Source organism: Boleophthalmus pectinirostris, unplaced genomic scaffold (genome assembly GCF_026225935.1).
Source record: "Boleophthalmus pectinirostris isolate CB_2022bp ecotype Guang Dong unplaced genomic scaffold, ASM2622593v1 HiC_scaffold_14, whole genome shotgun sequence".
Taxonomy (NCBI): Eukaryota; Metazoa; Chordata; class Actinopteri; order Gobiiformes; family Gobiidae; genus Boleophthalmus; species Boleophthalmus pectinirostris.
The window spans coordinates 15,905,021-16,049,199 of record NW_026571047.1 but is presented as its reverse complement, the minus strand read 5'-3'; the positions used below and the strand labels follow the sequence as shown (position 1 = coordinate 16,049,199).

General features: G+C 37.1%; 9 protein-coding genes across 12 annotated transcripts in view; 4 read left to right on the top strand and 5 right to left on the bottom strand.

The window, feature by feature from the left end:
• The window catches only part of LOC110154152 (probable phosphatase phospho1), a 4,688-nt gene extending 3,051 nt beyond the window's left edge, over positions 1-1,637 (bottom strand). The window contains exons 1-2 of the mRNA XM_055150317.1: positions 1,510-1,637; positions 1-69 (exon numbers count right to left, since the gene is read on the bottom strand). The exon at positions 1-69 is cut by the window's left edge and continues 3,051 nt beyond it. Of these exons, the coding sequence (XP_055006292.1) occupies positions 1-42 (42 nt within the window). The 5' untranslated portion in view covers positions 43-69; positions 1,510-1,637. The remainder of the gene's footprint in view (positions 70-1,509) is intronic.
• Positions 1,638-3,611: 1,974 nt separating this feature from the next.
• Positions 3,612-17,503, bottom strand: LOC110154199 (synaptic vesicle membrane protein VAT-1 homolog). Its single transcript, XM_020918159.2, has 6 exons — positions 16,945-17,503; positions 9,894-10,101; positions 6,818-6,988; positions 6,641-6,730; positions 6,135-6,373; positions 3,612-4,910 (listed from the first exon to the last, which is right to left on the bottom strand). Exons 1-6 carry the CDS (start codon positions 17,308-17,310, stop codon positions 4,725-4,727), a joined length of 1,260 nt encoding a protein of 419 aa, XP_020773818.1. The 5' UTR covers positions 17,311-17,503; the 3' UTR covers positions 3,612-4,724.
• A 1,789-nt stretch (positions 17,504-19,292) lies between these two features.
• Positions 19,293-52,454, top strand: LOC110154208 (rho-related GTP-binding protein RhoN-like). Its single transcript, XM_020918168.2, has 6 exons — positions 19,293-19,357; positions 19,427-19,592; positions 20,368-20,455; positions 45,100-45,209; positions 48,562-48,696; positions 51,147-52,454. Exons 2-6 carry the CDS (start codon positions 19,488-19,490, stop codon positions 51,405-51,407), a joined length of 699 nt encoding a protein of 232 aa, XP_020773827.1. The 5' UTR covers positions 19,293-19,357; positions 19,427-19,487; the 3' UTR covers positions 51,408-52,454.
• An 11,693-nt stretch (positions 52,455-64,147) lies between these two features.
• LOC110154390 (BRCA1 DNA repair associated) lies at positions 64,148-81,850 on the bottom strand. Of its 3 annotated transcripts, none has more exons than XM_055150605.1 (21): positions 81,753-81,850; positions 81,165-81,254; positions 81,023-81,076; positions 80,868-80,948; positions 80,699-80,787; positions 80,588-80,624; positions 80,396-80,514; positions 77,678-80,305; positions 77,521-77,597; positions 76,090-76,213; positions 75,658-75,718; positions 74,498-74,601; positions 74,223-74,416; positions 74,050-74,137; positions 71,829-71,906; positions 71,665-71,705; positions 71,004-71,087; positions 69,604-69,661; positions 67,487-67,560; positions 66,738-66,798; positions 64,148-64,380 (listed from the first exon to the last, which is right to left on the bottom strand). In XM_055150605.1, the coding sequence occupies exons 2-21, from the start codon at positions 81,245-81,247 to the stop codon at positions 64,286-64,288; spliced, it is 4,230 nt and encodes a 1,409-aa protein (XP_055006580.1). In that variant the 5' UTR covers positions 81,248-81,254; positions 81,753-81,850; the 3' UTR covers positions 64,148-64,285. The 3 variants fall into 3 exon arrangements, with proteins under 3 accessions (XP_055006580.1, XP_055006582.1, XP_055006581.1); XM_055150607.1 differs by having other exon boundaries at positions 74,223-74,404; XM_055150606.1 differs by having other exon boundaries at positions 75,658-75,715.
• A 204-nt stretch (positions 81,851-82,054) lies between these two features.
• On the top strand, positions 82,055-85,133 carry becn1 (beclin 1, autophagy related). Its single transcript, XM_020918267.2, has 12 exons — positions 82,055-82,212; positions 82,368-82,501; positions 82,582-82,646; positions 82,767-82,825; positions 82,903-82,993; positions 83,068-83,204; positions 83,282-83,476; positions 83,553-83,699; positions 83,862-84,011; positions 84,114-84,174; positions 84,247-84,389; positions 84,950-85,133. The coding sequence occupies exons 2-12, from the start codon at positions 82,375-82,377 to the stop codon at positions 85,116-85,118; spliced, it is 1,344 nt and encodes a 447-aa protein (XP_020773926.1). The 5' UTR covers positions 82,055-82,212; positions 82,368-82,374; the 3' UTR covers positions 85,119-85,133.
• Positions 85,134-85,511: 378 nt separating this feature from the next.
• LOC110154281 (serine/threonine-protein kinase tousled-like 2) lies at positions 85,512-92,206 on the bottom strand. 2 transcript variants are annotated; one of them, XM_020918265.2, is made up of 21 exons: positions 91,719-92,206; positions 90,970-91,064; positions 90,308-90,379; positions 90,161-90,233; positions 90,021-90,058; positions 89,772-89,864; positions 89,548-89,655; positions 89,147-89,239; positions 88,956-89,066; positions 88,750-88,886; positions 88,523-88,675; positions 88,077-88,143; positions 87,902-87,999; positions 87,746-87,827; positions 87,574-87,665; positions 87,397-87,486; positions 87,153-87,322; positions 86,936-87,074; positions 86,747-86,858; positions 86,562-86,669; positions 85,512-86,363 (listed from the first exon to the last, which is right to left on the bottom strand). In XM_020918265.2, exons 2-21 carry the CDS (start codon positions 91,060-91,062, stop codon positions 86,166-86,168), a joined length of 2,127 nt encoding a protein of 708 aa, XP_020773924.1. In that variant the 5' UTR covers positions 91,063-91,064; positions 91,719-92,206; the 3' UTR covers positions 85,512-86,165. The 2 variants fall into 2 exon arrangements, with proteins under 2 accessions (XP_020773924.1, XP_020773925.1); XM_020918266.2 differs by lacking the exon at positions 89,772-89,864.
• A 570-nt stretch (positions 92,207-92,776) lies between these two features.
• Positions 92,777-109,228, bottom strand: LOC110154280 (integrin beta-3). Its single transcript, XM_020918264.2, has 15 exons — positions 109,084-109,228; positions 108,787-108,872; positions 108,069-108,273; positions 107,388-107,640; positions 105,539-105,701; positions 104,590-104,751; positions 104,410-104,505; positions 103,625-103,714; positions 102,416-102,550; positions 100,817-101,261; positions 97,669-97,891; positions 96,962-97,062; positions 96,762-96,881; positions 93,487-93,653; positions 92,777-93,014 (listed from the first exon to the last, which is right to left on the bottom strand). Exons 1-15 carry the CDS (start codon positions 109,154-109,156, stop codon positions 92,946-92,948), a joined length of 2,388 nt encoding a protein of 795 aa, XP_020773923.1. The 5' UTR covers positions 109,157-109,228; the 3' UTR covers positions 92,777-92,945.
• Positions 109,229-112,263: 3,035 nt separating this feature from the next.
• On the top strand, positions 112,264-124,519 carry cpn1 (carboxypeptidase N, polypeptide 1). Its single transcript, XM_020918256.2, has 9 exons — positions 112,264-112,605; positions 113,793-113,989; positions 114,901-115,056; positions 118,819-118,995; positions 119,080-119,191; positions 123,062-123,201; positions 123,585-123,684; positions 123,765-123,883; positions 124,115-124,519. The coding sequence occupies exons 1-9, from the start codon at positions 112,371-112,373 to the stop codon at positions 124,217-124,219; spliced, it is 1,341 nt and encodes a 446-aa protein (XP_020773915.1). The 5' UTR covers positions 112,264-112,370; the 3' UTR covers positions 124,220-124,519.
• Positions 124,520-128,528: 4,009 nt separating this feature from the next.
• Positions 128,529-143,764, top strand: LOC110154391 (dynamin-binding protein-like). Its single transcript, XM_020918383.2, has 4 exons — positions 128,529-128,849; positions 139,441-139,595; positions 140,585-140,707; positions 142,639-143,764. The coding sequence occupies exons 2-4, from the start codon at positions 139,451-139,453 to the stop codon at positions 143,760-143,762; spliced, it is 1,392 nt and encodes a 463-aa protein (XP_020774042.2). The 5' UTR covers positions 128,529-128,849; positions 139,441-139,450; the 3' UTR covers positions 143,763-143,764.
• The last annotated feature ends 415 nt before the right edge of the window (positions 143,765-144,179 follow it).

Below are 144,179 nucleotides of genomic sequence, written 5' to 3'. Positions count from 1 at the left end.
GCGCTGATCTTGTGGCATTTCCTGGGTTAAATTTGTTGTCATCTTTGGTCTCAAGATAAAGAGATGGTGCTGTTGGAAAAACAGAGAAAAATTAAGATTATAAATATTTTCAATACTATTTACTATATACTACTACTACACTATACTATTTTCAACACTATACATTTAAAATATAATATAATATTATATTATATAATATAATATTATATTACATTATAATATATAATATAATACCATTTTAAAGGGGATTTATACAGTATTGCAGAATCTAAATTTGTTATCTGTTTCTTGCAGCTGTTGGTGCTTATGTCCAAATAGATAAGAAATGCAATAGATGGACTTAAATGTCAAAAACATACATTTATTGATTCATTCATTTCATTAGTTTATCTACAAATACGGTCACCAGTGTGATGTATCTCAACATTTTACTTTTTGTTTAGTTTGTAATTAAAGATCCCAATCTCCAACAAATTGTAACACTAAACTGTTAACTGTGATTATTATCTAGCCAGTATGTATAAAACCAAAATAATTAGGTCATAGGCAGCAAGGGAAACAAAAGTTTATAAGATGAGAGGAAGGGTGGGACCATTCAATTAAAACACAATGTACTCAAAACATAGTAATAATTTGCCTTGTGTTATGCTCAGACTGATTTCTGTATTATGTAACTTGTGTGGAATACTCCAAGAAAGTCAATAACATTTATGGACAAGCAGGTAGCAGACCCCACATCCACAAGAAAAGCTACATAGTGTACCTTTAAAAGAAAAGTAAAAGTTGTTAACATGAACTTCCCTAAAGGTATGTTGTAACTTGAGTGTAGGTATGTCACCGCATAACTTCACTATAACTGGAAAAGGTCAATGTCAAAAAACCCACAGGCTGTGGTCCAGACAGTTCCTGAAGTTTGAAAACGTCTGAACTCAATGAACTTTGTGACTGGGCAGAGTCTAATGATCTCTATTATTGTGATTGTCTCATTGTAAGAAATGGGCAGTCAGTTGATCTGGTTTATAAGAGTAGTGTATTTAATAAAAAGCTGACAAATACATGAGCCTGTCAACTGTACATTACGCCAAAATGTGTGCATCTTTAGCCTATTATAATAGTAAAGTCCATTCAGAATTAATGCAGTTCTGATATAGTCTAAATTCAATGTCAACCAAGCAAAAAATATAAACTGAAATTTGGAGTGTTTGATTAACATTGTAGAAAATAGCAGGTTAATTCCTTCCCTCACTGCTAACAATGTTCCCGGTATATATATTTACAGTACTAAGCCATCTAAATTTAACACTTGCCGCGCTATTTCTGCAGAAGACGAGGTTACAACTGAATGTCATTACATTAACGCGGCTCCGGCTCTGTACTACAGTCTGCGGTACTACCATGCATGCAAAGATTAAAGGCACAAACAGATCACACTCCAGTGCAGAGATAAGGGGCGGTCGACTCGGTGGGAGCAGTGGTGGGACAGGGGGAACAAAGCGGGCCTGTACTCACCGCTGCTGGTGGGTACAGGAGCGGGATGTGCAGCGCCTCGGAGCCGGCTTCAACCGCATCCCAGTGACGCGGCAGGATTTAAAGGAGACTCCCCCAGCAGCACAGAGGGTATTCCCATTTAAAGCCGCTCTGTCAATGTAAACACAGTTAACAGGGCACTTCCGCCAAGCCCTTTCAAATTAAAGACACTTATAGTTAAAAATGTAGCATTTATTATAAGCACAGATAAATGCAAAATATAGGTTACTTCAATCCAGATGCTATAATAAAAATGCTTCACAGAATTTTGGGACATCCATATACGTTATATAGGCCTATACAGTCTATGAGTAGGGCCTGTCACTGGGCACATAAGACCTGCTACTACTGCTACAAATAGGCCTAAATTTACTCCATAAATGTAGATTTCATCTTTATTATTGTCAGTTGAATAATCACGTTGAACAAACATGAACAATGTAGCCTATTTAATGTATAATGGTCAAGTTACTACTAATCTCTAAATGCATAGGCTACATCTAAAAATAAGTGTTGGCATGTGTGAGGGCCTGAGTAAGCAGCAGATACTACAGTACTCAGCGGAGTTCACACAGAGGTCGTCTATAGTGTCTACTCTGTGCGAAGGGCAAGATAATAATACCACAGTCACATTCTGTCTGATTGAACGGGATACGCTTAATCACATCAGCACATCATCTGCCTTATACCTAATATGGAAACTAAATCTTTTCTTTTCTGTCATATCTTCACTTAATCTTCAGTAATTGACTTCTGACTCACTCCTTGATTTGTACATCATGGAATTTGCACTTTGCTCCATTTTTTTCTGTACTGTAAAGTTGCCCACATTAGGCAAAATGTGAGGACAGCACAGCTTTACCTTTGGAGTGCCCCCAATTAAATGACATCATCACTTAACTAATCGCTGGGTTTCAGATAACATCACAACATTCTATAAGACAGTAATATTTAATACTGATAGGGCAGCTAAAATTAATGTTGTTAAATTAAGATTTTTCTTGCAATACAGCGAGTTCTTGGGTCTAGTCCGCAATAGGTCAAATTCAACATTTGCGAATTTACCTTTTAGATATTTCATGGCAAAGTACAATGCAATTAAGAGGGAAAAGTGTCTCTTGGTCCCACATTTACACCACCACCAATTGTTTTATTCTGGAAAAATACATGCCTTTACTTTGAAGGCAATGTAACTTTAACCCATCTTTGTATCTTCACTTTTACCAGAGCTTTAGTATATTGTAGTAATAGTTATGTTAGAATTTTTAATGATACCCACTATTACTCTGAAAACCCCAAACTCCACTTTTCCCAATTTCCCCATCAAACATCACGATTACTAAACCAACTGCTCAGTGTCAGGGATTATCCTCTTGTTATTGCATGGGGCCTACTAATCCAAGCCTTCATCGCAAGCACACCAGGCCCCCTAGTGGTAGGACCAAATACTACAAATCAGTACATATTGAGGTCAGCTTTTTCAAGCTCAGACAAAAGTGAAGATCAACACATTTGATCCAGGTTCACATATATAGATTTATAAACATAATATAATTAGGATACAAATATGCTATAGTCCGTGTATGCCATGTTGTAGTTCGATTACTATACATTCTCCACATTGAGCATGAGATTGCAACAGATGAAAAGTAAATAAACCAACAATAACATTTTGAGGGATAAACAATGTTAATCGTTTTAATTCTTTTTCTTTCTTTTTTTTTTTTATTATTAAATGTAATACTTAGTTCAACCGCCAGATTTCACTGTTTAGCTATTGGAGAGTAGCTCCAAATTAATTTACATGGTTCATTCATACTCAAGTAACCATTACACTTACACTTGGTACTCCAAAAAGAAATATTTTTTAAAGTAGCATTTTTTTTCAGTAACGTGATTTATAATATAACTATATGCTATTATTGTTATAACAGTAATCAATATGATTGAAATGCAATGGCAGTGTTCATAATTAAATTGATTTAACAATTTACAATTGCAAACATATTTTTATTATATTTACATTTAAATTGATCACACACTTAACTGATCACTTAATGTTAAAAAAAAAAAAAGTAACACAACACAATGACACAAACATTACATTACTATACTAATTTCACATAAGCACATAGAGACTCCAACTCCGAGTCTAGAATAATCCACTTCAGGTTTTTAGGGATACTGGAAAGTCCTGGCCAAACTTACACTTGTCCAAGAGTGAAGGAATGCCACAAATGTAAATAACACAACATATCATTCTGAGGGTTAAACAAATGTTATGAGGCAAATGGGAGGAGAGTTTTGATACAGTTTAGACGTATGCGAGTTGGATATAAAGCAGGAGTGAGAGGGAGGTGAGTGGAATGTGAACAGACGAGAGGCAAATTCTTCAATGCTTTGGTAGCGTTTTTTCCACATCATAGCATTGAATTACACCCACAGCTGGACAAACTATCTCCAGACCAAATCAACTCTACTGTTTGAGGTTGGAGAAAAACATTAAACGAAAAGAGGATTATTGTGGAAAATGTTACCAAAAGGAAAATCAACATAAAATGGCACAAGGCAGAATTGGGTTTAGTTTTTCAAGGCAAAGGCAGCTCCGTCACACACTACTTTAACTACAATTGTTGATAGTGATAAAATATTTCTTTTCCTTAATAAAAATAAAGTAGTGAATGAAAGTGCTTTTACAAATAATTACACAACTTGACCAACTGGTTGAACTTACACATATTGAATACCTAATACATTTTTCAAGCATGTGGAATAGATTTTATGAGATGCTGATTGTGAGTTTTACCAACTGTTACTTAAAAGAACTGGTTGAAATCTTTCAGTTTGTGTTTACAAACATATGCACACTGATTCTTTTGGCACAAAATTGCTATAATTACTATTCATGGGACAGCCACTTCACATCATAACAGTGCAATAAACAGTGCAATACAAAACAGAACAATTGTCACCAAAATGTCAAAGAAATTTCATTAGAATAGTGGTTTGGTTTTCATATCACCCAAATACTTTTTTTGTTTCATCATAAAGAATTGTATAGCACCATGCTCTTAGTTTGGCACAAAAAATATTGGACGTACATCAAATTATTCCCCTTTTAAGCGTTACATAAATACTTAAACAATACTGACAAATGTATCATCTTTAGTTTGTACTTAAACCCTTCATACTCAGTCCTATTCTTCCTTGGCTTCCTCCGTCGCCTCCTCTTTTGTCTCGTTAGCAGCAGCTTCAGGTGTCTCTTCTTTTTCCACAGTTTCCGTTGGAGTTTTGGGTTTCTCTTCCTCCTTTTTGGGTTCAGGGAGAAGAATGACTTTCCCAATATTCTGCCTCTCATGCATGCGTCTCATGGCATCAGCAACCTGCAAGAATACGAAAATAGACTTTATTCCACAAAACTTTGACACAAAATTTGGTTTCCAGTACAGGTAGCTGGTTGTTGATATGAAGCTCCACAGACCAGGTCATAATTCTGTAATGTATTTCCCTGGTGACAGTGACGCAGTAATTCAGAAAAATTGGGCCAAAGAGAGACCTTCAATCATAAGGGGTCAGCAAAGTTTCATTATTGCCACATGCATTCACATAAATTGCTACAGGACTAAAATGGCACACACAAACTTTGATGATAATGTAAGCCAAATGTTTGGAAAATATGAAATAAACCTGGAACAAATCAATTGCTTATTAAATTTGGTGGAATTTTATTTCCAATAAATCTTTTAGCCTGGTATAGCTGTTTTGACTTGTCAAGAAGTAGGTCAAGTTCTGAGTATGTGTTAGATATGTACTTTCAATGTTTAATTTATGATCAGCCAGTGATAAGTAGTGGACTTTGATTTAATGGAACATTGCTTTGTTCTCTCTTACTCCACACGGATAAAAAAAAAAATTATAGTAGGATTATACCTCTGTGTTGAAGCGTTACATTTGACTTTCCGTTTCTCTGGTCTCTGCACACTTGCATCTATCCTTGAAGCAAACCAGATGAACTTGAAACAGTGAACCTCGCCAATGGCAACAACTGAGATCGTCACCAAGCAACAGCCAATAAGTACTATCAGAGGATGGTGGTCTCATCTACTGCAATAATAATGGGGAAAACCACTGATGTTTACAACCTGGGGCCAAGGCAAACCCAAGGCTACAATAGACGGACGTAATGCTACTTTATGATACTGTAATTCAGAAAAATGAGGCCACAGACACAGATAGCCACAAGGGTTCAGTAAAGAAACTGAAAAAATAAAAGATATCGAAACTATAACAGTTGATAGAGACTAGAGAATTATAGGTAAATACAGGTCCAGGTTCAGCTACAGGTTTTATTTTAGTCATTAAGGTATATCTTTCTTGCTTAATTTGTTAACAAATCAATACTGACCCAAATGTCCACTGCACAAGTTTATAGTTCAATGTATAAACCGAAAGGACACTCAGTAATTTTTGGTTCATCTTAGAGTGCATCACTTCCCTTCATGGTATTTATTTAATAAAATAAAAAGGCTTAAAATGCAAGCATTTCAAAGGCAAAGGCAAGCTTTATGTGGGCAGCTTTCTCATGGTATTTCAGAGAATAAACTGACCTCTTCAAAGTGGAAGCGCGAGTCGATCTTTGGCTTGATTTTCCCCTGGCCGTAGAGCTCCAGCATTTTGGCCATGGTTTCACTGATGAGTTCCTCATCTTTGAGGTAGCCCAGGTGGAAGCCACACACCGCCTTGTTGGACTGCATCAGTTTGAGTGCGGAGAGCGAGAGCTGGTGGTACCAGAGTTTAGCCAGGGCTATCAGATTCCTCTTTTGACCTGTTACACCATTGGCTGCACCTGAAACGGCACACCGACCAGTTTAACTTTGAAATATTCAGATATAATTGGCCTATTATCTTTGTATGGGATTCTTTTTGACTTGGCACTTGGCAATATGTGGAGTATTGTATAGGCTGTGTCCATGTCATTGTAATCTTTTAACTACTCAATGTACTCGTGAAGTGTCCTGATCCTAAGTAAAACCAATTTGTGAGGGGAAATGTTTAGTATTAAATGAATGGTCCAGTGACAAATGTAAATGTAACATTGTCAGTGTTACCTTACCGAACACTACAATTGAACCCATGGGCTTCAATAAATTAAATCCTTTCTGAGTGTCTGAGCCACCAAGTGGATCAAGAACCACATCAACTCCTGCAAACACCAAGACATGAATTATTCACAAAAATGCACATTTATTATACCAATCAAAAATATAGGCTAATGTAATTTTTGTTTTACCCTTGGGGCTGATTTTGCGGACCTCCTCTACATAGTCTTTGGTACGATAGTCAATGGGGTGAGTGACTCCTCCCTGAACGATGGTCTCATGTTTTGAGGCTGATGCTGTTCCAAATATGGTCACGTCCTGCACGGACTGGCACAGCTGGGTGGCAGCGATCCCCACACCCCCTGCAGATGTGCACAAAGCAGAAAAACATGTTAACAACAACCTGTTTACAAGCTCCTACAGGCCTGCTATGGAGAGGCTTTTAAATCCCTCCATCAGTGTTATAGCACATGGTGTAATTGTTAGAGGTTCTTTATAAAAGGTACACTGCAAAACTATTATGGTGGAAGATGTTAATACTTTTCCTGGAATGGTCCACAGTATGGCATTAAACATATCTATTTTTCATTTTCTTACAAGTGTTTTTAATTGCTCAAAATTACATAGAAATACATACATTTTTATTGTGACCTCTCCACAGATCTGACCTGTCACATTGGTGTGTTTAATTGAAATAGAGTTGAGTTGTTTAATGCCATCCTGTAGAATATTACAGGCAAAGAAATAACATCTACTTGGAGACAAACTGGTAGTGGACCCTCCCCCGGAAAAGTTACATAGCACCTTTAAGCTAAATTCAACTGTCTGCACAAATAAATTAAATTGAATTGGTTGTTTAACCATTTAGCTGGAAGATAATGTATCTATCTATTATTTATTGAGCTACCTTGTCCTGGTAGATTAATACAGTGTATTCCAGTCACTTTCTAAACCAAATTCAGATATTTATTATAGGTATTATACAGTGAGATACAGTGAGATACAAAGATCCCATATTAGCCACTTTTGCTAAGGTCATAAAATACATCTCACTGTCAAATCTGGCTGAATAGTGAACTGCTATCTCCCTCAATCACGCTGAATGAAGTATAAAAGGTCATGGCATCCTAACCAACTGGTTCCTCAGGCTCTTTATTGCTTTGTAAAATCTGCACTCAGCTGTAACCAATATGGCCGCCCAAGTGATCAGCGGCAGCAGTCGTTTGTCATGCTTCGATCTTCAACCTGATTCAAACAGGTCACATGACTCACATAAAGGTCAGCTGACTACCTCCCACACACCACATGAACACAATGAGCACTTTGGCTGATGGAAAATTGTAATTGTGTAATTGCAAGTGTATACAGATAGTACTACATTATATTATGATGAAATATAGACTACTCTATTTGGTTATCAAGTAATTATTCTAGGATAAGATTAATGGCTTTTTCATATAATTTATTTGTGATTAATGCAAATGAAAATTACATCACAAATATTTTACAATATTGTACAATATTTACAATATTGAATTTTATTTAATTTTTTTCCCTTTTCTTTTTTTCCCCACAAATCTTGCCCACCTAATTGCTTTATATTGCCTTGAGGGGGTTTGCTACCTGCTTGTTTCCAAGGAGATATTATTGTTTTACCTTTGCACAGTATGGCATTAAACGTATCTACTTTGCCTTTGTTCATGTTTATTCAAGTCTACTTTGACTGCATTTGAGCTGGGGGCATCAAACATTGAATCACTGTTATTATCTCCATCTCATCATCTCTAGAGTCTGATCATGATTCTATTCATTTTGTCACATTGTCCAATTTAACTTTTTTTTTTAAATAAACAATTTGCATCATACTTCAGCCTGGTATTTTCTGGTCTAGTAAAGCCCCCCCATTACAGGATGTGGTAGTCTCAAGTGTTTTGTTATTACTTTGTTCAGAATTCACATGTGTCTGTCACTGTGGTGGAACCAGTTTCCAAAGCAACTGCTGCTGATCCAATTTGCCATTTCATCAATATGTCAGTGATTCACCCAGTATTCACCTATGACCCCTGTAGTTTTGTGTCTGCATTCAAAACACTCATTAGATACTCTCATAGCAGAGTGACAGTGATCATGCTCCCAAGAGACCAGAGCCCATGTTGAGTCTGTTATATAGATTTGATGTGTTTTATTCATAGCCAGGAAAAGTGCAATTGACTTAAGCATTTGGGGTGATAATTACATGATATTTTGAAGCAACCATGTCTGATTTTAATGTAATAGAGACTTGTTAAGCTAATGATAATAAATATGTAAATCACCTATTATGCTCATTAAAAGAGTTAAGACATCATGAAGATGGTAGCATGGTAACAGATAATAAGTATGGTAATCTATTAAACAATGTTAATACATGATTTCATAAATGCTGGGGTCAATGATTATTTTAATACTCAACTAATTAGCTACTTGGTGATCATTTTATTGGATTTGGCTTTTATATAGATTTCAACCAAGTTGAAGTAAAGATGAAATGCGCTTGAAATCCTTTTGTTAGTCCAGGTTTACAAATAAACAATAGGTCAAATCCTCCAGCTAAGGTAGTCCTGACCAAGACTAGCTCAGGATCTGAAGATGGGTCCCCAAGCGCAGTACTATGGAGCCCGCTGCCCCAGTGGCATTGAAGGATGGGTCAAATGCAGATGACAAATTTCCTTATGGGAACAATAAAGGGTACCTGAACCTTGCTGTCTTTGTAATAAAAGTGCCTTTTCCAGTACATGGCAAGGGTCAGTCTGTTAGTCCAAATAAAAAAATATTATTCAATATTCATTTAGTATTTGGAAGAAAGGACAAAGATGTTAGAATGACAAAGACAAGAATGACAAGAATGGACACATGTTATTTCCTATATTTCATTATGTTCACCATGCCAATAATGGTAATAGGGTGGGATAAGATCTCATACCACAAGATTTTGTGAGACAAAACTGCCACAAGAGAAAAAATATGTTTTTAAATATGGATTGGACAAAAAACTTTTCTGATCCTGAAGTAAATGCTACAAAAAAATTAAATAACATAAATCAGAAATGGTGAGGCCTAAATTGTGAATTGAATGACAAAAAGTATGTATTAATATGTCAAACTTCTCATCTTATCTCATTCTTGTGGACCATATCTCACGTCTCATCTCATGGAAACTGTCTTGTCCCATCCCTAGTGATTGTAGTCTAAACATAATGCTAAACTTAGTATATACACTACCATTACCTGCTGCCATGTGGATGAGGACACTCTTGCCCGGCTTTATATTAGCCATCTCAAACAGCATCAAATAAGCTGTGAGGTAGTTAATGGGCAGGGCAGCTCCCTCCTCAAAGCTCATCTGATCGGGCATGATGAACGCACGGTTGGACGGCACCACAACCACTTCCTGCCATATACCGCTGCGGCCAAGGACTATTACTCTGTCTCCCACCTGAAAGGATGAGAACAGCAAAATAATGATAAAATTACTAAATGGGGCAGAGCAAACCAATCATACATAATATCATAGGCAATAAGCATCTCAGTGTGAGGCAAATTGAAACGCATGTCTGCAGACATTTTAATATCAGATCAAGCTTTTACTTTTTGGACATTTGAGCTGCAGGAACTGTTAGATGGCCTTACTGGGGTTGCACAGTGCATTGAATTATCATTGAATCAGTTGTTGTCAATGATTTGAGATTCAATGATCAGATAGTGTCTTTTTAAATTGAGAGGTCTACATCCAATCCTCTGTGTTTAAAAGCAGGAGGTTTGGAGCATAGTTCAGACTTTGAAGGAAGAAATTTTACTATTTTTGTGTTAAATCGCAAGGTTTTGTTTATGTTCGTGCAGTCGAGAATTAAAGATGCACTGTGTAACTTTCTGGTGGAGGGCCCACCACCTGCTTGTCTTCGTGGAAATGTTACTGCTTTCTCTACATGTCCCACAGTATGGCATTAAACTTATTTCCATGGAGTCAAGCTCACAAAACCTCCAGGTCAAGTTACAGGTCAGATCTGTGGAGAGGAGAGCTCGTTCACTGTAGGAGCACACGTTTTTTCATAGTATTTATGAGCACTAAAACACTTGAAAGTGAATTCAAGCAGCACATATTAGTTTAATGCCATACTGTGAATCCTTTCAGGCAAAGCAATAGTATTTTTATGGAAACAAGTTTGTGACGACGACCTACTAGAAAAGTTACACAGTTACCTTTAAAGTCCTATTTATTTGTTTTAATAAGGAAGAATAACATCCAGTTAAGTAAAGTGACTAATCAATATGAGAGGAAAAAAACAAATCATGATTCATTTTCCCCATATCACCCTGTCCTAGATCATCCAATCCAATCCAATCCACTTTATTTATATAGCACATTTCACAAACAAACTGTTTCCAAAGTGCTGCACAAATACATAAAAAATAACAACAATAAGATAATAAAGTAAACTACTAAAATAATACTAGTCTTAAAGTAAGATCATATTAGCACCCTCTTTCCATTTGCATCACAACTGTTCCTTCCTTGGTCCCCTTAATAGATACTGACAACTGCAGACCAAGAAAAGCAGTGAGTCTAGTGTTTGGGAAGCTCCATCGCACCAGCTGTCAAGCCATCACAAGTCTGCTCATATGCTTTTGCTTTTGTCCACATATAAACTTTGAGGAACACATTTTCTAATATTTCCCACCCACAAACATGTTGTCACACCCAAAAGAGAAAACAAGTGCTTTCACACTCTTCGATCATAAAGATAAAGCTTGATTGTTATACAGCCATAAGACGTCTATATTTTTCATACTGAAAATCAGATTATATATTTTTTTGCAATCCATCATAAGCAGGGGTGTGCAAAAATATTGAAATATCGATATAATTGTATCTTTTAATGTGACGATACAGTATCGTCAACGTGGGCTGCTGTTTCGATATATCGCCAAGAGTAATTTTTGGTATATTTTACCAAAATATTTTGTTACAGTGCTAGTTTTGTTGTTTGTTCAGAGGAAGGAAACTGGTTTATGCAACACGTTTGACACATTCACTATGTTGATGAGAAAAATGGGTGTGTTTAATATTAACTTTGCACAGTGGTTTAACAAAGACTTTTAGTATCATAAGCATCATTTTTCCATTATTTATTACTGAACTGTATCAAATTCAATTTGAAATATATTGTATCGAATCGTAAGCTCACTGTACGAGATATGTATCGTATCGCCAACTTTTTAATGATACCCAGCCCTAATCATAAAAGTGAGAATGAATCTTAAAAATTAAAAACCTTATTTTGTATTGCCTGACCAATCCAGAATGATATCTCTGTTTTTTATATCAGTCCCCATGCCTTCCATAGCCTCTGACGTCTACGAACATTTGATTGGTTTATTTCGGTCACAGGTATGGGTTGACAGTGAACACGATCATGCAGATTAGATTTTTTTCAGTGACGCATGTTATGATGGAAAGCTTTCTCTCAATCTCTCTTTGTGTAAAGGAATGTGATTTCTACCGGAGACCAGAGCAGTCATTAACATGTGTAAAGGCACAGCAGACATAACTGTCCCCATCCCACAGTCTGCTGTTTTACCTGTCCTCAAACGTAACTTGTATTACATGTATGTAACTTGTATAATTTTTTCCACAACACATGTGAACCTCAGAGGTTAGGTCTTTGATCACTAATACTGCAGGAATCTCCCGTGTTTTTCAGTCTCTCTTTTTCCCTTGTAAGCAGTCATATGTTTTGATACAGACTGCCCTGATTGGTCAGTCCACCTGTTAATCACACCCATCTGAGCTTGCAGAAATTCACAGGTGACCAGATTCACATCTTCGTAAAATATTGAAAAAATTTGTATTCTGGATCCCAGGCAATATTTTGTAGACAGTATATTAAAAATATATGTTTAGCTGAATGTCACTTTCATCTTGAGGGCAGTCATGCATAAAAGCACTGAAAATGTAGTGTTTATGAACTAAAAGCCACATATCAGTCCTCAGTACAGCTCCATGTAAACACTCATACATCCTTCTAATCCAGGCTGAACACTTTGAGCATATTTCATAAAATAAATGTTACGATTTGTGCACTTAACGCAAAGCAGACCTGAAAATTAAGCAGATTTATTAGATTCCCAACATTCCTTAACAACACATCTTGAGCAACTTAAGTAACTAGTATTGATGCCTCATGAAAAAAAGAAACTCTTAATACTGGAATTAAGGGCAGGAATTGGCATTTGGTAATAAAGCTCTGTATATTTATTTACAGACCATTTGACCATTTAAATGTGATATTTTCCTATTGCAATACATAAAAGACACAGACACTATACATGGGTTTTATTTAGGGGGTTCACTATTATTTGGTTATGGTGTGGATAAATGTGAAAAGTTGTAAAATCTTATCATAATGACCCTAACACTAAAATATATATTACAGATATTGTGACATCTATAGACTGAATGATTAAAGGGCCCATATTATGCTATTTTCTGATCTATAATAATCATAGACTGTATGAAGAAGTGGACCAAGTGACTCTGAAGTCACCCATGGCGTTCAACTCCACTCAAATGAAGCTTGTGATGCTAGTAGTTACAGAGGGGTGACAATATTTCAATGTAAGTCAATGGGAGCCAAGGTCAGAAGAAGCCAAAAGAGTATATACAGTCTATGGTCTAATGCTGTTTCCTCATCAAAAACATACAGCACTTGGAGTCGTGTTTTGTTTCATTCACACATATTTAACACACAAACCCTGCATATTTAGGTTTGAGTTGAGTTGAATGTTTTCTCCCAAAAACAGAAAACACTCTGTTCCACTTTCTGATGAAGTGCTTCACTCCACTCCGCTTTCACTAGAATCATTTGGATAAGCCCTGGAATTGCCCATCTCCACTAAACAAAACGTAAAAGGTCGCTGTTAACTTGAAAATGACCACTACATGAAATCAAAAGGTGGAACAGAGCATTTTGAGCTTTGGAGATAAAGAATAAATTACTCAAATATGTGTGGATGAAGCAAAAACACAGCTCTATGTCTTTGATGAGGTAGCAACATCATAACAAGGCTTAAAGGTCACAAGAGTCAATGTTGTGTAATACAGGACTTTAAATTTGAATTTCTCTGAAATTTGTGGTTTAAGTATAATGGGCCATATGGTGATGCAATAAAACTTCATGTTGTTCTCTATTTTGGAACTATAAACTGAGTAACAAATGTTGCTTAGTTTATAAAAAAAATGTCTCTACAGGTGTCAGTGAAGTTGTGAATTTTTAATAACAAAAAGGGCACAGGAAAGCATCTGATCTGGCTGTGAACACTACACATTTCCTGTTTAAGAACTATGAGCACTGCACACACTTCCGGCTACACACCAGGCCATGACAATACGCAGATGACACACAAACTCAAATATTTACCACTAATCTAGCACTAAACCCACCACTTAAGGCATGTTACAGTGTCAGACAGGCTTTATGGCTTACCTTAAATAACCCCACTGTACGAAAGCTGAAGTCTGTTAGTGGAAAACATGACTGAGGTCACTGAGTTAATGTTTGAAGCTAAGCAGTACCTGAACTGTGAAGTCTAAAATGATGAGGATGCACTGTGCCAACAAATACAAAGTGCTAAGTGACAGTTTGTATTATAACACTAAATTAGGGTAAGATGTAGTGTGAATGCAGGCCTGTCACAATAACAACCTTTATGCCACAATAACAGTGATCCAAGATAATCCTAGTAAACCATTTTTATATAGACAGTATCATAAAAAGACCTGAGCTGCAACAACTTCAAATAGAAGTTAGATATTCAAACCTGTACAGCTCAAATCATATTGTATACAACAAAAATACCCCAAACCTCTCTGCTTTTATAAGAAATTATACACACGATCAGTCCTGTTGACAGAAATTTGGGGACCCGGGTCAAGAAGCTTCACATGGCTCCCCTTCTATATGATAAATATTGAGCCCCAAGATAATGTATTGTTCCAGCTATCATGTATTAAATGCTAAGTCAATATAGTAACAAATATTCAGGGTTGAATCAGATCAGAATCAGAAAACATGTTTTAAATATGTACTATATAACTTTTCTAGTGGAGTATTTGATGTGCCACATGCTGGTCTCTATTGCTGTTATTGCTTGCCTTGATTGTTCTACAGTACGGCTATAAACTCATGTTAGCAATAAAACATCTGTCTTTGAATAAATGCAAGAAGATGTTTAGTGTGATAGGATGGCTCATTCTAAGCAAAGCTATGATATCCCCATGGAGACAAGCATATGGCAAAACCCCGCCAGAAAAGTAACAAAGTGTACCTTTAAATCACTATGCAGAAGTTTCAGGTGTCACAGATTGTATGAATCATGAGTAGGTAGCGTCCTCACCTCACTGCCAGAAGGTCCCAGATTGAAATCCCTGAATGCATTTACCCCAACAGCAAAGAAGAGATGATAAGAGGACACATATCCCCATGGAGACAATATCATATTCTTCTTAGCATTTATATTATTACATTATATTGCATTAATTTGACCAAGGATTTTCACAGTGCCCTATCGAGTTACATCTGTGCTCATGGGTCTTAAATAAAGTTATTCTGGAACAAATATTTCAGTAGATTATAAAGGCTGAGTTGGAAAAAAATCAAGTGCTAAACAAATTAACCATATAGTATTCAGATGTGTTATCAAAAATATTGTCTTATTTTACTTTCAAAGCCTGTATTTCGCACATTGTATACACTAGTAAAATATTCCATACATGTGTTGTTGTCCAGAACCTTTAACAGCAAAATTAACTATCTATGACTAAATCTCCTCAAGCTACTTCAATGGGAGCTGTAATGGTGCAAAAATGCTACCTTTAACCTCATCATCATCATTTACAGCTAGAAACCATATGGCTTGCAGCTAACGTGTTTACAAAGAAATGTCCACATTGAGATGAAAGTGGGATGTGGGACATTTGTATTTATTAGACTCTTGCACAACACATCTGGTCTCCTTTTACAGCATCTTATACAAGAGCCACGCCCTTTCTCCCCATTTCAAGAGGACCCACATTAATTAAAACAGGATCTACCCCAGACTCCCTCTTGCTCTCTCTGCACTGCTCAGCTCCTCTGTGTCTCTGGTGATCTCATTGTGACAACACCAGAGAAATAATTTACCTAGGCTTAACCATTTCACTCCATAATCCAATATAAGAAGTCATTGGTTGGTCATATCTTTGCGGAACTGCAAGCATCATAAATATTTGGATCTCCCTTGCCGAAAGTTCATGAGCTATTAGGGAGTGAGAGAATAGGAAAGAGATGAGAGGGAGGGGTAGACACAGGACAAAGCACAGTAAATACCAAACGGCAAAAAAGGGAAGATGCATGGACGATAACCTTTAGCACAAACCTCCAGACATCAACAAAGGCCCAAATCTGAAATAAAAGGTTGTGTGGTTCAGGTGATGAAACGTGGTCTGTGGTTAAAATAATGCCTTCATCTATGGATGACACGCCCAAACACCTCATAAGCATTAGTTAATTGTGCATTTGAGCTTATTGTCCTGTATTATTCTTAAGGCATTGGGACTATGGATAAGCAATGAATTGAATTCTAATTAAGATCGAGATTCAGTCATCTCTAATTGTCAGTGACATGCTTGGTTCTTTTTAATCACAAGGTCTACAGTCAATCCTTTTATCAGTAAAAGCATGTGATTCGGAGTGGAGTTCAAAATTTGAAGATGTAATTTCTATTTTTAGTGTTAATGGAGTCAATGTCTGTATAGTTTATTTTGATGAATGACAATAATAATAAAACCCTTTTTAATTTTTTTATTTAAATTCTTTTAAAATTTCAAAATAATAGATAGTCAAATATTGAGATCAATCAATAATTTGAGGGAATAAATAGATTATTTATTTATTTTTAATTTTGTTGCTATATTGCCCAACCCTAATTGGGAGTTTTGCTAAATGAAAAAAGTAGGCCTACACCGTGCCACTCTGTTAAGCATGGTAGGATATCTCTCCCAAGCCATTGTAGGTACCATACAGAGCAAGATACTGCTAATAAAGCCCCAATACAAGCAACAAGACATTCTACTGTATAATCTTATGAATGATGCGCATGCATTTGTGGTTGGAATCCTTAAGGGGGCGCTGAAAATGTGCACGCTGTCCCTTTAATATAGGTTAATTAAATCAAAGCAAAGAGAACACCATCAGTCTGTGAATGAAAAATAAAAACTTTTACTTCTCTAAAGCTTACTCACTTTTTTGTCTTCCACCTCCGGCCCTACCGCCTCCACCACCCCGGCTCCCTCCATGCCCATAGTGACCGGGGGCGAGGGCAGAGGGTCGTACAGCCCCTGTCGGCCCATCAGCTCGGCGAAGTTGAGTCCACACGCCTTCACGCGCACCAGCACCTCTCCAGATTTGAGCTCAGGCTTGGGCATAGTCTTCACCTGCAGCTTGATCTTGTCATATCCGCCGTAGCCCGTCAGAACCAGCGCACGACACGAGATGGTGGTCTTTTCCTCGTTAATTGGGGTGTTTCCCGGTGAAGTAGGGGGCTCCTCGGGTGTCTTCGCCTCTTGCTCGGGCTGTGGCTGTTCAGTGGGCGCATCCTTTCCAGACATGATTTCTACTACTAATTAAACAATAAAATAAAGCTACTTTTGGCCTCTGAAATTCTAATGTTTCAAAGCAATCCGGTGACAAAAGTTGTTCCCACCTGAAGACAAGCCTCCCTTTTCTAAAATGAGATTATTTTCACAGGGGTTTCCTGTGTGCGCTCTGTTCAACAAGTGGCTGCTGCAAAGTTCAGTGTAAAGTTACACACTGATTCCGGTTTGGATTTTCAAAATAAAGCATAGCAATAACGCTACAATAAATTGCAAAATTACAGTAAGGTTTGCGGAATAGTGATATTGATTTTTTTTTAAATGTTATAATCTGTTTATAGTCCGCCAAGCAACAATAATAAAACAAAAGTTAGGTAAAGTTTGTACGAAATTCGAGAAAGCAAAAGATTATAGATAAACTACTTATTTTAAACCACTGAGATATAAAATATAATAGAAATAAGCCAAATTCAACCAAGACGTGGAATTATAAGGACAATTTTTGGGAACTTGTCCCTAGATGCCCTCAAAACTGGTTATCAGAGCACTGTGATTGTTCACCAACTGTAAACACCTCTTCACCTTGCAATTTCAAGAATGCCTGATTCATGAGGAGTCATACAGGCTGCTGCCATCTAGTGTTGATAAGAGGCATAATATATTTTACTTTGTGTGGAAATCCGTCTAGTTTCCGGTACTCCTCATGATGCATGTAGAAACTTGACAGAACTACAAAACGCTGACCATGACCACTGCGTTTGGTTGGCAGATGTGAGGAAGACAGCTGCAAAGCCCGGACATTGGAGTTATTGTGGCGAGGATTATTTCACATGAATATGTTAAATGTGTTAATGAAACGCTATTAAAATATGTATATATATTAAGCCCTATCACTTCCAGTACGCATCATTTACGTCCCCGCCTGTCATTCTGAAAGTGCCTCTTTTGTGGGAACTGACTGACTCTGACAGGATGTGAGGCCGTGTCAGCGAGATAAAGATGTTATTTAAAAGAGACAGGAAATGCTTTGTTGATGGAAACTACATGAAAGGTCGCGTTGTTTTTAGTGGTTATAGTTCACCCTAACCCATGCTTAGGCCACGATATTACAGGCCTGAGTTAGACACATTAAATACGACTTCAGTAGAGTGTGACTCGTCATAAGAACTTAAATAATAAATTATATCTTTAATACCATGAACGATAAAGAAAATGTGATGATACTTAATTCATTAATTAAATTGGCAAATTAACGGCACAATCCAGTGGATCGTCACTTTCACCAGAAGGTGGCGCAAAAACACTACTTTAGTAAAGAATTATCCTACCTATAGCCTACAAATTGATTAACAATCAGTTATTAGACAGACAGAAGCCTTTAGTGCCAAGTAATAACGCTTTGTTCATACTGCATATTGTAGCACAGGCCTTACAGCAATTATACGTAATTTGTAATCTGTCAAAACACGAGATTTTCAGTTTACATTTATTGCATGAGCTACAACTCTATTTCTTGATTGTAACTCACAATTAATACATTTTGGTGTATAATTATCATAGCTCAACATGTTTTTATATGAACCGAACTGAATGAATCTAAAATATGGGAAACGTACAGTTGGGAATATACCGGATGCGCAATGATTTCAGTTTCAAAGTAATAGTGACACAACTAAAATAATTTCTGGCGATTTTATGTGCTGATGGTGGGAGCGAATGTATAACAATGTCTAGGTCAATAATTTCCACCACAAATCAAATCGTTCTGTCAAATTACCTTTAAGAAAAAAAAAGTAAAAAGTAGACACATTCATGCGTAAAACCACGACTTACACATATTTTCTCCCTAAAATAACCTCATAGTGTAAATGTAAACAATCTTTTAGATTAGTCTGATAATTTTTACGCGCTTTTATTGTGTAATCCTACAAATCCGGGTATTTACAGAGTCGCTGCCTTGACAGGCGTCAGCGCGTCTCACTGAACCGGTGGAGCAGAGGAGCGCAGCATTACGCAGAGCATGAAGGCGAAACCACATCTCATGAGAGCTGCTAAAGTTTTGGTCAGAAGAGTTTATTGTTATTATTATTTTTAGGAAGGTTCATCTGAGCAGCTTTTGACTTTGAAACAGTTTTGTTGCTAAATGACAAGAAGACAGAGACACAGGAGCATCCAGTGATACGAGGACCACGATGGAGAGCAAGGGACTACTCCGCTGTAAGATCGTGGTGGTCGGGGACACGCAGTGTGGCAAGACGGCTCTGCTTCACGTTTTTGCCAAAGACTCGTACCCGGAGGTAAGGCAGTTATTTATCAGTGTTCATCAATAAATGTTAACTAAACAAAGTCTTATTTCCCACAGCTGAGAGTGTGATTGAGCAAAAATGAACATGACTCAGAGTGTAATTGTCACTTCTACAGAAACTTAAACCTGTTCTTTTACTCACAAAACTCTGAATGCATAGCTTTTTGTATCTGTCCAAATTACCCACTCAGTGTTTGTCAATGTTCTTTGGGGTCACTTGATGTCCATCTGTTTCGTGCGCAAAATCCAGATGTGCCACAAGACGCGCAAATAATGCGCGTTATTTGCGCTTGGTACATGCCACGGGAGGTTACACCGGTGTGCATTTGTTCACTGGAGCACTGGAGGTTATAGCTGTCCATCAACGACCATCAGTAACTTTTAGAAGAACACATAACGAGCCCATTGACCCAACTTCGGAAGACAGACACACAACTTGACTATATATTTTAGTTTATTGTAAGTGGCTTATAAAGATCAACATAGAAACTGAGTAGACCGCATCGTGCTAGTTCAACAAAATACTGCACAAGAACGATATTCTGTAAAACTAGAGGAACAGACTTAGAATTTCTTGAACAGTTCAAAAATGCTGAAATCTTAGCTTGACCTAAATATTGGAATTTGGAAATGGGTCAAAGCTCTGAAATCGTCTCATCTACTTTGGCCTTACACTCCTTTCTCTTCCCTGTGGTATTGTATTGACCCTTTGCACTGACCAGGACCTTTAAGACATTTTGAAATTATATTTTTCATCTTTCTTGCAGAATTATGTACCCACTGTGTTTGAAAACTACACAGCCAGTTTTGAGATTGACAAGCAGAGGATTGAGCTGAACATGTGGGACACTTCAGGTAAGAGGAGGAATATTTGGTGTTTGTTTTGATGTGGTTAGGATTATCATGCCAGAGGTTGAAAAGTTTTAACAGATTCAAATTAGCTGGCTCCCACACTGAACACAATAATGTCCAGGCTTTGGGCCAAAAACATTAGCAAGTAGCAATAGTGTGAATGAGCTGCTTGGACTGTGTGTGTTTTCAGTTCATTTAAATACATTTAAATGCTAAATTTAAACTGTGTTCAAGCAGGGATTTTTCAACAGAATGTTCTTTTAGATGTGTTTCTGAACAGTTGGAGGTGAAAACAATGTTCTAGCATTTTGATTGTCAAGTTAAATTTGATTGTTGCTATGTTATATATGACATACTGGTTGCTTGTGTTTAAAATGTTCTGTCTGGAAGTGAACTGGAGTGCAAATAATTTTAATAGCATTATCATAATCACAAATAGAATATAACTGAAAGAAATTGACACTTTTTCTCCCTCTCAAAGTCACTCACCCAATCAGAGGCTTTGAAAATCAATTAATCAAATTATGACTGATCATAAGTCTGTATTTTCTCTGTGTGTTAAATAAAGATAGAGTGCCTGTTTTCAAACCATGAAAAAAAAGGATGGTCTAACTTGTACCTATAGCTTTCACAAACATTTTGCACATCAGTATTCACAGGCAAGAAATATTTGGCCACAAGTGCACAGTTAGAACAGCTTTTTCAGACAGAAAAGTGAAACCGGTTGGCCAGGCAATGAACTCTCATCTGAAAGTGCCATAAAGTGACTCACATGGCTCATGGCCGAGGTTTGCAATAAATAAAATGTTTTCCAGTTAGATGAACTGTTTGATTTTGGTCACAGTTCTGTTTTTACAGTGCACTTTTGGAGGGGAGGGGGGATATTTTGCTCGTTTATGAGAAAAAAAATGGGTCTTAACTTTTTTGACTGTACTTAAATCATAACTGCAAATAGTCATGATTTAATTATCACAAAAATAATAGTGATTTTTATTTCATAACTGAGCAGCCTTAAGTCTAAAATGTTTGAACTTTTAAGATATTAAAGTGCGACTGAGTAAAAGTACAACACCTACATTTTGCGCTAAGAAATTCACTCACCTGGAGCATGTCTGAAACATGTCTTTCCAGATCCTTCTAAATTTTGCACAGTAGAGAGTCAATAGGGAGTACAAACATACACACTGGATAAGCAAACAAAAATGCAGAGTTGACAGAAGATCCTACTTGACAAAAACAATATATTTCCTTCAAAAGTTGTTAAATATATTGTCATAGTTTTTTCGTCCTTACTTGTATTTATAATAGCAGTACTTAATTCATTTAGTGCGATCTGATGTAGCAAAGATTAAAATGAATCCATTCTCCTCACAGCTTGAATATAACAGCTCATACCGGCATAGCTTGCTGTACCCAATAATTGAATCACCCAGGAGTGACATTTTTCTTTCTTTAGTTCTCACATTTCAACATGAACAAACTTTCCCATTTTTCTAAGCCTATGGGCATTTTCACCTTTTATTTCCTCTTACATAACCACCTAAAAGCCTATTTCAAACAAGTATGGCTTTATTGCACACCCTATAGTGAAGTGCAGACAGGACCAGCCTGACTAGCCCGAGATTAGGTGCTTAAGCCTCATCGGGTGCTTTTGGTGCGGGTCTGGGCGAGGCCTCAAACAACACCCAGTCAAATTGTTGGGTGCATGCTTTTCTCACACTGGGTAACTATTACATCAGGGCAAAATCCAAACAGTAATTTCTGCCCACTGCGTGATAGGGCCTGATTCGTTATGTTGAAACTATCACTTATTTAGTGCTTATACAGTACGAATGAGACAGTGGAATGGAGACAGCATTTTTCAGTAGTGCAGGTGGGGATGTGTCATTAGAAATTTCACAGGAGCCGGAGCGAGTTTTGTGAATGAAAATGTTGCAATGCTTTTGTAATTACTGGAGGATTAAGTGATGTGACATTATGAATTAGTTGCTGGGTGAATCACAAAACATTCAAAACAAAAGCATTTCGTTTTGAATTTGTGGGTGGGTAATTACAAGATTTGGTGTGGGTGGATAAAAGGCTGCTCTCTAATACTGGTCACTAACTTATAAATAATAATTTGCGGGTATGGGGGGGAATATTATTAAATAAAAGTAGAGCGGTTTACGTATGGCGAAAATTATAGTTGCGATTATTTGACTCATGGTTGATGTTTAGTGAAAGCCTATTCCGTTTTAATACAATGTAATGAGAAAGTGGTTTTGCTCTATTGAGTGGAAGAACAAAAGATAATTCATTGTATTTTCATTTACAACATTTTTGTAACTGAATTGAGTCAAACATTAAATTATAATTACATTTTAATAATTGCCCTGAATGAAAGTACCTACAATTTGAAATCCCAACTCATAAACTCACCAACTTTGAAAACATAAAAATACTGTACAAATCATCTTGGTGGGCCTGCACTACATGTTCTCTATGTAAAATGCACATTACGGGCTTTGTCCTTGCACTGGGCCAGGGGTAAACAGTACCTTTTACCCCACTAGTCTGACACCCCTGACCATAATATTAGAATCACTGTTTTTGTTCTTGTTGGATATTTTTCAGCTTGACGTAGCCTATTCGTTTCCCCTTATTTGGCAGTGTATAAAAAAAATCCCTACAAATTTAACCCAAAGTTGTACAAAGCAATTGTAATCTCTTATGAAAACTTTATGTGATGATCCGTGTTCTGACCTGATCTTACTTTATTTACTGTGGGCTCGAAACAAGAGTCGTGCCTGGGAGCATCCCTGGAGCTATTCCTGGCCTCTCCCGGGACAGGGGCACATGAGCCTACCCACAATCCCCTCTGTTTCTTCATCTTCTTCGTCTCTCTCCTTGAGTTAATAACCAGGTCTGTGGATTACTGTCACTGTTGAATGTAGTAGCAATTCACCCTGGAGTTGTATGTACTTAGTGTCAGTACATTTGCTACTTTTACATAATCCGGGTTTGGTCTGGAGTAGAGACGAGTGCAGGCGTGTGTGAGGGAGACCATTTGTTGTTAGCGTGTCACTGATGTGGCCTAGCATGTGAGAGCCTATGTGAGTGCAGGTGAGCAAATGCAGTGAAGTCAAGCTGAGTCTGACAAGAGCACAACTGTTATGAAAAATATATAATGCTTTTTCACTTGCAATATAGTTGTCAGACATTTTATTTTGACAGTATGGAATTTAAAGGGCCCAGGTTACGCAGAATTGACTCTTGTGAGCTTTAACCCATGTTATAACTCTGTTACCCTCTAAAAACATACCTGGATTTGTGCTTTGTTTCATTCGCACATGTCTGATTAACCGTTTATTATTAGTCTGACTGATCTCCAAACACCAAAATGCTCTGTTCGACCTTGTGATGTTATGTAGTGGTCATTTTCAAGTTAACAGCTGCTTCGAGGGATGTAAAGATATCCAAATCTCTTGGTACAATATTATCACGATATAATATTTATTGCGATATTTTGGAAAGGCTGATATAATTGTAGATACGACACGTTTCTGCCTTTAAAATACCTTGACAAGATGTTGGTGTGAATTATTTCTGCCATAATCCCAAGAATTCAAGTAAAAATCATATTTCTTAATGTTGTTTGCACTGAAATGAATCATGATATATGTAGTTCCCGATGTTTAGAAGCTATTGCTACTGTAAAACCATGCATTTAAGCAAAGGAACCTGTGATTCGATATACTGTGACAGCCCACGATATTATTGTGAGAGTTTTGATGATACGATATCACAATATTTCAGTTACTGTTACAGCCCTAGCTGCTTCTACCTTTAGTTCAGTAGAGATTGGAAATTCCAGTGCTTAAATTATCCAGATGATTTTAATGAAGGTGTATGGAGTTTAAAAACATAGTGGAGCCCTTCCCGTATTACCACATGACATCACATGGTGGCACAGAGTGTTTTCTGTTTGAGAGAAGAACGCCTACTTCTGTAGGATTTGTGCGTTAACGTGTGAATGAATCAAAAAACATTTACAGGTACGTTTGTGATGAGGAAACAACATTATAACATAGAGCAGAAAATAAAGTAATATGGGCCCTTTGACCTCCACCAAGGCATTACATTTCAAATGCTAAGCATTCAAACATAGGACAAGATCTCAAGCCATAAGATCTGGCAGGATAAGATTGCAAAAATTGTGCACATGGAAAACATGGCTGTAAAAACCAATGGGTACAATGTCTGACAGTTTGAAAGCTCTAACTGTTGACACATTTTTCTATGTGGACCAATGTAGCTTCTATTTTACAGTTTTCTGTGAGTGAGTTTCTCATGTGTTTACATTTGACTCGGGGAAAAAAAGGGTTAAGAGCTAATAAATTATGTTTTGAGAAGTCAAGTAGGAATCTTTGACTATAAATAATTTAAAATGGTATTGGTATTAAATAACTGAGCTATTATAGATTTCCAATTTTCCCAGTTTTTCCAAAGCTAAAACACATAGATTGAAATGCATATAAAAAGCTAAGAAATACAACTTGATACAAAGTGATAGTGTTGTTTTGGTCCAGTTAAGTAGACAGCTAGTGCTGTGCCAGGACAGGCCTCGGAGCTGACCATTCGTCCTACACAAACAGTGGATTTAATTAACAGGACGCTGGCCGTGTGACCAACCACTTGGCCCCTGTCTGTTCCACTCTCCATCTCACTGGACCACCCACTGCCCTCTAACCGCCGCCTGCCTCTCTGTCTCTCGTCCTTACATGCCCATGAACAAGCGCCCTGCATGTTTTTTATGCAATAAATTTACAGTAATGTCACTTTTTATTCTTATCATGAACCTCCTTGTTTATACACTACTGGTCAAAAGTTTTAGAACACCCAAATTTTTCCAGTTATTTATTGCAACTCAAGTCGTGCAAGTCCAAAGCTTGCAATGGTACAAAGGTAGGTAGGATAAATAATAAAAGATAAATAAATAATAAATAAATAAAAGATAACAAAACACAAGTCCAAGCTCTGCCAAAACTACCTCAGGAAAAAAGAACAAGATGGTAAAGCTTGAAAACATGGAGTGTCTAGCACAGTCTCCAGACTTAAAACCCATCAAGCTGGTTTGGGATGAACTGGACAGAAGAGTGAAAGACAAACAACCTACAAGTGCAAGTGCCACACATTTATGGGAACTTCTGCAACAGACTTGGGAAGAACTTTTTGAAGAATATTTGATTTCTATTGAAAAAGAATTAGACCGTGTTCAGCTGTTATATCTGCCAAAGGGGGCTACTTTAATGAATCAAAAGTTTTGGTCAACAGTAAACAGCAAACAGTAAAAAAACTGGAAAAAGTGTATGTGGTAGTGTATGTGAAGTAGTACAACCAGAGTTTTGATTATTCCAGTTTCATTAGTCCAGTTAAACTCCTGTTATGGGTTTACAAAATTCATAATATCTATATCTAATATCTATAATATTGTCAAAACATAAAAAAATTCAATCTAATTTTTGATGCCAATAAAAATGAAGTATCAAAAATGTTGATAATGTTGTTTTAATAAAACTCTAGTACATAATTGGCTATTATGGTTATTTCAATTTTATATTAGAATACAATATGTTCTAATACAGGTCAAAACTCAAAACCATTATAAAACTGTTCTGAAAAGGTCACATTTTCTTCCAATATTCTTTTCATTAGCCCCTGTTGTTTACTTGAGGGTGTTAACTTGCACAACCTGAGAGTTAATGATGCCCATTAGTGCAGTTTATCCATACAGGTGAAATGTCATTATGTAGAGGTGTTATTTCAATTAGAAGTTCGTCATATAAAATTGGTCTGCGAATGAGTAATAGTAGTCATATACTTCACTGGCACAGACATCTTTATTAGTGGTGAATTTGTTGACTTAACCCTTGATTTAACTTGAACCTTCTGGATGCAAACGTCCTGTTATGGGCTTGGAACATAGCCAGGCTGATGCCACCTAATGCCTCCGCTCAATTTCATTTCTCTCGATTAGGTCAGGAATCGGAATACACTGGATGGTTCACAAAAACCCCAGAAGTGTGAGTTCGGGCATCAGCCAATCAGCGAACAGACATACTTTCAGTGTTGGCAACGATTCCTGAGGTCGAGGATTTAAAGCCAGAACAAAGAGAATGTTCGGTGGATTTTATCAAGGGGAAAGACGTTATTGCCCTTCTTCCTATGGGCTTTGGGAAGAGCTTAGTATACCAGTTAACCCCGTTAGTGTCGCATTACATACTTCACAACAAAATAGCAGCGATTGGTTAAATAAAAAAAGTACCCACCTACTGTCAAGTGAACAAATCATAATGCTGCGAGGTCAGACGGTTTCCACGAAGTGAAACCAATTGATCCTTTTATTGATATATTTATCTATAATATTCTCACAATACAATCTCAATCTTGTTTTTGATATGTAAATGTAGATACTGAATACCAGTGTTGACACCAGAATGATAATAAATAACTGGCTAGTTGTTTCAGTGTTACAATGTGTACAATGTAGAAGTTAGTTCTGATACAGCTCAAAATTCAAAACCATTATAAAGCTGTCAAGTTCTCTTCTATTTTTATTTTTTACATTGTTGATAGCTGCTCAAATGAATGTCTTTAGTCATACTGCAGTTTGAGCATTGATTAGTTTTTTACTACCCTACATAGACATTATCTTTCTGATCACGTTTGACTTCATTAATATTCTGTGTGGACAGTTGGACAAGAGTGGGCATGTTCAAACGTGAGTCACTTCCTGTTTCGGGCAGGTATTGTTGGCGCTGAAGGGACGGCTGTGTCTCTTTGTCCTGTTCCAGCTGACACAGACGCTTTGGCAGTGACTGGAAAAGGCAGTTTGTAAACTATGTGCACCTCACTACAGAAATATGCTGTGTTGTTATTGCTGCAAAGTTGATTTATAGCTCCTATGTCAACCATGAAAGAAATATAATGACATTTAAAACTCCATTTGGCCTGACACAAAAAGATGTGGATGCCTTTATTGAAGTTATGTTCTTTCTGTCTAGAGGTTTATAGGAACAAAGCACCATTTAAGTTCAAACATAAATCTCTTTCACTTTATAACAGTGGGTAAAGTAATATTTTTTGTGGACACAGGCAAATATATTATAAAATGTCAAAGTTTTTTTTATCAAGACTGAGCTGTCTGGATGTTTTGCAGACAATTTTGTCTTATTCTGTCAAAAAAAGAATGCATGCAATGTTAGGAAAACATTGAACTCATAAGCTTTTTATAGAACAGAATTATAACTTGAATTAATTTCACTCACTAAAATCTATAGACTGTGCAATGCAATATATCTGTGGTTATTGATTAAAAGGCAGTATGATATAGTACTTTTACATCAGATGCCCTTCCTTACCTAATCCTTTCTACTTTCCAGGTCAAAGGAGTTGAAAGTGTTCCTTTTTAGTGTATGCCCAACTGTTACTTTATACACACTTAATCTGTCTATCTAACTTATAGATCCTATATTACACAAAATTGCCATGTTATAACATTACCTCCTCACAGACAGACCTGGACTTGTGTTTTGTTTCATTCACACATGTTTGAGTAAGTAACCCTTTATTATAAGTCTGTCTACATCTCCAAACCTCTAATAGTTTTCAAGTTAACACGTACCTTTTACTATTATTTGATCAGTAGAGACTGGCAATTCCAGGGCTGCAATTATTAATGATTCTAGTGAAGGTGTATGAAGTTTAAAAACACAGTGGAACACTTCTTGTATTACCACATGACATCACAATGTGGAGCAATCTGCTTTCCATTAGAGGAAAGAACTCTACTTAAATATGCAGGGTTTGTGTGTTAAACATGTGTGAATGGAACAAACAACTCCAGGTATGTTTTTGATGAGGAAACATTATAACATAAATCAAGTACTAAAATATGAGCCCTTAAAATCATCTTTTTTGCACATCTCAACTGGAACCATTTTGAGTTTAAAGTTATATCACTGGCTAGATCTGCAGATACAGAACTTGGAATCAGCCCTGGAACAGTTCACCCTCAAATAAAACAAAAAGACATTTCAATTGCACAGGCCATAAAGCTACAAATGTCTGACCTCTCTCTGTCCCCTTTTCCACCGTACACTTCCTCTTATATGCACCGATAACCTAATCACTGGTTCATATCATTTTGCTGGAGAGGTCAGTAGCCCCGCTGGATTGGGTCAGAGCCCTCTCAGCACTCCTTCTCCTGATTAGCTTAGCCTAGCGTTTTCCAACCACCGTCTCTATCCGTCTTAATGTTCCCCACCTCTCACTTCTCTCTCCATCTATTTCTCATTCCCAGCAGTAATCCCATAATGCCTGGTATATCCGAAATCTAGCCTCCAAAAGCACATATGGCTTCCTTTAATCCAAATGAACATAACTGCGACAAAACAAGAGTCAATTTGCCTGTTGACTGATCTGTGTCCAACAAATGAAGTCAAATGTTGCAGCTAAATGTTTTTTCCATGCAGTGTAGGCCCATGTCACGTTATCTTTTGTTGTTAGATTGGACTGATACAGGAAATTCTCCCAAGGATTTGTGCCAAACCTTTGATTTTGTGCGGATATTGGGAGAGAAAGAACATATTTGAACCAGTTTGATGTTGAAATTCATATGGTCTGGAGTCTGAAAAGGACAACATGTGTGCGTTGCTGTGTTGTGTCTATATTAATAAATGAACTTAATCAAAAACATGTATTCACACATGTTTGAGTAAGGCCCAGTTATTGGGTTTTCTCCATCCCCAAAGCTCAAAATACTCAGTTCCACTTTGTGAGGTCATGAAGTGGAAGTTTTCTATTTAACAGCTTCCTTTTATCTTTTGTTCGGTAGAGACTAGTTATTCCAGGGCTGAAATGATCCAGATAATTCTAGTGAAGCTGTGAGGAGTTTAAAAACACAGTGGAGCACTTGTTCCTGTACTCTTACCACATGACATCATAAGGTGGAATAGATTTTTTTTTCTTTTTGAGGAGACAACCCAGCCTAAATAAGTAGGGATTGTGTGTTAAATATGTGTGAATAAAACAGAACACAACTCCAGGTATTTTTGTGATGAGGAAACAACATCATAATATAAATCAGAAAATATTGGCCCTTTAACCACAATGTTTGTTTTGATGATAAGAGGACGTCATTTAAGTTGTTGATCTTTTTAATCACAATTCTAAAAAGATTTTGTTTACAGACCCACTGTCAACTAAATAAATTAATTGATTAATTCATAATTGTGTTATTGATTTCACTTTTTATTGCAAACCACATTTTGACAGTTTTGGAAAGACTGCACTGTCTGTGGCTGCTTAGAACTGCAAACTGATTATTAATTTGACGTCATGGTACTGCATTCAAAACAACACATCTTACAGTTTTAGTTATTGATGATTCTGAGTTTAATAGTTTCCTACTTGCTAAAAAAGATAAAAACATTATCTTTGCCTGCAGTCTCTTACCGGCTTGGCTAACGTCACAAAAACAAAAGTGAGAAACAGCAGGACCAACCTGTGGAGTCACACCTCAAACTGCAGGAATGTACCAGACAGGAACAGGCCTCGAGGCTCATCCTAATAACTTTTAAAATGTATCTGCCAACAGCTTTTCAAATGATGATACATTAGCTGAAAGATTTGTGAGAATCTGAATACATTATTTTTATTTCTTTCTCTGGGCCAGATAATCTGTGTGTTTTTATTGAAGTTTCATTGATTCATGTTGCAGTCATGACTATATTAAATGGAATATTATTTAATTTTTCACTCTTTACTGATTAACTGACTTGTTGTAAACCTACAAACAGTACAGTAATAATAAATAAATAATTAATAATATACTGTACTAGAATCTATGGCCGTGCCTGAGAACCACTGCCTTACTGACTGAGTTTGAGTCAGATGTTGAAAGAAACAGAGGATTAAATTGAACAATGAATAATTTAACAGGTGTGTAATCCCGTCCATTCATACAGGTTGTTCTGTGTATTATAATGCCAACATTACAATACTGTGTGTCATATATAAAGGTTAAGCACCGTGTGACAACTGTAAAACATTTATTTGAAAGGCAACATAAATTACAGCGCAAAAGGATTAAAGGTTAGAAGGTTAAATGAGATGAAATCTTGTTAAAGTTACAATATGTACATTCATTTTTATTTCACAATTTCATCTTGTAAAATTATTAACACAGATTTGTATATTTATGTAATGCACAAAGATAGTATTCATGCAAAAAAATCGGTATTTAGCTTTCCCCAAACTGTCAATTTAAAGCGCCTGTATTACACTATTTTCTAATCTATCTTGTTTCCTCTTCACAAACATAACTGGAGTTGTGTTTTGTTTCATGCACACATGTTTAATTCACAATTCCTACATATTTAGACTCTATTCCACCTTGTGATGTCATGTGGTAATACAGGAAATGCTCCGCTCACACCTTTGCTTGAATCATGTGGATGATTACAGCGCTGGAATTGCCAATCTCTACTGAACCAAATGTAAAAAGTAACTCTTAATTTCAAAACTCAAAACTACCACCCCATGACATCACAAGGTGTACCGGAGAATTTTGAGCTTTGAAGATGTAGACCGACTAATAAACTAAGATTACTCAAACTCGTATGTGTGAATGCAACAAAACACAACTCCAGGTATATTTTTGATGAGTTAACAACATTATAACATGACTTAAAGCTCACAAGAATCAATTGCGTGCAATATAGGACCTTTAAGTAAATACAATGATTGAAATAAGTGTTTTATTTTTAATCATGATTATCAATGAGTCATTTTTATGGCATGAGCTACTTCCTTGAGCATCTAAATCAAGACACTTTGAACATGTCCAGACAAGTTCCCAAAACAAAATCTCTATGAACAGATAATAACATCCGCTCCAAATCAGCACTTTCCAATACTCCAAAACACATTATTCATTCATGAGCATTTTTATGACCTACAGCACTTTGGGTCTTTGAAAGCACCGTCCAGATGTGTAAAAAACATCTGGCTACTCTGTCTATAAGATCTTATTGCTGCATATACTGATTGAAAGTGAATTAGATTTTGGACAAAAGGAGGAATAAGTAGGATTTTGGAGCTGTTGCAGGTTACTTTTAGTCGCAGCACCTGTTTGGGACTGTGTAAAAATAGCATATTGTGGTATAAGTAATGATATGGTGTAGAGTGTGCCGTGGAGAGGAGGTGATGAACTAAATCTGGTAATAGCTCATATACAGGTGCAAAGGAGCAAATCTTGTGGAAATGTGGAATTGTTTTATAAGTGTATTTCAGCACATTTTTCTGTTCTAACTTTTTACATTTGGGTAGGCAAACAAATCACCTCTTCACAGACCTGACTTGTAAACTGACATACCTCCATGAAGATAAGTTTAAAGGACTCATATCATGCTATTTTTTGATCTATGTTATAATACTGTTTCATTCATTACATGTTTAACACTCTGCATTTAACCTTAGAGCCCTTTAGAGTTCTTCACTTAATTAGAAAACGCTCTTCCACTTTGTGATGTCGTGGTAATACAAGTGTTCCACTGTGTTTTTAAACTCTATACACTTTCAGTAGACTCATTTGGATAATTTCAGCCCTGGAATTTTCAGTCTCTACTGAACTAAAGGTAAAATGTAGCTGTTAACTTAAAAACTGCAGCATCATGACATCACAAGGTGAAACAGAGCATTTTGAGCTTTAAAGATGTAGACAGACTAATAATAAAGAGTTACTCAAACATGTGTGAATGAAACACAATGCAACTCCAGGTATGTTTCTGATGAGGTAACAACATTCTAACATGACTAGCTCACCAGAGTCAATTCTGCATAATGTATGAAATCTGTAAAACATCCTAGACAAAGCAAATCTCCATAGAGGCAAGCAGGTGGCGTACCCTCTAACAGAAATGTTAGGTACCTGTGCACTGCAGTGGTCTTTGGTCCCAACCTAGTTATGAGAAGGTTTCATCAGGTAGAGCATCTGTTGTAAAAAGGAAAAAAAATGGCTGATGTTTTGTAGACATCCACTGAAGACCCAATTCCTGCTGTCTGTTATTAGAGCCTATAGAAAATCAATGGTGTGTAAGTGTGTCCAGTCACAGGAGACTGTCTCTCGCCCTCAGCCACTCAAACTCCCCCAAATAACACTCAAACTACTTTTAAATGGGACATCTGAGTGAGATAATTAGACCGGCATCATAACAAGGATGATAATAGAAGAGTTTAACCATGCTGGCCACATAATGTACACAATTATGAAATAGAGCTAAGTATTAGTGTTCCTTTTGTTAAATATTGTGTTCCTTTTGTTAAATAAGAGAGTTTATATGTACAGCACAATTTGTACTGAAAGTGATTCAAAGTGCTTTACAGAATAAGAAAGTCATTAAAATCACAATACAAACAAGTCAAAACATAAATTAGTATCATAAAATTAACGTTAAAAGAGAAGAGAGGAAAGTGGAATAAAAATCTTCATATGCACAGCTGTTGACTGCAATGTTGCAAGAGACTATGAAGAGGGTTAGTAATGTAAAAAGTCTACTGCAGTATTTATCTTACATTTAATAGAAGTGCATTATGTTAATGGTGCAGTATGTAACTTTTCTGGTTGAGGAGCCACAATTATGGAGATGTAATTGCTTTTCCTCAAATCTTTCACAATATGGTATTAAAATTATCTAACATGCGTTTATTAAATTATATCTATTTTAACTGCAACAATTTGCAACAACAACAAAACATGAATTCTTACTGGAAGTGGGGTCACCTTTCTACGGCTGACATTTAACTTGGCCTGCTTATTCATGAAGATAGATAACCTTAATGCCATACTGTGGAACATTTCAACACACTTCCATGGAGACAAGCAGCAAGACAGCAAGTTACATATAGTGCATCTTTAAAGTTATTTCCACACATATTCTATCCAGGGCACTTTTACTTCTCTTCCTTCCTACTTTCTTCAAAGCATTTGTTTGTGTAGTTGTGAGATGTGATGTTTCCTGTGGTTAAAGTGATGTGGCCCATGCTGAAGTTGATGGCACATAAACTCTCTGCGGGAGCGCTCAGTGTGGAGGAGAGAGGGGCCCATATGTCTGTGTGTCATTAATCTGGAGCACTGCTGATTCCTCTCAAAACTCCGCTCTCCTCTGAGTCTCAAATATGCACCACACCAGGCAAAAAACACTCGGCTTGTCTTGTACATTATCTACTTTTCTGTTACTGCACATCTAATTCAAGGGTTTACAAACACTGAGCAGAGAGGAGAGGGAAGATTTCTAGAATTAAACTAAATGTGATGACTTCTAAACTAGTGTATGTTTTAAATTTATATAGTTTGCCTTAACTTATTGTATTTATCAGTTAAATTTACAATGCAGATCCCTTGATTGCACCTTTCAGGAGTTCTTGAGAGCTTCCACTGTAGCTGAAGTGCCAATATACCAATGTACCACTGTATCAATAATACACAGTCAAGTGTTAAACTAAGTAAAAATTCTTCTTATTCTATTTCCGTGTGTATATAGTCCTTATCTGTAAGATTTACTGTAGTTTCAGAGTAAGAATATTCAGTGTCAGTTTTACTCTTGTAGAGTACACCAAGTAGTGTTTTCAGAATTTTACACAAGCAGATTATTTACTCTACACAGAGTCAGTAGTACTAAAAATAGTGTTTATTGTTTACTCTGTTTCAATGCTAATAATGACACTTATTAGAGTGATTTTAATAACACATATGCCACTACATAGAGTAAAAATTTGTCATTTAATCATCATATTTACTCTTGCAAGAGTTAATTTCACTCCTTTTGTAGTATAGTAGTGCTTGGATAGTATTAGAGTATCTGTGATAGTAATGCAGTACCAATAAAAAGAATATTACTACATCAAAGAATCAGTAAGTATAAGTTTCAGAATGTAAAAGTAGAAGGGGCAATGTGAGTGGTCTTAATTAATAGCAATAGTTGTATAAGTACGGCTGGATTGACATCACAGGATTCTGTAGGCAAATACTATTTACCGGTAATATGATTAGGGCAGCTAAAATGAATATTGTTAAAATGCTGAATTTTGTTCTTGGCTCTGTTTCTTGTCAGTAATAGAAATTGTCATGATCAGCAATTGTGAATTTACCTCTTGGATATTTCCTATGAGAATACTTTATTATCAATGTGGAAAACTGGCTCTTGCCCCCATCTGGGAGTTATGTCATCATCACCTTTGTGAATCTGAACAACACCAATCAAAAGACGCCTCTATCTTTACTTCTATAAGAGAAATAAAGAAGAAATATTTCATAACTCATTCTCCTTATACTACAGCTGGTAATGTTGTAACCACACATGTCTCTGTAGCTCTTTTGAAAATGAGCGAGTGAGCTGCAGTCTGTACAGAGGAGAGCGAACGAAGGAAATCAGACTCTCTTGTCACAGCGTTGATCAGAGCATTGTGTTCAGTGGCTCTGGCTCCATTTCTGCTGCAGGATATTGTGTGTGTCATTCATGAATCTGCATAACAACGAGCTGCTCCACCTCACGTCACCAACAACGTGGACAAATGGCACTATAAAAAACAGTACATGGTAGATGTTTTCTGTTTAGTACTGTTCTGTGTTATTGCTTCTGACAAGGTGTCCTAACTGGCAGACCTGAAGGATGGGTCAAATGTAGAGAACATAGGGACAATAAAGACTACCATAACCTAAAATAGTGTAGTGTTAATAATAGTTACAGCACTAGTAGTTACAATTGCAGTATAATTATTAGGTTAATATAGTAAGGTGTAGTATACCTCATAGATCCCTTGTGAGTGAAATTCATTCTTTGCATTTGACCCATAATCAACCAGTGTCGCAGTGGGCAAGCTCTCAGGAACAGCAAGCTACTGTTGTACAGCTCCCAAGGAAGCAGCTCCACATCTTGAGCTAGGCTTGGTCAGGACCACCAAAGATGAAGGATTTGATGCATGTTTTGGGTAGTAGCCATAACAGTAGCAGTAATAATAACAATTGAAAACTTAGTAGTTTTGCATCTCCACTTAAAGCAGCAACTCAAACAGCAGTGCTTTGTTCAACATGATTCACAGTCTATAAACTCATTATAGTTTTTATTGGTACACGAGCAGTCAAACTAGGTCACTTCTTTGTTATTCTGGGGCCTATATCCTCCCTGTAGGTGATGTGTGCACATGCTGGGCCCCTGCATCAGTGGACGAAGTCTGAATGACGGCGTGATCCTCCTCTGAAACACTTGTTCAGTTCACTGTCAGACAGAGCCACGTCCCTCTCAGCACGACCCTCTGCTCCTCACTCTGCAGGAGCCCAGTCTTATGTGGAGGTGATAAACTCAAAAGTATTGCTATCTGCATCAGAGGGATGAAAAGAAGAGCATAGAGAAAATACGGCAGTAACAAGAAGGGCATAGAGATACTATCACTACTGGACAAGAGTCTGATAGAAATTGTGCATAAAAAGCATTAGCACTGCTACATGATCTGAAGGCTGATGGCTCGAATCCCGCTCTCAACATAAATATCAATGGTAGAGCGGTCAGATTCACTGACCTACAGGTTGGCAATACGATTCCATCTACCACAGATGATGCTTTCTTGTGTCTTTGTGCAAGACAATCTCACCCCCAGTGTCACTGGCATGAATGTGGGTGTGAATCGCTGAGTGGTTCCTTGATGTGAACCACTTTGAGTGCCTTGAAGGTGGAAAAGTGCTATACAAAAATGTAACCATTGACCATATGACTTTGGGACATCATAAAGTCCTGTCTCTTCTACCATCTTAATTTTCTCATAAATGCATACAATATTAAGGAAAATGTAACACTAGAATAGTTTTATTAATTTCACTGTATGGTTTAAAAGGTTCTAGACACTCCACAGTTGCATTAATTTGGTACAAATCGTTCCTTTCAATTCTAGTTTTATATACGTTCACATTTTTGCGATTAGTTATAAGCAGTAGTAGAGCATGATCATATTGTATATGTAGGCCAAATTATGTATGTGGTTTAACATGATATTGCAGGTTCTATGCAAACCTTTAAAATTTTCTTCCCCAAACAAGTCATCTACCACAGCAGCAGAACCGTCAGCCTCCTCATCTTGTCTTTCTTCCTCTCCACAAATGAATAATGTCTTTACATGTCTGGCTACCTGAGACATTGTGTTGATGAAATAATATCAGACCATGACTAAATTGTCATATTTGTGTTAATTTCCTTGAAGGTCGGTCTATACAAATCCATGGATACAAGGACAGAGGCTTATTGAGCCTTATCAGTTACTTCACAGCTTTGAGTCGGGCCTCTCCAAAAATACACTGTGTCTCTATTATAATGAGTTTTACAAGCAAGAAAGGCTCTTATCTATGGACTGTGTGTCTGGATTACTATTATTTAAACTAATGAAGTGTACAGTAGATAATAGATGGTTTCATAATTAAGAGACGTGCTTAGGGGTTCATTTAAACAGCTCTTATCAAGATACTTCTTCATAAGACTGTATCAATCCTTTGGAAAGACGGACGAAGTTGATAAAAGGTGCAGAAGAGCACATGATGGGAGATTCTGCAGTCAGACAATGGCACTATCCATGGGGCAGATGTGGTCATTGGATGGAATAATGAAAATGATGTGACTGTAATGAAAATCATACTTATTGATTACAGTCTCACTAGAATCCATGAAGTCACCACTGAAGTCATCAATGAATATGAAATGACTAAAACAAAAAGATAAATATTCAGATTGAGACTTGATAAATAATTAATCTATATGGAACATTCTAGACAAAGCAATAATATTTCCATGGAGACAAGCAGGTGGAAGACCCTCCACTAGAAATCTTACGCAGAGCGCCTTTAATACTAATAACAATCCCTACAGAGCTATGGATTATGTTGTCACACCTAAAATAATCATTTAGTCTAATGTTAAACCAATGGAGATTTTAAGATTTTAAGAGGCTAAATACTAAACTTAGAGTTCATTCAAAAGCATTCTGACTCTACAATGTGATGTATACAGTAATGTTGTCATGATACTAAAATTTTAAACTAAATTTTGATACTAAAGAAGAGATTCAAAAACTTTTTTTTAGACAACAGAATGTGATCATAGTACTTTCTATATTACCATGTGATTTTATATCCATGTAATCTGTCCTGTGAATGTTATTTTTTAGTATCAGTACCTGCTCAAATAACTACCTAATCGCAATACTAGTTTTAGTATCGGTTAGTGTCTGATTTTTGATGCTTTGACAACCCTAGTATACAGTGACCCGGCATCTTATTAGGTTTGTCCACAGCTATATTATGCATAGAAATGGTATTTGGCACATCATCTCAGTAATTTAAAGTTTTTGACATTCCATCCCAAGCTTTATTAGGACATCAATGAACAGCACTTGCGTAACGAAGCTATGGTATAGGTCTTTTACACTGTGTAGGGTGGTATATTCTATAGACTCTATAGGTTGGATAGATCTATTGAAGGCAAGAGTTCATTTATTCTTTGGAGACACTTGGATCAATGCCAAGAAGCCCTCTGAAGTTACCTCTGGGAACTGCTCAACTGTTCCAGTCAAATCAATCACTGTTAGATAATTCTTGACTTAATATAATTTAACCATGTTTTGAAAGGCTCATATTGTGCTATTTTCTGATTTGTGTTATAATGTTGTAGCCTGATTCAACAGCCTGACCTCGCAGCATTAGAATTCGTTCGCTTGATGGTAGACAGGCACTTTTTCATTTAACCAATCGCTGCGATTTGGTCGTGACATATGTAATGCGCCACTAACAGGACTAACTGATATATTAAGCTTTTCCCAAAGCCCATAGGAAGAAGGGCAATAATGTCTTTCCCCTTGATAAAATTCACCAAACATTCGCCGGCTTTAAATTCTTGATTTCGGGAATCGTTGCCAACACAGAATGTATAGCTCTTTGCTGACTGGCTGGTGCCAGGACTCGGACTTTCGGGATTCTTGCAAACCATCTAATGTATTCTGATTCTTGACCTAGTTGCTGGAGAGAAATGAAATTGAGCGGAGGCACTAGGTGGCACCAGCCTGGCTAATGATAATTCCTCATCACAAACATACCTGGAGCTGCGTTTTGTTTCATTTACTCACATTTAACACACAAACCCTGCATATTTCGTCTGAGCTCTTCTCTCAAACTGAAAACACTCTGTTCCACTTTGTGATGTCATGTGGTAACACAGGAAGTGCCTCACCATGTTCTTACTCCATACACCTTCACTACTGTCGAATCACTGGGATGATTTCAGCCCTGGAATTGCCCATGCCTACTGAACTAAAGGTAAAAGGTAGCTATTAAATCGATAACTACAGTTTCTTGACAACACAAGGCAGGTCAGATGGTTTTGAGCTTTGGAGATGTAGACAGACTAAATAATAAAGGATTACTCAAATGTGTGAATGTGTGAAACAAAACACAACTCAGACTATGTTTTTGAGTAGAAAACAACATTCTAACATGGCTAAAAGCTCACAAGAGTTTATCTTCAAAAACATAGCTCGTGTTTTGGTGTGTTTTGTTTCATTCTGGTCTCAATAAGCATGTATATTTAGTCAGTCTCCCCCTCTAGAGCTGTTGTTGTAATCCAAGAAGCTCCTCTGTGTTTTTAAAGTCCATACAACTTACAACATTAATTATAATAAGCTTTCATGTCCAATCTATAATATATCCTTCTCCATAATGTTCTTATTAAATATTCACCTCAAAATGTCAACCAATAATTACATTTTACTCAGAAACAACTGGATCAATGTTTTCCAAATGTCACTGCTTATGTCGTTACAAATTGCCTAATAAATACTGTACTTTATCAGATTGTTGAGGTTTCTGATGGAGACAGATGGCCTATAGTCAGCAACAACAGTCTTCCCATGTGGGGCATCATAGTACAGGTCCCCAGGAGGGTCAAAAAAGCCCTCAGATCAATACACATTAGGCTGTGCTCCAGTAGATTAGCCGACACAGTGGAAGTAGAACGTGCATTGTGGACATTTAGAAATGGTTGAGTGCGCATGGCCGATACTCAAGGTCTTATTAATGATTATGTCTACGATAATGTGGTGAAATTTCTATATTGACATGACAGGCTGGCTGCTGTGCTTTGACATGTATTGATCGTGAACATACAGAGAAAAACTAAAGGATTGGCTTTAGATTAGCCTTTCAGGATTATTTGAGCGTTAAAATAGAAGATACAAGGAATATGTCAGTGTGTTTCAGTGCGTACAAAAGGATTCAGATGTAAGGAAGTAAGACTTTCTTTGTTGAACTTTTTGATGGCATTTTTCTGTTGAGTGGTGGACAATTAATCAGAGAAAATTGGAGTCGTTTGGTGCATTCCTTTAGGGAGCGTTGTTGAAAATGTTATTTGTTATAGAGCTAAAAATCACTAACCCCTTTCTTTTCAAATATTGTATTAATTTTGTTATGGAATTGACTACATAACCCTGTACAGCTGGAGGCATCAGATTTTCACTTGCCTTGCTTTGTATTTGGATGGAAGCAAATAAAAAACAAGTAGTCACAGTGCTCTTATTGTCTATAAGCAACATAAAATATATATATTTATGGAATGAATCATGAATTATGGAAAAACTAAAATTAAGAGTGACAAAAAACATGTTTTTTTGTTTGTTTTGTTTTTGTGCTGTGTTGCACTGAAAAACAGCTCGCATTTCCACAAAGCTGACTCTTATTTGGCCTGGACGAGAGCCTTTTCTTGCTTGTTTCCATGTAAATATTGTTCATTTAGCTATAATCTTTCACATTATGCTATAAATCTTCTATCTTGATCATAGACTGTATGTAAAAAGTGGACTAAGTGAGTGTGACGTCACCCATAGTGTTTGGTGAAACTCAAATGAGGCACGCGATGCTAACAGTTAGAACAGCAAATTTGGAGCCAGGCTCTACCCCCCACAAAAAAACAAACAAACACCAGGATCATGAGCGGATTAAGATGAACATTTTAAGACGAAAATGATGAGGGTCAGAAGGAGCCGGAAGAGCCTGCATGCAAACTTCCTGTTTGGAACACGGTGGCTAGCACGTTAGCTATGTCCATTTATATATACAGTCTATGGTCTTGATGGAGGATTTTACGAAGTATGGTTTTAAGTTTCCATCATGCAGGTGTGTGTTTTGGATGATGCTTTTTCACAAACAGAAATGTTATTGTAGCTGCACTTTTTTGTTACTTCCATTCCCTACTTTTGCTCATACACAAACTGAAGACCAGAGTGAGCGATTCTAAACTAAACCATTACGCTAATATATGCAACTTCTGCCATTTAAACCCCATTATCCCTCATATCACTTTTCATACCACACAGCCTGTACCATATTGAATATATAGGCCTCAGTGCCGGTCCATCATGTACACTAATGGCTCTATAGTGTATGCACCTGCAGCCAGAGCACATGTTACAGATGTGTGTGTGTCTCTGGGCTAAAATAACTATGGCCATATTAACTATCATTTGTGTTACACGCTGTCACAGTCCAGCCCCAAAGCCAAATGGTCAAAAATGTCAATGCAAATGCCAGCACTATTTTTTATCCCTGACCAGCAGCGTGTTTGGGTTGTTCTTAAAATGCAGATATGAAGCAGACTATTTTTTATAAGGTAAGAGAACAATCAATTTTGAGGTAATGTACAAAAAGTCTACCCTTGAATACACAAATTGGTGTTGAAATATTTGTGGCTATCTAAAAAACATTCACCAGTTATGATAAATGTTTGGTTTTCAGTCTAGTTTAGGCACCTGTTAAAACTTGTATAACAATGCAAGATATAAAGGGATCCAATCACATATCATTCCTATTATTATAAGGTTAACTGCTACCTTTTGTCTTTTGTTTAGTTGAAATTGGCAATTCCAGGGCTGAAATCATCCTAATGATTCTAGTTCTAGGTATGTGACGTTAAAACCCCCCCACAGTGGAGCACTTCCTGTTTTACTTCATGACATCATAAGGTGGAGCAGGGTGTTTTATATTTGAGAGAAGAACTCAGACAAAATGCAAGATTAGCGTGTTAAACATATATGAATGAAACAAAACACAACTCCAGAAATGTTTTTGCTGAAGAAACAACATTATAACATAAATCAGAAAATAACGTAATATGGGCTCTTTAATTGCTGTTGTGAAACATGAGAGAATCTTATTAAAGTGCTGAACTATACAATATTTGCATGGTCTAGCAATATTTTTTCATAATTTTTTCCCTCAAGTACGCCATTCATAGTAAATTTCTCACAAAAATGTCTCAAGTTTTTAGACTGCTGTATATCTAGTATCTAGCCTTAACTTCAACCTCTCTAGGGTAGAAAGCTTGCAATATAAAATAGTATTAGGCAAAAGGATGAGACGTTGTACACGATTTCATTTGCAGAGTTGCACTGTAAGCATTTTCTCTGGTCTGTGTAGGCTACAGCTATATGCAGAGTAATGTGTTTTGGTTAGCCCCTATCTACAGAAGCGGTGAGAGTGTAGCTGTGAAATAACAACTGATGGATTTCCCTATGAATGGACCTTATTGCTTGTACAGGTGAAGGTAAGAGAGCGTTATATGAAAGTAAAATGTGGTTTATGGTGACTGATTCTTGACCATTCACTAAGACATCTGGTGTTGTTTTTTGTTTCATTCACACATGTTTGAATAACCTCATTATTTGTCTATCTACAGGTCCAAAGCTCAAAATGCTCTGTTCCACCTTGTGCTGTTATGAAGCGGTAGTTAAGTTAACAGCTATCTTTTACCTTTTGTTTTGAAGAGATAGACAATTTCAGGGCTGAAATCATCCACATGATTCTAGTGAAGGTGTATGGAGTTTAAAAACACAGTGGAGCACTTAGCATGATTAGACTACCCAATAATAATAAGATTTTTGTCAAATGACTCAGAAAGAAATTAAATTACTGACATCAAAACAAAGTGTTTACGGATGTTTCAATGTTTCAATCAGAATATAAACAGATTTCTTGTAAACATAGCCGATAATATACAGCACAAACTGCATTTTTTCACTATAATACATAACTACAACATAAAAAACTCTAAATAAACTCATCCATGTACTACAGACAGAGAAATGTTGCTACATACAACAATTTACAGGCTCACTTTCTCATCTCATTGTCAGTCATTACAGAGCACTCAGGCAGTAATAACTATGATTTCATATAATTGCAATGAACTCCACTTCTCTGCTATGGTGTATGAGTGAGTGTGGAAACCAAACTTAACTGATGGACGTGTGACAATGCTATAATGAAAGGAATGCTAGACACAAAATGGTACCTGGGATTTGAGAATGGCATGTTTTTATTCTTTTGTGAGGTCCCGTGGGTGAATGGGACATTGTGATCGGGGACAGAGGACGCATTCCTGACCAGAGGGGAACAAAACTCCCCTCTCATCTATATATTGTCACTAACAGGCCTAGCTTTTGTCACTTTAGGGGTGGCCACAACTAAACAATAATGTGTTCAACCATAGAAAACATGACCATATACAGTGCCTATGGAAAAGATACAGGCAATACGGAATAAATCAAATATATGAAGTAAAATATATGGAATTATGTAGCAAAGAAAAAAATTTTAATAAATATATATTTTTATATTTCATAACCAAATGCTCAAAGTAACCAAGTAAAAGCAAAAAAAAGTTAAATAACTAAGTTTAATAACAAAATATTTTGTCAAAAAATATTTTGTTATTAAACTTAGTTAATTATTATTTTTTCTTTGCTACATAATTCCATATATCTTACATACACATACTTTTGACTAGTAGTGTAGAAGGTACACTACTTAACCTGTTTAAGAGGTATAAAACAAACAAACAAACAAAAAAATCATTATTTAAATGTTTCCAAGCACTGGCAGGAACAGTCTTTGAGATCAGGAATGACTCCAATAAAGCTCTGGAGATTTGATAATGCTACTTAGGGTGCTTTCATCCTTGCACATAGACCACATCAGAGCATGGACTAAACTGGGACCAATTTTAGAATTAATCCTGGACTAGCCTAGGACTAAGATAGGACAGAACCAAACCAAGTCTACATCTGGACTAAATCGGGTTCAAATGAAGACCCAAAGATATGTGTTCACCTTAGACTTTATATATAAATGGACATAGCTAACCCACTAACCGCCATGTTCCAAATAGGAAGTGATCATGGGAGCACTTCCAGCTCCATTGTCACTGGCTCCAGTTAACTGTACATTGAAAAATTATCACCCCTTTCTTTGTAGCTGCTGCAGAGCTTTGTCATTTTGATCTTAAAATGCTTGTATTAATCTGATCTACATGATCTTGGTGGTTTTTTTTTAGTTTTTTTTTAGAAATTTTATCCAGAAATAAATTCCTATTCCTAATGTGGAAGTTGGCTTTCAAATTCACCCCTATAACTTCTAGCATTGGTGAGCTTCATTTGACTGGAGCCGAACGCCATGACGTCACACTCCCTCTCTCCGTGTCTCCTTTACACTATCTATGATCACTGTTGTCATATTAAACAATGGTTGAATTGCCTGGTAGTAGTAGTAACCGTAGGAATAGAAGCTATTAGTAGTACTTCCCAATTTAATCTATTATTTAGAGAGAACCACACATCTAGGATTAAAACTAAAAAGCTCACATGTGGCCAATCTGGAAACACTGTGGGTAACAGACAGTGGATAATGGTCCGATCTTTATCTTCTGACTGTTTGATCTTGTGTTGAATTTGCTTTGGGGAATGTGTGGTGCAATCACAACAGAGATGCAGATGTATTTCTCTGTGTGGTGCCCTGCCTCATCAGCACCCTGGATAGCTCTAGTCAAATCCGTTCTACTCCCTTCGGTGCCATTATCCATCTCCGACTCTTATAGGTTTCCCTGTTGTTTATGGAAAATACATCTCAGCAATAATTTCCACATGAACACACACACAAATTACATTAAGCGTATTGCCTTTATTGTGTTTTTGTCTGTGTGGTGCATATCTGTACACATGCTCAAGGGCAGGTTTGAATTCAGTTGTTTGCATAATGTAATAAGTGTTTGTATTCATGTTTGTATGTCAGTTTTATCATTTGTAATACCAATAAGGTAAACATAACACTCAAAGTTGATACTAAAGATAGAATCCTGTCATCGGCATAATACAAGGCTATTAAAACCAGTCATTTTGTCAAAAGAACTGTTACCATTGCACCCAAAAAACAATAATCACTGTTATGCCATAGTTTTCAATTAATTTTTAATGTTAATTGAAACTAAAACATTTAAAAGGGTTAACTTAAAATCAGAATATTTGTTTTGGATCCAATAAAAATAAGTAAATGTAAAAAAGGACACAACAGGTATAATTTTGATGAGGAAACAACATTAAAATATAGATCAGAAAATACTGCAATATATAGGCCCTTTAAGGAACTTTTTTTTTCTGGAAAAGGTAAATGTTATTAAAAAAAAAAGTAAAACTAAACAACCAAAAAAAAAAGCTTCATATTTACAGTATTTCTCTTCCCTGTGCAGGTTCAGCCTATTATGATAACGTCAGACCACTGGCGTACCCCGACTCTGACGCGGTCCTTATCTGCTTTGATATCAGCCGTCCGGAGACTCTGGACAGCGTGCTCAAAAAGGTCAGTAACACATTACCAAAAGTGAGAACGTAACCTTTTAATATCCAGACTGTTTTATTCCTGTGTGGGTTTTGGACTTGTTAACACGATCGGCCTTTCACTTGCTATAGGTCATATTATTCAGCCATTATATGATGTATTTCACAACTTTTAGTCCCAAGTTTGAAGTTCAGAACAATTTTAAAAGTCTGTATCTATAGTAGTATGTGTAACCTGTTTGCTTCTCTGATCAATTACTTGGAGAATTGGCTATATATATAATGCTTTAGTTTAATTAGCACAATGAGGATTGAATGAGGCTTCTTTATATAGTCTATGATTCACACTCAGTTACCACATAAAAGTTAACAAGGACTAAAACTGGAAAAAACCTGACAAGACAACAAGACCAGAACTAACCCAGGACTAAACTAGGACTAGAACACAATCAAACCTAATCTAGATTAGACTGCACCCAAACCAGGACCAAACCAGTGTGAACAAAGCCTTAGACTCAGATTTTCTCATAGAGTTTCTTAAGGAGACGCTCATTCATCTGAGCTCCACTTACATTCCTTCAGTCACCACTCACCACTGCATTATGCACAGACAAAACCCACTTGTCCATTATAGTGGTCCTTCTCACAGCTCCGAGGGTCCGCAGCAGAGGCCACCTTGACCCCTGCCCTGCTACATGCCCTTATCATTAGCACTGAATATGTATTGATCCACAAAGGCATGCCCAGGATGCCATAGTGACATGTTGAGGGTCACTCTTTATTCAGTGTATTCATATCTTTATTTTCTCAAGCATCCCTCTGTTTGAAATTGGTCAGTGGTATGTTTAATTGTGTGGTGTGGTTAATGATGTACTTTCTTTTACCTCAATTTACTTCACAGTTTTTCTGACATAAAAAATAAAAATAAAAATACCGGTAAATAAATTATCATTTGGCTTTAGCTTTTATTCCCTTAAACTTGAATGGACTTATAGTATGCCTTGAGGGATTTACACATAAAATATATATTTGTATTTGAATGTTTTATCAAAATTAGATTTCCTAACACTGGCATCAGCGTAGTTTATGTTAAAATATATATTTAGAGATCTGTTGAACATTTGACTCTTATATTATTACTATTATATAAAGGCTATTGGGGTATTTTCAGTTTTACTATAATCCAAATTAACATGTTAGAAATAGGAACTAAATGAAACGAAGCAAGCAAAAATGATTTAAAAAGGGTAAAAAAAAGTACTGAAAATATAATACAGTTTAATATAGTATATTAATATACAGTTTTACGTTATATACCTGCAATATCATGACATGACCCAATTCGGTTGCTAAAAATAGTTCTATATGATTAGACCATACACCTTTTGCCGACTCACCACAATCAAAATGCTACAGAACTCCTCCTTCCTTCTTCTTTTCTTTGTTCTGTTTAGTTCAATCTCTCTTCAAATGTTCTTTCCAATCCCCAGCTCCTAACAGTCTATGTATCTTTCTCATCTGGCATTATCTGACCAATATTGTCCTTCTTTCTAAACCTTTTGGAAATAAACTATCAAGTGTTCTTGAATTGAAGATCATGAAGAGGCCAGCACTACAACCTTCAAAGCAGAGACCTCCAATGTTCTCAAGATAGTATTGTTAAAATGCTCTGATGTACTATATAAATTTACAGACATTGACAAAAAATTATAGAGACTTTCTCGGGGCCAATTAAAAACAAATCAGCTTTATGAATATATGGCATTTTTTAAATCCATTTTTTAACTTTTGCAAAAGGACAAGAACTGAAATATCAATGTAACAACAAAATGGTAACTATGGACATAATATCAAATTTTGAAGTTCTATATAGTGCTGAAGTAAATATAGATGATAAATGGTAATACTGAAAATAATTTATGCCTCAGATTCAATAACCCAAGAGCAGATTTAAACCATAAAAACTATTCTAAATCTACAATATTGTTTAAAAATGCAAACTGCAATAAATAAATAGCTGAATGAAACACTAGTACTTAGTTTGTATTTGTAATGAGTTACTAATTCAATGTTTTATGGCTTACATTTTATCGTATTGCCAAAAAATAAGCAGTCCCAGTAGTGCAAAGAAAAAATATAAAAATAATACGTGCGATAAATATTAACCCCCAAAATATACATCTTTAATATACTGAATGATAAGTCGATATAGTAATTATCATGACAGGTCTATCTATGTACTAAATACACAATTTTCAGCCAAGTCTAAATAGTTGGGTGTATAAATTTTAGCAAACGAACACTGCTGCTGTCTCAGAAAAATAGCTATTGAAAAGCAGACCTACGCTGGAAAAACAGCAGTAACAGCAAGTCGTCTTTGTATTTAAATAAATGGAGATGTTTGTTTTGAGAAAAGAATAAAAGACTCTAATAATGAGATTGTGCTGCTCGGGGATGTCACTAATACAGCAGTGACTAAAAGCTTCACAATAGGGCTACATTTGTATCACACAGTACAACAATCCCGAGTATTATTTACTTAATTGTAAACTGGGATGACAATGTATTCAGGAAGTAGTACATTTGAGTTCTCTTAAACGGCCCATATTACGCTGTTTTCTGATCTATGTTATAATGTTTCCTCATCACAAACATTACATGGAGTTGTGTTTTGTTTCATTCACACATGTTTAACACACAAACCCTACATTTTTAGGATCTGAAAAATTTTAAACACCACACACATTCCATTTGGATCATTTCAGCCCCAAAAAACTTGTTAACCTGAAATCTACCACTCATGACATCGCAAGGTAGGACAGAGCATTTTGAGCTTTGGAGATGAAGACAGACTGACAATAAAATTACTCAAACATGAGAAAGAAACAAAACACATGTGTTTTTGAGGAGGTCATAACATTGTAACATGGCTTAAAGCTCACAAGAGTGCATTTTGTGTAATATAGTTTTTTTTTTCTCTAAGATTTTGGATTTCAGTTTGTCAAATGTCATACTTTTTTTTTTGTTTAATGTTTAATGTTCTGTGCTTTCCCTGATGTCAGCAGCAGCATGCGTTTGAGTGCTGCACAAGAAATTACTACAGATAACTGTAAAATCAATGTGCACTGGGAATCATGGGATCTTCAAACACTATTATATCAATGGAAATGTACAATATCCAGCCTTCATTATTCTGCACACTGTTGTTATTTAAAATGTATACTTGAAATGTTAAATTTTGTTTTAAGTGTGTAGAGAGAAGGGTGTTTCATTTTATTGTACTTATTTAATTCTGTGTCTTTTTTAGTTTTTATTAAAATCAATAAAAATATAAAAAATAAAAATTTTATGTATACTTGTTGATTGTCCCACAGTGGCAAGGTGAGACCCAGGAGTTTTGCCCCAATGCTAAAATCGTGCTCGTCGGCTGCAAACTGGACATGAGGACGGACCTGAGCGTTATGAGGGAATTAGCCAAGCACAGACTCATCCCTGTCACCCATGAGCAGGTGAGACCCCCACCTACACCCACCCACCCACCATCACCCAGTCAGAGGTTAAATTAGCTTGTCCTTTCGTGCACCGTGTTAAACCTGGCTTGAAATGACTCGCTTTTTATGCATCCATACATTTGCATATAGAAACGACTCTGCAATCTCTGCTTAATTTACTATACATAATCACATTCAGAACATGGTTGACATACGCTGTACTGTCATTGTAATTCTCCAGAGCAGTTATTTCTATTTACCTTTAGCCTAACAGTGCAAATTATACTGTATTATGGCTAAAGTGGCAGCTATTGTTAGCGCTAAGCAAACACGTCAGTTCAAATATGGAGACATGAGTAGCATAGAGAGAGGAAAAGACAAAACAGTGGGAAGCTAGATAATACTGTTGTGTTAGGAGCACTAAATAAGGGACACATGCATTTTAATAGGCCATATTCATGTATTCAATTTCCTATTTCATCTTGGCAGCCTATTGTCAACAAATTATTAGTTCTGTACAACTAGGGCAGAGCCGAAGCAATTGCCTTGATTGGCCTGTCTGTAATAATATAACAAGGATGCGATTGCTCCCTTATGAATTAGTTTGTAAGTTAGATGATTCTGATATCTAGTTGAAAGAAGGGATTATAAAAACTTAAAATTTAAATATGTCAATCAAAATATAACTATGGTTTGATGAAAATGTAATTAGATTTTAAAAAATGCAGAGGAGGAATTAAAGGTCCTCTATTGTACAAACTTGGCTCTTGTGCGCTTTTAGCTTTATTAGAATGTTGTTACATCATCAAAAACATACCTGGAGTTGTGTTTTGTTTCATTCACTTCTCTACATCTCGAAAGCTCGAAATGTCTGTTCCACCTTGTGATATCATGAAATGGCAGTTTTTAAGTTAACAGCTATCTTTTACCTTTTGTTCAGTAGAGATTGGTAATTCAAGTGTCATCCAGATGATTCTAGTGAAGGTGTGTGGAGTTTAAAAACACAGTGGACCACTTCCTATGCAACCACATGACATCACAAGTATATATGCAGTGTTTGTGTGTTAAACATGTGTGAATGAAACAAAACAACACTCCAGGCAGATTTTGATGAGGAAACAAAATTATAATAGATCAGAAAATACTGTAATAAGGGCTCTTTAAACTATAGGAGGATATTGAGCTGAGTAGGTAAAGACCAAAGAGGACATTTATGGAGCAAATAAAGTTATAGATGATGATACAAATGATTTGTTGCATCCAGAAAACATAATGCTATGTTTTTTATAAACCACCTACCTTCCTGTCTATAAAAAGTATTAGCACAGTGCCTTTTGAGGGTATACTTAATAGACCCATCAACACAAGGGTCATAAAGGGCGCCACACAACATTACAGACACATCCAACAGTGCAAAACAATATAATCTACTCTGCTGCAGTTGCAAATACCGGTTATATAGGCTTTAAAATAGTTATTCTAGGTTAGGCAATCTGAAGTCACTTGTAATGAATGTTATTTAAAAGGCCACAAACCGGGAGTATTACATTACAGCTACTTGAGCGACTGAGGAGATCCGAAGGGGAGTGTGGTCATCGGACTGGAGCTGATGGACCACTGCTGCTCCCTATGGCTCTGACCAGTCATCTGTGGATGCTGAAATAGTCATTAGAGACTGGGGTAGTGGCATTACTTCAAATACAATGCAGATTTCTATTAACATTGTATAATAAGGCTACTTTATGTGGAGGCTAATGATCAGTATGAGGCGACTGGGGCGTTGGCTACTCACAGCTACTGTTGATAAGCTTCATTTGCTGTTGAAAACTTAGCAAAATTGTGATCGTTAAAGATAATTCTCCTGTCTTCCTTGCATGAAGGTTGTTTTTAGATTTGTCCGTCATAGTCTGGGTTAGGGTTATCAAAACGATCAAAACTCTGATACTAACTGAAACTGATACTGAAACTAGTATCTAAACTAGTTACTCTTGTACTGATATTGTAAAATTACCTAAACTGAACAAACTGAACCAAGTTATCACTGGCTTTTCACAACTTTCCACATGAATAAAAAAAGAGGTAGAATGAATGTTACCAATTTTACCAGTTAAATGTGTAGATAAATTGAGTTAAATTATTAAACTGTAAAGTGCTTACAAATCAGCATATACATGGAAATCTAAGTTGGTAATCGCAAAATCAAGATGCAAAAGAAAAGTAGAGCTCTGTACAAACAAGTCCTAACATTTTAAATAAATCCAGCATGTATTTTCAAATAACACACTGAACACAAAACTAGTGAAGAGGTTCATTATAAGATGCTAAAAGCAGCCTGTCCACAAACGGCCTTTTCACACTTCAACAATAGTTAACAGAATGTAGTAGCTCTTACCACCTCTCCACATGAATCACCAGCTTTCAGACCAAACAAACAAGTCTAATTCTATCCTTCTTTATGTTTTTCAAAGGGTACTACCTTGGCGCGGCAGATCGGTGCAGTGGCATACGCTGAGTGCACGTCCAAATACTCGGAGAACAGCGTACGAGATGTGTTCCACGTCACCACTTTGGCGTCTGTGCACCGGATTCACCGCACCCCGATCAAACGCACAGGGTCCCGTAAAGGGGGGGTCAAACGAGTGTCCCAGCAACCGACCCGGACTGAGATAGTACACGAGCATCCCCCACCCATCAGGAAGGACCGGGCCAAGAGCTGCGTGATCATGTAGGAAGAATGGCAAACCTGAAGATATGCACAAAATATGGACTTCTATGGATTTTTTCATCGGTTTGCACTCTATAAAGAACAATGCAATGGGAATGAATGCTTTTCAGTGGACTACTATGGAGGGAGTGTTGGTCCATACTTAGCAATTTGTTTCATTTTCTCAGTGGCTTTATCAATGGAGGATGAGAGCGGTTGTAGTAAAACACTGTTAAATGCTTTACTTGAAGAATATGTTGAAATAAAAGGGGTGGTGGTGGTTCTCAACTGGTCTACACAAATCAGCCATAACATTATGACTAAACACGTAAATACCATAGATTTTTTTCATGGCACTTGTTAATTGAGATACATTAAGTTGATATCTAGACCTCATAATTGTGCATGGAAGAGTCAGGAACATCAAGTATAAGAAACAAAAGATTTTCATTGTGAAAGTTCGACAACTAGTTTAAATAATCTCAAATCCTCTGCATATGCTTTTGCTTGTGACCTATTTCCATCTTGATTCAACCCCACACTGAAAGACCCCCATCCTGTCTGGGCATCGAACATGGGACCTTCTTGCAGTGAAGTGCTCATATTTAATCTTAAAATGCTTTGAAGGTCGAAGCTACAACCACCTCTACCCATGATCCATTAGGGCCAGTTGAGAATCACTACTCAAGGAATGACACATGCGATGGAAATTAAATATATTATATGTTGAGATTACTGGGGCTGTTATGGCAGAGCTTGCCTTGACTCTCATGTTGTATTTTATTTTGAAAAGATAAACTATCTGTTGAAAGCACAAAAAGATGCACGGAAAAAGACTCATAGTACTTGACATTACAATAGAATAAAAATAAAAACTGGACAGGTCATAACTACGTGGGCAGAGGTGGCACTATTTTCTTAAATCAGAAGTGCTTTTGATATTGCAAACTTGGACAGTTGACCTGCCACATACACGTGTTGTGAAAATGTTCATATGATCTACATTGGGGAGGATTAACAGAGTGTTACTTAATGTACATGTGCAAATTAAATAAAACAAATTACTGCTGTGTAATAACTGCCATGAGTTATGTTTATCTTTGAAGACAGATTATAACTTGTGCATCATGACTCAATGGACTCTGTGCTATTTCCAAACATGGATAAAGTGGAAAGGGAGCAGAGTGAAAGGCCAAAGCTTTTAACAATTTACTTTTTACCAATTATTAAGGTATACTTTATTAATCCTTTATAAGGGAAACTTATTTGCATTTGACCCATCCTTAAACCAGTGCTGCTGAGGCATCCTGTCAGGAGCAGTCAGCTGGAGGATGTTGTGCATGTTTTGGACTGATGAGGAAAAACCACACAAACTAAGGGAGAAACAGGTCTGCACAGAAATGCAGAGTGAAACCCACAACCTTCTTGCTGTGAGATGTAAGTGTTAGCCACTCAGCCACTGTGCTGATTATACATAAGATGAAAACAAGTCTCCACTGTCCTTGGAGCTGTAGTAGGTGATACTGTGTGAATACTACATTCATGTTTTCTATGTGAATACATATTAGATTGTCACAAAAGAACCCTCCTCTACACCAGCCGAGTGTATGTGAATCTACTCAAAGCATATTAAGCACATACAGCTGTATGGCCTGACCTTTTCCGGTCCGACCCCCACGGCTCCTCTCTGCTTCTGTGCGCTGCTGCAAAGTGACACTTCACAGCATCACTGCCCTGCCATATACGCCCCCTACTGGCCTGGGGCAACCCCACCACAGCTTCAGTCTGGTACAAGCATCCAGATGGCAGGGTAACTTAACTGCCCTTTATGTTCACAGTATATGACAATGTGTAATTAGAATGTAATCTAACCAATGGCTTTCAGACTGGGTAATGCTTTTGAATGGTGTGGTGAAATTGTAATATTTATGATCCATATACAGAGTCAAACTTCCCATTAAGATCAAGTCTGCTGGTCCACTGTTTTCAAATTAGAAGTAAATTAATGTCAAAACTCTTCACTTAATTTGTTAACAGTAGTTGGATGGAAAGTCAAGCAAAGTGAAAAACTTAAATTTGACCTGAGGAGCTGGGACATTTGTGATGCTACAGAGATGCTTTGGAGTCCGTTTAGCCCTGAGCCAAAGAGCAAACATATTTAGCAAACAGCCATCAGTCTTGTCCTCACAACCCCAGTGATGGAGGACAAGATGTACCACTGCAGAGCCATTAGAGCTAAGGACGCCAAAACCAGGAAAAAGCACTTAACTTTTGGCTCATATTTTCATTAAATCTCTGAACTCTGTTATAATGATGTTTAATCATCACAAACATACCTTGTGCTTAGTATATTTAGAAATCTGTATGTTTAGGTTCTTCTCTCAACCTGAAAACACTGATACAGGAAGTGTTCACTGTGTTTTTAAACTCCATACATCTTCACTAAAATCATCTGGATGATCTCAGTCCTAGAATTGCCAATCTCAGCTGAACTAAAGGTAAAATGAGCTGTTAGGTTGAAAACTACCTCTAATCACATCACAAGGAACAGAGCATTTTGAGATTCGGAGATGTAGACAGACCAATAATAAAGGATTACTCAAACGTGTGAATGAAACAAAACATAATTCCAGGTATGTTTTTGATGAGGCAACATTATAACATTAAAACTCACAAGAGTCAATTTTGTGTATTATAGAATCTTTAAAGATGCCCTTTGTAGTGCTGGGTGTGCCACCTGGTTGTCTCCACCTGGTTGTCTCCAATGGGCTGTGTTCTTTCTTTGTCTGGAATGTTCCATAGTGTGACATTAACTTCACCGGACTCCATGAAGCAAAGCAGGAGACACAACCAGGCCAGGTTGTCAGATCAGATCTGTGCCGAAGTGAGCCTGATTACAGTAAGAATGCATTTTTTTTTTTACAGATTTCTATAGCCATAAACACAGAAGTTACACAGTGCACTTTTAAATAGAGGCATGTAACCTTTAGATAGGCAATTTTCAAACTCAAACTCTATTTTTACTGTTACTATAACTACAATGGATGCACCATCTTGCCTCAGTATATTGCACAGAAAGACTTAAACCTATGGTTCAAGAGTAAAAGCTTTATAATATAGCCGCAAGCGGCAGTGATCGGCCCTCGCACGTGTAAGCCTAAAGCTTGGTTCCAAACTGACCATAAATTGACTTTACACCTTTACCCATTAGTCTAGGTGTACAATAAACCACCCAATACCATTATCATTGTTTATCTGTTGTAAATCATTTTATTAGTCATTCATCAGTTAATCCTTCATAATAAATAATTAAGTGTAAATAAGAGTAATAAGTGATAAATAAGTATATAAGTAGAGTGACAAGACATCCTTATTTACCCGGAACAGTCCTAATTTTGAGTGTTTATGGACAACTGCAAACTGTACTATGTTTGGACTAGTAATAAACTAGATCCATTTCTAGCGATTTAAAAATCAGGTACAGAGCCTTTAAACGAACAAGAATGTGTTACACAATAATTAACCAGATTGCCAATAAAGTTTACCCTTTTTTAACATACATCTTTTATTTGTGGTGCAGTGACTATGCATACACCCAAGAAGCAGAGGATAGTTGGTTTTATTCCCACTTTACCACTTAATATTGTGGTGTCAATGAGCAGGACACTTGATTCACATTGCCCAGGTGCTTTTCAGACATATAAGACAAGGCTGCTAAATGCTTGGCTGCTACATGATGTTGGATAGCCACTTCACCTCACCATTGAGCTGTTTACAAAAATTTAACACATTCCTTTCAAGACATCTACAAATGGAAGGGTAGGCACTCTGCTGTAATTTTTATTTTTATTTTTTTTTAAATCAAGACCACGTCACAAATGTGGGTACCAAATTTTGTAATTTTGTGATACATAAAACTTTATTTTTGCAAACAAATTTTCTAGGGGGCACTATTGCACCCACTTTACTTACATCAGCCGGGGTGTGAACCCACACACTCACCAGGTCGGGGTGTGAACCCACAATTAAAATTTGAGTGAAATTGGCCAAAGTTTGTGCGATTTGTCAGTTTTACCAATGGAATAACATGGAGAGTTTATGTCATCGCTATGGCAACGGCGTAAAAAATATGGCATGGGTGTCATTGACTTTTTGGATCAGGATGCCAGAATGAAATTTTGTGCAAAATTTCAGAATTTTTTGAAAAACCAAATTTTGTTCTCCCATATTAAATTTTGTTTCAATGTATAATAATACACAAAATTGTATTGTAACCCTAACAGCTTTAGGGTAGAGAGTGTAACAATTGTTTCAAATTTCACTGAAATTGGAGTTGGTTTGAGCAAATGGGAGCAATTTGCAAATCTCCAAAATTGTGTGCGTTTTTTGTCACTTCAGTGCTCAGAGACCGTAAGACATGTGTGAAAAATTTTGATAACTTTTGATGTTCCACCTTTTGAGATAATGTGGACTAAATTTGAGCCCATTCAGGTGAACACCCTCAGAGGAGTTAATAAAAGCTTAGCAAAGTTTAAACGGTGTTGGTGTAATAATATTTTTTACTTTTCTTGTCATGATTGACTTCTGTGTCAAATTTCATGATTCTACGTGCAATTTTTTTTGCCCTCATTCATATTCCCTAATGCATTTTTGAGTTGTTTGGGGGCACTGATGAGCCATTTAATTTATTTTTGGAAAATGGAAATAGCCAAATGTTAGAGAAGTGGACATTTTACCAGGTGGCTTTTCGTCTTGGTTCAATGGGTGAAAAATGGGTGAGTTGGTTAGGAGAGAAATAATAAAAAACAAGAAAGAAAGAAAGAAAAAAACGGAAACAATGTTCTGCTTTTTCTGATATGAGAACGATGTTCTGCTTTTTTTTGGCCAACAAACTATACATTTTCGGAAACCTCTGGCGCATTGCTATGTCATGGCGAGGGTCCCTGGTCACTATGGGTGAGTCACATCGTGCCATTTCATTTTCCAGCCACTATGAGCATCGCTTTCGATACTAATAGGCCCTTCGCCAGCCTCTTGCGCTCGGGCCTAATAATTATAGTTTCCTCACTGACCCCCTGTGGCTAGAGACAGTATCTCTTGGCTATATCTACAGTGCTAATAAACTTATAAAAATGTATTGCCTGGGCTACAGAAACTCAAACTTAAAGAATAGTCAATTCATATTCATGTCATTGTCTGTTTAGGTTTACTCGACAGAGACATATACATGAATTGTATAGCTCCCATGACTACAGCCTCTTGTGTAGCGTATGCAGTCATCCTTGAGAAAAATCTGCTCTTGTCCAATAAAAAACAATCCTAGAACACACTTCTGCATAAATACAAGTCCAAAGACACAAGATTCAACTCACTGTATGCACCATTTATGATAAAAAGAAAATATTATCTTGTGAGATTTGGCAGAGCATCTCAAATTCGATAAGTATTTATGATTACGAGAGCTACAATTATCTTGACATAAACAAACCGAACAGAGATTATTTTTTTCATCTTTAATTTCTCTATAAAGCGGTACAGATCAGTGACCGTTGAGACCCCAGGCTGTTGCATCTTTAATGTCCACTTTGCTTACTCACCATAAAACTACGCCCTAATGCTCAGAGATGGCGATGCAGATCTATTATTCTTTTACTGAAATCTCTGCCCACCAAGGGGAATGCAAGGAAAAAACACCATAACAAGAAGCAACTGCACGGAAGTTACACAATAACTTTGCAGAGATAATGGTTGCCGTGTCATGGTAGAGAGCAGCTCATAAAATATGCAGGGTCCATTTAAGCAGTATGTAAAATTTAGCAGATTAAAAATATATGGGCTATGTGTCAACAAAGGGCTAAAGGGCTTTGGCTGCTGCTCTGTGCTACAAAGACAAGCAGATATGTGAACTCAAACTGACTATTAAAGCTGCACTATGTAGCATTTTGGCAGTGGGTCTGGTACCTGCTTGCCTTTATATAGAAGTCACTGCTTTGATCAATAATCCAAAAAATCCAATAAAAATATGGTATTAAAAATATACCTACATGGAGATATGCATTTCAAACCACTAGACCAAGTTATAGGTCAGATCTGTGGAGAGTCGACCCAGTTCAATGTAAGAATGCTTGTTTTTAAAAGAAATGAATATTCAGTAGTAAATGCAAGATAGTTGGGTTTATGCCATACTATGAAACAATCCAGGTTAAACATTACCATCTCCATGGCAACAAGTGGGTGATAGAGCCCCACCAGACACTGTGTACCTTTAAAATTCATAGTTTGCCATTTGGTTATTTGACAAATATCTGAAGTAGAAATGGCCTTTGTACTATTGACTATTAGTGCACAATTTTAATACTGATCTACTACTAATATAGAAAAAAGTGGTTCCAGTACGGTAGAAACAGTTGCAGCAGCAGCAATAAAGAAGGAGCTATACAACAGTATTATTATGTGAACTTGCAGTGAGCATAATACTGAAAACTTTATGTTTATTGTTTTATTATACACAACAGAAAAAAAAAAAAAAAACTCTTGCAGAAATAGTTGAGGAGGTAATACAAATATTTAGCTGAGTTCATGACTTGTCTTCAGGCGAATAGTTGAGTAGACGTTTAGAGACAGTGTTTGGGTGTGCAGACAAAGGGTGTGACAAAAATCTTGCTAAAGTACTTTAAATACTTGAAGTACAGCTGGAGGTCACAGACTAAAGATCACAGCAGGGACGTGTGAGGGCCATTCAGTTCGGTTAGAAAAACATCTACAGTTACACAGACAGGGGACACCAATCGACTGTATTAATCACTAATGTACAATGAAGAAGCAAGAATGCCCAGTCAGTGTCAGAAAGCCTCATGGATGCTACAGCAGGGTTTCTCAAAGTGTGGTGTGAGGCCCTCAGGCGATACCTTTTAGAATGAAAAATCATTGCATACCAGAGCAAATTGTATTACCAACAGTACATTAATGATTAGATTACATAAATGCTCTTAATATGCAGTAGAGTAGAGCTAAAGTTTACTTCTAACCGTAATTTGAAGGACAGCCATTCTCAAGGTAGTATTCTTATTTAATTTAATACTGATTAAGCAATGCAGCATGTATGTCTTTCGATCTCCAACATGTGATGTAGGTAGTATTTTGCTGGTGGCTGAGCCCACAGGAGTGTCATACAGAGTTACCTCTTCATGTAGGTCCCTCTCACACAATCAGTTTCACAAACACACAGATGGAAGAGCAGCAGTTTGCACTAATGTCCCACGTGAAAACAAAACATCTATTTCAATAGGATTTCCCCAGTGCAGGATTAAGATGTTTGTTGAGATAATAAATAACACACAACCATAGACTGTGCGCATACAACTCTGACCTACTTTTTTAACAGAGCAGGTGTAGCTTCTCTAGTCTGGTACTAGAGAGGAGAACGGGCACCTGTTCATTAGTTTTTCCATGGGGAATGATTATTTCTATATGCAGTCCATGGCAGGGTGTCAAACTCAAATTCAGAGGGTCAAAATTTTAAACTGGGACTAAGTCGTGGACCAAACTAAATATTTGTTGAAAAATTCCAACATCTGCATGCTTTCTCTTCTTTCGAGATATGTAATTTTAAATCTTTTCTTATTAAAATAAATGTTTAATAACAGTTTGCCAAACACTGAATCCAGAACAAGCAAAATATAAAATAATAACATTTTAAATAAATAATGTCTCTATAGCCTGTCTGTAGCTGGCGGACCAGCTCTAATACATATTTGATATTATCTCAAGGGCCAAATATAATTATATCGCGGGCCAAATTTGGCCCCCGGGCCTGAGTCTGACATGTCTGGTCTATGGGAATGATGAAAATGCTGCCATAACAATTTGCAAAATAAAATAAAATATTGATTGGTGAAAAGCCATTAAAAAAAAAAAAAATCACATAACAGGAAGCTGATGGACGCATCAATATTAACAATAAAGTACAGTGGCACATTCAACTGAAATTATGCAAAGTGGTTCTAGTGCTTGTACTAGTACCTGATCTAAATTAAGGATCTGCTTTTTCACATATAGCCCTACTGTATATTTTTCAGTGAGGTGATGTAGGTTTAAAAATAAAGCTTCAGTGCTCAGTAAATATTTGTTCAGAAGTCCATAAATTAAAAAAGTCTGTTTAATTTAAATGCATAAAATAAAAAAAATAAAAAAAGACACTGCTACGCTACTATAATAGACAGTAAAGCCATTCAATGTTCAGAAAGAAAGTATTGTATTGAATGAGTGCGTTTCTCTTATAACTGAGCCTTACTATTCGCCTCACTGAATCAGCTGACTGGAGGAACGCAGTGCCCTGGCGCCTGGCTCTGCACATCTGGCATTTAAAAAGGCCCCAACACAAACTGCTGACACCACTGTTTCATGGACTCGCTATTTCAGACACCTGCTTCAAGAAATCTGTTGTAGTAAATTAGCATCAAACAAAATCGGCAATAATGAAAATATCCATTATCTTAAATGCTGTTGTAAGCATCCATAACTAAAATGCGTGACAAAATACAAACATGACCTTCGGGAACCCTTGAGTAAAGCTGCAGAGAAGGTAAAGGGCCCATATTATGCTATTTTCTCATCTATGTTATAATGCTGTTTCCTCATCAAAATCATACCTGGAGAAGTGCTTTGTTTCAGTCACACATACACACAAACCAAGCAGACAAACTTAGGCTACCTTGTGATGTTGTGTTTTTTTTTTAAACCCCATTCATCTTCACTAGAATCATTTCGATAATTTCAGTCCTGGAATTGCCAATCTCTACTGAACTAAGGGTACAAGATACCTGTTAACTTGAAGGCTAATGCTTCATTAATCACAAGGAACAGAGCATTTTCAGCTTTGCAGATGTAGACAGACAAATAAAACATGTGTGAATGAAACAAAACACAACTCTGGATATGTTTTTGATGAGGTAAGAACATTATAAACATGGCTTAAAGCTCACAAGAGTCAATTTTGTGTAATATAGGCCATTTATGCTTAAATTATCACCTGGTCACTCTGTAATAGTAGATTTAAATAGAGCCAATATGGGCACCTGGAGACATATCGGCTATCGGCCGACTATGCTTACTGATATGGGCCGATATTTCACGTGGGCATGTTATACCTCGTTATAAAGCTTAGACTCTCTACATTATGTTCATTTAATCCAATTTACAGACAGATAAATGTACTAATATGTGGCTCCGCATCAGTATTTATCTGCGGTGTCATTTGTCTGTGTGTACTGTCCCTGAACACACCACCAGAGTGACGTCACTTCACTCGCGTGTGTTTGTTTACACCCGTAGCGGTGCGCAACACTGAGATTATTTTCTTTTTCGGACAATCGGTTTGAGTCTGGATTAAAAGGACATTTATTAGTGCAGACTTGTGATGTGAGGAGGAGCCTGTGTGAGCGGTGAGTGTTGGAAATACATCGACTTTGAAGCTAGTTTAGGTTTTGTTAGCGGTTAGCTGCTGTAGCTCCCGCACATAAACAGGCTGTTTTCTATTGGTCTATTGTAAAGTGCCTTCATTGGCCGTATATTTGTTACTGGAGCTGCATTGTTATGTAAATGAGCTGTGAATAGACGTGTGAATGATCCACATTTATGCATATAATTAACTATCGCGGTGCGCAGCATTTACGGCTAAAGGCTAATAGCGATAGTTTACTAGCTAGGAGTTATGGGTCAGTCGCGATCGAAGCGGCTATTAGAGTCGGCTCTTTGAAGCGAACAACGGGAGCATGTTTCTTATTGGGAGCCGTGTTTTCTCTTTTTCTCACTTTTTCTCTTCATGCGGTATGTAGACCCATAGTTTGACAGCAGCAGTGGCTGAAAACGAAACTTTCAGAAATCTGCGTGTGCATAGGATAAAAAAAGTGCATATTTGGCTGCAGTTCAGCATAAAATGAATAAACCAGGACTAATCTTGGGCTCGAGTGCAGGAGAAAGATAGAAACCGAGTCCCGGCACTCAGTCCTGGTTCAGTTCTGGTTTAGTCCTGCTTGCAACAAAACAATCTCAAGAGTCGCTTGGGAGCCGAAAGAGCCAGCTGCTTTAGTGAGCTGAGCCAAAAGAGCCGGTTCTCCGAAAAAAAACAAAAAAAACAAAACTGGAATACCCATCACTAGTAGCTAGAATGTGATGCAAAAATGCCATTAGGCCAATCTACTGTATGTAAATATGATGTAAAGAGTCAAAATAACAATAAATGTTGCCTAAATAAACCCAATTTAGAATCCACTAGAGCCAAACCTAAGTTTTTTTTTTAATCAATTCAAGATTTACAGTGAATTTTTACATCACTAAATATATCGGTGATTATATCGGCAGCTTCAACTTCCATTATATCGGTTTCATATCGGCCACAACAAAATCCATATCGGTCAGGCTCTAGATTTAAATATAAAGAAATGAATATTTCACTATTTTCAGGGTTCCCACTCTTTCTCTGACAAAATTTCACAACTTTTCCATGACTTTTTCATGACCAAAATTAATTTTCCATGACTTTACGGCACCCTACATGTGTAGAATTTAGCATGCTTTTACTGTAAATATAAAATGTTAACCCTTTCCAATCACCTTATAGTTTGGTATAGTTTTATAACATTCAAAATACTGTCAGTGCATTTATTGTCATCTCTTTTAAAGAAAAAAGTGCATATGTTCGGAAATAATCATAATAGCCTAATGATTCCAGGCTTGGAAAATGACATTTTCAATTTCCATGACTTTTCCAGGATTTCCAAGCTTTTTTTTCCAGGACCCTGTATTTTGGAATGTGATGATTCAAATTAGGTAATTTCTAGGTAAAATCATAAAAATGTATTTGCAGTAGCCTCTATCAATCCGGCCACTACAGTCCAGTGTCATGGTGTTTGCATTAACTTTGATGTTTGCTTGTTTTGCCAACAGACCATGACAACGTCGATTGGTATTGCACAGATTTTCTCCCCACATTATTTCTAGTCATTGCATACATTACAATCACAGCTGCTCAGGCCAACTCTGCATCCTGAGGGGTCCAAGCTAAGAATAGAAACATGCATTATTAAGCAGACATGTTTACTGTACATGTATGAAGAAAGGCATGATGCTGTAAACATGGCCTAAATGTTGTTTGTGTTCCTTACAAAAAAAAACAGGACATGAAACTATGAATTAAACTGTGATGATGACGGAACATACTGAAAAATGTCAAAGCTCCAAAAAGTTATCTGTTATCTATGCAGTTTTTGTGCCAGTTTAAGGATGTTAAAGATGAACTATAAAACTTGTCTGGTAGTGCATCTGCTTACTGTTTAGCTTCATGAGATGTAATTGCTTTGTTGAAATGTTCCACAGTATGGCATTAAGCTTTTAAATCACACATATATTCATTACAGCTGTTTTTCATTGTTAAAATACCTTTTAAAAACATGCATTCTTAGTGTGAGCAGGGTTGTCTTTCCACAGATGTCACTTGTAAGCCTGGTGACGTCACCTGCTTGTCTCCATGAAGACAGAACAGTTTCATACTGTGGAACCTTCCATGAAAAAAATAGCAATGGGGCTTGTAATTTGAATGAACTTAAATATAATAATGTGTTAAATATTTATATAAATTTATTTACAAACTTAAGACTAAAGGAGTTTTTGGTGCAGTAGCAAACCTGGCAAACAAGACACCGTGACATGCATTTTTCAAATTATGCACAGTGTAGCAGTATACAGGACAACTTACAGTTGACTTAAATGTGACTTCCTTATTTTTGGTATATTTTTAGTCTTGACTAGATTTAGCTAATAAACTAAACCCTTAATGACATTTGGGTGTGACGTTACAGTGGGCCCACTCCCAGACTTGGGAAGTAAAAGAATGTACAGTTTACAAATGAGTCCAAAACACAGCTCACTCTGTAATGAATATAAATTTAATTTCCTTTTTGTTTACCTCATTGTCACCGAGTTGAATGTAATTGGGTACTTTAGTGTTTCCATGGGTCTTAATCTGTCGTAGTCATTATAGCAACAGTAAATGTTCAATAATTCAAGAAAGAACATTGCTGTACCAGGTTTGGTAAACTAGATATTCTGCTGTGACCAAAGCTGGCATTTTGGAAACAAGAAAGCAAGAGTTTAAAAAGTGCACTGTGTAACTTTCCTGTGTCTATGGATATGTCATTACTCTGCTGAATGTTCTACAATATGACATTAAACAGCTCTACCTTACATTTAGTCAATTACAGGTTGTTATATTGCTCAAAGAAACCTAAAAAAAACCTTGAAATTTTGACTGTAAGGGGTTGCCTCTTCACAGATCTGACCTGTAACTTGGCCTGGTTTGGTCTTCATGATGATAGAAGGGTTTAAGGCCATACTACAAAACATTCCAAACAAGGCAATAACATCTCCATGGAGACAAGCAGATGGCAGACCCTCTATTTGAAAAGTTACACAATGCACCTTTAATAAAATTCATACTTTCAGATAGCAATTGGTTGGCTAAATGAATATACCGGCTAGGTTTATACATTTCTGGAAACTATTCTAAATGTCAAGTCAATACAGGGAACGTATGTGCAGTGTGTTATGGCTAATGCAGCGAGCTATGACCCCAGAATAACACATTATGATCAATAAACAGTATTGATGAGCATACAACTTATGAATACATCTCCACGGTGACCTCAAAACTGCCCTTTACTGAAATGTGTTGTATAGTTAACTGTGTGTTGGAAAAATAAAACTACACCAGCTCTTTATCTTTATGTACATCACAATTTACAAGTACATCAGACAGAGCTTTGTGAAACCAGGTTTAAGAGAGTTTAAAAACAGCATTGACGGAACATGACAATAGACGTGTGGAGTAGTGTAGTGATGATAGGGTTAAATTGTGTAGTTTTTACAGTTTTTTATAGTGTACGCCGATACTGAATCCAAGAGCCAACCGCGAGTCACCACTGTAGCCACTCTGGAAAGACCTACAGGAATAAAGAACAGATTTCATAATTTACTGACTTGTAAACATTTCATTATTGTCCTATAAAATTATGGTTACAATTAATGTTATACAGATTTTAAAAAATGTGTTGGGGGGCTTTTATTATTTTGGATTGATAAAACATTTCAATTACTTAACCCAAATTCAGAGATTAACAATTAAACTTGAGCACAGCATAACTTAATTTTGAAAAGGCAACATGACCAGTGAACCTAATTATTTGAGAAATTATTGTGATGATTTTTAAATGACCTATGAATGCAACTGGTTAAGACACACTGCCAAGAACAGTGCAAGAATGCCAAGAAACAAGTCAAAGGTGAAACTAAATGAATTAGACAAACAAAAGTGTGCAAGAAGCTAACAATTGTATGTAAAGAAAATACATGTGATGCACGTAAAAATGTATGTAATAAGACTACTGATAGACGGCCCAGAAAGTCTCATAATACTTGAACTTTATTTATTCTGTAGTTACTAGATCAATAAATGACACACATTCAGATGAGTTCTGTCTTATTTCTTATTTTAAGGAAATAAATGCTGTTTTCAGTAAATTCTAGGGATGCACTGATCCATTTCCAGTTCCGATACGGATTCCAATAGGACTGGATTGGTTGTGGGATACAGACCAACTTTATTAAGGCAAGACACAGCAGGTGAATAGGAAAAAATCTTAAATTTTAAGTTTATCAATTTGAAACTTTCTGTAGTTTCTGCAAATAAATAGTTTTTATCTGTTTTTCATCATCAGACAGCTTTTCAATATACACTGTCCCATATAACTCTCTGGAAGCAAGTTGATTAAATTAAAAAACATCTTTCAGTGCAGAGTGGACAATTCTGCTGTGTCCACATAAAAGCTTGTATAGGAAGAGACCAAACTGACCTGAAAACAAAAACTGAAAAAATGAGTTTTGCCTCTAGTGCCTCCAATTAAGAAAGTGAATTGATTTATACCACTGTAATCATGTAGCAATAATTGACTTCAATATTAAGAGGAGATTGTTGCATGTTAACTTTTGATTTGCACTTTACATGACCTATGATACGTGTCAAGACTAAAGAAGCGCCATTACACTCAATGGAGCAGAGCACACAAGGGGGAGGGCACACTATGTTGGAGAAGGCATTTGAAAAGCATGTTGTATTACCTGAGATATGTGCACCAAAAAAACAGATAAAAGATGCATTAAATATTCAGAAGTACAAATTAGCCAGCACTGAGACCACTTATGTAAACCGTTAGCAGCCACATACGGCATTGATTTGAATCTTTGGCCCACTTGTACAGACATGTCACCCTTGACGCCAATCTGACATATCTTGTGGCCATGTCTCTCTATTTCTCGCTACCCAACTAGTTTCACACTTGCTTTTCCTGGCAGCGCTGACATCGGGGAAGCTTGTCTCATTGAAGCTGCCAGCGGTTGCCAACCATTTCTGCACGCTCGCTCTCTATCTCTCCATCTCTCTCCTCCCTTTTGGCGAATGGCGGCATGCCGTTGAGTCAGTGCACTAATGGGCCCACAGGTGCACAGGCGGGGGACATAAGCTTAGTGACCAGAAACTAACTGCCAAGGATTCTGACTCACCCTTTAGCTTGTGTTGGGTAAGTCATCTAACAGAGCAAAGGACTTTAGTGGCAGATTTATTGGTTTTAATTTAAAGCTAGTCAAGAAATCAAGATAACTAGATGTGAGTAAGCCTGTCAAGATAACAAAATAGATGATAAATGATAATACAGAAACTAATTTATGCCACTGGCACAAAAACCCCACAGCAGAGCTATCCCCCAAAATTGAAAAATGTACAATATAGTTACAGTGTGCATAATTAGAGAATGTTTCTAGCAAATGCTCTCCATGACATTTATGATTTTCCTTGACAAGAGGGAAGATGGGAGTTAAGATGGGAAAGACAACTCTGCAAACAGAGAGCCTGGCATTGTGGCATTATGCTGCAGCCTGAACCATGAGACTATTGTGTAGCACTTATTTTATTTTGGTAACACTTTATATGAACCTACACTTATTATAGCCTTAATAAAATGTGTACATTTTAAAAAAGAAAAAGAATTCAAGCTTAATTAATATCATTAATACTCAGCCTAACCCCCTAATTAAGTACTGACTTCTTAACTATTTGTTCATTGTGTCTTTGTTCATGCTTTATTAGGGCTAATTAAGGTGTAGTTAAAGTGGTACCCATTTTTTAACCTTCCATTTTGAGGTGTACAGTTTTATGTTTGGGTGCATTATTCTTCTCCACAAAGATTCAAGCGATGTTAAGTCATGCAAGGACATACAAGTAAAAATAAAATAAAATAAGACTCACTATTGTATTTGGACGCAGAAATATCTGATCCACTCTGCACAACGATCAGCTGACGAGATTTCTGATTAACAAAAGGGAATAAACAATTACCCATTATAAAAACAGACCACATAGAACACAATATAGGATAAGACCATAAATGAAGAATGTACAGTCTCTGTAATTGTTGGAGGGAGATGTTTTTTTTTTTTTTTTTTACTTAGTACAAATAATTAACATTTCAATTGCAGTGGCACATATTCATGGCCCTGTTTGACGAGTTTAACCCCAGAGACAACTTAAGTAAACTGGGTTTTGTGAGTCGGCATCAGAGGAGGTCATTTAGTTACTGTGAATAATCTTAAAAATTCATTCATCTGTGGCCAATGATAATAATTACAAAATTTGACAGACAAAATATTTTTTCAGAATGGTCTGTCCATTTATGCAGTCCCAAGTATTTATGTGTTTATTCTAGGTTTAGTATCTTCCTATCTTATGGTCTAAATTTATTTCTATCTGTCTGAGTTACACTTTTGAATCTAGATCACCATTTTGTAACTGCAACTAAAGGAAATTACAGCGCATAATCTTGACATTTTTTATTTTATTTTTTTCAATAAAGGTAAAATAAACATAGCAACACAAACATAAGGAATGGTAGACTACCTCTGCTCCTGTTTGTTACTACACTTAAGATGATGATGACAACATGTGTCAACACAGCAGTATTATTAGTAATTTAGGTATAGAGTTTTTGGCACCATTACCTGTTTCCCATCCAGGACAGATGGGTCTTTCACTACAGTGGCTCCACACAGCTCTGCCATCCACCCCATCTCATCTGCACACAGCACACCAAACAAAATATAAGAAGAGGACAATATCAAGATTGACAAATATGAATAAGCTGAAATGAAACGCTTCTATATTATATTAAGGGTTTAGATGGTAGTTCAGGTGACTCTATTGGTACCTGTAGGTGGATTTGCAGCGATAAAACAGGTTTGACGTTTGAACAAAAAAAAATTATGATTTTAAGATTTCAAGAAATTAAGATCAGAATTTTAAATTAAGATCAGGTAAGACATCCAGTCATTTATAACTGGCAATGCTTGGGTCTTTTAAATGGAGAGATCCGCAATCCTCAGTAAAATAATAAGGATGGATAAATGTGCTTATTTTAAATGGTGATAAATTTGGGTATTGCTCATCTTCAGGAAACTAATATTGGAAGAATTTTTTACGTGTTTTTATTAATAGCTCAATAAAATCAAATTCAAACTTGTGACTGATCAATCTGAGGAAAAAAAAAACAAAAAAAACAAAAAAAAAAAAACATCAGCTTGCCTTTCCTGGGAGGCATGAAGTAGACATTTCAGTCTTGCTTTGATCCGATGGAAAACATGTCAATACTTCAGTCTGCACTTAAATCAATGTGTGCTTCTCAGACAAAATAGGAAAAAAAATCTAGACATATCAAAGGTCAATCAAAAATATCTACATAACAAGTTCAACTACAGAAATCTGAATATGGGAAGCCAAATTTGTGTACAGTCTGAAAGTAAATTAGAGGCATAGCTGTCCAATTTAACACTACTTGGCAGGTATCTTTTGTGCCGTATGTTTGTGTCACATAAAAATGAAAAGTCTGTAAAGTGTGTGAGCAGATGTTCAGCCATTAGCAAAGCACCATCGATCTGTGCGGCAGCGTGAGGGGGTGTGGTAAGGATGCTACAGGAGCACTTTACGGAAAACGGAAACGAACGAACTGCAGCTCGGAGCTCTTTAAGTAATGTGACCCATGGGACCTTCACCCATGATCCCACTGTCCATTCAGCTACAGTACAGGGGAAGCCAAAATAACTCTCTTGTAAGTATGATTACCTTGACAAATGTGAATAATATATTGATATATATTGATTTTGGAACATTAGGAGTCACTTTAACAGTTCCACGAGGTTCAAGACAGTGACTCTACAACAGTGGTTCTCAAAGAGCGGTTTGGGGCCCTCTGGGAGGATTCAGAGGCATTGCAGGAGGCCCCCTAAGGTTATTCACAAAACAAGCATAAAAATAAAATTAAGTTTGAAATCAACCTTAGGTAAGATATTAGTCTAAATGTATTGCTTTATATTATTATTAAGCCTACAGGCATAATTATATATTGTCTAAAATGTGAATCTAAGGAAAAAAAAAACATTAAAATACATATGTAGTGTCAATTATTTGGGGGACCCACATGATCGACGGACTGCTTTATGGGATTTCTGATGCTAGTTACAGGGCAATATACCGGTATGTTTGAATTTTAACTTTATTTACATGGCTGCTATGTATTCTTTAGGTGCATTACGTCACTTTTTCAGTGGAGGGTCCACCACCTGTTCGTCTTCATGGAGATGTTAACGCTTTGCCCGGAATGCTCCAGAAACACCTTTAATTAAATCATGCATTTGTGTCCCCAATACATCTGATGTGCGACTTGGTCTGGTGGAGTCATTTATCACCAAGGAAATGTATAGATTTATACAGCACTGTTACTGTATTGTAATTTAGTTCTACATTTGACCCACGACTAGTAAACTGCACTAGCATAACAAAACAGTTGCAATTTTTTCTTCATCAAGCAAGAAGTAGATGGTTTTACTTTTACACTTGTGAATGACAAATAAACATCTAATTTCTAGTTTAATTACACATTTTATTTTGAAGCATGCAGTAGTTGTATCTCTCAAAAACACTGCTTCAACACAGTAAATCATAATTAGTGTGTGAAAAGAAGAGGGATGCTACAAGTGGAAATCAAAGCAATTACGAGTGTCGGAAAAGACCAAGCTAAATTTAGAGACTAAGAGAAAATTGTCCCCTACATTCAAGGAGTTACCTGTGGTCATGTCAGTAAAAGGCCCTTCAAAGCAGATCTTGTATCTTTTCATCAGCAACTAAAACAAACACAGAAATGACATATTTTGAAAACATAGTTAAACCCAATACCACAAGTGATCCCATAAAAATATACTGGCTATTTTAAAACATCTTTGAAATCGTGGGCTAAGCAACTGACAAGGACGTCTTGTTTACTAGATTTGAAGATAGACACTCAAGTTAGTGTTGAGAAAATAAAACTAATTTCTGATATCTCCCACTCGCACATAAAGAACATTAGCCTCTGGTGCTTTGCAAAATCAAATGTTTCTGTTACAGATTTTAATTTAGACAACACAAACTGTCCTTCAGAAGGTATTAGATGCGACTGGTTGATAACATGTAAATAAATCCTTATTGACTGGTTTTCTGGCTATTGCTGTTTTATTCATATGTCTCTTCTCTGGTTTTATATATGGCAAGAGTCAAAATGCAAATATGAATATAATATGAAATACCATGCCGTTTTCAAGCCCTTTAAATGAGGCTGAAATTAGCAGTAAATTCAATTAGCAGAGGTTCTTCAAAGGCTGCGCTGCGGCGGACATGACACCCAGACACTTCCAATTTTCCCCCTCAGTGCTGCCTGCTGTACCCCATGAGCTAAATCACCATCACATTTTGACAAAAGGTCCTGGGTCTAACAGGCTGGTGCAATACCCAGAAACTGCAGGATCAACTGCTATTTGGGGTCCCATTATAGCTATACAGTTTTACAATCTTAGAAATATTACTGAATTTTAAAGATTTTTTAACTTTTTACATTTTAACTCACAATGTGTATTACTTGTAATGTTTTCACCATTGGATATTTTTTGTTGGATCTTTCAGCGACATGTGGTTGTTTGAGAACAGCAGGGATAGAGATGCTTGCATTTTGTTTCACCAACTGTCACATTACAGTTTAATGCTTAGCCAAGTTTTCAAGAATAAATCAATTTGGTTTGGGTTTGATAAAAGGATTTGTAAATTGTAAACAAATACTAAAAAAAACTGAAGACAATATCTTAAATAAGCCTGGCCCACTAGACAACCTCCCTGAACATGTTCGGCTAGGATTATCATTATTAGAGATAAATGCTGCAAAGATTGACAAAAAAAGAATGTAAACAATTACTAAAATGTGTTCCATCATTTTGGGCTTTGGTTCTCTATACATTAATATTTGACGATAAAGGTATTAACTTAATAAAAGGTGACAATATTGTCTGACATTTTGCATTACATTTTGTTAGTTCAGGACCATGACATAAAAAAATATCTTTGGACAATTTTTGGATTAACTGTAGTTTAGTGCCTTGTAGTATTGTAACAATAGGAATACACAGAACTGTACACACAATCAAGACCAAAACCTACATCGTCATCATTTGTGGTGCGTGCTCGCATGGGCCCCTGGTGGTTGTGACCGTTCACTACATCTCCCTTTACTTCAAACAGGCTCTGTTAAAAAAATAAATAAAATGAATAACAAACATTCATATACATTTGTATTTTTTTAACCATGACATAAACAGGGTCAAATTGCTACAGAGTTCATGATTGTGTTGTTAGAATTTTGAGTTAGCCAAATGTTAAACCGATGGATATTTTAAGATGTTAAATACTAAAACATAGCGTGCATTTACAAGTAATTTGATTCTATAGTGTGATACATGAATCTACCAGTAGCGGCTTACTTTTTTACATTTCGTTTGCCACTGTATCCCTATTGAAATTTTGCATGGCTGGCCAAAAATGTAAAGTTTTTGACATTCAATCCAGAGATCTATTATATCATAAATAGCAGATCTAGGTTGAGGTTTTAAATTAATGACAATCACAAATGTTGATCTGTGCATAGCTCAGTGGCAGATGCTAGGGTAGTTAAAGCAAAAAGATTACGAATAATGTATGAGGTATCACAACAACCCATACAAGAGGCTTCATCATAGTCCCTTAGTTCACATTAAATCTCTGAGAAATGTATTCCGACTATAAAAATAATACACATTTTAAAGTACAGCAGAGGCTTACAGACCTCATCCAGCAACTTCTTTTGTTTGAAGCACTCAGAAATCCCTGCGGAAAGGGAAGATTCAAGATTATTATGTAAAGCAAAGATATGTTAGACAATTACGTCACACTTGTAAGCCATTATGTTGACTGTTCAGTAACAAAGAGTAGAGAGCTAAAGTGACTTACATTGAAAGCTTACGACCCACTTTCGTCCAGCGATGCCAAGGAAGTATTTGAGTGTGCGCTCACAAACCAGCTGCTCATCTGTAAGAGAAAGATACAGTGATTACGCAGCAAATATACACAATGTTTTTAAAAGATTTTTATTTGTTTAAAAAGCAAAATGTATGACTTGAAAGACCAAAAGCTTAATGAATTGAAATGTTTGGTGTCTGGTTTCATGGAGGTTGGTTAAACTTGTAGTTTCATTTTTTTAATTCTTAGAAACCCTGTTAAAAGGGGCATATATTTAATTCCTTAAATTCCTTATATCCATGTGTTCTATGCTCCTCAGATTATAGTTTAATTTTAAGGGCTAGGAATCTCAGGGTACTCTTCAAAACAATAGGCAATAAATGGCTTTCAGTACTGATATGGTGATACTGCCATAACTGATATACTGGTATCACAATTAAGACCAATACATTTTAAAAATATCCCTTTGGAAAACTACAGCAAAGTCCAACTGCATACAATTATTTTCCAAATAAACAAAAGATTAGTGGTGCTTGATGACCGATATATATATATATATATATATATATATATGTATTAAAAAACAAAACAATATTTATTGTTAAATATTGTTACAGCACCCTGCAATAACAATAATGTTTCACAAGCTCAAGTATCACAATATCAATATGGAAGAATGATTTAACTATCACAGTTAACAGTTACTGCTTAAGCACACTGAATATACGACTCAATTTCATTACTGGAGCCACTTATCTCACAAATGAGGCAGCCTTTACATTCATCATCACTGTATAATTAAACATTTGGCATTTGTTGTTGCCTAACAACGAGCTCCACAGCCCTGTCGTTGGGCAGGTAGACTTTTAATAGAGATTGATATGAGGTAGTTTTAGTGCAATGTGCATCAGCCAGAAAAATGTCTTCAGTGTAACTGTAGCCAAAACAATATAAGTAGCATGAATACAATAATGTACAATAATGTACATTAAAGAATGAAGTTTGATATATTGCTGAAGTAGATATAGACGATAAATGATAATACTGCAATTAATTTATACCACTGACACAATAAAGCAGATTTAACCCACACACATCAGCTAATGAAATACTTTAGTACTTAGTTTGCATCTGTAATGAGTCACAGAAGTTATTACTTAAATCTTTTTACGCGTCAAATCTTGTATAGCCAAAAATAGCCCAAAATCTCCCAGTAATGCAAATAAAATGCACGCACAATAACTAATGAGCCCAAAAATATATTGTTCAAGCTTTCATATAGTAAACAATAAGTCTATATAATATTTATCGTGACAGGCCTAAATCTCAGTCAAAACAATGTTTGATATGAGTGTCTTGTGAGAAATCATGAGCTGTTTCCAGCTTCTCGTTGCCCAGGTAACGACTGACATTAAAAACAGACGTCTTCTTCAGTCGTTAATGTGGCACTTTGACGAGCTTTGAAATTAAAAATAATCTATCAGTGGGTAATTAGCAACAAGCATATGAGTGAGGGCAGAGTGTGTGGGTGAGAGAAACACAGGCGGATCACACAGAAGACGTCACTCAGTACAAGCTGCCACCATGAACATGTCAACTGTAAAATGAAGTATAATTAAGAGTATATAGTTCAAATGTTGTACAATGGTAATAATATTAGTCTTTTCCTGTACTTCTATATTTTAAATGATTATTCTAGCATATTGTGATTGATATGCTAGAAAAGAGATCGCACTTTACAGATAGAAATCCTTCTGTCAGTCACTCGGAGCCAAATGAAAGCTGATCAATAAGGAGTATGTGAGGACAGATGCCTTGGCCATAAAGCTGCATGATACAAATAGCACTGCGTTACAATAATTACAATATACAATTATTACCAAAATAGGATTATTACAGATTAGGTTTTTTACCATCATAAATGCCCAGTCCTGCTATTTTATTACAATATCATACAGTCCTATTATGTATATATATTTTTTTATTTATAATGGGTACTAGCCATAGACTGTATATATAAATGAACATAGGTAATGCACTAGCCACCGTATTCCAAATAGGAAGTTTGCATGCCGGCTCCTTCTGACCTTGGCTCCCAATGACTTACATTGGAATACTGTGGCCCCTCTCTCTATAACTGCTGCTGTGAGGCTCGTCATTTTAGGCTTAAAATGTTCGTCAAAAAAGTAAAGTCAATGGTACTAGGTGGTACCTGTGTGCATTATGATGTGAGTAACATCTGGCATTACATGAGAAACCACACGGGAACCAATTCTCTTTGCAAACTTTTTCACCATTATCTGCAAAGAAAACAACACTTTATAGAACAATCCACGACAACAACATGCACATTAAAAAAATTGAATTAAAAGCAGCGATTTGGACCTGTTCACTGGGCCCCAGTCCAGACGACACCAGCACCATTTTGGGTTTTCTCGTCTCGTTCTCTTGGTTTTCTTTGTCTTCAGACAGACACTCACGCGTCTTATGACTTTGGGTTGAACTAGATGTGGCGACTGTCTTTGTAGCAGCAGCAGCAGCCAGATCTTTGTGTGCTGAACTTTGGGCTAAAATAAAAACTATATCAGATTATTAAAGGCTATGTGGACAAAACTAATTGAAGTTAATGTCAATAAGCCAATAGAAACACATCACTTTACCAGTATCTGTAGTGGGGTCATGTTTTGCTATAGTGGACTTAGTGGCAGCTTTGACTCCAGATGGTCGCCTCAGAGTTCTTAGACCTGAACTTGGAGGATCATTACTGGAAAATAAGCATTTAAATTATAATTGTATAACCAGCTTGGCCAAAAATGGAAACACCTAAGAACAAAAAAATAAGTGATTGTACTTGATCTTTAAAATGCCACTACAAACTAATTTATTTCTACATCTGTAATTCTTGCTATTATTATTATCATATATATTATATCTTATTGCCCAATATTTTGTTGTTTGGCTGCTGCACAGCTAGTTATAGTGAATCCAAAAAGTCATTTTGAGCTCTTCTAAACCATTACGCCTCAGACTGTATCATTTTCAATAGAACTGTCATATTTCATGTACATTGTCCCGGGTTTTCTACATTTCTCCTAAGTTCCTCTCTCTCCTCCAACACAGATGACTCCCATTGTGTCTATATTTAAATTACCTGCACACTGAGCGATAAGAGCTTGATGAGAATTTGCCTCACAATTCATTTGCAATTCTTTCTTCTCGATTTCACCAGTGCATTCATGAAATAATCACTGTCATATTTATAGTGCAGAGTCATATTCCATAATACAATGCTGGCTTTGTTTTCATCTCTGCACTTAGCGAGGCAGGAGGTTGGGGAGATAAATTACCGTGGCAACCCAAGTTTCTCTCTAAGTGCTCTAAATGACATACAAGTTGCGGCCTGTAATGACTTTTTTATTTGCTACGGCATAAGCACATTCTGGGTTCATTAGCGAGATTATCCGCCTGTCCTCTCGAGAAGCCGCCTCCAATGTGATCCGGGGTCCCAACTTTTTTCTTCACTTAAACACTGAAGAAAAAGTAATTACATGCCACTTGCATATCCTATTGTTTGACTTAATTTGGATTTACAAAAATATTGCTTAATTTTGTAAATAAATAGCTAAAAGGAAATAATGTAAAAAGTATGGAAATTTTTGCATATTAACAAGCCCTTCCCTCCATATGTAGGCATGGGACAAACTAAAAACTAACACTGACTTGTAACTCTCTGGTTATTTGTAAATACCAAAATGAGAAATACTGAATTCTTGGATAGATAAAGAGCATACAAAATCAAAAGGAAAATCGTTAATCTTACTTTTCAGAGTCTTGTCCTGTATCTTCATTAGATGCTTGTGGTCTCGTGGGCTCTGGGGCTGCTGGAACAATAAAAATACATTTAGCAAGTAGAAAAACAAGCCCTCCACCAATGCAATTTGGACTGTAACTAACAATTATTTTTCTAGTCAATTAATTAGTCATTAGATCACAAAAGGGACAAAAACAAAGATGATTCATTTGTGATATTCTACTATTTCCTTCCCGTATACACTCACAAATTAGTAATCTTCATTGCTAATTATTAAAAACTGGACAAAGTTGGCAGAGACTCTTATTGCCCTTATTAGCAGATATGTCACAATAATACATGTACACAGAGAGATAAAATTGATTCATTTCTATACGTGGAGGGCCTATTCTAAATTAACAATTATATTTCTATATTACACTAATCTCAAATGTTTCTCACCGTTTGCCTCTCCATTTTGTTCCGTGTCATTTTCTGGACCGTTCTCTTTCTCATGGAGCACCTCTGACACCAAGGCCATCAACTTCTCCAGCCTCACCAGCTCCTTCTGCATTTCCACCTTTTGCTGCAAGAAGAAAAAGATTAACATAAAAATAATTACAGGTTAGTCTTTGATGCATTTTATTAGCAGAACGTATAGGAGAGCTGAACATTTCCAAAGCTAAACAAGGACGCTCAGAGCAGGTCTGTACTGGCATTATTCCAAGTAATAATGATCAAGTCGGGGAAAATGGTTGAAATGAGACAGAAACTGTATAGAGAAACTGTAGAAATGGTCCAGTGAAAAATACACATAAATACAGCCTTGTTGAAATAGGGTTATTAGATGTTTTTCTACTAGGAACCAATTTCACACCTAATCATTATTTCTCAAAATAATCATAGAAAGCTTTAAGGCAATCATTTTAACAATTTAAGGTAGAAAAATCTTTTTGCAAATGTAACCTGTTTTTTTCAAAACACATTTCTAAAATTTTAACATCAAATCTAAAATTGTTCTGAGCTTCCTATTTTTCCATCAAAAACAGAAAGTCTTTGTGCTTTACTTGTACTTGTATCACAATTTTAGTATGAATGAACTAGAGAAATATGTTTCGGCAGTTGCATTCATTTAAAATAGAAATACAGTTTTATTTTTGGTATTTCCCTGTACAAATGAGTGTAATTTGGAGCTCAGTCTGAACCCTGGGGCGTGAAACCTCCCAGTCAAATAAGGAGAGATAAAAAGCAGAAGAGCCCTAAGATGAACGAGGGAGCAAACAGAAATCATCTCCACAGCCGCGCCTTCTCGAACGTAAATGAAATGCAATTTAGAAAAGCTGCTGAGGGCCACATTTTTCACAGAGAGGCGCAGTCTGTCATCCAGCAGCTGACAGCTCAGTCTAAGGGGAATGAGGCAGCTGCCCTCTACAGGTAAGTGGGAGAAGTGCATCAACAAAAGAGACTATGAAAAACAGCACATGGTCTAGAAAAGTATATTTTCTAAAATACATTTTTTTCCATGGATAGTTATGTTGACACATGGATTTAATTTCATCAGTTTTTTTTTGTTTTGTTACTTCCCTCACCCCAATGAGCTGGGTCTTAACAATCAGATATCGAATATCGAATGCTTGTTATCAATTGATCTATTGAGTTTTCCTTGATGAGAAATTGAGTCAACATCAGATTTACAATATAGCATTGGCTGTAGTAGTATTGTTTATTTCAATTTACAGGTCCCACTCAAGAAGTAGACCTTTTTAAATAAAGGACTAATAACAGTGCATTTTCTACCCCTATTTCAAAGTCCAACTTTGCAAACATAAGAAATCTAGAAACCAACTGAATACAAAGACCAGTATGGGACAGTTCAATATTTTCTATATTTACCTGTGTAACTAGAACTTCACTTGACAACTGTGACATCTCCACTGAGATACTTGCATTATTCACTGGAACGCCACTTGCTACAGGCAGAAATTTAAACAAAATTTAATGTTAAAATATTTTTAATCAATGGAACATATACAATTTTTTAGATACTTACATTCTTCTGGTGTGCCGAACAAGTCAACAGATGCCTGACTTGAGTTTACATAGTCTGGGCTGGGACATGGTGGTGGCCGAATCACTTGGTCTCTCTCAACTGTTAAACCTTCATTTATTTCAATGGAGGCTACATTTTCCTGTTGACTTTTATCCCGGCTACTACTTGAATTGCATTTTAGAATTTGGGCTAGACTTGGCAATTCCTCTTTTGATCCACTGCTGTCTAGCTCAGGTGAAGACTCCAGTCTCCGGCTTCTTCTCCTCCTCGGGTTGTTTTGTATGGAGGACTGGGTGCTGCTGCTTCCGTGACTCTGTGCTAGCTTCTCATTCAAGAAAGGTCGTGTTAAAAGGCCATCAGGGGTTAAGGAATAATCAGTATTTAATAAATGTTGTGACTTGTTGCCGGGGGACAGATTTTTAGTTGTTGATGGATCCAACAAGGAAACACTGTTGTCTTCAGATTTGGAATGTAGACTCTCTGAGATGTGAGTGCATTTTAAAGGTCTGTTTGTAGATTGCTTCTTGGGCCCTACACTGTCAGACAATTTTCCAGCTGTAAAATGAAGCCCGGAGTCAGCTATATGAGGGATGACGGACAGATGATAACTTGGTGTTTCCAGTTTTGAAACTTTATTTGGAGTAAGACTGGAAGAACTATTAGAGCAGTTATTGGAAATAGGGTTACTGGGCATGTCAGATCCGTCTTGTGCTTCGTTTTGTGCATGTGTAGGAGATGGTGGTATCACATCACTAAACAGCGAATTGGAATGGTTGAGGGAAGCATATTGGATAGGCGTCTCTTCAATTACTACGGCCTGATTTCTCAAAATAAAATCACCATCTTCAGGTTTTTGTGCATCTCTCTCGTCCAAGCTACAACTTCTTTTAACATTTGGTGCTTCCAGATGAAATGATTTCCTTTTTGTGGCTTTAAAACTCCTAAGAAGTTGTTCGGTGTCTATCTCACTGTCACTCTTGTCCTCCTCCATTTGCTCTTCGATTTCATCATCGCATCCCATTGACTCCAACTGAACATTCTTTGGATCAGTTTGAATGTCACTTTCCTGAACAGTATTGATGTCTTCGCCTGATGTTTTAGGACAATCTGGTGCATCAGGTTCACAACAAGCATCTTCAGTCAGTATTTCAACATTTGGGACTTCTTGAAGAGGTTGCGTTGGTTTCAAAATGTTTGGGCTCTCATAAGACCCAATTTTTTCTATTCCTCCCAAATCATCTGCATAAATACAACCATTTGTATTTGCACATTGAGGAGACGTATTATTCTTTGCCAATACAACCTGAACCTCCTCAGAAGTTTTTCCTTGGTAAGAGTTGGTACCCTTCAAGTGACTTTTCTTTTTACTTACTCTAATCTCCTCCACAAAGTTTTGAAGTCTCCTGCTCCTCCTAGTGCTTTTTACAACAGAGACCTCTTGTTCCTCACTGCTTGGATAATTCTCAATATGAACATGAATTTGATCTGATTCCAGCTTAGACTTTGGTTCTTCCATCAGAGCAGTCTCACCTTTTTGAACTTCAACTAAATCAAGAGGTTTTGTGACTCGACCAGACTTGACTTTGGATGACTTCAAGTGCCTTCCTTTTTTCTTATCCGTTTTCTTCTGCTCCCCATTTTCTGGCTCCATTTTTGCCTGTTCTTGTAGATCAATGTCAACTTGCTTTAATTCATTACACATCTTTTTCCGAGAATTTCCTCTCCTCTTATGGCTTCCAGTTTTACGCAAAGGAGAATCTTCTTTTTCTTTACATTCATTCCTGACATTGTGCAACTCATCCAACTCTTGCTGTGGTTGTTTGTCACTATATGATTCATTATGGACTTCTTTATCCAAGGGTACAACCACTTTGAAAAACTCACTGTTATCATCTACAAGGTTTCTAAGATCAGGCTCCTTTTCTGTGTCACTTTTGTTTATTGCTTCATCCTCTTGTTGATCCATTGCATCATTTGAGTTGAGGTGAGTTAAAATATCAGGAGGTGGGGAGATTTCTTTGCCATTTCTTTTCTTCCCTCTTTTGTAGACTGCACCAAATACCTGATCCTCTAGGGCTTTTGTCACTCCCTCCTTCTCATTCAAAAAGCTCTCATAGTTATGTTGCTTGAGATCTATTGTTGAAGAAGATGAAAAACTATCGGAGTCATCTAAATATTGTGCGTCCTTGTCTAGCTTGTCCAACTCAATGTCCTCCTTATTCGGGACATTCATAAGCCATTCTCTCACTTTTTCCACACTTTTCCTCTGCCTCCGCTTAAGTATCTTATCTGGCCCAGAATCTTTTTTGTGCTTTTTTCTAGACTTTTTAGAAGGCAGCTCACTATCATCATGTTCTTCCTCATCATCTTTGTTGTTTTCAGCATTCTCTTCCTCAAGTATCAACGGTGGCAGATCAGAGCATTTTATAAGGACTCTAGTTTTGTGTGTGGGTTGGGCATTTTCACTAGCTTGGTTTTCTATTGCTATTAACTCAAGGATGTCTGGGGTGACATATTTTTTCTCTGGTGTTGCAGGTGGTTCCCCAAGTCCACTATCCAGCCCTTCATTTTCTGTTGTCAATGGGCTTGTGTCTTCAAGTCCCATGAGTCTGGCAAATCCATTTTGAGCTAAAAGAAAAACAACATTACATTAAACTGTACAGTGATGCTTGGATTATCGGATATTGCCCTTTTCCTTTACACAAGTTAAAATTGTACCTTTTATTGTTGAGGATTGTGATTTTGGGGCATCCTCGCTGCAAGGTTTTTCCAAATTTTCAAGTTCCACAAGATCCTCATTTGTCCTAGTATTTTTCTGTACAACCACATCTGTAACACTGAAAAGAGTAAACAATTTAGATGTGAGCAACAGCTCAGAATAATATTATATTTGAGAGTTTAATTTCTTACACTGCTGGATGTTTGGGAAGCATCTGTCCTGTAAAATCTGAAAAGCAAATCTAAATTAGGTCTGGAAAGCACAAACAACAACATATAAACTGTATACACATGCGGACTTACAGTTACTCCCAGTATCATGTTCATATGCCTGTATCATGTCCTGCAAACCTGCAACAAGTTTTTTGAAACCTGGGCTCTCTTGCAAGCTCCTAAAGTGCAATGAAGATGTTACAATTTTATATTAAATCGTGGATTACAGTATTGATGTAGTAGCATTCATTGTTTTTACCTTCTGGTTACTCTGGCTTTGCACACAGGACAACTTGCCCTGTTTTGCTTTGAGTTGTCCAAAAGTTTCATCATACAAAATCTAACAAACAAAAGAATGGCGGTCAGTTGCAATATAAAAATATAAATGACTATTCTAAATATATTTATTCTTACTTGCAGAACTGATGGTCACATTTTGTAGATACAGGAGCTGTCATTAATTCTAGACTATTTTTAAATCAAGAAAAATAAGAAAGAGAAACTTTAAAAGACTGTATACTTTAGTAGAAATTGTTAAAAAATATGTCAGTCTCACCATATAGGACACTGCAAAGTTTCCCAAAGAACAGAAATTCCTTTCTTGACATCTGCTGCCTTTGGGCTATCTTGTGTTTTCATTTTAAAACTATAAAATACATGATATATAGTAGTTATTGTAGAATATAAAATAAAGTTCAAAGCGTTATAAAACTGTAAAAGAGAAACGAGGACCACAACAGAAATGTAGCTCAAACCATTTCAACAAAACGTGCTCAAGTGTTTATAAGAAATGGCACCGCCCCCTAAGATGAGGGGAAATGGCTTTGAAGAAAAATGGTGGTGCAATCTGCGAACAGCTAAGGTCTATCAAGAAAATATAGAAACGGTATTAAAAACATATATCGTCTTACAACCAGCATGTTATTGTTGACTTTTTAAAATCTTACTACTTTATAATTACTTTTCATTGTTGACAACTAACCTCTCGTCGACCCTCATGTTGAGTAACGTTGCTTAGGTTTGCCCCTTTAAGAATAAAATTGACGAAAATACAACGCGACAAATGCACACAATACACGACACGTTTCTTTTATATAAAAACACCACTGGCTGACAATTTGTAAACGCATGTATCAATGTTTACCTTGTATTTTTGTATTTTCAGAGTCTTTCGTGCTGCATCCACCCGCTTCAGTTTTCCCGCAACTACGGTCTTCTTCTCGCGAGGTGGAGGCGTCCCAACCAGTCGGGCGCCACGTAGCGGAAGGGAATACAAAATAAAACAGGCAAATGCTTCTCTATTATGCACCTATGCACGTTGTTATGAACCTTTTTTCGAGTAGTCGTTTGTATAATACCAACATTTCAAATAAGAATATGTAAAGGGACTTAAAAGTTTAAGTCGATAAATGTGAATGACAAGCCACGTGACTTTTATTTTAGTTTGACGTCAGAGAGAACGTAAACAAAAATACGGAAGTAAAACGGAAACGCGAGATCCAATCAAGTCACGTTAAAAACAACAAAATTCAGATGTTTTTGGTGATAAAAATCTAAATAATCGCATGCAAAACTCCTTAATCTTTGAGATTTAAAAGGAATCGGTGAGTAGCAGCACAGAAGTATTATTGTACAAGTAATGATAGGCAGTTAGCTAGCCTTTTAGCCGATTAGCATTCAATTTTATCAAGCAACGCACAGATGTCACTAAATTAACTACAATCTCAAGTCCGTATTTTTTCAACATATTCTTTTGAAGGTGTGGGATGGAGGGCTCAAAGTCTTCGAGCACGACAATGCAGGTTAGCTTCGTTTGTCAGCGCTGCTGCCAGCCACTGAAACTGGACACGTCCTTCAATGTCTTGGATCGGGTCACTATTCAAGAATTAATTGGTATGTATTAAAAGTTGGGCATATTATCGTTTGCGCATGTTATCGTCTTACAATGTTTTCCATGCATATTTCCTTTATAGCTCCTTTAGTTACTGTGACCCCGAGCAAACAGCAAGAGAGCAGTGAAGGGGAGACAGCACCAGAGGTTTGCTAATTATAAAATGCCCATTTAACGGCTTGGTGGCTTTTCCCTGTATCTTACTTACGTGATTATATACAAGTACAAAAGGAAATTGTAGTTAAACAAGTGTGTGTTTGTTACCAGGAGACCTTTGTAGAGAACAAACAAGATGGTGTCTCTAGAAAATACATCCCCCCTGCACGGTGAGCAGTTAACTCCTTTGTTACCCTTGGGTGTCGTAATTTTGTATTTACAACCTCAATTTTTTTATATGTTATAGCATGATGTCCACAGAGAGTGCCAACAGCTTCACTCTGATTGGAGACGCTTCTGATGGGGGAACCATGGAAAATCTAAGTCGCCGACTTAAAGTACTTTTATATAATTTTTAAAATATTGTTTACAGTGTTAAATTTTAACATGATACTGGACTCGTGATGAACAGGTGACGGGTGATTTGTTTGACATCATGTCTGGTCAGACAGACGTAGACCATCCATTGTGTGAAGAATGTACAGACACCTTATTGGACCACCTTGACACGCAGCTTAATATCACAGAGAATGAATGCCAAAATTATAAGTAAGTAGATTAAGTAGAATCATAGAAACATTCATAACATTATACTATACAAGTAATGACCTTAACTGTGAAAACAGGCAGTGTCTGGAGCTGCTGTCACAGCTGGAGGTAGAACAGGAGGAAACACTGTTGGCAGAGTTACAGCAACTGAAGGAGGAAGAGGATTCTCTGATACAGGAGCTAGAGGCAGTAGAGGAGCAAAGAGCCGCAGTGGCACAAGATTTGGCTCAGAGCAGGATCCAGTCTCAGCAGCTGGACACAGAGGAGCTGCAGTGAGTACACACCGGAGGGTGCATATAAACAGACACATAATGTTCAGTCTTATTTACTATAACTGTCTTCGTCAAGGTACCAAAAAGAGTACAGCGAGTTTAAGAGACAACAACTGGAGCTTGACGATGAATTAAAAAGTGTTGACAATCAGATGCGATATTGCCAAATACAACTAGATCGTCTGAAAAAGACCAACGTCTTCAATGCTACCTTTCACATATGGTAAACGGCTACAAATAATGTATTATATTTTACAGAGCTAAAAAGGATTTCATTATTTTACTGTTATAGCATAGACTGTGTGTTATAGTAATTATGTATGGGCTATAGATAGTAAATTTTAGTAATTGTCAGAAGATATCAGTGTTTTCTTTTTGTATATAGGCACAGTGGTCAGTTTGGTACAATCAATAATTTTCGCCTGGGTAGACTTCCCAGTGTCCCTGTGGAGTGGAATGAGATCAACGCAGCCTGGGGGCAGACAGTGTTGCTGCTGCACGCTTTGGCAAACAAAATGGGGTTACGCTTTCAGAGGTGCATATTTCTATACTCTGCAGTTAGTAACACAATTTCATGTATTCAGATATCACAATATTTAAATGTTTACTTATATTTTATGCAAATATATTCCACTAGATATCGTCTTGTGCCCTATGGAAACCATTCATACCTAGAGTCCCTAACGGATAAGTCAAAGGTAATACTGAATTAAACATTTAATTCTGTCACTAATAAACCATAGTCCTAAATGGTATTTCTGGTGTTACAGGAACTTCCATTGTACTGTTCGGGTGGCCTAAGGTTTTTCTGGGACAACAAGTTTGACCATGCAATGGTGGCCTTTTTGGATTGTGTGCAGCAATTTAAAGAGGAGGTTGAGAAAGGAGACACTGGTTTCTGCCTCCCATACAGGTTAGTTTTCACAGATGTCATTACAATCATATTTGTTTATAATTAATAGTATTTGCAGCACTTCATATTTACATTGCTCCATAGTTTACAGTACACAACCTATTTCCAGTCAGAGCTTTGTCTTGCAATAAATGATATGGCAAACTGCATATGCCTAGTTTCTTTTATAATGACCAATTATTATACTGTAAAAGAAATTTAATTGCTTGAGAAAATTATTATAAATGAATAACCCTCAGTTTACAACACTCCCGGGGGCTTAATGATCTCTCTGTAGTACCAAGTGCTGTATCCTATTCTAATACTCAAATGCTATTAAATTTAATGAACGTAATTAAGATCCACATGAGAAACACATCCTTCAAGCCCAGTGTGTTAATCGTCTGCAATGTTATTAACCACAGGGTGAAAATCCCAATTTAAATCCTCTTTCATCTCCCTATTTACTGTGTTAAACTAAAGGGGACACCCATTATAACAAAAACTGAATTATCTTTGATGTATGATTTGTGATGTATGATTCATGATGATGTATTGTATGTATTTTTTTTTTCTTGCAGAATGGATGTGGACAAAGGAAAGATTGAAGACACAGGAGGCAGTGGAGGCTCTTACTCGATCAAGACTCAGTTTAACTCAGAGGAACAGTGGACGAAGGCACTCAAGTTTATGCTCACGAATCTAAAGTGGGGCCTGGCTTGGGTCACCTCACAGTTTTACAATCGATAAAGACATTAATTTTCACCTCTCTGTATATCTGTATATTCATTTTATAATTTGTTTCAATTTAAATGAAGTGAATTGTATGGCACATTTAAAAATAATCTATCAAGTTTAGAGGAGACTACATGAAACGCTGTATTTAAAAAAACAAACAAAACTGAATTCACATCTGAAAATGTAATCTCTAAACGTAATGGTTAAAAGAACAATGACTAGCAGGTCAATGTGTCACCTTCCAACAATTTCTAGTATATCAGTATTTAAATGCTATTGCAAAACTCTTAAACCATTTTTTGTTTTGTTAGACTTATGCATTTTGCAGTTATGTAAATATGCTGATATCAATTCAAACATATTTAATAAAGGGTTTGTTATTCAAAGAAAGCCTATGACGCTGAATACAAAATGACACAATATTTATTTTAATGATTTCATTATTATAATCTTAGCTCTCATTACAACACTCATTCTCTAGCCCCAAAACATTCCAGGGGGAAAATCTCATGAAAAAATATGGGCTTAATTGAAATTGGAATAACTTCCAGTTATTCAGGAAAATATTAAAAATAGTTCAAAACCTGTAAATCTTTCACAGTCAGTCCTCCTCTTCCCCAGTTCATTTATGATCTTCATGTGGTGCCATGTAAACAAGGCAGGCCGAGCCTTGAACTTTGGTCATCAGTCATTATCACTGCAGGACCCCTTCTTTACAGCCCCAAGGTCAACCAATACAGAATACATGTATGAAGCGGGATGGGACAAAGTGTCAGTAATGCTTGAACCTTCATGGAGGCAGAAAATCTTTCAGCTGTGCAATATTTAGGGTGCTTTTTCTATTTATTGTGAAAGAAAAGGTCCTTATATGGACCACATTATGTCAGTGCATGCATGTGGGCATAACTGGGTTATACTGAGCCCACAGCCAAAGACTCCCTTAAATTAACCGCTGAAGCAGCCTTCTCTTTTAACGTGTGATCCACATCATCCATAACTTACACACAACCATCTCCAACTGTAAATTTCAAGATTTAAGGAGATTCTGCACAAAGCATCTTATTCAGTTTCAAACATACTTCGTCTGTCAGAGGCACTGCTGCTGTAACAGCTGGAGGTGGAGGGGAGGGGGGCTGCTGGGGGTGTACTATTGCCCAATGTCCGTCTGATATGAGGCATTAGAAAGGGGTCACTTGCTAACTGTAGAACATCTACTCTATCCTCTTTGTGATAAGCCAGGCATCGACGGATAAAAGCCTAGAACAAAGGAAATAAACAGTTAAGAACCAGCAACAGGACTCCTAATAGACATAGTAGAATAATCAATATTGCCAATGATATTGATTATCAATATGACGCCATAAAAATCTTTTTTATAATAGCTTTACTATAGATAGATAATTTGCAGACATTCATAACATTTTTACCAACACCATGCCAGAGATCTCATCTCACCTTTGCTTCAGTGGTGACAGCAGGCTTTGGCGGAAAGTGAACCTCAGTAGCTTTTAGAATAGTGTTTTCTTGAAGAATATCTTGTTGTGACAGATTATGACCAAATGGCTGAAAAAGAACATGTAGTGAATTTACTGCTTACTGCTTTAACCTCAAAATCAAAAATGTTATAAATGAGTAATTACCTTGCGTCCATATAAAGTCTGGTAAAAGATGACTCCTACTGACCAAACATCTACTTTGTTGGAAATTTTGGGGGGCTCCTTCCCCATCACGAAACACTCAGGGGGCAGGTACCTGGAGGCAGACAATGGTGTTCTTCCTATTAATACAAGTAATTTTATGCTATTTTATAAATGCAGTGTGGTTTGTACCAGTAGGTTCCTGCTCCCTGTGACGTCAGGTCCATGCCATCTGCAGAGCTATAGCTATCATCATCCATGATCTTGGACAGGCCAAAGTCGGTGATTTTTATCTCTCCGCAAGCTGTGCCATTCACCAACAGGATGTTTCCTAGCATAACATCAAAGACACAACATTGAGCATGTAATTCTTCCATATGAAACATTACATGTTAGAATCTGCCAGTACCAGGTTTGAGGTCATAATGAATGATAGGGGGCCGTATCTGGTTGAGGTACTTGAGGGCATTTACAATCTGCATTACGATTGAACGGCCCTCCTTCTCCGTCATCAGCTTATTTTGCTTCAAGTAAAAATCCAGATCGTTGCCTTCGCAGTACTCCAACACTGTGCAAAATCTAAAGAAGACGATAAAATGGATAAAATTTAAATTACTGGCTTAAACTATTGCTACTACATGAAAGGCACTTACGAGTCTGTGTCAAGTGAAAAGTAGTCGTAGAGTTTGACTATTCTTGGATGGTCAAGGTCTTTGTGAATTCTATATTCCCTGTAGGCATGCCTGAAATGAAATAGCATGAAATGTGTTTTAGAGCTCATGGTTCAAAAGATTACATGGTTTAAACAAGAACAATATCAACATTCAAACCTGTGATAGTTTTCCTTCTTCTCCTCTCTCCAGTTCTTGTTGAGCTGGTGAATTTTAATAGCTACATATCTTTGTTCCGTTAAATCAAATGCCTGAAATAAAAAAAAAAAGATCAGCTTTGTACTACATGCATTTATTAGAACTAAAATAAGCTAATAAAATGTCTACATACCTTATAAACTTCACTAAAACCTCCTCTTCCAAGTAAATGCAACAGTAGATACCTGTCATTCAATGTTGGATGGTCTTTGAATCTAAACACAGATTCATGCATGTCATTGTATTAACTAAGTACAGAGATTTAGATTGTAATAATTACGTTACATACTGCGAGTTGTCCTCATTATGGATCCTCTTTAGTTCTCGAATGTGTAGGTTCCTCACTCGCTCCAACTGCTCCAGTTCTGACTGGACCTCTGCCTCTTCCTACAAAAATAATATACAACAAGAATTATCATCATTACATTGGGATTACAAGTTTGTAATAAGGGGTAAACTTGTACCTTTTTTAGATGACCGATTCGAAGCTTAAATATTTCTTCTTGCTCATGATATTCTGCAACTGACAGCCTGTGTGGGCAAAACAGTATATATCCATATATCCATATGTAAAAATGTGATAATTCAACTGAAAAATACTTATTATACTTGGTGCTAGTATGTGCTATGCAACTTTTTTGAAGAAGGCCCGAGCACCTGCTTGTGTCCATGGAGAGGTTACTGCTTTGCCTGGAACATTCCACAGTACTGCATTTACCTTATCCATCTAGCATTTATTGAATTGCAGCTGCTTTAATTGCAAAAAAATGTTTACCTCCATGAAGATAGATATGTATAATGCCATTCTGTGGAACATTCTAGCCAAACATCTCCATGGAGACAAGCAGGTGGGCGACCCTCCAAGTTACATAGTGCACCACTGAACCTTTAGTTCTTATGAAAATCTTACGCTTCACTCTCCTGGCCGTTGCTCCTGCTCTTTCGTTTGCTTTGTTCAATGTTGGGTGACGGTGATTGAGAAACGGAGGGTGGTTTTCTCTTCCCAAGCAACTTCCTCTGCCTTTCAATATCCTCCCGCTGTGAAGTGATCCGCTCTTGCTGCCTAAATGAAATATACACTTGAGTTTGCAGGTTGCAATACACAGGTTATCCAGACAGTTGTATTAGCAAACGGACTTGATGAGATTCTGAAAAGCGTAACCATCTGTCCACTGCTCGGTGAAGGAGGCCCCGTGACGCACTGTGGTGAAATGACCCAAGCGGAGACGATCCTGCATGCTCTTATCCCTGCACGCTTTCTTCTCCTGTTTTGACTAAGAAACAAAAATATATAGATCGATAAACAACTAGAAATCAACAATTGTATATTAAAAAACACTTACCTTTTCAATCAGAAGTTTCTTACTCATAGTGACACACTTGTTAAGACGTTCCTTGTAGCGCTCCAAGATTTTCTGCTGCTCATCAATCTGCCGTCTCAAATCACAGTTTGCCTAAGAATCAAATCAAACTTTATAATACTTTCTTAATTAATATGAATACAACTTTAAGTGCTTAAAAATCCAAATCTAACCCTCAGCAGATCATCTATTCTCCCCTCCTTTTTCTCCAGGTCAGAGTTTTTGTCGTTCTCCAGAGCTGTGAGCTTCAGCAGGGTCAGTTCAGACTACAAAACAAGAACACACTAATAAATAATAATAAGAATAATACTATTGAGTTTTGTTATGATTTGTATCCATACTATATCATTAGTAGCACAACCAACAAGCCAAATGCAAGTTATTCATCACAAAGTAACAAGATATTATTAGTTGTATTTTATTACACATTCTAAAAACTATTGAAAAACTAATTTAAAATATGAACGTAAAACCAAAAAAAAAAAAAAAAGAAACAGCAAAAATATGAAACTTTCTCAAATCTTTGAAGGAGAATTCATCACAGTGAAGGCTTTCTCCTGGAATTGTGACTCACCTGTATGGCTTTATGAGAGCAGGAACTTGGCCGCAGAGTTTTTACAGAGCTGCAGGAAGAGGAGTCAGTGAAGACAGAGCCAGTTGATGAAGGGCTGCCATGTTGAAACTATGACATAAAAATATAGTTACAGTTACAATATAAAACTGCACCATTTTACATATTACATCATTCTGAGAGAGCAAAAACTTAAAGCAGTGACACAAATGGATGGTGGTGCTCACCAGAAGATTAGACAGAGAGTGTTGTGAAGAGGAGCGCACCAGAGGTGGGACGCCCCGGGCAGGACTAGTGCCAGAGCCACTGCTGCCGGCAAACTGGCCACAGGGCAAAGCATGGAAACAAGGTGGAGCCAAAGGAGAAATATTATTGAGAAAAAAAAAATATATAGGACAACAATCAGTTATGGGGTGAATTAGAAAGACAGCCTGAAAGTGATTGGAAACAGTAGTTGTTTTTAACTTTGGACTTACATCAAAATAGTCACTGACTTTCTGCCCCTTTCCATTTCCTAAAACACAAGATTGAACATAATCTTGAATATAAAGGATTAAGATTCCGATCATCTACCATTGAACTCAAAATTGTCCTTTTAATGTTGCTGAAAACTCACCGTGGTTGGTGGTGTCGTATATGTCCCCCTTTCTCTTTCTACCTCTCTGCCCACTGGTCTTTTTCTCTGGTGTCTGACACAGACAAATGTCATGAAATTTTCACATCACAAATTAAATTTTCCTATATATTTTTCATGATTAGTTACCTCCAGCTCCTTGTCACTGAGTGATCCTGCACTGCACAATGACTGGTTGGATGATTCACTGTTAACTGAATTCTAGGAAAACATGAGAAAAACAACATGTTTGAATCTTCTGACCCTGAATAATTATGAAGGACAACATCTAATTCAGTCTGTAAGGAAAAAGCCCTGTCAGATATTCGCTGTTCAGGGACATTTTTAAATCAAGTCATATTTCATCTTATGAGCCACGCAGAATACCATAAATAGAATAGATCCCAGATGTGTTTTTTTTACTCAACGTGAAGTGACCAATATAACAATACATTACAGAGGAGCAGGCTGCCGGAAGACTGATTGCTTTGTCAGAGGTTGCCATTTTCTCTCTGCGAACCCACTCACAGTCATATGGAGTTCAACAGCAGAGGGTTAGTCTGCGCTGTAAACTCGGCTGCAGTGGCATTTTAGTGTCACTAGTTGACATTGAAACAAAGAACTGCTGGCAAGCTCTTGTGACAGCCAAGACAGAGCTGGATTTAGATTTTGCCCAACGAAAATACCAACAGCCGTCAGTGAATCAGTGAACACTTCCGCAAGAAGGCAGTAATGAAGCTGGTTAGCATAACCCCTTGGATTGATTTGACTGACTGATTGATACTAAATAAAGACTATTTCAGAGCACAAACCTTGCCTACACCAGCTCCAGAAAATCGAGCTTCAAGCAGTTCTTGACGACGAGGGTCCAGGCCAATAGCCCCAGCATGTACTCCTTCCATCATGCCTAAAAGATCAATTGCAGAGCAAAAAAATTATTAATTAGAGTTATGTGACCATTACTGCCATGCCCACATTGAAGACATGATCAGCCAATGACAGTCTAGGAATAAACAGGACTATATTTTTGATATGCAAATTTAGACATGTAGAGCATCCTATGCACTTGCTATTTCAAAAGATGAATAAATATAATTGTGATGTCAGACAGTTACAAATCAATAAAATAGTTGTAACACGTGTACTCTGGATGTATCATTTTGAAAGGTTTAATGAAATCTAGCATTGATTTCAATCACAACAGCTCTTATCTCAAATCCCTTCACAAAGTGCATTTCTATACGATTCCCCCATATCTGTGATCAGGAGGTCATTGTTTACTCTAGACAGCAAGGTGCGGTCGATACCAAAGTCAGGCTAAATACAGTAGGTTAGCAAGAAAACACACAAAGGCTACTGTGCCCACAGACATCTTGCGAATCTATTTAATTAAAAGTGGCATGCACTGTGAGGATACTCTGCAAATATAAACACAAAAAGTTTCACAGAGTGCGTAGCATTGAAAACTGACAATTGGATTAGCATCACACGTAATGTTTTAACTAATGCTAAATTGTCAAGTAACGTTAGCTAACATTATGTGCATTAGAGGTGGTCTCACCTGAAGATCCTCCGCTGTTTTTTTCGCTGTTTCTCAGACTCGGCTCCGTCCATCCGGCGACATCTGAGCCACTAGCTATCAACAGTTCTACACACCTTATAGAAATCCCGTTCAACTTCAAAGACCCATTTAAGACTATTTTTAATTGATGGAAGACATGAGTTAGCTTAGCCGATGCTAGCTCAGACGAGCGGTGCGCCTGGTGCGTGCTGGTGTCATCCGGACAGAGGCCCTGGTCCTCGGGGTTTCCTCGTCCGTCCTGGAGCCGCTGCACGGGCAGTCCTCAGCTGTCACCCTCTGAAGCCTCGACACAACTGTTACATGCTGCTAAAACACTCTTTTGCACCACCGAGGCTTCACGCACACAGGACGGATGCCATCTTCCTCGCACAGTCCATTCTCCAGCTGCTTTTCAGAGATCTTAACCCGGTGCGAGGCCGCAGGACTCCGGGGAGAGCTTTGACTGATGCCTCCTGGCGCTGTTTAATACATAATAAGACCACAAGGGCACAGCCAAGTGGAGACACCCTGAACTCTACCTGAGCTCTACCAAATGATGGCGAATCCCTTCATTATTTTGTGTTACACCGTGCAGCGCATAAGTTTAGCTACTTTATACTTATTATCTTTTTTTCTTTACACGATAAACTATTTTTTAAGTCAGAGAAAACTAACTGGATGAGTCTCTTGTCTTGAGAGAAATAGTTGGTTAATGCCCAGTATTGCCCATACATCATAAAAATGCTAACAGCAAATTGTCATGACCCATGTACTGTACACTGGAAGGCAAATTTCAATAATTCTATGGGCTAATCAAACTTGCAGCGTTTGTCCAGGAGATGGAGGCAATGGGCTGCTAGACAACCGTCACAAAATTAAGTACACCCCAAGCTTTTGCCAAAAGTTAATGAATGCATTGCTGTGATTTCTGCATGAAAATGAAAATCTGCGTATCTGCAAACCTCTATTTAACGAAGTGTAGGATGGGTCTTATAGGCTAAGTTTTGCAAGCAGTGTCAAAGGTTCTTATTTGCATGAACAACTGACTAAAATTGTTAGTTAAAATTGTTTTATATAGTTTTTACATTGTCAGCCTTAAATGGCCAGCTGTTGACAGTTCACAAAATATGTCCTCTTTAATTTCTACATATTTACACACAGCATTGTTATAATTAATGATCTTGTGACAGTAGAGGCCTGCACGTTTCAGTCTGTTCTTCAGTAGCATCAGTCTTTTCCTCTGTATGTGATATTGGTGAAGGTAGAAGTAGCGCCTTTGTAGAGAGGGTTGTGTCCCTGTAAATGTACAACAACAATATTATTAGTATTCAGATTATTATGAAGCAAAGGTATATAAACATCACAAATATATAAAAACATGACTTTATGAAGTTTATAAAATGCAACTACGGTGTTAATGTGCATCATGTGCAGCTTCCATTGTATTAAACAGTGGGTTTCTTGTGGTTTCAGCCTGATGGGATTTGGGTGTGTGTGGCCACTAAGTGCCTTATTACCAGTAAAAGCTAATTAGCGTCAGCTAATTTAAACCCAGCCCTTCCGTTGACTACCTTTATTCTGCTGACAGTAGCAGCATGCTGCAACAATAATAAAATACTCTTCAGGAAATTAAAGCAGGAGATGTGTGTGGCCTTATGGGGGCAATAAAGGCAATGATGGGTTTGATATAATCGGGATTAAAGTTATGATTAAGACTTAACTTGTTTCTTAACTTGTTTTCTTGTTTCACACTGCATTAGATACTTACTGTGTCCCATTTGGCCCGTGCACGCTCTTCTTCAAATTTGGCAAACTCCCTCCTGTCGTGAATAGTAACCAGCAGTTTCCAGATAAGCAGTGCAGCTAAGCCCAGGAACAAGATGGCCCCTGCCACTGACAATAGGACCACCAAAATGTCTGGGCCCTTGGGACAGTCTGGAGAGGGAGCGAGAGATTAAGGAGTGAGTACGCTGGACAGAGATAATCATAAATTCACTCCACAGGAAGTATGATTTATAGAGCTGTTTCCTCTTTATCTTTCCATTGCTCACACAAGTGGTGTTTCTGTTTTTAACATTTACCGCCATAATAAGTACATTATTGATGCTTCATTATGAACACAGAAACTCAGTGTTCAATACCAGTGAACAAGGAGGAGGATAGAATGAGTGGAAAAATGCAGCCCAATGCATCCAGGCCACAAGTCCCTCTTCCCTCCTGTGGTCTGGTTAAACAGGAATGTAATATGTTTCAGGGAGGCAGGACATGAGATGATTGGCAGCTCTTGTAGTGGACCATTGTAAACATCTAGCCTCAACAAACAGATGTTGCATATATGTCACAAACAATATTTTAAATAAACTGAAAACGAGTCTGTTTGTTTATTTGTTTGTGTATCAAATTATGCAAAGAACATCAATCTTTGGGATGAGCTGGGAAATGTGCCAAAAATGTACTAAAGCTATCTGCACTGATTTTGAGCATAGTGCTGTATCACTGCTCATTTGTTTATTGCAGCTCACCCTAATATAAAGATATCACCAAAAGAACATATCATTACAGGGATGAGCTCATGAGATTGTCATGATGAGATTGCCATGTTTCCAAATCAAATTTGAAAGGAGAAAGTAAAAATGAAAAAGTTCATTTTTTAATCTACATCCACCTCTAGACTAGAACAGTGTCGCAATTAATAAGACATCTGACTGAAATTAAGTCATCACAATATAGTGTGCATTATTGTCACTGAGAAACAGGTGAGGGGGCCAGCAGAGGGCAACAGAGGGCAGGTCTGCTGAGGTATTTAGAATAGTTCTTTAAAAATTTATATAATACCATATTATTACAAAATAGATGTGAGAAATTCATGGAAATAGCCACATGTTTTGATAAAGGAGCCGTGCTGAATGACTGTCAAAGATTCAGATTGCAGAACATTATAACATTTGATTTTGAGTTATAATATTTTATTTTATCCCATTTCAATATAATCATAAAAGTCGAAAACAGATGGTATACCAAAAGATTTACTTGTTTCCTTGTTTAAAACAGTTAAACTACTTTCTGTCTCCTAATTTCCAGAAGAAACCGCACATATAAGGGAGCTTTAGGTAACTGTATAGGGTAACTAGGGTGAGCTTTTACAACTAACATCAAAGCCTGACTCCTCTTAGTTTCCCCCATTTGAGCTGCGCTACTTCCTCTCACCTTGACATCAGTTAGTTTTACGGCAAATTTTATGTCCACCAACAGAGATGGGGTCCAAAACCAGAAAACAACTTTTTTTCAATACTGCAATTAAATTATGCTTTCGCTAACTTAAGTAACTTTTCACTACCACTTTTGTATAGGGGATATGTGGAGTCAGCATGTTCTTAAAGAAGCTGGGCAGCTATTTACAACCCTCTCTGACACAACGGGGCGTACCATGTTCAAGGCAAATTTTGGTGCACTTCTGTGTTATCCAGTTGTGTTTAAATTGAACACACACATTCATTAAAGACAGAGCCCTGGACAGACTTTTGCTGTGGGCAATTGTGTTCATTAAAACCACTTTTACCACCTTCTATGATTTCTTTTTGGATGAGAAACAAGAAGATGAAGGTTCTGTTAGAGGAAGTTGAGTGGAGAAGGAAAACCACGGAGGTTTTGTGAGCACAAATACAAAATGTACAAATTGATTAAGTAAAGCAGGGGTGTCAAACATACGGCCCAGGGGCCGGATCCATCCCTCCAAGACCTTTAATCTGGCCCTCGGCTGAGTTTCTACTGAAATATTTTAATTATAAAATTAATTATTACAAAATATAAATATATATTAAAATTGGTAATTTTCTGTGCTGCTTAGCATATCAGCGTCTCCAGCGCCTCTGTGTGTGGACGCCTCCCACCAGAGCAGCACAAATGAAGACTTGCTTCTTTCTAAACGCTCTTAAAGGACGATTGCTTTGACTGTTGACCGTGACACCATCATCAGCAAAAGTGGACGCCAAGTGCAAGATTTTTCAAGTAAAATGGACTTATTACTATTTGCATACAAGTTAATGTTAAACCATTGTGTTGAAATTGCATTTTTCTTAAAGTTTCAGGTTGTTCATAATATTATAATATTTTGTAAAAGAAAGAGTTCATCAATTAAAAAAGATTTCTGTAATATATTTGTGTTTCTCTGCACAAATATTTGAACTTATTACTATTTTTGGGGTGTGTGTGTGTGTGTATATATATATATATATATATATATATATATATATATATATATATATATATATATATATACACATACACATATATATATATATGGTGGTTGACATCGCAATACCAAGCGATGGTAATATCAGGAAAAAGGAACACGAGAAGCTAGAGAAATACCAGGGGCTCAAGGAAGAGCTGGAGAGAGCCTGGAAAGTAAAGGCATCAGTGGTGCCTGTGGTGATCGGAGCACTCGGGGCTGTAACCCCCAAACTGGAAGAGTGGCTACAACAGATACCGGGAAAAACAATGGACATCTCAGTCCAGAAAAGTGCAGTACTGGGAACAGCAAAGATACTGCGCAGAACTCTCAAGCTCCCAGGCCTCTGGTAGAGGACCCGAGCTGAATGAGGGTGAGAGAGACCTACCACCGTGGAAGGTGAGAAACAAATTTTTTTTTTTTTATGCCTTTTTTTTCCCGGCCCCTTTGGGATCAAAGTAGGTTGGCTACAGCCCCCGGACCAAGTATTAAAATATGGTTAACTGATTTTTTTGCAGAATTGCAACTGTTTAATGTTTAATGATAAGAAAAAATTTATAGCATTTTACTTACTTCTCTGACTTAAAAAAATCTTTTAACCATATTCTAAAAGTTTTCCCTTTTACCCACTTGAAGTAGTAGTTGAAAGTAGTATTTTCAATCAAAATCCATATTTCATCCAAAATATAAAATGATACTTCATCATGGGTGACTTAGAGTATATTATGCTTTTATCCAGACAAAAGCATAATATATCTTCTCTTAATGAGAGCATTTAATCTGCAACATATCAAGTTTTGTTAGTTACTTACCTGGCTCTTTAACAACAAACAAAATAGATTTTCCACTAGCGTCCTCATAGTACTGAAATCGCTGCACACAGTCATTCTCATCTTTATAGGAACAGTTCACAGCATTTGTATCATGAAGCACTGAGGACAGAACAACAGCAGGATCATTAACTAATAGCTGGACAAAACTAATTAAGTATTCTATGTAATATTTCTTTTACCTATCTCATCCACAAGTTGAATGTCATCTTTGCAGATTCGAGAGCATGAGTTATCCTCAAACAGCCGGCCCCTCTTAAAGTGCCTACACTCCACACACTCCCTGCAAAAGACCAATATACAGTAAACTCAATATCAATGGTGGAAAGAGTACTAACACACTTTACACAAGTTATATCACTAAAAAGATAGACAATCACAAGTACAAGTACTACTGCCAAACTGTATACTTAGCGTATAGGCTGTGCATAACAGATACTACTCAGTTGCACAGGTTACTTTTTTATTTTTTCAATTTCAGTTTCTTTTAAAGAAAACATTTCCCAAATTTTGTAGAAATTAGAGACTCATGAAAACTTGTCATATACACTTGTCCTTCTTGCTATTGAGTGTGTAAGCATAATTTCTCAAAATGTGTTATCCATTTGGCCCAGACATGGTAAAGTCAAAGCAATGTGCTGCTGTCTCTTATGATATGTTAAAAGCTGCAAGATAAAATAAAATAAAAACCTGAATTACAAAAAAAATAAAAAATCTACTCAAAAAAGTACAACTGCCCAAAAAATTTAATTATAATAACTTTCTACCCTGCCCAATACAAAACATCATTATCATAATATCAGTTAGGAAAGTAATGTAAAATATCTGATGAGCATTTATAAGTTATTGCTGTTTATTGTCCTATATATAATTACATAGGTGGACTCACTTTTTCATAGTGCAGGCATCGGGGCAGGTGGGGCACTTGTCACATGTTGCCCCATATGCTCCAGGCTGGGTGCACTCACATGCACCACACACACACTGGCCCCTCCCACTGCAGAGGAGGCCCACACTGGACATACAGGTGTCAGTGCGTCTGGAGCAGTTACAGTTTTCACCCTGCCAGTCCGGGTCACACTGGCAGAAGCCGCAGTTACATACACCGTGTCCTATGGAAAAGAAAAGATGGTTGTTATATACACAGAAAAGACACTCTACAGAAATTAGAGTGGAGAATGCCAAAGTATTTTAGAAAGAATACTCATCATATCAAGTGTATGAAAAGTTAAAAAAAATCATGGTGCATTGATAATTTCTCACTAAGGTATAAAGACTAAACTCATTGTTATCTCACAAATTGTAAACAAACATATCCGGTTCATAGACTGTATATATAAATGGACATAGCTAACCTGCTTGCCACCACATTCCAAATAGGAAGTGAGCATGGGAGTGTTTCTGGCTCCACTGAATCTTGCTCCAATTGACTTTAAATTGAAACACTGCCACCCTGCTCTCTGTAACTGCTGCAGTGAGCGTCGTCATTTTGGTCTTAAAATGTTTGTATTAACCCGCTCTACATGATCACGGTGTTTTTACTTTGTTATTTTGTCCATTAATAAATTCTATTCCTAATATGAAACTTGACTCTAAATTAGTTTCTATAACAGCTAGCCTCGTGAGCATTCTTTGACTGGAGCCCGAATGCTATGCTCCCTGAGTCCACTTCATTATACAGTTTATAATCCACTTACATGCCGGACTTGGTATATTTTGCCCCTGCATAACAGAAATATATAATGTGGAATATTCAATAACTGTAAACCTTTAAACTCTTGAGAACCTCATTCCGTATTTACTCATGTTTGCAGACTAACACATAAACCAATACAATTAACCTTATAAGAGAAAAGAACCTTTGGTATTTATAGTGTGTTTAGTTTTATTCAAGCTAATCCTTTAAAGGTCCTATATTACACAACATTGATTCCTGTGAGCTTGTTAGAATGTTGTTACCTCCTCAAAAACATTCCTGGTGTTTTGTTTCATTCACACATGTTTGAATAATCCTTTACTTTACATCTTCAAAGCTCAAAAATGTTCTGTTCCACCTTTTCATGTCATGTAGTGGTAGCTTTCAAGTTAACATCTTCTTTTGCCTTTTGTTCAGAAAACATTCCAGGGCTGAAATTATACAAATGATTCGAGTGCAAGTGTATGGAGTTTAAAAACACAGTGGAGCACTTCTTGTACTATCACTTCCTGAACTACCACATTACATGAGTGTTTTCTGTTTGAGACAGCTCAGCCTACATATGTAGGGTTTGTGTGTTAAACATGTGTGAACAGACAAAACACAACTCCAGGTATATTTGTGATGAGGAAACAACAGTATACCTTATATCAGAAAAAAATAGCATAATTTGAGCTCTTTAAAGAAAATGGGGTACATTTTACATTGCAGTAAATGAACAGAACATAAACATATAGCTACATGACCCTTTATGTCCTGTAAATTACTAGTTTGAATAACAAGTAATTAACTACAACTGAATGTGATACTTCCCCAGCCCAATCTGCAATAGGATGAGTACAATTCTTTTTAAACCTCTTAAAATTGGCTGTGCAGTTGAATTTAATGTTTGGTTATAAAAATAGTTAAGCTACCAGTATAAATTTCCAAAGAAAAGGAAGTAGAAGTGCACTCATGCTTGTGGGAGACTAAAATCATATTCCATTGTGTCTGTGGTGTCTGGGCAAGAGTTATTTTTGTGAACATGATTCTCCATTCCTTTAAGTACATTTGTTCCCACTAATATACAGTTATAATGAGTGACTGCGCTGGTGAATTAGCAAGAAATAGCTCCAAAGCTTTATTGTGGTCCATGGGTGCAAAACAATCCCCAGATAAACAATGACACAGGAAGCTAACAGAATGACGGATAACATTTTGTCATTACCACTTAACCACTAACTTTTAATCTAAGTTATAATGGGAGATGAACTGTGATAGTAACAATGAAAAGCAAACTGTTGTGAACACATACTTGGACTGAACATTTCCAGTCCCCCACTTTGAGCTTTTTTGGCCAAACATGAGGTTATTTTTGGGGCTATTACAGCACACGAGCCCATGAGTAAGCACAGAGGTATTTTCATGTTAATCTATGTTCTTTGGGGAATACAAGACATTTCTGTTTGACGGAAACACAGGGCTAAAGTGATATGTTACCCAGCCAGAGGAGAGGTCTGCAAGCAATTACACATGTGCAATTAGTTCTTTTAATTGCTAGATAAATTAGCTTAAGGAAGCAGACCTTGTGTAATATAGGCCTGCTTTTTGCTTTTTGTCTTGTTTTGTCTCTTTTAGTTTATATGGATAATAAGCAACACATAAATAACACATAAATAAATTATGATAATGTAGTATTCTTAAATGTGTAATTCAAGTACCTTTTTAACTTTAAAAGCTGTTACATACAGCTCTTTTTGACCCAAAGTTTCATCAGTGGATGTATTGTACTACTACTGTAGTTAGTCTCTGATGTGATATCACACCCAAGGCTACACAGCAGCTACACCACAATGAATAAATGGTCTACTGTCCTATTTTTGTCAAACACTGTGAGACAATTGTTCTCTCGAATCTAAAATAATCCACAAGTGAGGTTGGTCTGACACAAACATTTGAACCTGGGCTGTAAACGCACACACGCACCTCCAGCATGTGTTTATTATGAGAGTGGCCATGTCCTGCAGGAGGAGGAGACGTTATGATTCTTCCCAGATGGGTGGCACAGTCCGTGTGGAGCAGGGGACTGCCAACACACATTTGAACATCTCACAAAGACACACAAACAACAGTCACCCCATCTTAACACTTCACTATCAAAAATGTTTACTCTGATTCTTGTAATGATTTGTGTATAAACATAGTGCCTTTACAGAACTACCTGGACTACATCTGGGCAGCAAGCTACTCCAGTACAATTAAGAAGCGTTTGATTGACTCTTATATGATACGCTTGTTATTGTTAAGATGTGCCAATGTGACTTCAAATACATCTCATATGTTCTGCTTAACAGTGTCTCACCTGAGCAGAGTTCTCCTTTGTAGCGCAGACAGTTGAAGTCATCACATTCACAGAGCTTGCCCCACACTTTTCCAAAGTCATTGCTATGGCACACGCACTGGCCACAGACGCAGTCCCCCCGCCCGCTGCAGATGGCTGACTGAGGCCCAGAGGCAGCTGAGGGCCCACTGCAGCGGTCCTGGTCTGAGGGGTTATAGTCCCCCTCAGCGCACTCACAGTGGGGACCCAGGCGGCCCGGGTGGCACTGGCAGATGCCACACTCAAACGTGCCGTTGCCATAGTGGCATTTTGGGCTGTTGGGTTGGGCTTTGGCCTGACACTTGCAGTCGCACTCAAAGGTGACAGTGATGGACAGTGAGTCTTTGAAGCCCACAGGTTTGATAATAAAGGTCTTCTTCTTTTGTTTGGGGCACCCACGAGCTCGGGCCTCCACACTGAAAGAGACCTGCAAGACATGGCAATGTAAAACATAAGGATACATGTGAGCCAGGGAGTCCTGCCAAGGCACTATAGTTCATCCCAGGATTCAGAGCATTGTAGAACCAGAGGAAACTACCTTTTTTGTCCCTTTACTAATGTTGAAAATATCATTTAAATCTACCATGACATCTACCATTTGCAATAGAACAAATGACCCAATTTTGCTTTAATTAACCTTACATGATCCCACCAATGCTGGCAAAAGCACAAACTTCTAGTTGGGAAGAAATACAGATAGTATTTTATCAAATAAAAAACATGATTTCTTAAGCCATATAAAAATAACAAATTCCCATGAGACCGAATCCCTTTTCCCAAGCTTACCCAATTTTGCTTTCAGTCTGCACTTTATATCACTTTTCAGTAATTAAAGAACCTTTTGAAGAAATATTTACCACTTGTAACTATCACACTATGAAACAACATCAAGTTCAAAGTTACTACAGTGGGCTGTCCTCCATATGTACTCAACAACACAGTAATTGTTCATTCAGAGCACTGCATCCAAATCTGGTGAATGTCCAAAAGTGGGCAGTAACTCCATCTGGGGAGAGATCCATATATGGGAAAAACGCAAGAGGGAGCTGAGGCCAAGTAAAAAGAAAATATCAAGGCCAAAAAATGTCACCTGGAGTGAGGAGAAAATAAGGCACGAAGCCAAACAAGTTGTGATAAAAGAAATATGCAAGAGGAGGACGTTAATAACAAGAAACTGTTCAACAAAAATGTGAAGACAAATACATGTACACTTAGCAATGTTGTACCTTATCCAGCAATTGAAACATGAAGGCTGATTTATTCTTTTCAATGACAGACATAAATTTAATACTCTATATAAAGAACACTTGCTTTGCTGTTTGACTATGCACTGACTCAATAGACATATACAGATAAGGTATAACATTACTAGTAACAGTAACTGCCCAATATACAGTACAGTCCCCTATGAACCAGTTTTACCAGATATTAAAGTTATCTATCTGGTGGATCACAATTGTCTATTTTTAGCACTCTCGATTCCCTGGACCCCTCCTAATAGATAATACCGGAGCCAGTTTTAACAAAGTTATGACTTCAACATAATTTCATTTTTCTAAGCATCTGTTATACACAACTGACCGTATCTCCAATCTTGAGGCCAGAGCAGGACTTGAGACCTGGAATGACCTCTCCATTCAAACAGGTTGCATTGAAGGAAAGGGAGAGCTCCTCTGGGACACCTAAAAGCTCCAACTCCACTTTGGAGCGGATTTTCTGAACAAAGCACATTGAAATACAGACACATGACACAGAAGTATGCAAATTAATGATCAATGTTTTCAATTCATGTTTTATATTCATTTTATAGTCCGAGCACTATGTAACTTTTCTGGTGGGCGATCCTGCGTGTTTCCATGGAAATGACACTGCTTTGACTGGAGAGTTAGACAGTAGGGCATGAAATGAGAATTTACACACTGCACATTTTTTAGTTTTCCATGTCATATGCATTATTTCTTTGACTTGTGTTTTCATTCAGTTACAGGTACACTGCAGTGGTGGATGAAGCACACAATTTTGAAACTTAAGTAAAAGTGCTGTACATAGACCAGGCCAATGTAATACTCAAGTAAAAGCATCACATGGAAAAAGTATTAAAGTGCCAGTTTAAAAATTAACTTATATTTTAAATGAAGTTATTTGAGATCTAACAAAGCCCCAGATGTAGTGACTTTGCTAAAGATTTGTGCTGAATTTTCTTAGCTGTTTTTATTTATGTTTATTTGCATTTGCTCAAATTATGAACATGTAAAAAAAAAATTCTGTTAAAAATGTAGTGGAGTAGAAACTACAATTACCTCAATCTCAAATGTACTGAAGTAAAAATAAAATGTATCTACTTTAAAATACCTAGTACAGATACCTACAATTTGTACTTCAGTATAGTAGTATTTTTAGTTTGTATTTACCTTCCACCACAGTTAAATTGTAATAGTCATAAATACATTATGAGTTTGTCAATGTTACGTCTTTGGTTTTTGACTGTTGCTCCTATTGTGCTATTTACTACTCTTAAATCACCCATTGTCTCCACTTGTACTTTCAAAAATGCATGATACAATATAACAGTTATTCAGCTCTTAAATTGCCAAAATAAGCATGTTGATCCAGACGGTAGCTCTCCACAAATGGTTAGCATCACACTTCTGCCACGGGGGAATTTTCTTGTACAAAATTGGCCCAAACGCTCGACTGGCTCAGACATGATGGGTGTGTGTCAACAAGCAGCGTCACCCACTGAAACACTGTCTAGTCAAAGGTCTGTGTGTGGTTATGTGTAGCACTTACAGCATAGGCTTTTAATATGAGCTGGATCACATTGCCCGAGTCATTGGACAGTGTTCCTACAGTGGTGCCAGGAATCAGTTCACTGTAGTTCTGTAAGACAAAGAAGGAACATACTATTAAACACCATGAAGTGTTTTCACTGATATGTGATTCCTCTGATATTCCTCTGAGTTCTGCTCAATTAGCTTTTAATGTGATGGAATAAATGCATTTCTAAAAAAGGACAGAACAAAATGAAGATTGCTGAGAAAATATAGTTTAAATCAAGATAAAGTTATGCCTCATTTATTACTAAACCAGAACTATTCAGGATTACACTAGGGCCATACCAGGACTCAGTCTAGACCAAGACAAAATAATCAGAAGACTCCCTCTAGAAAAAACAGTTTAGAGAACAGAAGTAAGACACAGTTGCTTAAATGAACATTTTAGATGTTTTTGTTTTGTTTGTTTAGTATTTTCCCTGAGGGCCCAAATCTGCCTGAGTGGCTTCTTACTTCCGTTTTGGAAAAACTACATTCACAGTCTAATGAATATAGTATTGCATAATACTGTTTCCTCTTTCCATTTCTTCCAACACATGGTCCAAGATTTTTGGGTAAACCCAAAGAGGTTTGGAGCCTGTTCAGTATGTGCACAATGTGAAGATTACAGGCTGCAATTTGTTTCTTGTTTAGGTTTGAAAACATGGCTTGTGACCTTGTTCAAAGAGAGGTATGTGTGTTATCACTGCACACTCGTGGTTACTGGCCATTTGGCAACAAAATAATTGTGGTGTTTCTGACCTGGTAAAGACGAACCACAGGGTTGGTGACAGCAAAGATGAGGTTTATATTGTTTTCTGACATCTTTTCTGTAATTAAGGCCAGTGATGGGTAATCCTTTTGAACAAAGGGACAAAATCATTAAAAACCACAAAACAAGTTTAGAATGATGCAATACAGATAAGAATAATAATGCCCCACCATAGTTGTGGACATGCTGTACATGTTTTCAGAGTTGAGGTGGCATTTCCCGTCATTGGGTTGAACAATCCCTGCCAAGCGCCCGTCCAAAGCCACATGAGTCTTTGCGTCTGACGTAAAGATGAGGAGGTGGGAGGCTCCGGGACGCCAGCCAATCTTCTCCTGTCCACAACATACCATTACTGTACTGTATTGTGCTTGATTGTAATTAAGATACAACAATAACAGATGGCACATAGATACCAGAACACATTACATGTGGTGGATTGTAACAAGGTTCCAATTCAAAATCAGATTAGTTAAGTTAAAAAGGGCATTATGTACTTGTGGAAGGATGGAGGGGAGATGCTGTAGTTTTGCCTGGAATGTTCCACAAAATCATATAAAACCAAGCAATCTCCATGGAAACAAGGATGTACCTTCACCAAACCAAGAACATTTGGGCAATAAAACATGATTCAGCTGTGTAAATGAAAGATATATGAGTTTCTACCATACTCTGGAACATTCTAGCCAAAGCATTTTTACAACATTTTTATGACGGGTTGGTGAAATCCAGTTCATAACAATTTTACTCAGGTTTGCAAATGGCACAGCAAGCACACACCCCAAAACAAAATTTAATCTATATTTTGGTAAGAGCAAGTTTATGGAGTAAGAAAGCTTTCAAAAATATTCGTGCGCATAGATTTCTTACTCCATAAAAGTTGCGTTAAGTTTGCATACAAATTATGTAGTAACAGAAAACACAAATTATAAATATCATAATTTGCTCCTTAATCTTATGATTTTTTATCCTCTTGATGTGAACAAAATGTGAAAAAATCAATGAATAAGACATACGTTCTAATGTGTGCCTCTGTTTCTAAATTATTTACGTGTGTTTGTATTACAGAGCGACTGAAGAATGCGATCAGAGTGAGGCTGTTAGTAGGTGCGTGTGGTTCACCTTGCACACAGCAGCCTGGATGATGGCATCAAAGCCTCCCTCGGGGGCATCTCTGTTTCTGGACACCATCTGCTTCTTCACCTCCTCAGTGAAGCGCCCCACTTCCTCCGTCAGAGAGAGCACGTGCTTATACCCGAACTGGGGTAGGCAGGTGGTGTTGATGCTGTCAGTCAAAGAGATTATGCCTTATATTAAGATGTTTTGTATTAGGGTTTGTGGTTGGATGAAAGAGCTATTCTCTTCAGTGGGGGAGTTTTTGGTATTAATTGGTAATGGCTTCCTTTTCTTTTAAAGATTCAAAGCAAACTTAAAGGTCACATTTTAATAGCGAGTGGAGAATAGGTTAGTCACTGGACAAAGAAAGAATGAGACACAGTTTAAAGGGAACTTTAAAGTTAGCTTTTCTGATGGTGGCCTGTGTATGTCCAGAGACATGCACAGTAGAAAACTTATTTATCTTCATGGACACACGGAAGTGACACCACTAAGCAAAGCTACAGGTCAGATCTATTAAGAGGCAACCCTGCTCACATCCTGCTTTTTCGCAAAATTAAATAAATGCTAAAAATATGTGTTTAATGGCATGAAGTGGAACATTTCAGGCAAAGCAAAAACATCACCATGGAGACAAGCAGGTGGCGGACATCAACACGTGTTATGCAATGTACCTTTAAGTGTTCTTCTTAATTAGAAGATATGATCAAATCAAATAACTACCAGTAAAAATATAGTTTTCAAATGGATAACACATTAAATGGGCATTCTAAATTTAATCTCCATTTTCGCTGAGCCCTCGTTTTTCATACAAATAATGCATAACATGGCTGAGTGTGTGTAATGCAAAAAAATAAATGAGCCAAGAGGATTTTAAACCACTAAATCAACTGAAGCGTCTCCTCTCAGTGTGACTGTACAGCTCCACACATATCACCTGTGGTTAACTCAGAACAGCTGACCTGGCAACACTGTAAGACGTAAACACCGCCTCGCTCATGGTGTCAGATTTAAATAATGGTTTGAAGCCACAAGAATGACATCACTGTTCTGCACCAAAACAACTTCACCGGGGCGATTATACTACTAAGAAAACATTGTTAAAACTGAACTACATGCTGCTTGTTTCCATAAACAGGCAATTCAGGTTCTACTAGAAAAAGCTAATTTTAACTTTATAATGCCATTGACTTGAGTCTTCTGTGTGATCCTCTTCCTCAGACAAATCTTCTTCCTAACATGCTGGGATTTGGCATAGGTATTAAGCCAGATGCCCTTTCATTTACCATTTTGCCTTGAATATTCCACAATCTGGCCATAAAACAACTATAATAAAAAATAAAATATGCATAAGTTTAGAGTGGTGGATGAAGCACTCAATTTTATTTCTTAAGTAAAAGTACAGATGTCAGAGCAAAAGTAGAAGTATTAAAGCACCCGTTTAGAAAAGTAAACGTTTTTGTGCATATTGTGAGGTCTTACGAGGCTTGAAATGTAGTGATTTTGATTTTTTTCAGCTGTTTTTATGTGTGTTTGCTCAAAATACAGATGTGTTTATAATAAACCCCTAGGCTTTTCTGTAACTATAAGAAAAAATACCTTTACTTTTCAGTCTTTTACTAGTTACTTTTCTGCTCTCAAATATAGTGAAGTAAAAGTAAAAAGAATCCACTTTAAATGTACTTCAGTAATTTATACTTAAATACAGTACATTAATACTTTTACTTTTTTACGCTCCACTATTGACTACCATACATTATAGACAAAGCAATGACAACTCCATGGAGACAAACAGACAGCAGGTCCTCCACCAGAAAAGTAATTTACACCACAAGAATTGTTGTATGTTTTGTACCTGTAGCATGGATTTTTCACAGCCTCTTTGGGTGAGATGTACATGTAGGGAGACAGCGGCTTGTCCACAAATGCCCCAAAGCCCATTCGGAGGTTACTGGTGGTCCGGTTCATCGCCTCAGCCAGACCCCGGCCCAGTGTCCTGAGCCGAAACAGATCATCATTCATGGAGTAGGACAGGTCCATCAGATAGTACAGGTCCACAGGGTAGTCCTCCACCTGACGCACTTTTACTGTGAAACGCTTGGCATCATCTGTAACACAAAAGATACACCAAAACATGTTTAATTTTGAAGCAGTGAACAACAATGCAGCATGTCAAATACAGCCCTTAAGGTTAAGATATACTTTATTGATCCCTCATAAGAGAAATTCATACTCTACCCAACTTTCAACCAGTGCCGCTGGTGCAACCTGTCATCGTATCGCTCGAGGACCTCCAGATCTTGATCAAGACTTGGTCAGGACTATCTTATATAGGATTTGACTTATGGTACGTATTTTGAGTTGATGGGGAAAACTGGAGTGCGCAGAAGAAACCCACCCAGGCACGAGGAGAACATGCAAACTTACAGCAGTTAGAATTAAAACAGTTATCTATTTTTCCAAATCAGGATTCATTTCATAGTGCACATTTTAAACTGTCTATTTACAGTCATGCAATATTTAAACTGTATCTTACCCGGTCTGAGTGTGATGTGGAGTCTCTGGGGTTTGATTTGAGTGACTTCTTGTGTGGCGCCCGCTGCCTTGTTACTCAGTGGCCTGTCCTCCATCACCTGCAGTTTACTGTTGGGAGATTCGATTGAAGAAGGAGCACATCCTGATGCTACCAAGTTACTCTTCAGATCACAGCGAGATGATGTGACAACGCCATGGCCAAAATCCTGACAGACAAAGACAGGAAAAGGAGGAAAACGATGAAAATAAAAATGAAATGAGTGCCAGACTTGCTTTAAACATGCCTTGGTGAAACAATGAGGAAAAAAGTTGGACATAATATAGGACCTATTGCATGTATGTGTAAGAAAGCAGTTTTTTTTTTTGCATATTCAGTACTGGAAATATGATAGCAGACCAAAACGACATAATAACAGTAACAAAAGTGATTTACAATGTGGTGAGACTACAATGCCTCGAGGAAAACAAAAAAAAAAAACCACAAAAAAAAACAGCACCAGAATAATTATTTATAGATTATTTATATTTAAAGGGGTGGCATATACAGTGGCATTACATTGCATGTGGTTGTTTCACATGTTTTTCCAATGTGTTTTTTTTTTACTACAAAAGACAAATAAACTTCCCTAACCTAAACGCACTAAAGAGGTATTTTCACCCACCTAAACAAGGCAAGCTGGCATTTAAAAGTATAGGAAAAAAGTGCCTAGGAAACCCACCTCTTGAACGCACCATGCACAGCTGGGGTGCACAGCTAGACACTGTTTGCATGTGCTGGCTCCTCTGGAAGTGCAGACGTTTGAGCCTAGAAATGAGATTATTAGTCATTCTCTACATTAAACATAAACTTTTTAAACCTATAATTAAAAACATTTGTTTATGTTCTAACTTCCAAGACCTATAGCATTTTTCTTTTATTTTTTCTTCTATTAATTCACCATCATATGCAAACAATTACAGTTACAATTTTAATCAACAAGTAATCACACAAAATGATGACAAAAATGCAAACTCACCCCAAACTGTTGTCCTGGCTGTAACAAGAAAAACATAGTACCATAATATCCGGAGCCTGTGAAAAGCGCCCATCCTGGTGCGCTCTGGCTCTGATGGAACAGAGCTGCCAAAGAACTGCACGTACAAACCGAGTAAAAGAAGACCAAAGCAGCCTCAGAACCGCTCCAAATACAGTCAAAGGTGGAGCCACCCCCATTTTCTCACGATTACACCGTTAAAGATGCTGAGGGGCGGGGAAAGGGCCAAGAGCATCTCCGGGCCGTGAGAGCATTTACCGGGAGAAGGGCTGACACGTGGTCTACACCTGGTCCAAAATGTTGTACAGTAAATTTGACAGATTTTTTATTGTGAATTTAATTTGATGACAACTAGCCCCCATTTGCCTATATTTTCTTTTTCCCATTTAGTCCTCAAAAATGACTACAGTTATATAGACATACAGTATTACTATAGCCAGATGCATTATTAAGTCTAAGGATAAAGTTGGCTGGCAGAAACCTACAAATGATTTTGTTTTAATCAATCTTGACGGTTGCTTGAAAATTTGTAGTGTAGCTGATTTTGTTGAACGGTCCATCCATCCACAGCTCCAAATCACAATGGCCTGCGGTAAACTTTATTTTAGCTCACACTGCACACTGGTGGATTAAAGTGAAATTACACCCCTACGTCATACACAGAGGATACTGTGTTGAATTCATTATTTCATAGGCAAAATTATAAGATAATGTACTGTCTTGCAAGTAGGGGAATTGATGGGGTTTGCTAGAAAAAATACTCTTGATCAGAAAATAATACACGTAGAAAGGTTCTGTAAAACATTACAACTATGTTTGTAATTGCTTTCACTGCCACTAGATGTCAGAATCGCCAAAAAGTTTCACTTGGTGCTGAATGCTTTTGTTTTTGTTTTTTTTTTATCTTGGGATTACTAGCCTAGAATCAAAATATAAATCTTAAAAACAGGCCTGAATGAATGTGTATGTTTATTATAGGCTTTAAATTGTGTAAAACTGACTGACTGACTAGTTTCCATAGGTTATATAAGTCCAAAGACACAGTGGCTTTTTAACCATTATATTAGCAAAAATGTTGTATTGTTAATGTTGGAATTCTGAGAAAGTCACTCAGACAGAATATTTTCACTTTCGCAGAAGTTTTGCAACACCTCTTGGGACTCAGGGTCGTAGGACATGCATGTTTTGTTCTGAATTGTAGTAACTCTTTTCCAGAGACACTTTCATTTATTTCAGAGTTACGACTGTTGCCATGGCACCGAGATGTGGACTGTGCGACTCTGAAGTGGTCCCAATGTCAACAGTGGGAGCGGAGAAAATGTAATCACCAGCCCAAACAATGTACAGCCCTTGTCTCTTTGACACACAGGGAAATGGTAAGCCAAAATAGTCACATACAGCAGTGAAATTATTGTATATTTGCTTTATTTTGTTTATTTAAAGGTGCACTGTGTAACTTTTTGGTTGGGGGTCCGTCACCTTCTTGTTTCTATGGATATTTCATTCCTCTGCTTAGAATGTTCCACAATATGACATTAAACAGATATACCTTACATGTGTTCGTTACAGGTGGCTCAAAAATACCTAGAAAAAAAGGCATTCTGACTCTGAGCTGAGTTGCCTCTCCACAGATCTGACTTGTAACTTGATCTGGTCTGCTTGAAGATAGAAAAGTTTAATGCCATACTGTGAAACATTCCGGACAAAGCAATAACACCTCCACAGAGTAAAGCATTTGATGGACCCTCCACCACAAAAGTTACACAATGCACTTTTAAACTATAAAATCCAAATCATATGAAATAATTGCTTCAGTCTCAGAAAAACACTGACTATACTAGGAAAGAGTCATATCCATTGAGACATTTTTCTGGTATTGGAAACTTTTGTAGTTACAAAAAAGATTCAAATGCCTCATCATTGTATTACTAGTTTAAACTGTATCACAGCTTTAGAGTTGCTGCCTTTTCTATTAGTAATTTGTTTTTCAACCAGTTCAGCTTAGAGGGGTAATTTTTGATGTTTTTTTTTCTCTTGTCCACAGACTGCAGTTTGCTCTTCTTCTTTTCATGTTGCACAATTTTCCATCTGCAGCTCTTTATGTTGCTTCTTGTTTGCATTTTTTCTTCCTTCCCTCTTTTTGGACACTTTGCAGAAGCAGCAAAACTGAAACCCCTCTCCTCTGTGCCCCCATGAGTTTGACTGACAGCACCCCTTGCACACTTTAGAGTAACGTGTTTGTGTGGGCCGGTGGGGGGTGAAAGTGTATTTGGCTTGAACCTGGGGCCATTAACTGCAACATTTGTTACTTTTACTTTTTTTGCTTGGTACAGAAAGTCCAAACACGACTGTAGGAGAGCATAGTTGGCAGTGGCATAGAAATAGTCCCTGCAAAAGGTATTTACGAGGGAAAATAACAATGTTGAAATGACAGATATTTTTTTTTCATAATAGTAACATTTTGAATTGGATAAGAATCAGAAACAGAGAAAGTTTTGCTGCCACTGTCAAGGGCTTTAAATTCATAAACTAGGAATTTGCTAAGTCCATATGGTTCAATATAAATCAATGAATTATAACCATGAATAAACTGAAATGATAAAATAAAGGTAAGCTAATTGAATCCAGTCATAATACAAAAAAACTATAATTTTGTTTAAAAATATATAACGTCAAGTAAGGAACATTTATAAGGGTCCTAGCCACCATTTTTGTCAGATAAATTACAGTTTTTATGACATTCAGTGATCATTAATTTTCTTTTTGTAGACAGGCCCAACTTTTCCAGGATCAGGGTGGTACTTAAAGATTGTGTGTTGACTTAAGAGTTAATGAATGGGTGATTGGGGGCTCTAGGGCTTGTGCAGAGCAGAGCCCTGGTAACAACCCGGTTTCCCAGGGGAAGGGTAGAGAGCAAGAATAAGGCATAAAAGACTGAGAGAGGGGCGGCTGGGTGAACCACTTGAGGCAGAAGTATTCTAAGTGGCAATAAAGCAAGTAGCATGTACTTGACAAGGACCCAAAGAGCAGAGGAGAGAGAGGGAGAGAGGAGCAGCTGTTGAGGAGGAGGAGAGAGAGACAAAGCGGAGCAAACGGGGGCTGTCCTTACGTGCTCTGGAGTTCAGCCCGTATCTGTGGAGAGGAGGAGAGAGGAATCAGGAATCAAACTAGAAACCACCTAACAGAAAGCAGGCAGTATGACTTTGTAAGGAGATACATCTGGCTTTGACTTGGATTGATTAAGCTTGTGTTGTGTGAAGTTTGGGACCATGCAGCACACTTGGAGCCTGCTGGCCTGGCTGTGTGCCCTCGTGCCTGGGCTGATGGGGGTGTCGTGGGGGGCAGACTTCAGGCATCACCGCTACGAGGACATGGTGCGCGCCTTGTTCGCCGTCCAGAGCGAGTGCCCCTACATCACACGCATCTATAGCATCGGGCGCAGTGTGGAGGGGCGGCATCTCTATGTGCTGGAGTTCACTGACAACCCAGGCGTCCATGAAGCATGTGGGTAAATCTGTCAGAGACTGCTGTTACACATGGGGCAAATGATGCTTTGTTTACATTTGGATGGACATCTTTAGAAGTTTGATCAGTGTTGTGGTCTCCTAAGACTGTGGGAAATGTCGATTACTAATTTTACATTATTTTTAAATACATTAGCCTACATGATTTTTGTTCTCTGAATATTGAAATAATGCAGGTTTGCTCTGAAAGGAAGTAGTTTTTTCTTCTTTCACACAGTTCATAACTACTGAACCAGCTTGTGTTTGTTTTACCTATCACTCACAAAGTGGAACCGTAACCTCAATAATGTGAGTGTTTATACAGAAAACATACCACAGGGCCACACTTATCTATCAGCCCTGAACATAATTCATGTGCCACTACTTGCACAGGGCTTTTCAGGGAATGCTGTTTTGGCTGAGGTTTAGTCTGCACACGTAAAGGCTTCCTTCAGGAGAATAGAAGGATGTGAGCATTTCTGTTGCAAGGTGACCAAGTGAAAAACAGGAACTGTGCACTTCATGAGGGGCTGACCTCCGGTCTGTCACCCTCTGCCATTAGGAACATGTATTTCACATGCTGCTCAGAGCAGGAGCATGCCTATGCACCCTACACTGTGGCCAACACTGGTCTCTGAACTAACAGCCAGTTGGCCCCTTGTTAAAGAAACTGAGGTGAATTGCACTAAGCTCCATTTGGGGCCTTAAGCAATTACAGAAGGAGGTTCATAAAAGTATCAGCTAACCTGCACAAGATCTTTTTCTGTTAAATAATATATAATTAACATTTTGCACCACACACATAAAGATAGTTTGTTTTATTTTGTCTCAGTGTGGTGTTTGAGGGTTCACTCAGCACTCTAGCCGTGGTTGATGAGGGAACCCCCGAGAGGAGCAACCCAATACAGAACAGGAGTCTGTTTGGATAAGCAGCTTAACCAATCAGTGCCTGATAACCCTAGGAAGGTTAGAAGAGCTAGCTAAACAATTCAGACAAACTCACCTCACTCAAAATGGTCCTAAAACTATGGCAGTTCCTGCAGTTCAGTATCAAGGGGGCTTCTTGCAGTAATTACAATCAAAACTTCTGATATTGCTCGAATGTGTGTGCTCTCAGACAATTTAAACATTATATGCAACCTTCCTGGCTTTTTGACCTGTAGCCCCTCTCTTCCTCCTGTTTCCCAGTGGAGCCAGAGTTCAAGTACGTCGGCAACATGCACGGTAACGAGGTCCTAGGCCGTGAGCTCCTCATTAAACTCGCTCAGTTCCTGTGTGAGGAGTATCGTGCAGGAAACCAGAGGATCACCCAACTGATCTACGACACACGCATTCACATCATGCCCTCCATGAACCCAGATGGATACGAGGTGGCAGCCAGACAGGTAACATGATTCAATATGTAAATACATAAGGCTCAACATATACTCCATTTCTCTAAGCCGTGATACACATAGTCATTTGGCATTGGCTTTACAACATTATCTCCCATGTCTCTGTTAATTGGATTTCAAGGCAACACTAAGACTACACTGCTTGATTGTGATGCTTCATAGTTAGATTTCCATAGACTTTTTGTATGTATTTTTTTACTCCCAGATAAATAGTTTCCTCTGATTTCTTTGTTTCTGCCAATGGAAAATATAATTGTAAACTTAAGAAATTCCCCAGCCTGTGATTAGACCAAGATGTTTTCATTATAGGTGAACCAAGGACCTAATGTGATATTACTGTAATAATAACATGTATCAGAACCTCAGGTTGAATTACATGGGGCATGAAACATCCCATCGGACCCAGCCCCCCTTAAATGCATACATATGTGCACAATGTCAAATTATATGTCACTCATACTCACACATAGACACCGCACTGTAATTTCTCACATCAACAGAAGTGCAGCCATAACAGCAACTGCAAAACAATAGGACAGAGTACACTTAACTTACAAGCCAGTTCAAAGCAGAAAACTGCCAAAATAATATGCAAAGATTATTCACTCTGGTGACCCTATGTGGAAAAAACTGAATAAATCCAATTGTGTTCAAGTCAGTATTGAATCATTTCAAGGAAATATTGATGCACAAAGCCAAGAATGTGGTATTTCAAACTAAATAAAAGTTATTGGGGGAACTAATCTCTTTTTCCGTATTAAAATGAGCGTTTCAACATAAATCTTTTGCAGTTGTGGTCTTGTAAATCATGCTATTTGTAGAGTTAGAGCTTTTAAAAATGGTCTTCTTATTTATTTGTCCTCATGATCAATATTCAGTCAGTTATGTTATTAATTTGTCAGGGTCCAGAGCTGAATGGCTATCTGGTGGGTCGAGGGAACGCCAAGGAAATTGACCTGAACCGTAACTTTCCTGATCTGAACGCTCTCATGTACTACTACGAAAAAACCAGTGGACGAAACCACCACCTGCCTCTGCCAGACAACTGGGAACAACAGGTCAGTGCCACTATAGTATCTGCTCTACAAACTAAAGATGTTTAAAGGTGCACTGTGTAACTTTTCTGGTAAGAGTCCAGGACCTGGTTGTGTCTATGGATAGGGAGATTGCTTTTCCCTGGAATGTACCACAGTAGGGCATCAAACTTGCTTATTTAATTATAGGTATTTTTTATATTTTATAAAATAATACCTTGAAAAACATGCACTATACTGTAAGCAGGCCCACCTCTTCACAAATCAGACCTGTAAACTGGCTTGGTGCTTGTCTTCATGGAAGTAGATAAGTTTAATGTCGTACTGTGAAAAATTTCAGACAAAGCAACAGCATCTCCATGGTAATAGACTCTCAACCCAGAAAGTTACACGGCACACTTTTAAATAATCAGGGTCATAGGTTGAGTTGAGTTAAAGGGAGACAGATGACATAGGAAGGCAACAGGGCCTCTACTTGTGACTGTTTACTTGACTCCTTTTGAACCTAAACACTGTCGCTGTGTTTGCTTATCTTCCTGTCAAAACTGTATTAGGTCATATAAACGTTACTTTAGGAAAAAAGTTGGGGTTCCTTTGTTTAAAAATGCGTTATAGTTTGCAAATACAATAGTTGTTTTGTCATTGCTTCTTTCAAAACATGCATGGAAAATATGCTAAAATACTTTTGCCTGACACTTTGAAATATGTAATCACATTTAGATGTAAGAACCAAGACTGAAACTGTGGATTTGGCTTGAAATCAGCACTGACTCTTGATTCTGTTCATACACGTTTCTAGTGTTGTAATTTTCATACTTTTATGGTCACACCAGTGCGCTTGTCCAAGCAACGAACACTCAAAGTGATAGCTGAAATGTTATTAAAATTCTTCATGTATTCAGTCCAAAATCTAAATATACTGTATCTGCAAGAGAAGGTGCAATACAAATAATGATCTATGCACAGTTTTATCCACTAAAAAATTGGTCAGCATTAAATAAAAATTGCAACTGCACCCAAATTAGCTGCTAAAATATCTAATAAACACCTACATCTGTGTGAAAATGAATGCCCTGCTCTTCCCATTTGCTGGCTGGCTGTCTTCCCAAGCGGCTGCCTCCCCAACACACAAAAGGGTAACTGTGCCACTGTTACAGATCCTTCATTCATGGCCTCAGGATCACATTCACCAACTACATTTCCCTGTGTCCTGAAGCCACAAGTCCATGCAACATTTAAGCCATTTAAATGAACTCAATGTTGTAGGTTAATCTAGGGGCATGCAGTCATAAAACAGGCTTTACTGAGTTACGCAAAAAACAAAACAGGACATATGTCTTTGGAGCAGTCTAGTTTAGGTTTAGTCAGGGTTAAGGTTCAGTGTTCCTTTAAAATGCTGTGGAATATTGTGTGTTAAAATAAGCAAGATAGTTTGCAAAGGTATTTTCTGTGTATTCAGTGCCACTGTGGAATGTATAATTTGCTTTTATTGTTTGAATGTGCGTTTAAATAAAAAATCCCACAGATTTTTTATTTTGATTTGGGTTATTATTGTTGAAACTTTAAAATCTTACAACTGAAGCCCACTGATAGTATTACAGAGAAACATTTTATTGTTTTCTCATTTCTATCTATGCTTTTTCATTTTAGTTAAACACTTTAGGGTTCTTAGATGAACTCCTTGTTTGAGTACTGTTACTATTCTATCTTTAACCTTAATATTGACAGATAAACAATACAATACTGACCCTTCTGTAAAGAACACACCTTGCAATGGGTTTGGGTGAAAAAAAAGGTAAAATATAATGACTTTATTCCTCATATCGATAATTTTCAAGTAAATGTCAAAATGTCTTTATATATTGATTGATACTGATACAAATGTGTATCGTACAGACAAATGAGTACAAATTTAACACAAAATTTTAATTGAACTCATGCTTTCATTGACAGGAAATTAGCTGTGGACCTAGACCTGTCATTATAACAAATTTTAAAGAACGAAATATTGATACAGAAATATACTGTGATAAATTATAATAGTGAAACTACTTCATACCACTGACACAAAGCAGGATAAGCCCAGTAAATATTTTTTAAATATACAGTATCATTAACAGGCCTGAGCTGCAACATGTCATGTACTATTTCTGGTTAATAATTTAAGCATAGAAGTCACTTATTCTGCCTTTTACAGCTCAAATGCAATTATATTTCAACAAAAAATACCCCCCAAATACCCCACACTTTTATAAATAAAATGTACACATGATAAATATTAAACCACAAAACATATTGTTCCAGCTTCTGTATATTGAATGATAAGCCGATATTGTGATTATTGTGACAGGCCAATGTGGATCTCTCCATTAAAAAGAACGAACCATATCAATGACTATTAGAAATGACTGAAGCTCTACCTTACTCTATATGAGCCACACAGATTACAGGGGCAAAATTATGTGCTGACATTGTGGTAATGGTGAGATATAATTCCATAATTTATGCAATTCCTAACATTTTTCACCAGTCACCAGTCCTAATAGGCCACCCAATGTTTGTTATGTTTTTGTTTGTTTGTATTGCGATTTTAATGTCTTTCTTCTGTAAAGCACTTGAATTACTTTGTGTACGAATTGTGCTATACAAATAAACTTGCCTGGCCTTGCCAACTATTATGGTGAAATATTGTGAAAGATGTAAACATTATATAAACATGCCCCTGCCAAATACCTGGCTTGAGTTCACACACTAAGGTGGCAGCTGTTGTGTTCAAGGCCAATGGACTGGGTTATTCTTAAACAAGCAGTAGGCTACACTGTTTATTGTCCTACATAACTTAAACATGGACAGGCATTAGTCTCTCTCTGTGTTTATAACATATGGCACTAAGCTAATAAGCACTGACAAGACTGTATAGACTACAATTTAAAATGCTTGAAATAACAGATAATTGCATCGATTGAATCCCCTTAAACAATCTGAAGTTTATGCCATTTGTTGAGGATGGAGATGGAAAGGTCTACCACATTCAAGGACTGACATTTTGGAAATTATGTACATTGCAGAAACAGACTGAATTTGTATTTGAAACGTCTCTGATTACTTTAAAGGTTCCTGGGTTTACTTGTTCCAGCTACTTTGGACCTACATTATAGATAATGGTTTAAATTATAGTTGCTTCAATTTCCAATTATTCAGAATTTCATTGCAGCTGCAACAACCCTGGTATTTGTGATGTGCCGTTTCAAGTTTGATATCACAAAGTTGTATCAGTAAAGCTAAAACTCTATATTGCCTAATCTAATAACATATTTTCATTTGGTTAGTTAGGAATTATATGGGGGTCGCTTCTAAGTATTTTGAGAAAAAATACAGAAATACATAATAAAAAAAAAAGAGTGAGTTCTCCAGTTTTCATGAATGTTCTATTGCGAAATTAAGAGTTTCAAGACTAAATGCATTACTGAATTACAAACAACTCATTGTCTAAAAAAATGGAAGCCAACAAGTGTACTAAAGTACAGTTGACGTTTTCAGATGGCAAGTCACAGAAAAATCTATTTTATCCAAAAATTGAGCTAGGCAGGGGAGATTGTGTTTCTGGTTGCACATAAAAACAGATGTCCTCAATCTTCTGATGTTGGGCTCCAAGTGTAGCTTTATGTAAGACGCGGTAGTTTGAAATACCAAGGGGCTTTCATGTTTAGGTCAAAGGGCCATACATGAATGAGATGAGTATCTGCTACTGCTTAACTGTTGTAACTTTTGAAATCCCCTCCTTAGGTTGAACCAGAGACGTTAGCGGTCATAAAATGGATGCAAAACTACAACTTTGTCCTGTCAGCAAACTTACATGGAGGAGCGGTGGTGGCCAACTATCCGTTTGACAAGTCCCGAGACCCCCGTATTCGAGGAAGGACCACATATGCTGCCACTGCTGATGACAAACTGTTCAGGAAGGTGAGATAGGCACATGATGATTCCAGATGTTGTATTTTGTCTGAAAACATGTGGAAGGATGACTCTGTGTATGTGTGGTCATAGTTGGCCAGAACCTACTCGTATGCACATAGCTGGATGCACAAAGGCTGGAACTGTGGAGACTACTTTGATGAAGGGATCACCAATGGAGCCAGCTGGTACTCACTGTCCAAAGGTGAGCAAAGAAAATCATAAAACATTTTTAACCTTAAAATTACTTGTAATATTTTACAAAACCAAAAGAGACCAAAAATAAAATAAAACCCTCCCCACCCCTCTCTCGCTACATGCAAGATTTCACAACATCATATTAAAAAATACTACTAGTTGCTCAAGTCCAATCCTACCAAACTATTTTTAAAAAAGTGCTCCTATTTGTTAAAATTTATGTTGTTTTTTCCTTGTACAGTGGAGAATCTTCTCCTAAGCACAGTAGGGTTAGTTTCTGACTGGGGGATATATAATTTATACTAGATTGTATAGTCTTAGTAATGTGATCCTTCAATAAGTTAATAACTACATTTAATAGTGTTGAATGACCAAGCCAACAATCCTGAAATTAACAAGAACTATTCTGACTGGATTATCAAGAAAGATAAAAATGTATTTTAGAGGTCTTTTATTTCACCTGAAGTAAAGATTATGGCATATACTGTATTCCAAAAGGTGATTACTAACTTCTGTTGACTGGAGTTACTTTAGTATAATGGCATGTGACTAAAATGTTATGCAACAACAGAATAGTAATATCTTGATAACTGAAAATACCAAGATAAATATCTATTCAAACCTCAATGACACAATCCCTCCATGTTAAGATAAATAAGTGTTTAATATAGCAAATGTTAATGTAATTATGTATTAATAATGATAAAGGCGAGACAAAGACAAACATTTGAAGGTACATTGTGTAACTTTCAGGTAGAGGATCCGCTACCTACTTGCCTTCATAGACATTGCAGTTTTGCTTTGAAATGCTCCACAGTATGACATTAAACTTATCAACCTTGCATTTATTCAATTACGGGTGATTTTATTTCTCAAAAATATTTTGAAAAAACTCCTTAAATTCTACCATAACTTGGCTTGCTGGCATCACATGTTTGTCTCCATGGAGATGGATAAGCTTAATACCATACTGTGGAACATTCCAGGCAAATAATAACATTCCATGGAGGCAAGCAAGGACTCTCCATCAGCAAAGTTACCCAGTGCACCAATAACTTTGGCTGAAGTAACAATTGTATATATCTTACATACATCTACAATTCACACATTTTTTGCTATCAAGTTTCTAACAAATATAGCCAAGGCCACCTGCATGAGTCCTGGGCTTATGGTTAACATCCTTGAGATTCCCCGAGTGTCTCAAATGGCATGCTTTCTCAATGTCATTTAACACTGGTCCAACATTACACACAACACCACCATTTACAACAGCTAGATAGGGCGCTCATATTACTATATGTCAACAAGAGCCCGTTTACCTGAGGGAATCTCTTAAAATGGCAGACTTATTTAACTCAAGATGTACTAATCCTCCAGCAAGCTCTCACGTCTCTCCATAGCCTAGGTTTATCTTTGGAGAAATCCCAATTGTGTTATTTCACCATATAAAAACTAAAATAATTTATCCTTTGAAGGTACACTATTTCAAGTTATAGATCAGATTTGTAGAGAGGGAACCCCGTTCAAAATAAGAATAGGCCCTAGGTGTTTTTCAAGGTATTATTTAGCACATGTAACCAAATATAGGCAAGATAAATCTGTTTAATGCAATACTCTGGAACATTCTATCCAAATCTATAATATCTCCACGGGGACAAGCAAGTAGTGGACGCTCTACCAGAAAAGTTACATAGTGCACCTTTAAATGAAAATAAGATGACTTGTAAGTCCACAGTGTCCATTTTCATCAGTTCATTACATTTTTATCTTAGCTAATGTGAAATTTACATTTACACAATTACTGAAGCGCTATTTAACCACTTTCAAAACAAGCCACTCTGTTAAATTCATACCAAAACTGAAAAAGACCACAATCACCTAATCGTCATCAGCTTACTCAAGCATTTTCTTGTTTTAACTGCCTTCCTCTGACAGAATTTGCTTGTAAATTCTGTAAATTTTAGGTTTCATCAATCAAAAATGTCCTCATATGTGATTCTTCTCACTGCTGCCACATTAAAAGCTCAACAATACCAACGTCAGCCAATATTTTCATGTTCATTTGGCTCTCACGACTCTCTGGAGCTTTTACTAGAGTTTGGTTCAATTTATTGAGTTGGACACCTTAAGGCGAAGAATTACGAGAGTTTTGGTTGTGCCAGACAGACATCGCAAAATCCACCCTTTTTGGTTGAGTATGAGGGCAATTTTTTCGTCTTTTTGATTTACTTTTACTGTTAAATAAGTCAAAGAATGTTTAAAGCCCTCCACATTGTCTAGACGTGCAAAGCATTTCAGTTCAGTTAATCCATAACTATAACAAATGTATTTCTCTGATGTTTATGTGTTCTGGACTTGGCTGTCTGACACTGTGCGTTGCTATTTGAATCTCATGAAGTCTTTGTGAGCTTTTGCCAGAGATGAAAAGAGCCACAGTCGCATTTAGTGGGAGCACGTTAAAGTTTATTTTGACATCTCCATTTGTCCAAGTCTTATGTCATGGTCTGGGAGGTTTTAACTTTCACTCCCCACAATGTCCTCATGTCTATTAAGACATTATGAAAAGTCATGCTTTACTGAGGAAACATTTTCTATGTTGCAAGCGCTAAATTGTCAATGAACACTAGTAAAATGTACTAAATTCCTGGTGGATACTTGTAGTGTATTTTTCAAGAAGGTTTATCTTATAAATCATTAGCATTACTACTAACTGTATAGCTGAAAATAAACTAATGGAAAGAATATTGAGCCCCTTTAAAGCTGTTACATAACAATTCGGAATTTGTCAAAGTATTAACAATGAGTGTGGGATAAGCTGTAATAATAACAATAGCTATAGTAGGAGCAGTGATAATAGTACCCATGCTAGCTGTGTTACAATTTTTCCACAGTGGAAAAACTAGGAATGCTCCGATTCAGCCTTTTTAGTTACGATAACGATTTCGATACTACTTCTTTAAATATCAACCAATAACCAATATCAACCGATACTGGAACAGAAACTGAAAACAGCATTTATTTACTTAAACCAAAACAAGATAAACTGTTCCAAATGTGTTATTTACCTACTTAGATAGTATTTTTAGGTACTATTTGTGTAGTAATTTCTCCCTCAAGTAACTACAAAACAACTTTGTGTGAATGAAAGTTCACCATGAGACTTTCGAGTCCACTTACAACCAGAAATAGTATTACATTAAATCCATTTATAGGCTCAACCAGAATATAGACTGAACCAATATTTTTCACTTTTGGCGCAGAAATCTGATACCAGTATTGGATCTGTGCATTCCTAGGAAAAACATGTGTAAAGAGTTCATAGTGCACCATGTGACATTAAAGAACAACCATATGAACAAACAACAGACAATCATTACTTACGACATATGATACCATGAAATAAACAAGCTACAAAGATTAACGAGCCAAAATAGTAATGGCGAGAAGTCTTACATGTAATGGAACTATATCTGCTTCTTGTATTGCCCATTAAGAGTCTATAAAGACATGTAAGCAGCAAAATAATGTAATTTCTCTCTGATCATGGTCACTCAAATAACTCATATCAGATGATTTGCATGTCATTTAAATAATCCTAAAAAGTAAAAAATCTGATAATAATCGGATTTTGGTTTGCATGAGAACACAGCTACTGAAGCATCACCGCTTCCATTAATCATAGGGTGTGTTTACACTTGCACACTTGCACATAAACCGCATCAAAAACCTGGACTAGACCATGACTTAACCAAGACTATAACAAGAACAAACCAAGTCTACATCTGGATTAAACTGAGCCAAACCAAGACCCATGAACACAGAGTCTGAACACACCCTTAGATTATTTATTAACACTTTTTTGTTGCCTATTTTTCAGGGATGCAGGACTTCAACTACCTGTACACCAACTGCTTTGAGATCACTCTGGAGCTGAGCTGTGATAAGTTCCCTCCAGCCTCAGCTCTGCCCAGAGAGTGGCTCGCCAACCGGGAGGCACTTATCTCCTACCTCGAACAGGTTAGATATTGTCTCAGTCATGGTCCTATGGGGGGGTCTCAATCTGTACTGCAGGTGTCACTGTTCATATGCATATGGTATTCAGATTATTTTTACTTTTAGTTCTACTTAGGCCCAGTCAGTTTGGGTACGGCTCTTGTTTTTGCTGTTTTATTGTTTTTGTCTCCATAAATATGCTATAAAACTCACTGGTTGACAACTGTAGTTACTTCAATACATGTTAAGTCTTGTGAAGACAGATGAACAGTAATTTGATGTAGAATGTATTATGTCAAATGTATTATTACATAGTAAATAGCATGTTTTTAAAGCATTTTGGAGGAAGCAAAACATGCCATTATATGTGATGGGGTTGTCTTGGTCATTTAACTTGTCCTGTCCAGGTGCATCATGGGATAAAAGGCATTGTCTATGATGAGAACAACAATCCAGTGGGAAAAGCTGAGATCTCTGTGGCCGGCATCAACCACGATGTGACCAGTGGTGAGGAGCAGTAGTGTAGCTCTGACCTCTAGTGGTTGAATATTGAACTGCATACACAACATGCATATTTATTTTCTCAGGAGTGGATGGAGACTACTTCAGGCTTTTGTTGCCTGGTACCTACACAGTGACTGCCTCTGCTCCAGGATATCTCCCCTCAACCACCACAGTCACAGTTGGCCCCGCTGAAGCCATTCTGGTATAAATATTATACCTAAAAAATAAAAATGCTACTATTTACCATGGGTTTTACTTGGTCCAGTCACTCATAACTGTTTACTGCTGTTTTTTTCAAATTATAAAGTAAACTATATATATATATATATATATATATATATATATATATATATATATATATATATATATATATATATACACATTTACTGTCATTTCTTACACTGTATATATTTATTCTTTATCTTTTCTCTAGCTGAACTTTTACTTGAAACCAGCACCAAAACAGAACCTGAAAGGAAAGCCCCACAAGAGGAACCTGTCATCCCACAAGGCACCGCTCAAACTGGGCCCGAGATGAGGCCCACCTAAAAACAGACACTGAAATCCTCATCACATACTCTAGCCACATAAGCTTGGATGCAGAAGCAATGGCATTTTCAACAAAACATGTATTGTTTAAATCTTTATAATCAATGTAATAATTTGTTGCTCTGTGTTTTTGTGGTTCTAGTGAATAACTGAACGTCTTTTGTATTTATGTAACAAAGTTGTTGATTTTCTGTATCCTGTATTTGTAAAACATGATTACTGTTGATTACTTTATAATGATGATAAAATGTAGAAGGAATAGAAATAAAAGAATGTTTTTACTCTTTTAGACCAGTTTCTAAATGATAATTTTTTTGTCCATGTTAAGTAACATCTTATCTATATTACAGTTACAGCTACAGTTACGGCTGAGTGAACTTTGGGCAGTGCTGTAAATGCAATGGTATCAAGTAAGCTATATTTTTAATAGACTACCACAGTGTTACAACATGCTTTCAGACCTCCCTTGCTCACCTGTAACAAGTTCCCATTTCAAGCTCATGAATACATAGTTTGAGGACTTGCGATGCTTAAGTTTTACATAAGTTAAGGTTGTACTGAATTGCAAAAGAAAAATTCAATTCTGTCACTTGACAAAAGCTTTTGATTGAAGGCGTTACGTAGCTCATCCAAGCTGCTTCTTCAATTCTGGTCAGATTGCTGGTGGACAGAGCCTTATATTTGCCTTAAGGGAGGAGTTAACTACACTGAAACTACTCTGAAACTAACACACCCACTTATTTCTATTTTCTGTTTGTTAACTACTTCACTAAATGTGAACTGTGCCCTTGTTTTACTGAATTGTTTTCATTTAGACAGTAGAGGGCGGCAGAGGATAATTTGGACCAGGACATTTCTTTCAGGGCAAGTTAGAAGTCATAATGGAACAAAGTAGGTCCTACAACTGAGTACAATCCAAAACTCCCTCTGGTTAAAGGAAATGAATTGGTGTCAAAGCTGTGAGTTCTGAGGTCTATGCACTGTAGACAGTTTCCATGACCATCATTTATTTAGTCTATTGAATAGTCTGAGTACAAGTTTTGTGTTGTTATGGATTCTCCTTTGTCAACACATATGTCTCCTAGTGCCCGCTCTTCTGGTGCCAGCTCTTCATGCACAGGAAAGAGGAAAGACACACTTCACTTCAGACTGAATAATGACAGTGATTTAAGACTCCTTCAACAACAACAAGGAACCATACAAGAGGAAACGGAAGTAGCAGTATAGCTGTACAGAAGTGTGTTTAGGTCAATGATAAACAAAACATAGTAAAAAGCCTTCTTTTATACATACAAGCATTCATAGTACTCCGAATACCCTATACTATTACTATGCGCTATTACAATGTCTTTTCTTTTAGTTAAATTATCAAATGAAGCTGCATTCCAACAAAACATAAATTACTGAAGTTTTATGTGAGGTGCCAGTTGTGATGGACCCTATTATATTTATTGGGGTTTCTTGGGATGCTAGTTGGGGCCAATAAAAAAGTATAGTTTGCATTTGTTGGCTAGCATACACATATTTGTTTTATATTATTTTATTAGTTTTAAATATTTATTATAGACGTTTTACAAAAAAGGGTCCACAATATTTGAATGTCAAATTTTCAATACATTTTCATCATGACAAAATTAAATAACAACTAACCAAAAGCAAAATTCTTCGACAACCTTCAGAAGGGAATATTTATGTATTTGCTTGTTTGTTTAAAAGCATAATTCAGTCTGTGTTACACATATACAAACATGTTGGAACTCTCTGTCAAGTAAAAGTAAATTCCTTTTCATATAATAGTTACAAATGACTCAAAAGATCACAAGCCTTTGAGACACTAATGACTACAAGAAATTTTTACAATCACTCCAATTTTCTGCCTACTCAAACACTGTCATAGCTGAAGCGTCCTTACCACTGATACAATGGCACTGATTGTACTCTCCGGCAGTACAGCCTCTGCTTACGGCCTACAGTGCCTATAGTGACGATAGTTTGGCACAAAATACAGAAAGACAACAATAGACCCACATAGTGCTCCTGAATGAGAGTGACCAGTGTGTAGAGACAAAGCCTGCGTTTATAGTCACTCTGATCTGGACCTTTCTCAGTTATCGACATGAGTGGCTGCAGTAGACTTTAGATGTGGCGTCAATGAGCCCACCAAAAACCCACCACAGTGTCTTACTCATTGACTAAGCAGTATTGGGAAGTGACTGCTTTGCTCTGAATATCTGAAAGTAACGACTGACATGGCATAGGAACAGGGAAGAATTTTTTGCTAGTTCAGGCCAGGATTTGATTCACATCTGGTTCAAATTTAGAAATTGGAATGAGCATTATTTATTACCATTGATGTTTTAAGAAAGGTCTATTTAAAATGTGCATGTGACTTTTCTGGTAGGAAGTGTGACCATCATCTTGTCTCCATGGAGATGTTATATATGTGCCTGGAATGTTTTAATATGGCTTTAAACATGGGGTTCTCTCTCTCTCTCTCAGCTCTAATCTTTAACTTGGTCCCCTTCTAATGCTGTACTAGAGACAAGAAGGTGGCAGAGATTCACTCAAAAATATCAGATTGCGCCTTTGAAAAGACTATATACATTTACTTTTGAAACTGTTTTGTATACGCAGCCAACAAATACAGTGATGCAAGACAAAATAATCATAAAAAAAAAAAAATCCTAAAAGTTGCCTAAGATGTAGTCATTTTTGTTCAAATATTTGTGTAAATTTGCTTTTTGTTTGTCAGAGCTTTAGAGATTTGATTCAATAAGCCTACAGCTGTTTTCAGCAGTGAAAACAATGCAGTAGGTCTTTATGAATACCATTTTGACATTGTTTTTAAAGATGATCCAGTATACTCCACTATATAGTCTTTCTTTTCCATGCCAGACCCCATTCCACAGGTATTCAAAGATTTCCTGCCATTGTTCTCCTCATGAGAGTTCACATATGAGGAAACTGTCATTACTGCCAACGCTGCAAAACCTTCTCTCTCTCTACACACACACACACACACACACACACACACACACACACACACACACACACGCACACACAGACACACGCGAACACACACACACACACACACACACACACACACACGCACACACACACACACACACACACACACACATGCAATGCACGCACACACACATGGACACACACAGAGGATATGGTTTAGCAAACGTGTAATCACTCACGCAATAACTGTGATTTGCCCTCTTTAAAAAGGGGTTCTTGGACTTAATTATTCTAAATGACTAGGCAGATACATCTTCAGAACGAGGAGAAAGCCACAGCTGTAAATCTAACTTCCTGAACCTCTTGTAGACTTGCAGGCACCGTACAGTTTGAACGGATTAAAAGAATTTGATTTCAGTATTTTAGCAGAATATGCAGAAAGAGGTATTACTTGGAGAAGGGTTGTGCACATTTTTGTCTGGGTGGAGTGGACAGTGCAAACAAGTGCTGACCTGTTGAACACTATGAGGTCATGTTTGAATCAGGAAATGTGTGTTTATATTACTGCAACACTTCTGTATTCTGACAATATTCAGATTTAAGGCAATGTTGGATTAAAATCACAACAGACCTCAAATGTAAAACTGCTAGGCAGCACTAACTCCTGTCACCACTCAGACCCAGTCAAGTCCGTTTGATAGCAAGGGGAATTTGCCTATTCACAAATACATTTATTTACATACTTTAACAAAATGCATTTGAATATCCTCAAAATACAGCATTTTATTTGAGCTCAAGGGGTATAGACAACATAGATTCTGTTTTCTGCACCCACGACAGGCCCGTGTTGTACTGCATATAATAGCCTACAGGGATTATTATCAGAGTGGGCACATTCACAATAAAATAGATGAGATAGAAAGACAGGAAAATTACCAAAATCATACTTAATACTTGTCAGCTTTTCTGGAGGCATACTTATTTTTTCAGTTAATTTACAAAAACATTCAAAGTTCGAACTTCTAATTTGCAAACCACTATCATCATCAAATGCCAAAACAAATCTTACTTAGTTTTACTTTTTGCCCGTGAAACAAATTTTACTTTAATTGATATAGCCCAATAGCAGACTAATTGAAGCTTTTATCTAGTTTTGCCAGATTTTTTTTCCTCAAATATTAGGCCTACCCTTACAAGAACTCAAAACAAAACAATTATTTGCACTTTCTGATTAAGGTTTTTTATTCATTTGTTTATTCTATTTATTTGTATTTTGGACAGGCATGAGTTGGGGCAGCTCTGGTTGTGTGGAAAAAGTGGGTGGTGTCGTGTCGGTGCATGGTGAGCGGGTGAGCGCAGAGAAGTTCACCAGTTACTAACGTGATGACAGCTGACCGTATACTGACCCAAAACCTGCCCCACCGCGACACTTTTTTTTACCAGCATGTTTTCTCGACCACTGCGATAAATCTACGGATCATGTCAACGCACTGAAGCCGCAGGAAGTTTATTTTTGAGCTCTCTTAAAGTAGCCCCTACAGCTCAAAAACGCAACTCCTCCGCGACCACATCATCACCAAACTCCAAACGCAAAAAGTTGGATTTCTTGTTCAACTGGATTTAACGGATTTCCATTTGGAGATGGTCTGAAGGTAAGGGTGCACAACATTACAAAAAAAACTCTACTCTTATGCATATGATCATGTGATAACTAGTTCATTATTATTCACGTAGCCCATGGTGGTACTTTTACGCACAAAACTTTTACACAGCCAAGATAATTTTCCGTAGACTAGGAGATTTGTGGTGCTGTTATTGCCAAGTGGTGACAGTCTTTTGGAGGACAGTGGATAGAAAAGGCTTCAGGATGGATCCAGGGCACGAAGCGTTCAATGAGGCGTATAACAGACCAATGACGTGAGTGGCATGACTGATGGCATTGAGCTCTTGAACTGTAGACCAAATAATCCCCCTGTTTGTCACATGTGGTCAAACTGAAACCAAAACATTGTACTATTTATAATATACAGACAAAGTTCTTTTTTTCTTCTTCATTAATTAATCAAATCTGAAATGGTATTATAATTTCTCTGACCATCAATATAATTCATACATTTTCTAAATCTTAAACCACTTGGGCATTGGTGGGATCAAATATTCTTGGGTAGCGGCTTCCTGTGTTATACATTTTCTGGTATTTTCCCTATTCAAAAGATATACTAGTTAGTTGTAAATAGTTTATCTGTGGCAACCCATAAATAGACATTTTCAGCTTCAGCAGGGCTAAAGCTCATACATTAATTGAGACTTTGGCAATTTAGAATCATATCCATGTTTGTTGAGGTTTACAGAGAGAGATTCTGTACAATTCAGATCAGAAAATTCAACCCACAACTTCCATGCTGAGAGGTATAGAGCCATTAACCTACCCCACCACCAAGCAAGACACATTTGATTGATTGGGTCAAGACATTAGTTGTATATTTATTCTTTTTAAACTGCTTTTTGTGTGTTTGTTTGTCTATGCTGCACTGTGACTGCTTTTACTTACGCATAGGTGCTTCTATACCAGTAATCTTTACAGTCAGTCACATGCTCTTGTTTGGGGTTAATATTGTTATGTTGTTAAGCAGTTGTAGTCATTACCTTGTCTGCATTTCTCATCCACAGCTCCACACGTGTCCTTATCACTGAATAATGCAGCAGTGGGCTTGGTGTCTCATATCGACACTTAAGAGAAACTTGAGGCAGTTGTATTGGTTTACAAGTGTTTCATGTGTGACTGTTTGATGGTCCTCTGTGGTTGCCCTGATAAACCGAGACAATTAGGTTAAGCCATTTGAACAGTAGGCCAAATGTACACTGGGTCAGAACATTCATCTCTGTAAGCAATCAATGCATAGAAACAAAAAGGGAAACTGGAAAATATATCAGCACATCAAGTAGTTAATCAGTGTAAGACTGAAAAGTGTTGAATTTATTTTCTGATCCATGTTATAATGTTGTTTCATCATCAAAAACATATCTGGATTTGTGTTTTGTTTCATTCACACATGTTTAATACACAAACCCTGCATATATAAGATGAGCTCTTCTCTCAATCTGAAAAACTAATTTTCACCTTGTGATGTCATGTGGTAATACAGGAACTGCTCCACTGTGTTTTTAAAGTCCACTTACCTTCACTAGAATCATTTGAATAATTTCAGCTCTTGAATTGCCAATACTGAACAAAAGGTTAAAGGAAGCTGTTAACTTGAAAACTACCACTATATGGCAACACAAGATAGAACAGAGAATTTTGAGCTTTTGAGATGTAGACAAACTAATATCAGGATAACTCAAACATGTGTAAATGAAACAAAACACATATCCATCCATCCATCCATCCTTTTCCGTCCGCTTATCCGGGGCCGGGTCGTGGGGGCAGCAGCCTAAGCAGGGACTCCCAGACTTCCTTCACCCCAGACACGTCCTTCAGCTCCTTCGGGGGTGATCCCGAGGCGTTCCCAGTCCAGCCGAGAGACATAGTGTATATATATGTGTATATATATATATATATATATATATATATATACATGTTTTTATCTCTCTGATAATGATAATTGTTTTGTATTTATAGCCTGCCCTATAACAACAACAACAGCAATTACTACTACTAATGACTTGGCATGCTCCTAAAATGGTCACAAACTATTATATGTTTTTAGTCCTTATGATTATACTGTGACCTGAATTATCACAATTAATTATTAACCAAAAAAACTAAGCTATCCTACTTACTACACTGTTTCTTCAAACTTATCTAAGTCACTTTTGTGCAAAATACCAAAATGAAGAAATCCTCTACTAATGTCTCTAAAAAGATCACATGATTTATACCAGATGTATATTACATATCGTGGTTGTGAGTCTTATGATTGAAAGTAAAAATATGAGGTACAGCTTGTCCAAAGGATAGCATTACTGATACAGACAGATGGATTACACGCATGTTTACTTCCCGATTTTAAGCAATGAGCAAAATGTTATTTAAAGTTGTTCAAAGAGGATGTACATTATCACGTCTTTCCTTTTGCTTGTGGTAAATGTCTTTCTTCCATTTCATACTTGTAGAATCACGTAATAGAGCAAAGTTTGGGGCACATTCCTCTCATTTAAGATCGATTTTCCCCTGAGCATGTCATGATCCGAATCCAAGGGAGTTATCCGTTATGTAATCGCTCATATGCAAACTATTAGTCTTGTTTTAGGGTGCGGCAGATCTCCGGGCAGCTCTTCTGGGGTCCTGACAGGGGAACAGTCTCTCTACCTTCCTAAACAGATCCCCCGTTGCCAGGACGACGAAGGCTTGTCCTGAGTGTGCTCCGGCATGTACGCTTTGGAAATGTTTATGCAAAAAGAGACGAAACACCCAGTTTGTGAGCGTGGAGGGCGCGTCATTAATATGCAAGACTTGGGGAAGAGATAGAAAGAGTTTAATTTGAAGAAGAATGAATAGATTCAAGATGTGGTTTGTTTGAATAAGTGTTTTTGAATAGTACTGATGTCTAAAACAAAAGTAAAACAATGCTCTTTGGTTGATTGATGAGCCAAAATTTCCACTCTTTTCCATGTATCCACCCTGGCCTTTCCCATTACACAAACACGCAAGGAAATACTTATTATACTAAATATATTCAGTGTAGCTTTTCTGCTAGTTTTGTCTGATAGAAACACATTGTTATAATTGGGTTTTTCTTGTAGATGAAGGCCACTTTTGTTTGTTAAATAAAGGATTAAAATATTGTAGAAGTCTTCTTACGGTCAAGAAAAGCAACTGCAACTGCAACTGGTCTGTGAACTGACTTTGTTTTTGTTTTGTTTTTAAAGGGATGTCAAGATTATTTGGTTAATTGATAATCACGATCATTCCCATCCAAATGTAATCTAATGAACTACAACACATAAACATGACAAAATTAAGTAATTATAAATGAATCAGTACTTTTAAAAAGCAAATCTAAATGTAGTGTTTTTTAATCTGGCTTTTTAAGTGATATTAACTTTACTTTATCATTCATATCCTAATGTTTAGATTAAGGATATTACTAACTTTAATTTCATTTCATTTGGTGTTAATATTTTGGTTTAATTATTTATAGCATTGCTGTTTCCATGTTATGACTAGGGAAGGAACATATGATTAGATTTTGATGTTGATTCAGGGTGGTACTGTACAGCTGGTGGAGGCCTTTGCTCTCTTATAATGTTTTTATAGTCTTCCAAGTGCAGAGAAGTGGAAGATATTAGGAATTTTTGGCTAGACGTGTTCTGCTCAAAGCCTTTCATACAGTATTGCCTTAGATTGTTATTATATCTATAACTGGGAACAGCACATTATCAAAACCTATTTCCTCTGAATGCTGAAGCTATATATCAGTTAGCTATTCTTTCATGTGAATATGCTACTCCAAAATTCCAAGACTATTAATTTCTACAAAACAATTAGCATGTTGTTACCAAATTTGTCTGTTTTTAATTAATTTGTATTAGCTGAATATTTTGCATTCTACTGTCTATTTGGTACAGATTTACGATGTCACTGCTGCTGTTTTGTGCATGTTTGTCTTTGTCTGTTCTTGTGTTGGAGAAATATTTCAAGCACTGTGGCATCTTAACGTTGTTCACAGTCCGTTTGCCAGATGTGCATCTCTTCAAGTTGACTGTAGTCTCATGCTGCTGTCTCATCGAGATGAAATGCACAAATAAGCCAAACTGCTCCTCTTTTAAAGCTCTCATTAAAACAAATAGGCTGATTCTGTGGGTTGTGTGGTGAAGTCAATATGGAGAGTTGTGCGAATGCCTTTACACTGACGTTAATAAATTATGCTGAGAATAACATAATTCATTAATTATTATTAGCACTGAGTACCCAAGTATACTAGAGAAAAATAAAACAAAAAGTTAGACAATCTATTAAAGAAACAATTAAACAAATACAAGCACATAAAATAATTAAATCTTTTTTTTTTCAAATAGCCCTCCCAACACACAGTCGTAGTTTATCTGTTTACTGCAATGTGTAAATATTGAAGTAAGTGTAGCTATTTCTGTTCACTTAATTACATAGTAGATCAGACGACCTACCCCAGCCCCCAATGTGTGTGTGTGGCCATGCTGTTTCCTTAGTTATATTTTATTAAATTTTTATTGCTTATTATTTGTGCTTTGTAACACCCAATTACATGTTTCTGGCATAATTAATACACTGGCCTGTTATTATGTCTCTGTCCTTAAACCACAATGAGAGGGGGTCGGAGGCAACGGCTGAGTAAACACATGCTCCCGAACCACATGACTTATGTTGACAACTGTTAGTGAAACCGAGCTTTCTGATCGGCTGGTTTCTCTCTTGGTTGTTACATGTGCCGAAAGACTAGACCTTTATTGAAAAAAGATGCAGATGTCCCTTTGCAGTTTTATATCTAGAAAGCTCCACTGCCTGCCCACCTGTTTTGAATTGACGTGTTTTAGCAGACTAAGCATTTTTTACTCAGACCAGTTTCTCTATTGCAAATGTAAACAATTAAAAGATACAGTCCAGTACACTCCAGAGGTTTCTGCCAGTGTGTTTGTGTAACTATAGCTACGCGCCTGTCTGTTACCTCTACGTATTTGAATGCCCCGTGATGTTGGCAGCAGGTACAAAGAAGGGGTTTATTGTGGACATCAGATTGTTCTGGTCAGTGATGAATACAAAGCAAAAAGTCAGCACATTGGACGTACTTTTACCATTAGGTCTGTAAATGACTGCAGCTTACTTTAAAGCATTTTAGGAAAGGTGGGTGGTGCTAGGTTGTCAATCAAAAAATCAATCAATTGTTATTTGTAAACAGCAACAACTGAACCAAAGTGCTTTCCAAGTGCACTAGAATATGTAAAATTAGGGCAAAGTTATAAAGTAATATCTATTTTTAATTGCATAAGAAAATACTCACATTTAGACCTGCCACCATAATTACGATATCAACTTATTATTGAACATATGAAATTGGAACAATATATTTTGGGGCTCAATATTTATCGTGTTTACAATTTCTTGGTAAAAGTGGAGAATTGTTGTTCTAGTAATAATGCATCAAATTTGATCTACACAAGGTTAAATAAGTGACTTTTATTATTAATTATCAGTTCATTCTGCTATTTATCTGTGGCAGCTCATGCCTTTTAATGAGACTATTTACTTAAGAAACCCTTAAGTAAATCTGGATTATCCTGCTTTGTTGTCATTGTGTCAATGGCATAAAGTAGTTTCAGTATCTTTGTTTATGGCGATATATCACTGTAGCAATATATCACACTTCAAAATTTATCGTTTTATATTAAGTTATCGTGACAGGCCTACACACATTGTTTTTTACTCTTGCACAGGATCCAAACAACTACATGAAAACAAAACATATTTTCTTCTTTTGCATTGATAGCAAAGGTTCAGACACTGTAACAGTTTATACAGCAAAGAACAAAAATGTTCTTCTGTGTGATTAATCACATTCAAAATAAACTTTGCTGGCTTGCAAGCAGTGGACTAGACACATTTTGATGCACGATGTGTTCCATGCAGTTCAATGATGATAAGTATTTCAGACAGTGAGTGCTCTGTGCCTTTATCAGCTGCATACATCTCCTCTGTGCCTCTATGTGCTTCACTGTGTCAGCTGTTGATTTAGCCGTCTGTCGTCGTAATCCTGTTACTTTCTCCAGATCAGTGCCAAGTGCCACACGCCACGTCTCGCTCACAAAGTCTCATTCAGACTCTCCACCCAAAACAATCCACTGCTCACGTCCTGGGGGCATGACCTTAGGGTTCAAAACAAAAAAGTCATATTTTGCTGGTAAAAAAGAAAAAATGAGGCACTGGGGTATTTATTGACCAGCCACATCCTTGGTAATCTCTTTTATTGTCTTTTAAACTTTATGATGTACTGTTGACATAAGGACACCTTTGTTTTCTGAATTGGCGCCCATGTGCATGGCCAGAACTCTCTATATGAATTTATTTTGCATTGAACTACTTGAAGTTGATACCAGATGATACAATTTCACAAAATGACAATCATACAGCATTTATTTATTTAAAATGGAACAGTGCACAGATTACATTAATGTCGAAGAGAAAAGATGCTCTGCTCTAGATTTAGCTACAAGATTCTTTCCATCTGTAGTCTTTGGGCAGGTTTAGACAGCCTACACTTTATAATCCTAAAATTAGGATTACAAAGTGTAGGCCATATATAGCCATGTGATTTGAGTAAAAAGCCAAATTGTTGGCCTGTGTGTTGCAAAGACCCAGGGGTGATGGCACCATAAATAACATAAGAAGCTTCTCTGCTGCTTCTCTCAAGATTAACTACTGAGAAAGCTGCAGGAGTCCAGAGTCTGTGTATGTCCTCCCCTCCTCCAACTGTGTGAAAAATCACTATCAGCACTCATTCCTGATACTATGAACTAAAATGCTGGAAGACTATATCAGATATGGACATAGATATAAGAAACAAACAACAATTTGAGTGCTTGTTACAACATCCTCTAACTTGTACTTCCTCAGTGCCTGACAGCATTAGACAACAAAAAACATTCCATATAGTGACCTGATATTCAGCATAATATGATGAATAAGGATCAGGAAGTGGTTTATTGCACTTGAGCTATTGTAACATAAAGTGTAGGTGTGTTCTTTCTGTTATTGCTCCATCATTGGCGCTTGCTGCGCCTGTCTGCATGCTGAGACACGCTTTATCAGCTGCAGTTCAAATAGTTGTATGTTCTGTCATGTAAATGGCAATATTGATCTCAGTCCAGGTTCTGTAGAGTCTTGTCTCATTCCTGAATAAAAAGAAACAGTTGAACAGTATCTTGTCTCAGTCAAAATGAATGGACTTCCTGTTTGGGCCCTGTCGTGTACCCCCCCTCGGCCATAGGAGAGCTCACCCGGGTGGGGTAAAAAGATGAAGGTTTTGGTGTAAATTCCATTAAAGGGCTCCTGACATTCAGATGAAGATGTTCATGATGCCTTATTTTAGTAAATGGATAACTGTTAGAGCATTAGAGATTAAGAGTGATTAATTTAGATGACAGAGGTATTTTTGTGACCTATGTTAGCCTAAGATACTTGTTTTGTTTCGTTTTAATCTGATTTGTTTCTTTTACTTAGCCCTGTGACCCTATATAAATATTGAAAATTCTGCATAATGATGAGATCCTGATTTTGGTTGGCATTGGCCCTCCGGCTGTAACTCGGCTTAGGAGTTCAGAATCTGCAATTCGGACTAGGCTGTGCTTTATAGCTTTCCTGGTCACAGGGTAATTTCTCCAAAAGGGTACTTGCAAAGTGATTTGTCCTAATTATTTTTGTATGAGCTTTCTGGTAAAAATAGCGGCTACGGAGTGAGTTGGTTATAAGTGCTCTGTCGTGAGCACTCTGTGCCTAAAAACCCTGAGTGATCACGAGTATAAAGAGTGACCACCAGTCACTTGAGTAGTGCATAAAACAATAAAAAGCAGAAAAATAAGACAAAGTTAAATCACTTGTTGGGATCTTTTGTTGAGTCTCTCCCTCAATTATTATACATATATATTTACCACGAGCAAGTCAAGTCATCCTAGGTGAGTTGCTTACAAAAATGCAATGTCTGAGGAAATTTTCTAATGCAATGTTTTTGATGCAAAGCTAAATTTGGTTAGAGGTTTTGAGGCACTGCTAAGGATAAATTAATATTTGCAATGTTTTTGGTATAAAACTAAATCTGGTTAAATTCTTTGAGGCACTGTCAAAAATGTGTTTTGGGCAAATGTTGTCAGATAGAGTATAGAGCATTTCATAAAGTGGTTTCTAAAGCTAAGTGAAGTTGTAAGTGTTCCCCAGGTGATACTTTAAGAGTTGTTAAAGTTACCTGTATGGTGTTTCTTAAAGTTAAATGATCTTTTTGAGTGTAGTCAGATATTTACCTTGTGTTATCGAAGTTAAACGATAATTTTTGAGTGTAGTAAATTATATTTACCTTGTGTTATTGAAGAAATTATATTTTTTGAGTGTAGTCAGAGTTATTTGCATTGTGTCTTTAAAGCTGAGTGATTTTCTGAGGGTTATTACAGTGATTAGGAAAAAGGTAGTTAGACTCAGGCTGCGTAATTTAGCCCTGGTCTTCTCAACAGGCCCACAGTTCCATTTTTCACTCACTGGACACCCTCTTCTAATACATTAGTTACGTCTTCTACTTGAGTTTCATTCACTAGACACTTGATCTAACTGTTCATTGTACTTAGAATTGCGTAGTTAGTTTTGTCCTTTATAACAATGATAGACAATGGGGGAATCAAAATTAAGACAATTAATAAGAACACAACAAATGTCTTTATTTATTTTCTCGTTGTGGATTGGAAGCTTCTCTCATATTATAATATGACATATTATAAAAGCTAGTTGCAGTATTCAGAGTTGAGTTGCACTTGCTGCAAATTGCATTCTTACTACTTTCATAAAAGAATTTCTCTGGCATCAGTTTATTTAATTTATTATTATTATAATAATTTTTTTCATTTTCCACCCTTCAGATTTAATTAAGCTAGCAGGCAACAGCATTCATTGTATTGGTTACCTGGCTGGTGCATTCCTTGGCTCCCCAGAGACTGCAGCTTGAATCAGGTCTCAAGTTCTTCCTCTGCCCCCTACTCTTCATCAGTCCTCCAAACAAAGGCCCCATTTACTATCTCTCAACTACACTAGTCCTTGTCTCCCATTTTCAGACTCTTTTGGCCTGGCTCGCCTTATTATTAGAAAAAATCCATTAAATCCATTAAATCTGGATATGAGGCATAGGAGTTTTGCACAAAATATTTTATGTCATTAAACCTAGTATTTTGCATTTAATCACTTCTTATCACAGGTGTTTCTCAATAATACTTTGCAATCATGCATTATTACTGTGAGCCATGTAACTTGGCCTGATGCTGTCACCTAGCCTGATTCATCAGACCGTTTCACTACATTTCACTTTGTAGAAACCATCTGACCTCACAGTGTTAGAATTTGTTTGCTCGACGGTAGGCGGGTACTTTTTATAATTTTACCAATTGCTGCTATTTGTTTGTGACGTATGTAATGCACCTCTAACAGGGCTAACTCGTATATTAAGCTTTTCCCAAATCCCATAGGAAGAAGGGCAATAACGTCTTTCCCCTTGATGAAATTCACCAAACATTCTCTTTACTCCGGCTTTAAATCCTCGATCTCAGGAAACGTTGAAAACACTGAATGTATGTCTCTTCCCTGATTGGCTGGTGCCCAAACTTGCACTTTCAGGATTTTTGCGAACCGTCTAGTGTATTCTGATTCCTGACCTAATTGCTAGTGATAAATGAAATTGAGCGGAAGCACTAGGTGGTGCCAGCCTGTCACCTGCTTGTTTCCATGGAGATAGTCTAGCAGGCATGTCCAAACTATGGCCCGGGGGCCAAATGCGGCCCTCAGACAAGTTTTTTTGGCCCTCATACTTCCAGGTGAATTGACCCAAATTACCTTGCATCAATTAAAAACATATTTTTTACCTCAAGTTTTTTGAAAATCTACCTTGATAAACATAATATTTCATATTTAGTGTGTGGTTTTGAGGATATTAGCATGATTAAAGACTGATGACTCATTCTAACGTGTTAAACATGCACACATTTCAATTATTCCTTGTACTGAGCATCAGTCTGCAGCCCTCAATCGGCCCTCTGCTTCATCTGTGTTTACATATGTGGCCCTTGATGAAAAAAGTTTGGACACCCCTGTAGTCTAGTTTAATGCCATATAGGTGAACATTCTAGACAAAACTAGCATATTCCAATGCTATGAAATGCAATAACAGTTCAAGCAAGTGGCGGACCATCTACCAGAAAAGTTAGGGCATCTTTAACATTGTGTGATTAACCTTGAGAAATGGGTGAAATAAATAAAATGCTACAGACCGAGGAATGTCTTTCGAAAAACTTGAGAACCACTTGTTATCCTGTCCTTTTTCTCTGGTGATTACAGGTTTCTCATGCTCACTTCTTTTTCCTTAAGCCTTTTGTAAATTTTGTATACTGAGGACTTGAATAACAGCAGTATCCGTTTCTTGAAACTGAACTTGAAAATTATGTTTTTCACTCAGTCCTTCACATTTCCGTTGCTATCTTGCTGATATAATGTCTAATAAAAGTGTTTTGTCTTTGCAGGTGATGAGGTATGGAGGCTGGGTCAGTGGTGCGCGCTGTGTTTGACTTCCTGCCCAGTGTCTCGGAGGAGCTGCCCCTCTTCAGTGGCGATGTCATTGAGGTGCTTGGTATTGTTGACGAGTTCTGGTTGCTTGGAAACAAAGATGGCGTCACAGGTAACGTTTACGCCTCAATAACCCTGCTAGTGGTTTGTTTGTTGATGATTTACTTGTCTGAAATGTAACTAAAACGGTAATTGAGAACATTTTGGAAATCTAAAAAATTATGACAGACTGTTTTAAAGTTTGCTCACACAATTGTCAGATAATATTATTTTAAAGAGTACTTAATTGTGTTTAAATATTTTCATCACATTCATATTAAGCCCTATTTGCATGGGATTAGATTTTCCTAAGGTAAAACTTAGGTGCAAAAGTTTGTAAAGTTTGGGTAGAGGGGCCGTATAGCATGAACTGGTTAAAAGAGAGACTGCGTTTCTTTCATAAGAAATATGATGCCGTGGATGTCATTTTGATCGCAGATTACATCAACATGGTACGAAAGAAAAGCTTTTGACACTACAATACAGGTGCCTTCTGCTAAAAACAAACATAAAATGAAAGCAAAGTTAGCGACATTGTGAATTAAAATGTTCTTATTGGTGCGTTTATCAGTCTGTCATTTCCAGAATAAAGTCCATAAAAACAGGTAGTTTACTGACATTGCTTATCCCGTATGAATGCACACAAAAACCAAAGACGTCCCTGGGTAAAGCTTATCCCATGGGAATAGGGCTTTAGGATGTGAAAGTGTGAAGTTGTTAAAGTAAAAACATCTCTCAGTCTATACAATAACCCTGAGAGAAAATGAACTCTGCTCATGTTTTTCCAGTGAAGACAAAATAAAATCATTTGTTTTTCTCTTGAAAGGAAGTGCAGAGGGGAAGTCTGTCAAAATGCCGTACAAAATGCATGTATTTATAACTTGAACACTAAAGTTAAGACTCTCTGAGCCAAGTGACACAAGCAGTATGGAACATTTCTGTTGTATTGTTGTATTGTGTTTTTGTGTGATTGTATTTTATATTGCCTTTAGACAGCACTTTGGACACCTGTGGCTGTTTTTAAATGTGCTTTATAAATAAACTTGACCTCACTTGTTTCAGGTCAGTTTCCCATCACCTTTGTGGAGGAGGTCACTATACCCAGCGCTAAGCCTGAAGACCGACTGTACGTGTGTATCAGTGACTTTAGCTCAGCGGAACCTGGAAACCTGTCCCTGAAAAAAGGTATGCATGTAAGCTAAAATGGAGTTACTATTTACTGTATATCAGTTACAAAAATGAGTTTCTGAGACATTGTTTTAAATACTGTTCTCTCACTTAGTTTAATGCTGCTTGTTACAGGATGTATTCAGGTAAACAGTCTTTTTCTGTGTTTTAGTGTAGTTGTGCTGTGCCCTGCCTCTTCTTAGTGACTCTAAATGCTCTCTTTAAGCTAAATTGGTCTATCTTTTTCATATACATTTTGTTGTTTTATCTATTTAATGGTCTTAATTTGTTACTGCTTTTCAAAAATAATATCTTTTTTTTTTTTTTTTTTGATAAATATAGTAAAATGCAGTTTATGTAAATACAATAAAATAACTGATGTATTTACTTTGTTAACTGACCACTAGATGTCACTGCAGCCCAAACGAATGTGGGCAAGTCTGTCCAGCGATCCCCATAGACTGTCCTGTTTGAGTAGGTTCTCTATTGTAGTAAATATGATCACTGTGGTTGTATAAGTTTACCCCAAGAAGATTTAAGCATTATAACAGCATTCAGAAAAATCCAACTAAGTGCATATTTCTGAAAACACCAAAACTTCATTTAAAAACAGGTACAGTATATCCAGTAAGTCCTAGTGTTATTATTGTGCTGTTATTGCAAACTGGTAATGTCATAAGTCACCACCATTTCCTGGATCATAGGAAACAGTTTTTATTGGCGGTCTCAGTTTTGATGTTCATTTCCAGTAGGATTTTTGGTCTTTCGTTGGTACAGGACACAATGGGAGGTGGAGCCACAGGTCTGAGGAATGTGACCCTCCTGACTTTAGACAGCAGTGCACATTCTTTTAATCCTTCAATCTGAGGATGTATGAAGTATACAAACCCCTCTCAGGGCATGAAGGGCTGAGGGAGAGCTGTGCTGGGGTCAGGAATAATGTTTGTTTGTGTTTGTGCCCCCAAAATGATGACACGAGTAATTCAGCAGCCATTTCAAAATAAACAGCCTCTCGCCTTCATCCCTACCGAAAACATTCCCATGCCAAATGTTGTATTAACTGTTTTCAGTATATTATTTCACCTCTAAGGTATTACCAGCTTTTTCAGTCTCCAAACATATTTAATATACATTTATTTGTTAATACTATGAGTTTTTCAGGGCACGACTTTTAACAGGTAGATTACTGGGTAGATTGGCAGAGATGCTTACCCTTCTTTATCCTCACCATTGCATTCAGTTGTAATGTAATGTAATTTTAATCTTGCCGATAGTCAAGTGAACCTCTAAATTGAATAGTAGACAGCTAATTCTTTACTTGATGTTCTTCTGTGTTTCAATCTTTTCAATGTTTTATTTTGAGTCTTTCAGAGCACAATCTTTAACAGCAAGATTGCCAGGTAGATTGGTTGACCTTATCTTTCCCCTACTATAGCATTCTGTTGTATTGTTGGACAAGACTTTTTAACCTTGCTGGTAGTGAGGTTAACCTCTAAATTCCAATGATAGTAGACTTTGAGCACGTTCAAACTGCACGTTCACCACATCAAAACTTAACCAAACCAAGAAGTGTGGACACAGTTTAATTGATGACCATGTACCACACTACAAAAAGTAAAATCTTCCCAAGTTAAAATTACTGGAGTTAAACTAGTAAAAGTATTTATTTTTTATTTAAAGTAATTATCTACCATTGCAACAACTCTTTTTGTTGAAATAGGAAAATACATCTAGTTTCTAATTCTTTGTACTTAAAATAAGAAACTAAACTACAAAAAAAAGAAACTTATTCCACTGGTAGATAATTTTACTTGTCAAGTGAAATCTACTCAAATCAAGTTAAATCTTTTTACTTTAAGTAATTTGAACTTACTTAAATATTACTTTGTGTAGTGCATTTTTTTTTTTTTTTACTTTGGCTCTGACTGAATCGCCTTGCCTCTTTCCAGGTGATGTGGTGGTCAAGGAGACAGGAGGCTCTATGGATCTGAGTGAATCGTGGCAGCGTGGACGAAATGCCTGGGGGGTCCGCGGTCTCTTTCCCTCTTCATGTGTGACAGAGCTGAACCTGTCCTGTCGCTCACGGTTACTGTCTGAGCGCTCTCTCCAGTCTTCAGAGCTGCCTCCCTATGCTCTGGGACAGGCTAGAGCCCTTATGAACCTCCACGCTCAGCTCAATGAGGAACTAGACTTTCGAGAAGGGGACTTGATTATTATTACTGGCATTCCTGAGCCGGGCTGGTTTGAAGGCGAGTTAAATGGGTGCAGAGGGATATTTCCAGAAGGATTTGTTGAACTGTTGAATCCACTTTGCTCCCCGCACGTACCTATAGACTGCCCCTATTTAAGTAATGATTGTGATATTAACTATGAGGATGATATGGGAGAAGGGACTGACGAGGAGGTGGTGCATGAAACAGAAGCTTTTGAACACGAAGAGCAAAAAGACAGTGTTATTGAAGAAACTGAGGAAGAGGATGAAGACGGTGCTGTTTATGGTGTAGCACTGTACGAATTTAGAGCTATGGAACCGGGTGAGCTGGACTTTGATGTAGGTGATCGTATTCGGATTTTGAGCACTTTGGAAGATGGGTGGCTAGAGGGAAAGCTAAAAGGACAGCAAGGAATTTTCCCCCATCGTTTTGTTAAACTAGAAGGCGCACATCAGGTGAAAACACAAGAAGAAAGTCATGAAATCCAAATGAAGGAGGAGGAGGAGAGAAGGAGAACAGCTATCCTTCAGATGATAGCTCATCTCATGTTACAACTAATGAGTGGAGAAGCTTTGAGGACAACACTGTTTGGGATTTGGATTATTTTGAGGAGCAGAGATGGCAAAGTGAACAGAAAAGTGCAGCTAATCAATCTTACAACAGTGGGGAGAGAGAAAGGAGTAATAAGTGGGATCAACAAACTTCTAGACCAGGACGAAGACCACCAGAGAGGCCAAGATCCGCCCCGCCACCTAGACCAAAACTCCCACCAAGGCTCAACCAACCCGCACAAAATAATAAGCACTTCAATGATAGTAACACAACTAGATCTAATCATACAAATAATAACAGACATCTGAAACCAAAATTGTCGCACAGTTTCACTCTTCCTAACTCTTCATCAGGCTGGTCAAAAGAGAGCAGATCCCAGCAGAGAGCACTAGTAGATGGTAGGAAAAATGTGAGTTTGGGTCATGCATTGGTTAACCTTCTTGACAGTGAAAAACAAGCAAAGCCAATTCGCCACGCAAGTTTCAATGATGCAGATAGGTTGAGCAAAGCAGAGACGCTGCCTAGATCGCAACAAAATAATTCAAATGGAAAACGGCTTTCGTCTATTACCTTGGAAGCTCTCACAAACACAGCAAGCGATTTAGAAACTAAGCTTTCCCAGCAGCTGTTTGAATTTGAAAAAAGTTTGGTGTCATCTTTGAGTGACAATAATATTAACCAGGCAGACCCAAACAACCAGTTTTCAAGGCATTTTTCTATACTGG

Bases quoted from the DNA above. Each gene is read 5' to 3' on its own strand.
- LOC110154199 (XM_020918159.2), bottom strand. From the start codon at position 17,310: ATGTCTGGAAAGGATGCGCCCACTGAACAGCCACAGCCCGAGCAAGAG. The intron at 6,989-9,893 runs GTAATGGTAGTG...GCACATCTGCAG, and splicing joins CCTCATCCACATGGCAGCAG to GGGGTGTGGGGATCGCTGCC. The intron at 6,374-6,640 runs GTAAGGTAACAC...GTGCCGTTTCAG, and splicing joins GGGTTCAATTGTAGTGTTCG to GTGCAGCCAATGGTGTAACA.
- LOC110154208 (XM_020918168.2), top strand. From the start codon at position 19,488: ATGGAGAGCAAGGGACTACTCCGCTGTAAGATCGTGGTGGTCGGGGAC. The intron at 20,456-45,099 runs GTAAGAGGAGGA...TTCCCTGTGCAG, and splicing joins GAACATGTGGGACACTTCAG to GTTCAGCCTATTATGATAAC. The intron at 45,210-48,561 runs GTCAGTAACACA...ATTGTCCCACAG, and splicing joins TGGACAGCGTGCTCAAAAAG to TGGCAAGGTGAGACCCAGGA.
- LOC110154390 (XM_055150605.1), bottom strand. From the start codon at position 81,247: ATGAAAACACAAGATAGCCCAAAGGCAGCAGATGTCAAGAAAGGAATT. The intron at 74,602-75,657 runs GTAAGATTAACG...CTTATTTTCCAG, and splicing joins ACAGGACAAGACTCTGAAAA to TAATGATCCTCCAAGTTCAG. The intron at 71,706-71,828 runs GTAAGTCACTTT...CCCTTTCCGCAG, and splicing joins GTGGGTCGTAAGCTTTCAAT to GGATTTCTGAGTGCTTCAAA.
- becn1 (XM_020918267.2), top strand. From the start codon at position 82,375: ATGGAGGGCTCAAAGTCTTCGAGCACGACAATGCAGGTTAGCTTCGTT. The intron at 83,477-83,552 runs GTGAGTACACAC...GTCTTCGTCAAG, and splicing joins CTGGACACAGAGGAGCTGCA to GTACCAAAAAGAGTACAGCG. The intron at 84,390-84,949 runs GTTAGTTTTCAC...TTTTTCTTGCAG, and splicing joins GGTTTCTGCCTCCCATACAG to AATGGATGTGGACAAAGGAA.
- LOC110154281 (XM_020918265.2), bottom strand. From the start codon at position 91,062: ATGATGGAAGGAGTACATGCTGGGGCTATTGGCCTGGACCCTCGTCGT. The intron at 88,887-88,955 runs GTAAGTGTTTTT...TTTGTTTCTTAG, and splicing joins AGAAACTTCTGATTGAAAAG to TCAAAACAGGAGAAGAAAGC. The intron at 87,666-87,745 runs GTATGTAGACAT...TTTTTATTTCAG, and splicing joins GTTTTAGTGAAGTTTATAAG to GCATTTGATTTAACGGAACA.
- LOC110154280 (XM_020918264.2), bottom strand. From the start codon at position 109,156: ATGGGCGCTTTTCACAGGCTCCGGATATTATGGTACTATGTTTTTCTT. The intron at 102,551-103,624 runs GTAAGTGCTACA...TGCTTTGTTCAG, and splicing joins TCATATTAAAAGCCTATGCT to AAAATCCGCTCCAAAGTGGA. The intron at 96,882-96,961 runs GTAAAAGAAATA...TTCTGTCCTCAG, and splicing joins TCAACTTGTGGATGAGATAG to TGCTTCATGATACAAATGCT.
- cpn1 (XM_020918256.2), top strand. From the start codon at position 112,371: ATGCAGCACACTTGGAGCCTGCTGGCCTGGCTGTGTGCCCTCGTGCCT. The intron at 118,996-119,079 runs GTGAGATAGGCA...GTGTGGTCATAG, and splicing joins ATGACAAACTGTTCAGGAAG to TTGGCCAGAACCTACTCGTA. The intron at 123,685-123,764 runs GTGAGGAGCAGT...TTATTTTCTCAG, and splicing joins CAACCACGATGTGACCAGTG to GAGTGGATGGAGACTACTTC.
- LOC110154391 (XM_020918383.2), top strand. From the start codon at position 139,451: ATGGAGGCTGGGTCAGTGGTGCGCGCTGTGTTTGACTTCCTGCCCAGT. The intron at 139,596-140,584 runs GTAACGTTTACG...CACTTGTTTCAG, and splicing joins AAACAAAGATGGCGTCACAG to GTCAGTTTCCCATCACCTTT. The intron at 140,708-142,638 runs GTATGCATGTAA...GCCTCTTTCCAG, and splicing joins AAACCTGTCCCTGAAAAAAG to GTGATGTGGTGGTCAAGGAG.